The sequence below is a fragment of the Medicago truncatula genome, chromosome 7, assembly GCF_003473485.1.
Source record: "Medicago truncatula cultivar Jemalong A17 chromosome 7, MtrunA17r5.0-ANR, whole genome shotgun sequence".
Lineage (NCBI taxonomy): Eukaryota > Viridiplantae > Streptophyta > Magnoliopsida > Fabales > Fabaceae > Medicago > Medicago truncatula.
In genome coordinates this window covers 44,752,975-44,896,206 of record NC_053048.1, presented here as the reverse complement: position 1 = coordinate 44,896,206, position 143,232 = coordinate 44,752,975, and the positions used below count along the sequence as shown (strand labels likewise).

At 32.2% G+C, this 143,232-nt stretch overlaps 15 protein-coding genes and 1 long non-coding RNA gene across 22 annotated transcripts; 7 read left to right on the top strand and 9 right to left on the bottom strand.

The window, feature by feature from the left end:
* Positions 1–11,832: 11,832 nt before the first annotated feature.
* LOC25499133 (uncharacterized) lies at positions 11,833–12,678 on the bottom strand. The gene is made up of 2 exons (XR_003006843.2): positions 12,543–12,678; positions 11,833–12,343 (listed from the first exon to the last, which is right to left on the bottom strand). It is a non-coding gene; the product is annotated as an uncharacterized lncRNA (long non-coding RNA).
* Positions 12,679–21,079: 8,401 nt separating this feature from the next.
* LOC25499131 (uncharacterized) lies at positions 21,080–22,606 on the top strand. Its single transcript, XM_013594296.3, has one exon. The coding sequence runs from the start codon at positions 21,611–21,613 to the stop codon at positions 22,532–22,534; it is 924 nt and encodes a 307-aa protein (XP_013449750.1). The 5' UTR covers positions 21,080–21,610; the 3' UTR covers positions 22,535–22,606.
* Positions 22,607–23,758: 1,152 nt separating this feature from the next.
* Positions 23,759–26,438, bottom strand: LOC25499130 (uncharacterized). Its single transcript, XM_013594295.3, has 3 exons — positions 26,105–26,438; positions 25,886–26,027; positions 23,759–24,125 (listed from the first exon to the last, which is right to left on the bottom strand). Exons 1-3 carry the CDS (start codon positions 26,392–26,394, stop codon positions 24,042–24,044), a joined length of 516 nt encoding a protein of 171 aa, XP_013449749.1. The 5' UTR covers positions 26,395–26,438; the 3' UTR covers positions 23,759–24,041.
* Positions 26,439–28,108: 1,670 nt separating this feature from the next.
* LOC25499129 (pre-mRNA-splicing factor ATP-dependent RNA helicase DEAH10) lies at positions 28,109–36,517 on the top strand. Of its 4 annotated transcripts, none has more exons than XR_005642969.1 (14): positions 28,109–28,443; positions 28,576–28,622; positions 28,710–28,790; positions 29,215–29,431; positions 29,749–30,169; positions 30,438–30,641; positions 31,139–31,299; positions 32,082–32,267; positions 33,426–33,657; positions 33,926–34,125; positions 34,217–34,351; positions 34,602–34,808; positions 35,896–36,193; positions 36,420–36,517. XR_005642969.1 is itself a non-coding variant. In XM_013594294.3 (13 exons), the coding sequence occupies exons 1-12, from the start codon at positions 28,334–28,336 to the stop codon at positions 34,783–34,785; spliced, it is 2,178 nt and encodes a 725-aa protein (XP_013449748.2). In that variant the 5' UTR covers positions 28,109–28,333; the 3' UTR covers positions 34,786–34,808; positions 35,896–36,345. The 4 variants fall into 4 exon arrangements, 1 of the variants encoding a protein (XP_013449748.2); XR_005642970.1 differs by lacking the exon at positions 36,420–36,517 and having other exon boundaries at positions 35,896–35,982; positions 36,096–36,345; XM_013594294.3 differs by lacking the exon at positions 36,420–36,517 and having other exon boundaries at positions 35,896–36,345.
* A 9,327-nt stretch (positions 36,518–45,844) lies between these two features.
* LOC25499128 (ubiquinone biosynthesis protein COQ4 homolog, mitochondrial) lies at positions 45,845–47,080 on the top strand. The gene is made up of 2 exons (XM_024771505.2): positions 45,845–46,163; positions 46,350–47,080. Exons 1-2 carry the CDS (start codon positions 45,981–45,983, stop codon positions 46,839–46,841), a joined length of 675 nt encoding a protein of 224 aa, XP_024627273.1. The 5' UTR covers positions 45,845–45,980; the 3' UTR covers positions 46,842–47,080.
* Positions 47,081–49,220: 2,140 nt separating this feature from the next.
* On the bottom strand, positions 49,221–55,609 carry LOC25499126 (F-box protein At4g02760). Of its 4 annotated transcripts, none has more exons than XR_005643012.1 (13): positions 55,210–55,602; positions 54,378–54,553; positions 53,226–53,423; positions 53,036–53,146; positions 52,427–52,512; positions 52,231–52,352; positions 51,011–51,075; positions 50,842–50,914; positions 50,699–50,761; positions 50,538–50,602; positions 50,363–50,437; positions 50,013–50,267; positions 49,221–49,633 (listed from the first exon to the last, which is right to left on the bottom strand). XR_005643012.1 is itself a non-coding variant. In XM_039827583.1 (13 exons), exons 1-12 carry the CDS (start codon positions 55,537–55,539, stop codon positions 50,066–50,068), a joined length of 1,566 nt encoding a protein of 521 aa, XP_039683517.1. In that variant the 5' UTR covers positions 55,540–55,609; the 3' UTR covers positions 49,221–49,641; positions 50,054–50,065. The 4 variants fall into 4 exon arrangements, 2 of the variants coding, with proteins under 2 accessions (XP_039683517.1, XP_039683518.1); XR_005643011.1 differs by having other exon boundaries at positions 49,221–49,641; positions 55,210–55,593; XM_039827583.1 differs by having other exon boundaries at positions 49,221–49,641; positions 50,054–50,267; positions 55,210–55,609.
* A 6,007-nt stretch (positions 55,610–61,616) lies between these two features.
* Positions 61,617–65,808, bottom strand: LOC25499124 (pre-mRNA-splicing factor 18). The gene is made up of 2 exons (XM_013594288.3): positions 64,849–65,808; positions 61,617–62,246 (listed from the first exon to the last, which is right to left on the bottom strand). The coding sequence occupies exons 1-2, from the start codon at positions 65,668–65,670 to the stop codon at positions 61,833–61,835; spliced, it is 1,236 nt and encodes a 411-aa protein (XP_013449742.1). The 5' UTR covers positions 65,671–65,808; the 3' UTR covers positions 61,617–61,832.
* A 4,077-nt stretch (positions 65,809–69,885) lies between these two features.
* Positions 69,886–70,840, bottom strand: LOC25499123 (uncharacterized). The gene is made up of 2 exons (XM_024771061.2): positions 70,532–70,840; positions 69,886–70,441 (listed from the first exon to the last, which is right to left on the bottom strand). Exons 1-2 carry the CDS (start codon positions 70,655–70,657, stop codon positions 69,899–69,901), a joined length of 669 nt encoding a protein of 222 aa, XP_024626829.1. The 5' UTR covers positions 70,658–70,840; the 3' UTR covers positions 69,886–69,898.
* A 97-nt stretch (positions 70,841–70,937) lies between these two features.
* LOC120577110 (uncharacterized) lies at positions 70,938–71,940 on the bottom strand. Its single transcript, XM_039828072.1, has 2 exons — positions 71,282–71,940; positions 70,938–71,189 (listed from the first exon to the last, which is right to left on the bottom strand). The coding sequence occupies exons 1-2, from the start codon at positions 71,801–71,803 to the stop codon at positions 71,112–71,114; spliced, it is 600 nt and encodes a 199-aa protein (XP_039684006.1). The 5' UTR covers positions 71,804–71,940; the 3' UTR covers positions 70,938–71,111.
* Positions 71,941–73,873: 1,933 nt separating this feature from the next.
* Positions 73,874–76,441, top strand: LOC25499122 (fatty-acid-binding protein 1). Its single transcript, XM_013594286.3, has 4 exons — positions 73,874–74,388; positions 74,518–74,767; positions 75,082–75,173; positions 76,114–76,441. The coding sequence occupies exons 1-4, from the start codon at positions 74,019–74,021 to the stop codon at positions 76,251–76,253; spliced, it is 852 nt and encodes a 283-aa protein (XP_013449740.1). The 5' UTR covers positions 73,874–74,018; the 3' UTR covers positions 76,254–76,441.
* A 1,175-nt stretch (positions 76,442–77,616) lies between these two features.
* LOC25499121 (ent-copalyl diphosphate synthase, chloroplastic) lies at positions 77,617–97,115 on the bottom strand. The gene is made up of 15 exons (XM_039828013.1): positions 96,710–97,115; positions 83,142–83,210; positions 82,931–83,010; positions 81,863–82,163; positions 81,540–81,723; positions 81,159–81,373; positions 80,893–81,013; positions 80,648–80,760; positions 80,103–80,329; positions 79,808–79,923; positions 79,547–79,645; positions 79,211–79,447; positions 78,903–79,026; positions 78,534–78,725; positions 77,617–78,030 (listed from the first exon to the last, which is right to left on the bottom strand). Exons 1-15 carry the CDS (start codon positions 97,113–97,115, stop codon positions 77,824–77,826), a joined length of 2,691 nt encoding a protein of 896 aa, XP_039683947.1. The 3' UTR covers positions 77,617–77,823.
* A 5,303-nt stretch (positions 97,116–102,418) lies between these two features.
* On the top strand, positions 102,419–104,149 carry LOC25499120 (probable inactive patatin-like protein 9). The gene is made up of 2 exons (XM_013594284.3): positions 102,419–103,477; positions 103,762–104,149. The coding sequence occupies exons 1-2, from the start codon at positions 102,542–102,544 to the stop codon at positions 103,966–103,968; spliced, it is 1,143 nt and encodes a 380-aa protein (XP_013449738.1). The 5' UTR covers positions 102,419–102,541; the 3' UTR covers positions 103,969–104,149.
* A 1,096-nt stretch (positions 104,150–105,245) lies between these two features.
* On the bottom strand, positions 105,246–107,125 carry LOC112416717 (uncharacterized). The gene is made up of 2 exons (XM_039828012.1): positions 106,834–107,125; positions 105,246–106,558 (listed from the first exon to the last, which is right to left on the bottom strand). The coding sequence occupies exons 1-2, from the start codon at positions 107,123–107,125 to the stop codon at positions 105,246–105,248; spliced, it is 1,605 nt and encodes a 534-aa protein (XP_039683946.1).
* Positions 107,126–127,124: 19,999 nt separating this feature from the next.
* Positions 127,125–132,366, top strand: LOC25499119 (ARM REPEAT PROTEIN INTERACTING WITH ABF2). Its single transcript, XM_013594282.3, has 19 exons — positions 127,125–127,399; positions 127,506–127,651; positions 128,264–128,439; positions 128,519–128,639; positions 128,714–128,788; positions 128,885–128,979; positions 129,143–129,218; positions 129,309–129,416; positions 129,504–129,632; positions 129,742–129,810; positions 129,984–130,043; positions 130,136–130,259; positions 130,348–130,487; positions 130,702–130,765; positions 130,871–130,950; positions 131,299–131,363; positions 131,450–131,567; positions 131,653–131,777; positions 131,867–132,366. Exons 1-19 carry the CDS (start codon positions 127,183–127,185, stop codon positions 131,970–131,972), a joined length of 2,094 nt encoding a protein of 697 aa, XP_013449736.1. The 5' UTR covers positions 127,125–127,182; the 3' UTR covers positions 131,973–132,366.
* A 799-nt stretch (positions 132,367–133,165) lies between these two features.
* LOC25499117 (DAR GTPase 3, chloroplastic) lies at positions 133,166–138,709 on the top strand. The gene is made up of 9 exons (XM_013594280.3): positions 133,166–133,493; positions 134,306–134,416; positions 134,503–134,619; positions 135,372–135,515; positions 135,607–135,693; positions 136,439–136,554; positions 137,727–137,908; positions 138,016–138,073; positions 138,236–138,709. The coding sequence occupies exons 1-9, from the start codon at positions 133,311–133,313 to the stop codon at positions 138,357–138,359; spliced, it is 1,122 nt and encodes a 373-aa protein (XP_013449734.1). The 5' UTR covers positions 133,166–133,310; the 3' UTR covers positions 138,360–138,709.
* A 79-nt stretch (positions 138,710–138,788) lies between these two features.
* On the bottom strand, positions 138,789–141,697 carry LOC25499116 (cyclin-P3-1). Its single transcript, XM_013594279.3, has 3 exons — positions 141,380–141,697; positions 139,665–140,069; positions 138,789–139,366 (listed from the first exon to the last, which is right to left on the bottom strand). Exons 2-3 carry the CDS (start codon positions 140,060–140,062, stop codon positions 139,108–139,110), a joined length of 657 nt encoding a protein of 218 aa, XP_013449733.1. The 5' UTR covers positions 140,063–140,069; positions 141,380–141,697; the 3' UTR covers positions 138,789–139,107.
* Positions 141,698–143,232: the final 1,535 nt, after the last annotated feature.

Here is a 143,232-nt window from a genome sequence, read left to right as displayed (position 1 = left end):
ACAGACAACAGCATGTTATAAAAGACATGATAATGGTTTTTTTTCAAAGCAAAAGAGATTAATATTAATTTTTTTTCATAGGAGATTAATACTATTAAAACTTTGTTTGAGCAATAATACTATTAAAACTTAACAAGTACAAGAAGTATAAGAGTTTACAACAATATAAACATGAACTACAACCAAATGCTAGCTAATTAAAACACAGACCAACAGAGAAAGTTTATCAAGAATCGGGTGTTGATTTTGATGAACTCCCTCTCTCACGAGCTCCTCGTAGTTCATAAGGAGAACTTCGTCTTCTGCAACGTAAAGTTCTTCCATTGACAAGACAAGATTCTCTCAGAGATTCCTCTTCCTTAATTTTTTTCTGATTCTTGAAGACTGCAACAAGTTTAATTGATTAGAAAACAAATTTTGATAAGAAAAAATTTAACTAGCGATCAAAGTTATTTAAAGGCGTAAAAATGAAATTTGATACTACTAAATGAAATAACGAAATTAAAATAAGATTTCATATTTTTTATATCTATTCTTTTTGTTATTAATTAAAATTTTTCTAATGGTGATTTTCCTGTTAGCCCATGGCTCCTAGTCCTAGAAAAAATGTACATGTATATATCCACGTAAAAAGAACCTATCTAATTTAGCTCGTTAGGTTTCTACCAAAATGTATACATACCTTGATTGAAATCCAGATTTCCTTCAGGAAGCTCAAGCTTTTGTATTTTCTTTTGAAGCATTTCCACTCCATAGAATTTCACCACATTTTTGGTCTTCAGTAATTCTTTTGTAGTCATGTCAATTTTCTCAAATCCAAAACATGAAGTCCAAGTCTGTAGTACTTGCATCGCTGATGGAATGACCAGCATCTCCACATTCATATAGCTCAGTGCCTGCATGCATGTACGTAGCAATATATTATGTATTAAATATAATTTTTAAGTAGAATAAAAGTCATACTAACTTATGCCCTAAATACACAAGATAAAGAGCTAAAATTGAATTGAACTCACCGACTCAATGGCATTGAGAAGTCTACGGCACATTCCTTGTTTCCTAAACCTAGCCCGTGTTCCAATAAATGGCATCTCTGCCATTTGATGTCCATGGATCCTATTTCACCAATTAATAAAATCCATAATTAATATGTTTTTCGCCAGTAATTACTCTATAAGTTGCATGAGCATTAATAAAAAATTAATTAATAATAAAAATAGATTTACCTGAGAGTAGCAACACAGATTGTATCATTCCCTTTCTCTAGAAGTACAGTAAAAAATCCGGCATAATCAACAGAACGGAATTGTGACCTGACAAGATAATAAGAACATAAATAGGCTAGACTAAGAATTAAATAAAAAAAAAACTATTAAGCACATTAAGTGAGTCTATTAAGCTTTTTATTTATATTATATATAATATATCTTCCATTATTGATATTGTTGAATTTTATTTTTCATAAATTCAAGCCTTCTTATGATTTGGTTATTTAGTAGCAGATATATTAGTGTGATTAGACATTCATAAGATTTTGTTATTTAGTAGCAGCTACATAGTGTAAAATATGCTTTAAAATAGGTTTTCATGCTTCATCAGGCCTTTGAAAAGGCTAGGTTAAGCCTTGAAAATGAGCCTATGACAAGTAATAGACCAGACTCGGACCTATAATTTACAAAGTTTGACCCAACCTAACCTATTTTCATCCCTATTAGGAGATGAGATGTTGGTTAGCCAAGTTTTTTTAGAGCATCATGTATTAGTAACCGATAATGTAGATGGATATTTCATACGAATAATTAGTTATGAAAAATTACTCAACAAAATATATAGTTATAAAAAAGTGTGGCCTTACCAATGGCTACTTAGAATTCTGGGGAACATGTCAATCTTCTGACCTCCAAGATCAAAAGCAATGGGTTTAAAACACTCATGCATTAGAGATAATGCAACATCCATCTTTGAAGTAGTTGGGTCCATTTTATGTAATTGACGCAAAAATGTGCAAGAAAATCCATCTCCAATGTCATGTCTATTCCATAGAAGCATTTCAAACCTCTCATATATCTGGAAACACAATTTTTAACTATAATCAAAAAGAGTTTGTTCGTGTCATTGAGAAAAAGGAGATATTGTACATCCTCTATACACAAACATAAGGTAATTAACATTTAAACATTTTCTCTAAAAGAGCATTTAAAAGAATATCTTTTTAAGAGCAAAAATATATTTGCATCACTCTAACAAAATTAAGAACAATGTTCAAGATTTTAAAATATGAAAAAAAAATATCATACCTGTTGACATCTTTTTCCACAAAAAGATTCACGATTGAACTCATCACTGTTGGCCTCAACACAGTTTATATGATCTACATGAGAGATATAAAGTTTAGTTTATTTATCTTTCAACTATAGAGCACACATGATGCTAAGTTTGATGTTAACACATTATTTATCAAAAAAGATTTGTTTCTTTTTGATGGGGAAAGAAAATACATTATTGAGAAAAGAATATTGAGTTAATTAATGAAGAGGAGATATATAATTAGTATAAGAAAAAGAAGAAGAGAAAATACATCTGGTTCTGCATGAAGGACATGCACGAAAGACACATCCAGTAGCGGGATTTTCACTTCCTTGTTGATAGGATCCACAAAATTTACAAGAGCAGTGAATGCAGTGCCAGTCACCTGCTGGAAGCTCCTGCAAGGAAAAAAAATGAAAAAGACGATGATTTATCATATCAATAAAAGAATGATCTCTAAAATGATGATAAGATCAAAGCCTTGTTTGTATTGATTTATTTATTTTTTATCCTATGCAAAACAACTTATGAAGATAAACAAGTTTCATGAGTGAGAAATTATGAATTAACGTAATCGCTTATTTATTTGCATAAACTATTTTTTATAAACTAAAAAATAAATCAATCCAAATGGCCCCAAATAATGAAAATAAGCTTAATAAAAAATAATGAAAGTAAACTAAAAAGTAGCCATGATCATAGATTAAGGCACAAACTTTAATGTTGAGACAACTTTGATGAAAAGCTGCTGGACAACTATCGCAGCAAATCAACTCTCCTCCGTCTTTACAAACACCACATGACTCTTCGTTAAGGTCTTTATACACTCTCTCAGGTTCCGGATTCATTTTGATAAAAAATCCTTAGCTCTCTACAAAACAACTAATAAATTTAATTAGCGTTAACGAAAACAAACAAATGCATAACAATAAATCAATTTAAATTTCAAGAAAAAAGCTTACATGAACCAAAAAGAGTGGTCTATGAATGGTGTTTTGATCTTGTAGATTGTATTGGTAGAAGTAGGCACCCTTCCTCTTGGGATCTTCTTTGCTGTTTCAAAATAAAACCAGAGAGATGATTTTTTGTTTGTTTTAAACACACAAGTTTTAAATTGAGAAAGAAATACAAGAGGTATTCCAACACAAAACCTAATTCGAATAAAAAAGAAAGCAAATAAGGAGGAGGGACGCGACTCTTGCAAAATTGGCCCTAATGAGAAAAAATCAATTCCATTAATTGTTGAAATTCTGACACTAATGTAGAAGATAAGCTTATTTTGATGTTCTAAACACCCAAAACAGTGAATGCCAAACTAAATCTAAATCTTGCTTACATCGAAGTCAAGCCCTAAATGAACATAAAAGTGAAAAATAACTTGAACAAATTGGAGACGTGACCAAACTCCCATCTCAATCATCAAAAAATATTATATTATTTGAGAAAAAAATCGTATCAAACAAATATACGTAGATCTAACTCTACAAGTAAGATCACCTAAACCTTTTTGAGAATTCTAAGTCGAAGATTGTTGGAAAAAAAGGTTAATAATCAATGAATGATGAAATTGGAGAAATATGGAGGAAGAGCTGAGATTTTTATTTGGTTTTTGTTTAGATCTATGCTTGATAGTTGAATGTGAAATTGTAATGAAGATTTAGGTTGTTACCTTTGATCGACACTACAAGGAGATAAGGAGATTGTAGAGAAAGGGATGACAATGCATGAACTTCACCTGTTCTTTTAAGCTGATATTCTTCCTTGCTTTTAGCACTTTTTTGTCATGTCTTAACCTTTATGTTAAGAGGTTTGTCTCAATGTTATAAAAGAAACGGAAGACTATTTTCAATGTAAAAGTACAAAAAAAAAAAAAAAAAAAATAGTAAATTAAATATTTTTCACCATTTAACTCTTTAATTTTTTTTGAATTTCTTTACATTTTTATCTCATCAAATGAGTCATATTTTCTTTGAAAAAATGGAGAGGATCTCAACTCCTTTTCATAGCTATACTAGTTAAAAAATTGTTTTTCGTACAAATTAAATAGTTTAAATTTTTGCACATATATGAAAAAGTATTTTAATTAATATAGTTATATCAATGTTTCTTTAATTCTTTTTTTTTTTAAGGATTCTTTATTTCCTTATATTTATCATTTTTTTGTGGTGTCCTGTATTTGAACTTTGTACCTTGCATGTATCATGCATTGTTCCTACCAACTGATTGTTATATAAAGTTTCTCATCTTTAAAACTAAAGAATAAAAGATAAAAAATATAATAATGTAAAAATAAAGGCAATTTCTATGGTACACTCGATAATTTTGAGTGTACCGATACACCCGTGTATTTAAATGAATAGTTTAATGATTTATTTTGTTTAGAAAAAAAATATTTTCTATCATTTATAATTATAATAATTATATTTTATTTTTCAAAAGTGTCGGCAAAGCAAAATTCAAATTTTTTTAATTTTTATTACTCATAATAGTGAATATTGATTATTTTTTTCAATAAAATGTTAAAAAATTTGGTATAATTCTTATAAAAAATGAAATGATGTTTTTTCTTATGGGATAATATTTTCTAAAATATAAAAGTCGATAAATATTTGTTTATCACATAAAAATTATTGTTAACTTATAGATTTATGAAATATGTGTACTGGTACACCTTAATTGAAGGGTGTACCATAGAAACTCCCATAAATAAATCGCCTTAAGTATATTTAGAGTATAATTAGAAAATAAAGGTGAATTCTACATTGGATTTTTCTTTCTTCGAGGTATTATATATCAAGTTTTTAAAATGTACTTCCCACCTTAATGAAATATAAGCAAGATTTAATCAAATTATGTATATGAAAAAAAAAGTAGTTGATTGTATTTAGTTTATCAATCTGAATTAAATAAAGTCTATTGCATAAATTAACCTTTATGAGACGTACTTTAGAGATGTTATCGTCAAAAGTAGTGCAGGGAATCAATAGATATATTTTCTTCTTTTAATTAAATTACACATTCAAATTGAAGACGTAAATAAAAAGAAGACATTTGACCAAAAAAAAAAACCCATAAAGAAGACATTAATGTCTCCAGTCAAAAAAAAAAAAAGACATTAATGTCTTTCCCATTACACATTGACCATCGTATTAGATTCATTTTACTGAATTTTTTTTTAAAAAAATGATCAATAAATTATACCCAAAAAAAAAAAAAACAAATCAAACATTTTTAATAAAATAATAAGCCGAACAAATGCACAAGACATGTTTTTGAGAGGCCATCGTTCTAAAATACTTTGATCATCTGCATGCAAAGCCCGCCAACCTTACGGCAAAAATCAACACTTTCACAAATTGTATCAGACAAGATACTTGAGTAACCTTTAATCTCTCAGCCCAAAACTCATCTTCATCCGATATATTTTTGTGTTAACCTCCGGTTTCCGACAAATTACAGTTTGATCGAGAGGTGAAAAATGTTTGGTTAAAAATTATTCATTTATTAAGTATCGAATTAAGATTCTTTCGAACGATTTATCTTTAATGAAAACTTTTTTTTTTTGGGTCATAGATGAAGTGGTACTCCACTGAAAATAAACTCACACACAACTGTGAGGTCCCGGATTTGAACCCGGATCACAATGTCCGACCTTACAATTTCGGCATTTGCCAGTTGAGTTAGAACTTCTAGACATCCTTAATGAAAATTTATTAACAACTTAAACTCAAAGACTCATCAAATATAGCTGCTTCAATTAACTTTTCGGACTAAGATTATTTTATGAAAAAAAATTTCCATGTAATTTGTTTTCGTTCATTTTATAATTATTATTCTCTTTTTTTTTGGGTACAATATATAAATCTGTTTTTTCAAAATGACGTTCTTATCTCATAAATTTATTTTTATTTTCTAAAAGGGATTATATCTGCCATCTGTACCACTCCATATTGGGTGTCAAGAATTATATTTAAGAGAATGTATTTTTTTTCTTAAAAAAAAATAAATATGAATGTTTTCCTGCCATATACTATAGTATTCAAACTTTTGTATATGTTCCCTAAAAAAAAAAAAAACCTTTTGTATATGTTAACTCATTAATGGTCTTAAGACTAGGCATATGGACTTAAAAATGTTTCTATAACAATATTTTACTGTATAAAAGATTGACTGGAATATTTTTATCATTAATAAATAAATAAATAAATACACCATGAAAATAATTATATATGGATTTTTGAATCATGCTCTATTTGGAATTTTTATAAATAAAAAAAAATGGTGAAGGGAAAAAATTATTAACCAAAGTGATACTAAAATTTAAATGTATTTGGTCCAAAATTTCGACCAAATGCTTTTGACTCTTGCGACACCTTTTTACTTTTATTCCATCTATCTAATTTTAATAGTCGTTTTAGAGTCGTGCGCGGTTATTAAGAAAATGGTTACTTAAGCTGATTTCAATGAGTCCCCGTGAACATAACTCAGTTGGCAGGGACATGCATTGTTATATACAGGGGCCGGGGTTCGAACCCCGGACACCTCACTTTGTTCACCTTGAAAAAAAATTTATTCTAGCCACTAGACTACTTGACAAATTTTTTTTTGATTTCAATGGTAAAATATTCTTATTAATTGTAGTTAGTGTATTAGTTAAGTGGAGTGCAATTAAATAAATAAGGGGTATATATTAATGAAAAAATAATAAATTTTGCAATGATATTTTAAAATGACAGTTATTTTGAGACATAGAAAAAAAATGCTAAAAACAATATTAAAATAAGACGGAGTAGGGATGTCAATGGGTACCCATGGGTACAGATAGTATGATATCCGTCCCCGCCCCGTTGGGTAAATATGATACTCGTGCCCGTCCCGTAACCTCGTGGATACCCACTATGCAGGTACCCGCGGGTATTGAGGTATCCATGGGTATTAATGGATACCCATGAATTTTTGAATTTTTTTTTTTTTTTGTACAAATAATAACTTTTTTAATTACCAAAAAACTTCAACTTTTAAACAATACATAGGTGAATTTTTTTTTTTTTTTGTATAAATCATACATAATCCATGGAAAATTCATTATTCTTACAAAATCTATGATATGTTTTATGATATGAATGAAGTGGAAACGATATGATATGAATGAAGTGGAAACGATGAACTTAATAAGATGAATTAAAAAAATAAAAATAAAAATAGGTTATTAATGAGGAATCATAGGTGGGAGGTAAAATTTCCTTCAATAAGGTAACAACTTTAAGTAATAAGATAAGATATATATATATATAAGGAAATTTTAGTAGTTTAGTTAATTTATTATCGGGTATGGGTACCCGTGGGTGTGGGTACAATCAAATCCGTGTCCATATCCATATAACAATATGTAGTCAAATACCTGTTTATTATACTCGTGGATACCCGTTAGCTATCCGCTCGTGCCCATGACGGATTTTATCTACGGTATCCATGGACATGAGTATTTTTGCCACCTCTAAGACGGAGGAGGTATTTCATTCTTGAGAAAGTATAAAAAAGGGAGAAATATCACTTCAACATTTAATGTAGTTTTCGGCAAATATTAGCAAAAAGGGCTCCTAAAAGCAAAGACTATTTGATCCAAAATTTAGTTCAAATTCATTTGACTTTTACAATACCTTTTAATTTATATTTCATTTTCGAAGAAGTAAAAGAAGGGATAAGTATCACTCCAATATTTAATGTAATAATCGATGGAGATTAAGCTAAGCAAAAGAAGGTTTTATTGTTCTTTTCGTCCCTTAAGTTTTTTTTAGTATAGTTTTGGTCCCATATGTAATGAAAAGTTTGTTTCCTTTAATTTCATTTCCGTTACAATTTTTGGTCCTTTTCGTTAAGGGGTTAACCTCAAATGTTTTATATGGACTAACATTATAGATGGTCCACCGTAAACATCGTTAATTTTTTAAACTTAATTGTTTAACCTATTTTTTAAAACATAATCCATTAGATTTTGGAGGTCTATTGTAGGTAATAGTACACTGTCACCACCTGATTTTTTTTTCCTTTCTTTTTCTTCTTCTCTCCTCACCTTCACCATTTTAATCAATGTTTATAAAAAAATTCAAAAAAATTCATCATCTCCATTTATCACCATCAACATCAAATCCAGAAAAACAAAACAAACCCAAAAATCTAGATTAAAATCGATATTTATTTTTCCCCAAATTCAAAACCCTAAAACCAATAATCCAATTTCAAATTAAATCTTCATCTCTTCTCCTCTCAAAATCAAACCAGAAGAAGAAATAATATGTTTCACCCTTCAAGAGCTCTTTCACTTTCCTTATCTACCATCCCAAAAACCACCACCCACCACTATCACCACCATCGTCCATGGCCTCCCTCCAAACGGACCACCGTTATCCGTCGTGACTCCACCACCACCACCAAATCAATTCGTCTCTCAAACCCCTCTCGAATTTGTCCTTTTTTGTTTCCATCGAAATCGGAATCTGCAAAGTGACAGTTCTTAGAAGGTGGTTTGTTAATGTTTGTGTGAAGATTTCTTATCTTGAATCTCTTTTAAATTTTTTTCTCTTTTTGTGTGTTTTTTGTTAGATAGATATACATATAGATGGAGAACACAGATTCAAGTTATTGTTTGTTAATGTTTGTGATTTAAGTTTGAAATTGTTTTGTGAATGATTTGTGATGATGATGATGATAAAGGGTTTAGATTGAATTTGAAAATGAATTTTTTTTTCTTCCAGAAAATAGTGATGGTAGAGATGTTGATTTTCTTGAAGAAAAAAATTATGGATTTGTATTTGTTGAAGAAGAGTTGATGATGAAGGTTCCGGAGTTTGTTTGTTGTTTTTTATGAACATCAAGAAGAAGACGAATGAAGAAGAAGGAAGAAGATGAATTAAAGTTAAAACCAATGCCCAAATGACATGTGTACTTACTTTAACATTTTTGAATTAAATCTAACAAAAGGGGCTAAAATGTGTAACATAGATGAAATTAAAGGATTGAAATAGACTTTTTATTACTTATGGGATCAAAGCGATACTAAAAAAACGTAAGGGACGAAAATAGAAATTAACCCGCAAAAGAACATGTCAAGATTTTCTTTTTCGCAAGAAAACATATGGTTAAAATAAGCATTTTTTTACTAAAAAACTATATTCATTCAAATTGGTAGAATACATCAGACAACATTAAAAAAAAACAAATTCAAAATCGTTGAAATTGAAAAGAATGGATCTACAAACAAACTCACAATATTCAAGATAATATCACACAATGATAAAATGTCTATAAATATGATAAAGCCTATAAATATGAAAATGTCTAGAGTACCAAATACTTCAAAATATGTATTGTTGAAAGCTAATTTGACAATCTACCGGAACGGACACCGCAACAAAGGGAAAACAAAACAATGATACAACAAGACAATGGACATAATAACATCTCACTAAGACGGCAAAACCACTAAAAAAACTAAATTATATATAAAAATCGCATATTTAAGTAAAAGGAAAAAAATTGATTTAGAGCATATATATTAGGGTAAAAACTGGACTTAAATCATCCTTTCAAATGAATGAAGTGGAAAAGGAAAGGAAACAAAAAATTGAGTGGCTTCTTACTAGGTTGAGAGAAAAAGGCTACTATAGGTATTACATAAAATTGGTTACAACTAGACCATCGACCCGTGCTAACACACGGATCATATTGAAGGTAATATTTGACGGTAATAGGTAACAAAATAGTTTAGATGAATGTTATGATTGTCATATAGTAATTTCATAATATTAAGAAGCATAGACGTTGGTACTGTACCATAACATAATATTTCCATGACATCGTCCTTGGTACGGTAACGAACATAATAGGTTAAGTATAGCGAGACAGGTTAACATTTATAAGTAAGAGATTATGTTAAGTAAAGTGAGACGGGTTAACACGGTTATTCCTTTCCAAAAACAATAGCATATAATTAGGAACATAATTTTAGTTTACTTTAGATAAACATTAAATTAAAAAGTGTGGAGAGAAAAATTAGGTTAAAATTAGATTAAGTATAGTCCAAAATTGTAATCACTGCGATTTAAAATCTAATGGCTAAAAGTAAATTATAAGAAGACAAGTTGATCATCCTTATCGATGACTTTGACCCTTAGTAATTATCGATGGCTTAAGACCCTTGATAATGGTCATGCCTCTTTCTAACCACCGACACCTAAGGTCCCTGGTAACAATAATATTTTTAATTGAAATTTGTCTTGAATGTCGGTGATAACAATATTTCTTTAAAATTGCATAAGATTATCCTCTAAGAGTCGAGTTCAACTCCCGCCCCGCAGAAGGAAAATACTTGCTAAATTGTCCAAGGGCATAGGAGGAGAGAAGTCTCTGAGTAATAACACAGGTTGTCAGGTGGGCGGGTCGTTACATAAAATGCGTTTTTCTTATGTAACATCACAGCCTAATCAACAACCGATAATGTTAATCATGATATTCTCGCATCCATCCCCCCGCAACAAAATAACGATGTTTTGCCTTTTATGGGCGTTGAATCCGGTATCTAGGAGATAAACTGCATTTTGAACTCCCACTACCTATTGAGACAACTCAATTTGGTAGTTAAGTAAACATAATATTTATTTCATAGGTATTGGATTCAACTCAAATGGAAGGCAAACCCTTACTAAATTTTCCTTGGGGTAAAAAAGCATGTGAACATTAGGGTTGATTTCTGTGTGAGGCCGGTTTGTTATATAAAAACAAACTTTGAATCAAGAACATAGAGAAGTAGAAAAATCATGTAAGAAAAATAGGTGGTCTGAGGTCTCATAACTACGACTACAAATACTTCAAAGCAAAATAACCACACAATAGATTTAGACAATCATTTTTCACACCAGAATTTAATTGTGCTATCATATCCAGTTTTCCAAGTTGAATTCTCATGAATGGTGTTAATGAACTTCTTTATGGCATGCCAAATTGAGGAACTGACATGCATGCATGGCAATCATTTAGTTTGTGCTTCTTGCATATAGTACAACCGTTAGAAATAAGGCCTGTTGTTCATTGGATGTCACAAAATTCCAAGCTAGACTAAAGTTACCAACATCATTATTCCCTATAATATTTCATAAATCCAACTCACCATGCGAGATTGGTGAACAAAGCTTATGCCTAGCAACAATTACCGTCAACATAAATTTTTTACATTTCCAAATTGATATAAAATTATGACACGCTATTGAATAATTGAATATAAGTATATACCAAATAAAAACTTTAGCGTATAGAGTGTTTTTTTTTTTTTTATAGACAGACGAAATTAGAAAGCTATTAAAAGCCTGACTTATCAATTTCAATATTTTTTATTAATTGAGTTAAAGACTCGTGTAGAGAGTGCTAGAGTGTTAACTTTCTTTTACATGTAATATATGCCTACTTTGATTTTCAAGGGAGAATAGTAGACGATCGAGCAATTCAAAGTTCTTGTAGCAAGCCAACCACTTCCTTAAAAATATTATATATAAATCATGCAGAGGCCACCAGAAATCAGCACATAAAAATGCTGAATATCTTTACAAGTATTATATTCTTTTTGGGTTGAATCAAGTATTATATTATTCGTAAAAAAAAAAAAAAAAAAAAAAACTTTACAATTATTTTTTTTGGGTAAACTTTACAAGTATTTGAAAGGGAAACTATGTCAATATATTTTCTCTCGCTATATATATTAGTCTTGATGTGGGGTAAAGATTGTCTATCAGAAACAAAATATACCTGCCTTTCTTTCTATCTATCTCATCTCTTTCTCCATATTTCTTCATTTTTTTTTTCAAATTTTCTCTTCCAAATTTGTCGAAACTCACCCAAAGGTAGATAATTGAAATCCCTTAGCGTGTATATTTTGATGGCAAAGTAGAGGCTGCACCCGACTCGACCAATATTGACCAAAGAACTTGCACATCTTCACATGGGCATGACTTAACATCCTTGTATAAGATGTATAATCCTCTACCTATTTTACATAAGAAACAAAAATTAATCGGTAATAATTACTATATCATCATTGAGTATATAAATATATGAACATGAAATTATATGAATTGAACAAGAATGGTCAAAGAAAAGGATCATAATGCAAATACTAGCAAAATGAATAAAAGAAATGCAATGGAATTAATGTGACTAGAATTTAAATTATAATGCTAACTTACGTCTTTTATTGGTTGAATGGATCCGAAGCCAAAGCTTCTTCAATGGGCAGAGTAGGGATTGAAGCCACCCCATTTTGGTGAAGTACTACTACTTTTGGCTCATAGTAGTTGGTGAAAAATTGGACAAGAATGAGAAATGTTTATAAAGAGAGATTGCTTGGAAGTTGGAACTTACACACTTGAATAGTGATGCTTCTCATGTATCTTACCAAATTTATTTTTAAATTCAATCATGCAAGAAAAACATGGCCACTCTCGGTGCTATGTCTTTGTCACACGTTTTCTATCTTATTTAAGCAGCTAAACACATGTGTGTATAAACAAAATACTCCTTGCAAAAGATATTTTGGAAATTCACACGCTTTGAAACCATCTTTACTTACATTATTAATAAAAGAAACTTATGTGTGAAGCACAAGGGTTGTTTACTATTTTATTTGTAAAGAGAAATTCTTGTTTACAGTTTTATACCTACTTGATTTTCATGTTTTTATTTATTTATTGAGAGGTTGATTTCTACGCATTTGGTGAGTGGATCTCTTCAAATGACACTCCCTCTAATTCTATTTATAAGAGATAATTAGTGATGGATCCATAAATTTTAACTTATGAGGGCGAGATTATATATAATAAATATTTATACAAAAAATTAACCATACATAAGTAATAGAATAATAACATCGATCATTATCATTGAGATAAATACCTATAACACTATACTAGGGATGTCAATGGGTAACCATGGGTACGGGTAGTATGATATCCGTCCCCGCCCCGTTGGATAAATATGGTACCCGTACCCGTCTCCAAACTCGTGCGGGTATCTCTATACGGATAATCCACGGGTATTTAGATTTTTTAATTAATTTTTTTGTACAAAGAAAAATATTTTTTTAATTACCTATAAACTTCAACTTTTAAACATTCATACATAACATGTTCCATTCTAATTTCATAATCCAAACAAATTCATCTTATATAATCTCATGCAAATTCACCATAAATATTCGCATGAGCATCATCAACATCCACAATTAATTGGATATAGGGGAGAAGCCTTAAGCTACGATTGGAGGTGTAAAAAGCGACGTTTATTGGGTCTCTATTAAGTCCTCAGCCCCGTTTTACGTTGTTTTATTGTTGGATAGGCCCACTTATTTGTTCCTATTTTCCAAATTTTAGAATAAAGGATTTTTAAAAAATTGATTTTTTTTTGGGAACTAAATAAAATTTCTTGTTTTTTTAGGAAATATTTTATCAGCATAAACAAATTTTCAGTTTATCCTTTTTTGAGAAAAAAAATAACCTGGAATTTCTTTGATTTTTTTTCCTCACATGTTTTTTTTTTAGACAGAATATTTGAACAAATAAAGCTTGTGGATCGGGGACAGTTTTAAATTTAGAAGGCTTTCTACTTTAGGGGTCTATATGAAAGAGGGTCGTCCATCCATGAAATTTTTAGGTTCTCTTAACATGTGATCGATGGTCAAATTTTTTAGCCACTAAATTTGTTTGTTCTCTTAATATATGATACAAGAGTAGTTTTTTTTTTTTTTGAAGAAGAAATGATACAAGAGTAGTTGAATAAATATTATCAATGTACCTAAATATATGACAAATTACTAATCATCTTAATTATGAACTTACCGATTCAATGGCATTAAGGAGTCGACGACACTTTTTTCTTTTTCTTTTGAGGGATACACATTTCTTCTTCTTTTTTTTGGGTCAGGTAGCCTAGTGGCTAGGATTCACCTTATAAGATGAATAAGTGGAATGTCCGAGGTTCGAACCCCAACTCCTGCATATAATAATGCATTGTCCTATCAAATGAGCTATGCTCACAGGACCATTTCTTCTTTTCTATTTCATCAATTAATAAACATCATAATTAGCACACATGAATCCTTTTTAATCAACATACACGAAATAGAGACAAGTAACAAGTTAATAATTTTAAAGGGAAATACTAAAAGTGTTCTTAAAACATTTGTTAAGAGTCCTCGTGAGCTTAACTCAGTTGGTATGGATAATGAATAAAAATATGTAAGGTCCGGGGTTCAAATTCCGGCCAAAAAAAAAAAACATTTGTTAAGAGAATAAAAATAAAAATATTGCACAAATTACCTTTCACGACTAATAATTAAATTGATTCATTAATAAAATTAAATTTAATGAGAAATATTTTAGAGATGCTATCATTAAATAGAAGTGAAGTAGTGTGATGACCAAACCAAAAGAGATTTATCATAGTCATCAATTATTTTTGGTAAATCATAGCCAGACTATGATGTTTTTTTTTTATCAAGAAGAAATGAAAAAAAAAAAATCAAACTTCAAGCGAGCAGCAACTTCAAGAGCATCATCCAGATGGGAATGATGCAGTTGAGGAGAGCAAACAATCCAAAACTTTGGAGCATCTGAAGAAGAAGCATCATGCTTAGCAAGTCAATCCGCACACTCGTTGCCTTGACGGAGGGTATGATGAAAATTAACAATCCAATCTCGATGTTGCAGTTGGACAATCTGACTAATCAGAGGAGCATGAGGATGATGAGATTGCACTTGTATATTTATATCGAACCAAAAAAGATTTGATGTCATCATTGTACATATGTACTAAATTTAATTTTTTACATTAAAATATTTAATGACCAAATCGTAAGAGAATTTAGAGTATCATCGATTAATATTTTAAATATGAATTTGATCATTAAAATTTGAAAAATGGATTTAAAGTAGAAATCACATTTAGGGTTTTGAGGTTTCAAGAAATAAATTTGAAGTGACGACCATATACACAACCTAATTTTATGAGTTAGCAAGCAACTAGTGTGAACAACAACATAGAAAGGAAAGTTACCAAAATTGGACGCAACTGCTATGCTACGTACAGTAAGATATTTATAACGAATGCATAAAAGTTTGCCCGCGGAGGATGTAGCGATGCACACACCATTCATTCTTTAACAACAGACTCATGCTTGTAGTAAAGGTATTATGTAGCCTTTTACTGCCGCGTCGCATAAGGCTTTATAGAGTGTGTCCAATGGAAGCCATTTTAGGTGTACTAGGTTGCTTGTATTATTATGCATTCAAGTTTCCCTATCATGTAATGTATACTCTAAACATATATATGTTCATATCAAAGCATCATATTGTCCACTGTTGCACATGTGCGACCTTGATGGGATACACAGTGACACTGCATATGGACGGAAGTATTGCAAAAGGGGGAAATTTGTATTTTTAATAGGGGTCAAAATCACAATTTTTGTAAAATTAGATGGAACCCTGGACCATTTTTTGGAGCATCATACAAATTGCAACTAACAGAGGAAATATATGCATCTACTCATATTAATTAATCAAAATATTTAATTAATTATCTAATTAAAATTTTAAATAGCCTTATTAATTTATAAATAACTAATATAATAATTATAAAGATATTTGTTCACATAATAATATTGAAATATAAATAAATAATAAAATATTTCAACATCCTCTAATATTTCTTTATTTTTTTGAATTGTGTTAGTATTGTTTTTTTTTAGGGAGTGTTAGAATTGTTGATGTTATAGTAAATCTCACCACAAAAAGATGTTATAGTAAATCTCTAGACATTTTTTTAGAAAAAATCTGTCGACATTCTTATCACTTCACTCTTTTAACACACTATTTCAACAAGAGAAATGATATTTGTACAACCACTTTGTGATAATTTTTAGACAACTTTCTCTCTCATACTCACATTCTATTTTTACTCTCTCTTTCTTTTTCTCTTTTCATTGTTTTTGACCAATAAAAATAGATAAAAGAAAGATTGTCAAATAAATTGTATCAAATAGCTGTTCAAATATCATAGCTCTTTCACCAAACACTAAGACAATCTCAAACTTCTCCTCTAACATGACATGATTATTTATTATATCCCTTCAATTTGTTTTGACAAGTGACTGAATGACTTGTAACTTTTCACCGCATGGGGGGACTGAAGCTAACACTTGATCAAATATCTCAACATCAATATCAATTCTCAAATTCATGGAATCAAACAGATCGCATAAAATCCATCATTGTTGTTGTTAAGAGTAATTGATTGTAAGTATGTAGATGCTCTTATATTACCATGAAGGTAGGGGCCAGATAGCAAAGCAAAATTCCAAACCTTTTTCACTATTAGCACAGCATGAGGAATATAATTAACCTCAATTTCAAAGCAATGTTTTGTCTTATAGTGTTTACCATTATTGCATCTCCTTTAATCATTCCACACCACTTCTATTTTTGTTGATTCGTTATTCAAATCTTTTACCTAAAGTGTAACTGTACATAACTGCTGTTTAACACATGGATGTCACATATTGCTGATTCATTTGGAAAGGTAACCTCTCTATAGGATCTCAAACTGGAACACACCCAATTTTGAATTTAGATGGGTCCTAAGCTATAGGGTCCTATTGAGTGATTCTTCTTATTCATTTAGAAGTATTAATTATTTTTAGAAAATTTTGATCGGTGTCTCCGAGGTTCTAGTTAAGGATACTAATAAAGAAAATTATATAGTAGTTATTGTATTGAAAATTGTATAATTAATCTATAAAAAGTTAAAGAAGTTTTATTTTTTTAGTAATAACTTCATTTATTTTGGTATTCTTAATCAGTTTGTTTCAAGAACACTGATTAGCATGACTATTTTTGTTTCGTGACCATTAATTATCATTCAAAGGTGGGTATTGATTGCTGTCTCACTCTCATGCCTTATCAATAATTCAATATGACTTGTAACTTACCTTTCACACTACAATGTGAGTGCAATATTGGCCTGGGAATCAGATTCATGTAGTTGTGTGGCACGTCTAGAGTGGGATCTATGCAAATTAATATTTATTTGCCCGTGGGACACTCTGTCTCTACTCTTTTGGCTAATTAATATTATGTATACTTATTTGCATCCTCTATTGACTTCTTAGTCCTAACTTAGCCCCTGGACTGGACTGATTCCAATTTCTTTTGTAGCTATCCTTATAAACGAGACATAAATACATACGCTATGCTCAATATCTACCATGCAAGAGTTTTGTCTATGTACAATTTACAACTTGATGATACAAATGAAAACAATTTATTCAACTTAACTATAGTAATTTGGTTGAGTCATCAGATATTAAAGAAAGTTAAATCACCAACACGTTGGGGAAAACCGAACTTGCCAAAGATTAACCCACGTGCACAAAGATCTTAGATAGAACACACGTGAGTATACCATTAAGAAAAAAGTTATAGTGAACATAAAGAATTATTTGGTTCAACACTTATTGTCTACATCCACGAATACAACTTAACATAATTTATTCATAGTCTCAAATAAGATTACAAAAATGTGTAGCTCAGCCCAATTTGTTTGTCATCCTTCCATACTTTCGATCAAGAGATTTTTTTTTTTGGTACTTAGAAATTGTATTGATAGGGTCCAACGCAGTATCAAAGTGGTAAAACTCTATCCACCTTTTATGAAGGATTGAGAAAACTCACTCTATCAATTGTTTGAAAATTGGACAAAATTAGAGAATGTAGAGAATAATAACACTCGCATATCACACATCAAATAATAACTCACATTGTCCTCTTTGTAGTACTTGGTTGGAGATCAATAAACTCTCTATATAAACATCTAAGATCAATGATTCATCAATTCTCCATATGATCACTAACATTTGAGGATTTTTCATTGATGAATAGCTCGCAAGTTTGTCTCCAGTTTTTAAGAGAGTGCATTTCAAACCCCAACCTTTAACTTAACTCAATCAAGTGAGCTATTCATCCTCGTTGTAAGAGAGTGCATGACTTCCTTTCATATATATATATATAGAGTTGCCAATTTATTTACGCTCGTAAAACTTGACCTCTATTCACATGTGTGGGGGTCAAAAAGACCTCAAGCTAAAGAAATCAGCCCTCAAAGTCTAGTAGGCTAAGCTAGCTCTATTTTTTATTTTTCAAAAAGATTTTTTCAAACAAATACTAAAAAAAATTAGAAGTTTGTTTTTCAGAAAAAAATTATATAAAAAAAAAATACTTATTTGAAAAACAACTCAACACTATGGCTAAAAACAATTGGGGCCACAAAGTTTCTTACTTGATAAATAAGAATATTACAAGGTGGACCGTGGGAAAAAAATAACTTTTAGAGGCCATAACTAAGGAGTTTTGTAGGTACATTTTAGGTTTGAGACCGTCGGGATAAATCTGACCCCTTCCCCAATTCCTTTCTATGTATATGGGATATTTTAAAAAGTGGACATCTCTCTTAATAGCGGAATCTGAAGAAAGAATGGAAAAGATATTTTCACTATATTTCTTCCTAGAAACGGGGCCTTATTTGACACTCTACATGTATATAACACAGGGGACATTGATTGTCTCACATCCCATTATAAGATACTTCTTGATTTTGTTAGAAAGTACTACTAACCCTTAAGTTTCCACCCATTTTCATTTATTTAAATATCACCTGAAAAAATAATTTTTGAAATTCCTTCCTTACTCTTTGCACAATGTGAATATCAAATTAGTCCTTATAATAGTTTCTTATTATGCAAATTGATACCTATATGAAGAATTTAATTACTTTATCCAAACCATAAAATTTACAAATGGAGGAAATTTAATTGAAATATTTTGATTGTCTAAAATCTTAACTTTAATTTTTTGAAATTTTCAATTACCTTTTTCAAACACATTCTCATTTATCTCCAACATAACAATGTTGGTTTATTTGGAAGAATGCAATTTAGACTTCACTACAATATCTATTCAAATCTGATCATTGATGTCGGAACCATATTGATTGGTTAGTATGTAAATACATCTTTGAGTTTTAAACCTATCATAATCTTATAAACATGTATTATCCAACTCATCTAAATGTTTTATTACACACAAAAATAATACAAAACATAAACTAAATTTGTTCTTCAAAATAAATATATAAAAACTATCAAATACAAGAGAGCACGTCTAAAATTATTGTCCATGACCTTCAACTTATTACTAGGAAGAAAATAATGGTAAGTCAATCAGTGCCTAAAGTCCCAAGCAGTTGGCCTGTCTATAAGCTAAATGTCCCTTGGTAGGGCACCTAATCCCTCGTTTAGTTAAAGCAAAGATGATCAATTATGTCATGAAATTAATTGTTGAACATGATTGTCAAGCAGCCTGCAATTTCTCAATTTGCCAAGTGTCAATACATATGATGTAACTCACTCTACCAATTTTTTCCTCAAAGGTGATATCAGTTTCTTGATCAAGCAACCATTGTTTACTTTTTCCTAACATAAAAAAAGTGGTTTGTTTAAATTCTAGGGGCAAAAGCTATTAGAATTGATTAAATAGATAGTTACTTATAACGGTGACCAAATTTAACTTTGATTGTATTAAACACAATTATTCCCACCCGGGAATTATTGAAAAAGCCACACTTGGGGGGTTGGCTAACATGCTGTGATTCAAGAACCGTCGTGAATCTGAAGATGGATATGTCTTGTTCTCAATTAATGTCTCGAATGAGAAGGACCCCACTAAGTTAAGACCTTAATTGTGACTTTCATCTTTGATTTGGCCAGACTTCTTTCCTCCTTTATTAGATATAAAATATAGAGTTTTGTTAACAAGTGTTCCTGATGCACAAACATTTTAAATTAAATATTTTTTTTTTGTGTCAAAGTTTTTAATTTTCAATACACTTTATAACACAAACTTTCAAAATATACATTTAATTTAAAATAAAACACACATTTATCTACGACTTCTTTTCAAAAGATAAACATCCACTTAATTTAAAATGTTATAGAATGCTCATATTACATGCTAATTTCATTAAATTAACTTTATGCTAAATCAACAGCAAGATAACCTTCGAATAAAATTATAATAAATTTCTCATATCATTTTAATTTATTTTCTTTTTTTTTTGAAGAAGAAATTTTAATTGTTTTTTTTTTTTGAAGAAGTTTTTTAATTGATCTTTTGTTGCTGATGAAATCAGCATGTTTCCTTTCACAAGAGGCAATCTGTTCAACCAAGGAATATATTTACACAGATGCTTTGATTAAGTCGATTTCACTAGCACTTGGAATTTGTTTTAACCCTATACATAAATATGTATATTGCACCGTCCTAGTGATTAAATTAACATTGCTAGCTAATACTGTTAAAATCATACAAATTTCATTTCAAATTTGTATAACTGTTATCATTTTAACTACTAACCTTGTTTTTTCATACTCCATTATACCAGTTTCATACTAACATCATGTGGTGTTCTGTTCATCAAACTTTTTTCTTAAAACCTACGTTTTTCATAAATTTAATGATCTTATTGCAATTATTTTCAACAGTTTTACCACTATGTCTGCTCTCAGCAGGTACATAATTATAATTTTTTCATAATTTGGCTTCCATCATTTTTATTTTATTTTTTTTAATAATTGAAAAAAAGAGACAAAGACAGCAAGGTAAACTCTGTATAAAACAAATACCATTTTATATCTTTATGCAACAAATACATATCCAATTGCCATGCTTCATGCTTAGCTTATACAAATTTCTTCTACTCTCTAGACTTTATCCATTCCTTAGCCTTTTCTTGCTACCCCATGTGCTAAAAGCAACTTTTCTTTCTAACAAATTTTCAAAATAGAATTTTTTTTTGTTTCTTTATTACTTTAGAAATCTTATTATAGAATTGACAGGTATAACAAATCTCACTTTTTTCTTTCTATATCTTTTTCTTCTTGCATCTCATTCCAAAGAAAATATAGACAACCATATGAATAAAAATGAAGTCTTTTGAAGCTGATATTCAAGAATTTCATCCATGGTTTCTTGTTGGATTCACCTTGAATCAGCTTAAGTAAAAAAAGTTTAGGTGACTTGGGTTCGGGACGTTCATCAGAGTCAGAACGACCTCAATGCTCAAATAACATTTACATAGGTACTTACAAATCATTCATCGAAGAGATCATCAAATCACAATTAGATTTTTTGCTGTTGGTAATTCAGTCATGAAGGAGTTTCCATCTTGTTTTGGAGAAAATGGTGTTCAGGTTGCAGATTCATCTTCATCCTCTTCAAGTAGTATAAGAGGGCCACAAAATGTGGTTACTTGTATCTATCAATGTAAATTAAGAGGTCGTTCATGTTTGATTACAGTTTCATGGACAAAGAATTTGATGGGCCAAGGCTTGAGTGTGGGAATTGATGAATTGGGTAATAGTTGCTTATGCAAGGTTGATATAAAGCCATGGTTGTTTTCAAAGAGAAAAGGGTGTAAGAATTTGGAAGTTGAATCTAGTAAAGTTGTTATACTTTGGGATTTGAGTTATGCTAAATTTGGTTCTGGGCCAGAACCATTGGAAGGGTACTATTTAGTTGTTATGTTCAACAAAAAGATGGTTTTACTTTTAGGAGATCTGAAAAAGGAAGCATGCAAGAAGATTGATAGTGACAACAATGTTAGTGGTAATAATAATTCTGATGCAATTTTTATTGCAAAGAGAGAACACATTTTTGGCAAGAAATTTTACTCTGCTAAAGCTCAATTTTGTGACAAGGGTAAGGTTCATGATGTGAGAATTGAGTGTGATACACTTGTTGGGACTAATGAACCTTGTCTTGTGATTAGAATTGATAGCAAGATAGTGATGCAGGTGAAGCAGTTGAAGTGGAAGTTTCGCGGTAATCAAACTGTTTTGGTGGATGGTTTTCCAGTAGAAGTGTTTTGGGATGTTCATAATTGGCTCTTTGGAAATGCTATGGGAAATGCTGTTTTTATGTTCCAAACTTGTATTTCAGCTGAGAAGTTGTGGTCAGGTCAATCTGTTTCAGATCCTTCTCTTTTGACATGGGCTTATTCTCATCAATTTAGAGATTCTCAGTTGCAAGGTCTTGGATTTTCTCTCATTTTGTATGCTTGGAAAAATGAGTAGTTAAATACAAGAGTTGAATCTTATTATTATTATTATTGACTATTGAGTAATGAAATTATATTTTGATTGCTAGACTCAGTTTTCAACATTTATGTGATCAATTATATGAAACTGCCAAATACTTTTCATTTTTAGTTCTTTTATAATTCTCTATTTTTTCTTCTCTTGGATTCAATTGCAAAGCCTTTTCTCTTAGCACATTAGTGATTCTGCTTTGAATTTATAAAATCTAAAATTTGCTTCTGCAGAAATTGGTTATTAGACATGCATTTGGATCATCTGCCATTGCAATTGCTGCATCTGATATCAATCCTTCTTTAAGCACAAGCTTTTAATGTTTGTTTTCTATTTTCATTTATCACACCAAAATTCGTAATATGATATTTGACTTTGAACAAGACTGAATTCTTGTTGATAGTTTCACTTTCACAATCAAAAAGAACATTTTCAAGTTTCAATCAACTTTGTTCTCAAGATTGACCGAACTAAATCTGTTTCAAGTCTTGAGAACAAAGTTGATTGAATAACGAAGTTCAATCAATGTGTCTGTGTCAACAACCGTTTGGGTCTGATCCAAGGGTAGGTTTCTCTCGCTTTGCTCGGTTGACCATGTCCTCTTAACTATGGGTCATACATACTCAACAAATTTCATGTTACTTTTTCTTTGACGTAAACACCAACTATAAGATTGATTTACCATGAATGAGATAACATGAAATTCTTATCATAATTGCTAAAAAAAATCCTGTATTTCTTTGGAGGGTGCTGAGTTGTCAAAAGTTTTCATCAATTTTCCCTCAATACAATGGAAGAATGAAAATGCTAAGGAATGATTTTGCCCTGCACTCTATTGAAGGCGTGAGACTGAACAATCATGATGGTGGACTCTGCAATAAATTGTTTTGACTGTTTCTAACCCTTTTTGCACGTTACTATACTTTGAAATTTAACTTCCCACTATTTTTGCTTTTAATAGTAACTTTTATTCGGTGAGTATATGCTAGGGGCCAAAGCTTGTGTGTCAGATAACTTGGACAAGTGCTACATACTCATAGCAGAAAAATATTCATTTTCACAAATCTAAATTCAAGGAAAAATTCTCAAAGTTCTAACCAAATCACAGGTTCATGTACATGCTCACACACGTATGATAGGACAAGGTCAAATAATTAAAATCTAAATTCTCGTTGGTTGTTGCCAACACATCTCAGTTGTTAGATAAAATTGAACAACTTATATTTTGACTTTCTCAGATGGATTTGTTGACCGCAGTGTTTTTTGATTGCTTGAAATTCTAGTCCAACATTTTTACATAAAGTGTGAGAGAAGTGTTATTTGTCAAGACTAGCATTTCACCATATGATCTCCAAGCTAATTTACAGAAATAATGTGAATAGAGGCCTTAACAGCTACTGTTCTGTTGACTAAATTATAAAATACAAGTAGAGACAATTTGTGACATACAGAAAGAAAGATGAGCACAAGTGAAGAGTGGGTAAAATTGAAATTACTGCTTCTTCCTACGACCAAAAGTGTCTTCAACGCCGTCTGTAACCTTTTCTCTGCGCTCAGCAATCATCGCTGAATATGCCTGACAGTTAAAAAAATATTGGAGTATAATTTTACTTGATGAAGATCAATATCTCAGCTTATTGTTTTGCTATGTTTCAACGGAAAGTAAATGCAGCATAACCTACACTCGTATTACTAGTGTTAGACTCGACTCTAAATTAAATAGATAAATATATGAACGCACAAGAACATAACAATTAATCACGAAATTTGACCAATTGTGTCTACGGTTCTGATAGCAGGGTGGCTGTGGTAGTTTTTTATCATGTTACTAATGTTCAAGGTTCAAGATTCATGGTACAAGCTATGCTTTTTTTTGGTAACAAAAGGGCTGAAACCTAAACAAAGGAAAACTACAAGGGAATTAAACAAAGAGTGGAAACTAGAATAGTATCACCAAGAATTAACTAACTAACTAATCTGTGCATCACAATTCTTGTGCAGAGTCCAAGAAAGACCACCATCACACCCCATGTTAGCAAATGCATCAACTCAATGAGAAGCCTCGCAATAAGAATCACATATGTTGATCTCCCAAACCATCGCAAGTAGATTCTGAATCTTATGGATCAATCTCCAACCTCACAACGTCACCACGACTCAAACTTCTCACAACCACTTCTGAATCTACACAAATCACTATGACCATAAAACTTCTATTTTGCACTACTCGCAAACCTTTAAAGATGGCCACAAATGCATTACAATAACTAAGATAGTTAGAGAAATGAACCACATATCCAATTACCATTTAGACCACAAATCAATCCCCCCATGACCAGAAACCAACCCACCTCTCCTCTACTCGCACCATCTGTGTTCATCTTCACCGAACTCAAAGGTGGCGAATTCCAACAAATAGAGACTTGCACTCTATGAGCCACATGCAAGACTGATAGGATCCTTTCTTTGTGTACAAAAGAATTTCCAAAAAATTGGACAAAACTGAATGATCAAAAGAAGGAGTCTAACTAGACTAAAGATTGCAAACAAATGAAGATTTATTATTGGTGTAGAGAGATTGAAAGAGAAGATACAAAAAAGTATACAATAAAGATGATAACCTTGCACACAAGGCTACCTCAAAAGAGCACTCTCCTGTCATGCTAGATAATTATCTAGTCACAAAATTTAATTATTCAAAGCTATCTTTTCCATCTGCCAATTGAGGACTACTTAAAGACTTTCTAAGAATAACCAAAATAACAACTTTTAACAACCACCTAACAAACTTATCAACTTTGTAATTAACTAACTTCTATTAAGTAACTCTTAATTACACTAATTATCCTCTATTCTATACCCCAATTCCTAACAAAGACCCTAGTTCTACTGTCCAGATAACACCTACTACACTCGAGCGTCTACTCACTATCAGCAATATGGATCACACTCAATGGGAAACAGCTTATAACTTCCTAAAAATGCAGTTGTTTTGGGTGTGAACCGGATATCTCTGCGTACAACTGAAAAAACTAATCCTTCGAGGCAGGTATGACCGCAATGGGTGGCAAAGCTGCTCTTCCTCAAGAGTTTTGACACCACTGCAGTCCCAGGGCTGGATTTGAACCAAGGACATCAGGTTAAGCCAGAAAAGATCTCTAACCATCTTATCCAAGAGCTCTTGGGTCTAAAAAAAAAAACAGTTATTAAAAATAATCAAGCTTATGCAGCCAAATGAAGCGCATAAAGCCCTGATAATGATAATGCCGTAATTATTACTCTAAAAATAAAAATCTAGTTAGTAAAATGAATTAAAATAGAGAGTAGCAAACGAACCTTAGGATAAGAATATAGAAAGATATACCACCATGCGAATATGAGTAAGGATATAGCTGAAGTTACAAAGATAGAGTTGAAAATTAACCAGCTAATGGAAATTATTGAAACCCCAGTTAGCGTAATTGTCCATGGCTGACACCTAAAACAAAACATGACAAATACATCAAATTTAGTTCTAAAAATTGAAAATGATTAAGTAATGAAGATGAACCATACCAAGATGGTTTGGTGTCCCAAACAGATTCGTATTCGAGGGAAAGGTTGTTGAGGTAACCGTCCATGTCATCGACCACTGCATTGTTTTCATCCAAGAAAAGAGGATTGTCTGGTCTTGAGTCACTGGGATTGATACCAAAGACTATAGTTTTTTTGTTGGTTGAGGAATTTGAGAAAATGGGGTTAGAGAAATTGTGGGTGTGAGAGTGAGTTGTTAGAGTTGGAGGAGAAGAAGAAGGTCGACGGTGGAGGAGGGAAATTGGTGGCGCCAATAGAGAGACCGTCGTCATGTTAATGTTAACTGGTCACTGCAATTATTATCTTTTCTTTTGTTTACCAAATTATTTAAACATTATATATTCCTCTTTTTTGACAACTTATTTATTCTTTCAAAAAACAAATTACAACTTATAAATCAACTAAAAAATATAAAGAAATATAGTAGATATTTGTATGGAAATTAAAGAAACATAGTTATTGTGCGTTTTATTTTTTTATTTGATGGGAATATTATCTATTAGTAAAAAGAGAGATGTTAGTCCAAAAAATAATTACTTTAAATGTTAATTTTCAGTTGCATATTTTTTTTTAAACTGGAAATCATATATGTGTAACTCTAAAAGGATTACAAAGAATAAGCATTTAAGTTGGGTAAAAACTATTATAGATGTCAAAATTATTTCTCAAAATATTTAGGTTTTCCCTAAAAAAAAAAAAAAAAGAGGGATTACACGATCAAATCAGCTTATAGATTATGTGTGTCTTTGCAACCTAAAGTTTTCTCATCTTATGTCACAACTCCTTGTAATTGAAATGTTGTATGGAAACAACAAATCCCTCATAGAATTAGGTTTATGTTATGGCATCTCGCTTATAGGTGTCTTCCCACACATTTTCGTTTGGTATAGAAGGGTCTCTCAATTGATGACACGTGTGTGCACTTTGAACAACTGGCTAAATCACACATCCATTCTTTTTTTTTTCTGCTTAAAAGCTTTGAAGTGTTAGGAATTAACTCATCTAAATAACATTGTTTATGATTTATTGTGTACTACTAATGACTTTATTAGCATTTTCTTTGATTTTATTAACAAAATATCAATTCATCAAAAGGAGATGGCGTCCATGATACTTTGGAAATTGTGGAAAAGGCGAAATCCAAAGTTATGGGAAGGCACAAACACGCCACCTTTATCTACTGTGTTGTGGCAAAAAAAACTCTCAAAGAATGGAGCTATATGCAAAAAGCAAGGCAACCGAACCAGGATACGTGCCAAGATGCTTTATGGGTAGAACCTTCTCCTCTCATGGTGAAATGTAATGTGAATTGTGCACTCTTTAATAACAACATTATTACGGACCTTGACATTTGTTTTAGAGACTTTTGAGGGGCGTTATTGCTTAGTTTCTCGAAGTATTGTTATTTCAATTATACCCCTCCATAAGCTTAAGCATTATGTTTACTCAAGGCCATAAACATTGCGATTAATCGTGGCATGACATTCGTTATCTTTGAGTATGAGATTGTAAGTTAGTTGTTGATACTTTAAGTCCAACTTAACTCAACATAATGAGTTCAGAAATATCACTACTAGATATAAGGATCTATCCTGATATCACAATAATTTTATCGCAAAATAAGCTAGCCCAATATGTTTCATGATGTACCATGCTATGTTGTACTTTTAATATGACAGAAAATTACACATTGAAAAAAAAAATGATGGTTGTTTTGTCCTTGATTAAAACAACTAAAAATATCAAGTTAAATACATAAATGTTATGAATATTAGAAGTGGATGTCCATATAACAATTGGGTTATTAGGTCATACTCTTAGTTTATTGGGCTTTATTATACTGGATCCCCAAGTCATTGTATTACTCTATCTATAGAGCTCATATGTAACCTAATTGAATATAGAGAATAATATAATCCTCTTTCTTCTCACTCTATTCTCTCTTCTTCTCTTTAATCTTATTTTAATAGTTTTATAACAATAAATTTGAATTAACTAATTTGTAACCTATTCCTTCACCTGGTGAGTCCACAGCACAGCTCCGAGCGGCGAGCATACATCTCTCTGTCTTTCATACTTCTCAGCACCACCGCTGCCCGGAACACTCCCCACCTCCTCCGTCGTTGCCGGCTCGCACGACGCTTCTGTTGAAGAAACTAATTTGATACTCCCTCACTTGCTTCTTCCTTTGTTAACTCTGGCAAACAACTCATGGTGTTTGGTCAGAGAGATCGTAACAAGCCTTTTGTGGCTCGTCGAAATTACCAACCCAATGCCAATGCCAACGCCAATCGGAATAACCAAACCCATTCCTCTCCCCGGTATTACTTTTCCTAATTCATTTCAATTTTCACTCTTTTTCAACTCATGCTCAAAAGGGTAGCAGAAAAACACAATTTTGAATTGGGTTTTAGTTTTTTTATTTTATTCTAATTTGTTAATTTTTATTACAGGAGACAGAAGATTATAGAGCAGAGAAAGTCACTTCCTATTGCTTCGGGTATTTAATTTGTTTGATTTTTTGTGTTTTGAATGTTCTTACTTTCATATTTATCATGTGTGACCGTTGGCATTGTTTTTATTGTAGTTGAGAAGAGATTAATTGAAGAGGTTCAGAAGAATGATATTTTGATTATTGTTGGTGAAACTGGAAGTGGAAAAACTACACGTAGGTTACATCTTATCCTATTAATCAACGTGTTTATGATCATATCGTTTATAGTTTAGGGTATGTTTGGATTTACTTATCTGAGCTTATTTACTCGCATAAGCACTTGTGAGTTGTGAGAATGTTTGAGAGTTTTTATGAAAACAACAAATAACATGTTCATAAGCTGTTTTTAGCTTATTTCCATAAGTTCTCTAGGATAGATTATGAAAACAGCTTATAGCTTATATGAAAACAATTTGGCTTTGTTTTATCTTTTGTTTTAAAAATAATTTATGTTGTATGATAAGTGCTTATGTGATACACACTTAATTTAGCTGTTTATTCAAACATGCCTTAGGTTTTTAAGAGAAGAAACGAAAAAAGGAATTTTAGAGATAGCAGGTTCTTACTGTGTTTATGTTTATTGCATTGTACTGTGTAGAGATTCCACAATTTTTATTTCATGCTGGATTTTGCCACGACGGGAAAGTTGTTGGGATAACTCAGCCGAGACGTGTTGCTGCTATCACTGTGGCCAAGCGTGTTGCTGAAGAATGTGGTTATGAGTTGGGCCAAAAGGTTGGGTACTCTGTTAGATTTGATGATTCTACTTCCAACTCAACAAGGATCAAATATATGACAGATGGGTTGCTTCTGAGGTACAACATTTTTGTAGCTTTGATTTCTGGGAGTGTTTCCTATATCAAGACACGATACTGTGATTTTTTTTTTTTCTTCTTTTCATTCTTGATGTCAAACTATAAAAAATGCCATATCACCTTTTTTAAATCAATTGTATTCAATGAAGGGTGAGTAACATCCCCTTCCCCATCGTTGATGCAGGTTTGAGATAGTTACATGATTTGAAGTAGTTAAGGAGGTTTCGGATTAAATATTTTGTTTTTCATGGTTTGTATTTGTAAGTACTGTTTTCCTTATGGTAAAGTTTGTAAGCATTTTTTACTTGTGTTTACAGGGAAGCGTTGTTGGATCCTTATCTTTCTAAGTATTCTGTTATAATTGTCGATGAAGCACACGAGAGAACTGTCCACACTGATGTCTTGATGGGCTTGCTAAAAAACGTGCAACATGCTCGCTCAAATTCTATCAAAGATGGTCGGAACCTTGATAATGGGAACAAGAATACGAATGGTTTCATGTTGTTGGATAAAGATAATGGCCAAAATGGCAGTTTTCTTAGAAAAGGCCACCGCGAAAAGAGTTCTCCGTTGAAGTTAATCATCATGTCTGCAAGTCTTGATGCTCGCACCTTCTCTGAGTACTTTGGTGGTGCCAAAGCTGTTCACATCCAAGGGAGACAGTTTCCTGTGGATATATTTTATACCCGTCGTCCCGAAACAGATTATGTAGATGCTGCCTTGATAACGATTTTCCAGGTCATTGGTTTAATCAGTGCATTAATAATTTAATAACGTGGTTTAACTTATTTTATTGTAAGAGACATTAGATCCTAATGCACCTCAGTCTCAGGACAGTAATTCTGTCTGCATTTTTGGTACATGTTTGTGCATTGCATCAGTCGTTCAGCCATAATGCTGTTAATACACACACCGGCACACAGATTAGCTTATAATGTTGCGGCGATGGCTGAGAAGTTAAGTTCATATCATTGTCACTTAAAGTCTTGTGTCTTTGATGTTATAGGTTCATCAAGATGAGGCTCCTGGTGATATACTAGTATTTCTGACTGGGCAAGAAGAGATTGATGCTGTTGAAAGGCTTATCAAAGAGCGACTTTCAAAGTTACCTCAAGAAAATCAGAAGCTTCAAGTTTTGCCAATATATGCAGCTCTTCCATCTGAGCAGCAAATGCGAGCCTTTGAACCGGCTCCATCTGGGTTTCGCAAGGTATCCTGTAGCTATGCATATTATCCTTTGTTGAATTATCGTATTACTTCTGCTTAGAATTTAATAGAAAAATCAGGAAAATAAGTTTAATTTACCAATCATTATTTTTTTATTTAATTTAAACAGTTGACATTTTCATCTAGGTTTTTATTTATTCTCTTGAAGCACTCTGTTTCCTATGATTTTCCTTTACTTATAACCTTCATCGTGAAATATGTTACCATAACCTATACTCCTTTCGGAACTAGGCCATCTGAACTGGCAACAATCCCTATAAATAGTACATGGATATACAAAAGTGTCTGCTAGGAGTAGGACCATATTTTTTTTCCCATAGTAGAGTGTCACCTTTTTAGTTTGAGCCTGTGAATAACAATAACACCAATCAAGCCTTTAATGTGAGCTAATTTATATTCAACGTAACCTCTGATATTTATCATAGCAGGTAATCCCATGTCTTAAATTTTATTCAACTTGGCACTTTGTTGTTCTGTTAGGTGATATTGGCAACTAATATTGCTGAGACATCAATTACGATTCCTGGAATCAAGCATGTAATTGATCCTGGACTTGTAAAAGCGCGTTCCTATGATCCTGGAAAAGGCATGGAATCTTTGATTGTAGTACCTACATCCAAGTCCCAGGCATTGCAAAGAAGGTATGGTGCTGGATTATGTTTCAATCTGTTTAATATTTGATTCTGTTTCATGTTTAATCGCTGCTGCAGTTGTTGGTTGAATTAATTTAGTTAATGTAATGGAAATGAAGCAAGTTTGGTTCAGTTTAACTGAGGATGACTTCCTTTCTCATTTCAAGTTCAGTTTGTTAATGACCTTTGATTTTCCTCAAAAAATGTGTATTTTCTTAACAAAGGTTTTTGAAATGTGAATCTAGCATCATTATTTCTAGCACTTGTTTTTTTGTTAAACATGGCTAGGCATAACAACAACAATTAACCAAAATTATCCCACTAGTTGTGGGCGGCTATGAGTGAAATGATGCCATAATTCAAATGACGCCATAATCAAAACCATTGATTTCCCTCAAAAACATGTATTTTCTTAACGAAGACTTTTGAAATGTGAATCTAGCATCATTATTTCTAGATTTTTTTTATTACACATACCGAGGCATTACAACAACAATAATAAAACCTTATCCAACTGGTTGGGGTCAGCTATATGAGTCGAATGACGTCATAGCTCCCTATCATGTGATTCCCTACTTCTAAATCTCTCTTGATGGTTTGACCTATAGTTTTTCATGGTCTCGCTCTACCTTTAACCATTGGGCTATCCTTTATCTAGCAAACTTTCCTTCATAGTGTCGTGTGTGTCCACTAGTCCATCTTAACCTTCTCATTATGCGACTTAAGTAATATATTTAGTTTGATTTTGCTAGAAGAGTAGTGCAAATTGATTATCTACATTTTGTTAACAGTGGGCGTGCAGGGCGTGAAGGACCTGGAAAATGCTTTCGGTTATATCCAGAAAATGAATTTGAGAAACTTGAAGATTCTACAATGCCGGAAATTAAGCGTTGCAACCTTTCTAATGTCATTTTGCAGCTTAAGGCTTTGGGTGTTGACGACATATTAGGGTTCGATTTCATTGAGAAACCTTCGAGGTGAGAACCTTATCAAAATTTTGGTTTGACAACTTCCCTACCTATGCATATTTGTGCATCAGTTCTGATTGCTTATATTTTTAAAGCTAAGTTACTATGTAGTGTCTGATTCTAAAGATTTTTGTATGAGGGCCAACTACCAAGCACTATTAAGACTATGCAAGCTTTTGCTTAATTATGAGGACCAGTTTGAAAGCTTAGATAAGCTGAAGAGTTTGAGAGATATCACAGTTAAAAAGGCCCCGATACACTTCATCTTAATTTTCAAATAGGTCCTTATAAGTTGTAATTTTGCAAAAGTTAACAGCCATTAGGGAGTAGGGATCTTATGAATTTGTCTAAACTATAAGAACCTATTTGAAAATTTATGAAACTATAGGGTTCTGCAGACTAATGAAGCCTATTTAAAATATGCATGTCCTGAAAGTTTTTTTTTTGCCTAAGTTCTGCTTATCTTTTAAAAGGTTTTTTAAGTCACTTGAAAAGATGCTATTATCTCTCTACCAAGATTTTTCCTTCAACCTATATAGGTCCTTTTGATTAACCTTTGATTTCTTTTTGTTGTAATGTGATCTAAACTGGAGATAAAAATCCATTTGAATATTAGGTGCTTCAATTCAGTTTTTCTTTGTCCTGAAAAATAAAATTATTGAGGATTGACTATATTGTATTCATATACAGAACAAATAAGAATGACATGACATTTGTATCGACAAATAACCAAAAATCTATAAAAGTGTCGTATATATTATTAATGCAAAAATACTTTTAGGAATATTTGTATACTGATGATGAAACTAAGAAGAGTACATAGACAACACCTAATAAAACCTGGCTTGGACCATGATCTTGCAACTTGAAATGAATCTATAAAGAAAAATTTCTATGCAGCTGAAAACTACAAAATATTGGAAGTGGGCTTTAGTGAAATTTTTTGGACTGAATGGAGAAAATACATAAAGGATGTAGATTATCTATTCCTTTGCATCAGTTATTAGTAGTGAGTTCAAATATTTGAAACGTCTATTGATTCAGTTTCTTTGATGTCAGTTGTCTCATCCATTGTACTCCAGAACTAAATTAACATTTTTATAGAGTTCTTCGTTTCTTTCTTTATTTTTGAAACTGAAAGCTTGTACCTGTCACATGTTTTAACAGGACAGCTATTATAAAATCATTGGAGCAGCTATTTTTGTTGGGTGCTTTGACAGATGACTGTCAACTATCTGATCCAATTGGACGTCAAATGGCCCGACTTCCCTTGGACCCAGTTTATGCCAAAGCTCTTATTTTAGCAAGTCAGTTTAACTGCTTGGAAGAGATGTTGATAGCTGTTGCAATGCTTTCTGCGGAATCCATATTTTATTTTCCGCGCGAGAAGTATGAAGAGGTTTGAAGAGTGAATTCGGATTGTAAACCATTCCTGTCATATTCTATTATTCTATTTTGGTGAAACATAAATACGAGCATAAATCATTCATTATGTGCTATGTCACTCTATTGGTATATTCACCATTTAGCAAAATATTTGAAAAATATCATACGGATGGTTTAACTATATGCGATTGGTAATGACCGTAGGAAGATTCTAGTCTTTATTTGACGTCAACTTAGTCTTCTCTACACTAACTTATTGTGCTTCTCTGATTTATGGCCAGGCAAGAACTGCAGCTAAGAGCTTCGCAAGTCCAGAGGGAGACCACATCACTCTGATTAATGTGTATAGAGCAGCTACTGATTTTTTGGAGAAGAGAACTATTGAAACTAATAAAACAAAAAATGAAAAGGATTTTAGAAAATGGTGCAAAGAAAATTTTATAAATAGCCGTTCTCTTAGACATGCTCGTGACATTCACAGGTTGTTTTATTGTGCTTAAACTTTATTTCAAGGCATCTATAATATCCTCAAGACATTTTATACAGTCTAATTTCTGAAACGCCTTTTTCAGGCAGATTCAAGGACATGTTCAACAAATGGGTCTGAAACTTGCTTCTTGTGGAGAAGATATGCTTCAATTTCGCAGATGCCTTGTTGCTTCCTTTTTCCTCAATGCAGCTGTGAAGCAGCCAGATGGAACCTACAGGTATCCATTTTAACTTCAAAATTCTTGGGCCGGCCCGTTAGGGTGGCTTGCCATCTAATTGGAATCATTACTTGAAAATATCGTTTAGTTTTGAAATTTTTCATTGGTAATTATGATTCGCTAATTGGAATCCTGACCTTACATGCATATACACTCTTATAATATTTTGCTTTTTTGTTTTTACTTATACTTTTATGCTTAAAAAGACTTTTATGCTTAAAAAGACTCTTACTGCTTCTTCACACAACAGGGCTTTGGCAAGCGGTCAGGTGGTGCAGATACATCCTTCGTCTGTATTGTTCCGGAAGAAACCAGAGTGCATAATATTTAACGAACTGATTCAAACTAATAACAAGTATGTCCGTGATTTAACCAGAGTTGACAACCTATGGTTAACTGAACTGGCTCCTCAGTTTTATGCTATGCAGAATTAAGTTCTTGATGGGGCTTTACACAGGTAATTAAGATTATTGTTATTTTGATATATTTTTATTTTTGGTCTTGACCCTGTTGGGTGGTTTTTGTATATGTATTATGCGCAAATTTTATTTTGCGACCGTGACTTCATGTGATCCTCTATCACCGTCTTCATTATTGATCTGAATGTAAGTGAAAATTCATCTTTAATATTTTTTTTTATGGTGGAAGGGGCAAAGTTGTAATTTTCTTTAATTAAGGAAGCATATATGTTTAGAAAGAACAGAAATAATTTACATTTAGGAGGAGGGTAAACAATCCTCATATTTGTGTGTGTGTGTGAGATAGAGATAGAGGGTGGGGGGAGATTCAATCAAAGTTAGCATAAAATTCAGCAAAGCTGACTTACCTCTTTGTTCTCTTAAAGCAATCATGAACCAAGCACCCCAAGAAGCCACATTCTATCCCCCAACATATTTAATGGCAAATACACCCTTGAAAATAATGCCATTATAGGTGCTATAGATACTCACTCTTCGTTTTTCATGCAATATCTAGTAATACAATTGATCTACCTTGTATTAAAGGAGAAGGAAATTAAGAGAATCACTCATATTTTCATAGATTTTAATTGTGTATTACAATTTTCTGATCTGTTAATAACAGATTCTGGGAATTTATATGATTGTTATCCTGCACCCAGCATTGGCTTAACCTGAACTCAGATCTAACTAATTCTGAGGCGGTTAAGCTGATGTGGTACTCTATTTTTCACATGCCTGATTATAGCTGTTACACAGCTAGAACACCAGAAAACTATCTAGAGATGTTTATCTCACACCTTGCAATAATACAATGGTTCTGCTTTCTGCCTAGAAACAGTTTCAGTTCAATAAAACAGTAATCTCATGCAAATCAAATTGCTTTGTGTCAAATCAATTCTTGTTATGAAATATAATATAGTTGCATGAGCTAGCTAGCATCCCTGTACCCCCAAAAAGAAATCCTGCTGGACAAAAATATTCAGTTCTGGCTGTAATAATTGCAAAATTTGCTCTATTCTTTCTTCATAAATTTAGGGTTGAAATATATTATTTTAATTGAAGGGCATTTATATGTTGGAACAGATATAGGTGCAAGCTTCAGATTATGTCCGACCACTGTTTGCAGAGCTAGAATTTGTGGCTTTCAGTGACGAAAACTTTCTTTAAGAGGCATGTCTTTTGTATTTTGTAACCATTGGTGTCTAAAAATGGAGATGCCACCGAGTACTCCAATGACAGGCCCCCTTTGCTGAATTGTTGCCACCTTATTTTCTCTTGAGCAGCTTAGGTTACCGAGGTTCAAGAACGCAACGAAGTTTGTGGAAGGGGATGCATCTCATCTTACAGTTGAGAACCTCGTTGTAGCGGTGGTTTGAACAATGTAATTGAATACACAGACTATGACATTGAATATTTAATCTTACCTTAAAAATTTTGAGGGAAAAGAAATAGATGATGAGTTGGCAATTTTCAAGTAGATGTCAATGAATTAATATGAATTGTGTTATTAATCGGAAAAATCATTTTTTGAAATCTGCATATTTGTATACCCTCCATTGCAGTTTCAAAGTGATAATATTGTTTTTTTTTCTTTTCTCCTACATTAGTCGATATTTGAAGGATTTGGTGATGCAGAAAGCGCATAGTTTCATGCTGTTATACATCAAAAGCCTTTGATATCAGATCGGACAGTCTAGATTATACATCAATTGAATGATCTCAGCCATTGATCTAAATCAGACTGTCCTTATTTGTAGCTCTCAATCAAAGCAAACCAATGTGGCACGCAGCCCGTGATATGGAAAAATAAAATTAAAAAGTCAACAAAAAATATACCAAACCTTATAAATGAACTATTGATATAATTGAATCGGATAATAAACTAATATTTAATGCAATAGAGGTTGTACTCTTCGATGTAAAATAGTTATTTTGGCTGCCGTAATAAACATTATCAATGCAATTTTTGGTTCAGTAGAAATCAATTGACGTTCAATAGCAGAATCATCGATTAGTTGGGTGGGCGTGGTTCGGTTATTGAAGAAAATCGAACCAAACTTTATTGAATTATTGAAATGGTTTGGGAAAACCAAACCGAACTGTTTTGGGTTTGAAAGAACCAAACTTATGATTCGATTAACCATTTTGTTAACTGTGAATCGAGCCGAATTGAACCGAAATGTACTTTTTTGGTACTTTTGTGAATTTAATTGTGTTTTTCTGTCTTTTTTTTAATGTAATTTCAAATCTATATTGGTATAGACTCTTGATTCTATATGGCTTAATACATGCTTTGGTCTCTTAACTTATTTTCAGATTTCATTTTGGTCCCTTAACTATAAAGTGTCTCAATTTGGTCCCTTATCTTTTTGGTCGTTTCCTCTTTTGGTCCTATCCATTACATTTTAACTGTTTGATCTATTTTTCAAATAGAAACCGTTGGATCATGTAGGTTTATTGTAGCCTACGGTGAATGATTAACACCTGATTTTGTTGAAGCAAAAAATATTCCAGATTTTTTATAAAATCATTTTCAAAATTAAAAAAATTGAAAATATTTATTTTTTTACGAAATTTTTAAAAAAGGTCAGATTTTTTTTTTCGAAAAAAAAAGGTTTTTTTTAATTTTTTTTCCTACAAAAATCTGGAATATATAAAAAATTCAGATTTTAAAATTAGAAAAAAAAATATATTCCAGAATTTTTATAAAATCTTTTTCAAGATATAAAAATTTGAAAAAAAATTAATTTTTTTTCGAAATTTCAAAAAAATGTTTTTTTAATTTTTTTCTTCAAAATTCTGGAAATATTTTAATTTAAAAAATCCAGAAATCTGAATTTAAAAATGTTATAAAAAAGCTATATTCTTTTCGAAAAAAAAAGGTTTTTTTTTTATTTTTTCTACAAAAAAATCTGAATTTTTTTCAAATTTTTGTAAAAAATCTGGAATATATTTTTTTTAAAATTTTTAAATCTTGGAAAAGATTTTATAAAAATTCTGGATTTTTTCTAATTTTAAAATCTGAATTTTTTATATATTTTTCCTGAATTTTATAGGAAAAATTTAAAAAAACCTTTTTTTTCAAAAAAAAATCTGACCTTTTTTATAAATTTTGTAAAAAAATAACATTTTTCAATTTTTTTATATTTGAAAATGATTTTATAATAAATATGAATTTTTTTATATATTTTTTGCTTAAAAAAAAATCAGGTGTTAATCATTCACCGTAGGCTACAATAAACCGACATGATCCAACGTTTCTATTTGAAAAATAGATCAAACAGTTAAAATGTAACAGATATGACCAAAAGAGATAACGACAAAAGACATAAGGGACCAAATTGAAACACTTTATAGTTAGAGGACCAAAATGAAATTCGAAAATAAGTTAAGGGACCAAAGCATGTATTAACCAAAATCACATTAACTTTATTTTAGTTATGGAATATCGAACCAAAATCATTATTTTGAATCGAAATGTGTTTTTAGGCTTGAAGTGTGAGAAATTTCTTTTTAGCATTTACCATGAAAATGCACAATCAAACAACAATGAACATGCAAAGGATTTGGACTATTACTTTTCCCACCCTGTGCCTTTCCTCGTGCTCCCTATTTTTTTTCCCAATTTTACCCCTAGTTCGGATTTCGTTTTCCGGATTGCATTGTTAGAATTTTGCAGATGTTTTCGGATTTAAAAATTCGGAATAATGTTTTACCAGAACTTTTGCAATTTTACTCTTCAAAATTCGTAAAATAAAATGCAAATAGAATAAAAAACAGAAATAAAAAGACACAAAACTGATTTTATTAATATATGAACAATACATTACAATAATTTAAGCTTTTTAAGCTTATTACATAAGATCCTAAATCTATTTCTACTCTTACCTTATTACATAAGCAATACCGATGGCTCCAGCCACCGGTGGAGAGGAAAGAGAGGGGGAGGAAAGAAGATGGCGGGGAAGAAGGAACCAATGCTGCCTGATAGGACATACCAGTAGCTTTGAAGTTGGTGGGGAGACAGAGGGGGCACATGGGCCTCTAGGGAACAAGAGACCATGAAGGTCAACATGACACCCAGACAAACCAACCTCACACCCAGACTGACCCCCTTCCCTATTAACCGATCATATGACCCCTGATGGATTTCCAAAGAGGCCTCTTTCTATGAAAGGCCAACGATGGAAACACATCGTTGTAGAGGAGAAGAGGAGAAAGAAGAAGTTGTGCAAATGTTTGAGGAAATGAACCATATTTATAGTGGAGGGGATTAAAAAAATGCGGGGAAGCCATCAATGCCGGTCAAAAAAAGTGTAGAAACACATTTTTCAACTTGACCACCGTCCAAAACGTTTGAAAAACGTTTTCTTTGTGGTGCAGACCACCGGCCAAAAGTTTCCGGTGTAATCCGGAATATATAATCCAGAATACACATATGTTCCGGATTTCATATCCCGGAAACATACGATACTGGGGTGAACAAAGGGAAACTTGGGACTTTGAGTGTGGTGAGGGTTGGTTTGGATTTTAGAATCTGGATTTATTCAGCATTGGATTCTTTTGTGTGTCCCACATTGCACCGGCAATTTTTGTGGTCCATAACGTCCACATACCTCTATAAATAGGGGTACCTGTTTTCATTACTAGTAAACTACATCAGACAAAAAAATATGGAATTCCCTGGCTTTGATCTGAACACCAAGCTAGCGGCAATCTACTACAACGGTGGAACACCACCCCATTTGTTTAGGATTCGAGACGATGTCACCCTCTCCGGGCTGAAGGATGAGCTGGATCAAATCAACCGTCAACTCGAACACAAAGACACGAGCAGGGTGGTTGGAGTTGAATATCGATGTTCATTGTCCGACTCAGCCATATCTCTTCGCTTCAGCCGGATGAAACTCAAGAATGACGACGACGTGCGAACCATGTTCTATGTCTTTGGTCAGCACAGTACAAGAGGACCGATCGAGTTGTACGCTTCGTTGGTTAGATCTGCAGAACAAATTCTGAAAAGTTTGCACCGGACCAGGAACTACAAGGAGTTCCAGGCTCTGCTGGAGGGACCAGAGGAGGAGGAAGTTAGTTTAGATGATCCGTGCTAATGTGCTATGTTTTAATTAATCGTGTGTTTTATGTTGCTTTAATTGTGTGTTAGTTATGTGTTGTTGAATTAAGTTGTTGCACTATGTTTTGAATATTATATATTATTTAAACTTTCATTATGTTTTAATTTACGTCAAATATGTTCATTTAACAGATAAAATAACCAAAGATATCCTTTCGGATTACGAAATCCGGAATACCTCAGCATATGATTCTTTTGTATGGACCACATTGCACCAGGAGTTTATGTGGTCCACAACATTCCAAGACCTCCATAAATACATCATTTTCGGTTTTCAGCTTCAACACCATCAAAACACACAAACACACCAAAGAAAATCATGCAAATTTTTGTCATTAAGCCGAGGATCTTCCTCACGTTGTCGCAAATAGATGAGTTAGTTCTCTATTTGACGGCGTGATGAAGATCTTATGCATGCTGTCAACAATACAAACAAGAACACGAAAGAGACCATACAAATTATTGTCAATGTGTTGAGGATCTTTCTCATGTTGTTTTAAATATATAGATCTCTATATAACGGCATGATAAAGATCCTCAGCATGTTGTCAAAAATATATAGATACTCTTTGATGCCTCCTTCATACATAGTTAACTCAAAAATATCAAGAGGATTTCTATGAGTTCGATCCTTCTGCCTGCCAGATGAATATGTCATTTGGCAAGGCAGCAGGATCGAACTCAAATAAATCCTCTTGAAAACACCTTCCCAAAAGATTCAACATTTCTGTTATTATGGTTTTTTTTCAACTGTTTATTTGTCTTATGTTGATTCTATTTATGTTATGTACCTTTGTTCTATTTTTTTTAAGGCATTCGCAACGAAAACGATTCAAAAAAAAGGGTCTGATGCGGTTCCATCTTTATAATCTGGACCACCTTCATGCATTCCGGATTATAAAATCCAGAAACCCTTAGTAACATTTTGGCCGGTGACGTTTCACCAAAGGTTAGGCCGGTTAGTGGAGTTTTAATACGTTTTTTGGCCGATTTTGAATGAAAAACACGTTTTCCTTGACTTCCAAATCACCTATGACTTGTTTTAGACTATAAAAAGGCTTGGATCTTCAACATTTTCCTTCATTCTTCTTCACCCTCCTTTCTTACATTTTCTTCAAAAAAAATTAGTTTTGTAGGTAGATTTTAGGAGTGTTAGTTGTGTCATGGTCATTGTTGACCGCTCATACGACCCCTGCAATTGTATTGCAGTTTATGCAGGGGTCGTATAACGGTCAACAGAGACCTTTGACATCAAAGAAAGACACAAAATATTCATATCGTATTTGTCCGGATTATATATTCCGGAAACACTAACAATCTAGTCCGGATTATGTAATCCAGACCAGGGGTATTTTTAGAATTTTTGCAGGGCACGTGAGAAGGCAGGCAACATGATGGGAAAAGTAATAGTCAAGCATTTATCTTGCGATGTTGAGTTGATGCTACTTCTGTAGTTACTTATTTTCCTTTGGATAACCACACTACAGGCATTGCCTCACATTGATCACAAGGTCCAGCTAATATAATATTCACGTTCTGTGTTCCCTAGCAGTAACTACTATGAATTCATTACTAGCAAAGCAAGGCTCCGTTTCCAGTAGGAGACCTGAATAAGTCACCTATCGTAGGAGACATGACTATTTTTTTTTTTTTTTTGGCAAAATAAATATGAACCATTGGATAAAAGTAAATTAACTTTGGATCAAAATGCTTACTATATACCTCCCACACCGAATTACTTTCTTTTATTCTAATTTACTCTTCTCTTTACTTATAAATTACTCTTCTCTTTTATTCTAAAAAAAAAAAAAACAGTCAAGTCTCCATCATTATCATCGTCGTCCATAACATCATCATGGTTAGACTTAGAGACATAATCTCGGCGCCGTTTATGGTAGGAGACTTGAATAGGTCTCCCACGGGAGGAGACATTAAAAAAGATTGATTTTTTTTTTTTTTTTTTTATAACAAAAATGACATGTGTTGCGGTTAGATTGACGAAGAACACTGATCTTACCATAATCCTTCTACACTATTTTTTTTTTTTTTTTCATTTGGTAGATCTAAGAGAGAGACGTGTACTGTAGCAACTCCATTGTTGTTGCTGCACTTTCTGTTGATTGTTATACCTCCAACACAAATCGTCGTTTTTTTTTTTCAACACCAACACATCTTTTTTTGTTCTTTTTATTCTATTTTCATTCGTAATTTTCCATTGACCAGTTTGTGTTCACATTTGAACTTAAACACCATCCCTCTCCATATCTGAGTTCTGATATTTTCCATTCCGATTTTGATTGTTTTGTTGTGTAACATTTAGTCTGGCGACGGATTTAATCACTTTCATCTGAGTTTAGTGATGAATATGTGAACTTTGGGTTGAATGAATTGAATAATTGAGAAATCAATATTTTCTGCAATTTTGTTTTCACGTGAATTAGATTAAATGAAATTTGAGTTTAATGAATGTTGTTTTCTGCAACTTTGGGTTGAATGGATTGGATTAAGATTTCCAAAAATTCGTCGTTGTTGTTGTGATTTTCCGGCGCATTGTCGTTGTGATTTTCCGGCGGCGGTGCATCGCGTTGTTGTTGTTGTTGGGCGAGTAAGAGATATGGAGAGGGAAAGAGAAAGATGATGGAACATAGTGTGAAAATAATCTAATGTTTAAAGAGTATGATAATACTATGGTCTTCAAAAGTTTTCAAGCACATCCAATGGTTGACATCAATTTTATAAAAAAAAAAAAAAGACAAGTCACCTACGATAGGAGACCCATTGAGGTCATGTACCGTAGCCTGAGCCGCAAAGCATATTTCAAACTCTTTTGAAGAGTTTAACAATTATGTCCACCTACATTTTGAAAGATTTCACCAGAAATAGGATTTCACCAGAAGAGTTTAACAATTATAGCCCTTCACGAATTTTGGTTTAGAACCGAAATGATATATGATATGAGGGAGAGAATGAGAACGTTACAGTAGGATTTCCTCTGCATCCCACCTCTAGTTAAAAACAATTGCATGCACCGTGTCTTCCTGTCACCATATTTATTTATTACTCTTTTTTTAAAATGCAATAAAAAAACGGACATACAAGCACGATGGTCAGTCCTAAAAAACTTTTGGTGTCCCGGGCGAAGCATTAAAATTGTGTATTTTTAATATTTTCCTCCTTGCATTTTTTGTTACAAAAGATTCATTTATAATCAAAATAATCTAAAAATATATCGAATATAGTATTAACTACTAAGTAAAAATAATAATTTTGGTGCCCATAAAAAATAAAAAATAGTGTCTTGGGCTGCCTCCTCTCCTGCCGGTCCTTAATTAAGGCTACCCCTACAAGCACGGGAGTGTCCGTCTGAACGCTGGTAAGTATACAATTAATACAAAAAAAAAAAATATATTATTTAATTTATTTAGCTCACATGATATTTATGATTATAAAATTGGTTTAATTGCATTTTTGGATCCCCTATCTTTCCAAAAGTTGCGGTTATGGACCCCTAACTAATTTAAATGCAAAACAGCCTCCTATGTTTTGATTCTTTGGTAGTTTTTGACCCTCAGTCCATTGTTGACTCGGTCAACGCTGACGTGGCACCCTAAGTGAAGTGCCACGTGTCTTTTTTTTTTTTTGCCTTGGGGGTCCAAAACTGCCAAAGAATCAAAACATAGTGGGTTGTTTTGTATTTAAATTAGTTAGGGGTCCATAACCGCAACGTTTGAAAAGATAGGGGTCCAAAAGTGCAATTAAGCCTATAAAATTCATAAAACTGTTTCACATGAATCAACCATATTTTCTTTCAAAAAAAATATGAATCAACCATATTTTTTTTATAAAAACAATTAAATGTTTATAATCAAACGGTAATTTTATTTTTTGTGTTAATACATTATTTTTATGAATTGTGTATATAATCATACAATTTCAATTCAATATGATTCATACAATATTAATGTATCTAACGATTATATAACCATTCATTCCCGTTATATCAATTGACGCACGGTATAATTTATCTATAAAAAGAGATAAAAAGGGAGTTGTCATGAATGGTGTTCAATCATTACTCTTAAATTAAATATTAACCGAATACTTGTAAATATTTATAATCAATTTCACACTTATTCCTGTGAACATAGCTCAGTTGGCAGAGACATGCATGTTATATGCAGGGGCCGGGGTTCAAACCCCAGACACCTCACTTGTTCACCTTAAAAAATGCAAATTTTAATCATTAGACTAGACTACTTGACCAAAAAATTTCACACTTAAAATTTAAAACACTTATTGTAACTTTCCCTCTCAATATTACTTTGTCAAAGATAAAAAAAAAAAAAATGAGTTTAACAAACCACCCAAGTTAAGTCAAAAAGATAAAATTATCAAAATTTTAAATTTAAATATATATAATTTGTTTCATTAGATTGACATTCTCATTAGATTTACCTGACTTTTTAACCTCAAAGGGCTTAAAATTTGATAGTTTATAATCTATTTAACATCTTACAAAATAGACGCATGAAATAAAATGTGTATTCAAATATAAAAATATTTGAAAAATAAAAAAGTCAATTAAATAAACAAAAGGAAATATACAGACATTGACTTAAAAATCAGATAAAAAAAAATTGATAGTGTATTCAAATATGAACAAAGTCAATTATGATTCAAAAGAAAACAAAACTGATTTGTTATTTGGTGGTGAAAAAAATTCGATGGACCAGACTTTTGACAAAAAACACAAAAAATTAATAAATAAAATAATCTCTTCATCTTGCAGAGGAAAAGAAGAAGCTCTGAAATTTAAAAAAAAAATTACAAAAACTTACGTAACATGTGTGCTTTGTCGAAAAGAAAAGTATATATATATATATATATATATAGCTTCAAAGAGTTAGATCTATACTTTTTATTTTTGATAAAGCACATATCTTAATGATTTTTAACATGGCGTAGCTTAGGCGGAGGGAGCTGTATCGGAGCCAACGGTGTGAGGTAATAGAGCGATGGATGGAGTAGAGAAATGAGAGTGAAAGTAGAATGTGATGGAGAGAAATGTGAAATTGAGATGTAATGGAATGAATGAGATTATGAGAAGAGAAACAACATATTATATTAACCTATCCGAAAAGCGACAACATATTTGGTCGATTATGTATCAAATTTATAGACGGTATCCAAGCCGCTCATTATTAATGTTTAACTGTGTGTTGTTGTTTCAAGTCGTGCATTTTAATTTTGACTAACAATATCAATAATAATACACACATGTCCCTTTTCTCTCAAGCAATCAATACTTTTTATTTTAGAAGAAAACAATAAATAATTTCAATTTTTCCTTAAAAAAAATAATACTTTCAATTTAGAGTTAATATATGTTTACTCTTATGAGAGATTTTTGGTTTTACCTCATTAAAAAAAATTGGATTTCAATCGAGTAGTATGAAAAAAATTGTTTTGGACTCTGATCTCATTTGATTGAACAAAAACTACTGACTTTTAATTTAAAGGGTTAATTGTGTTTTACCCCAGCAATATAGGACACTTTTGATTTTGCTCTTGTAAAAAAAAGATTCGGTCCTAATTGCCCCTGAACAATTTGAGCCGGCATGTGGTACTGACGTGACTTTTTCTTTTTATTTTTTTATTTTTTTTAGATGTCACACGTAAACAAACATATTAAACATCATTTATAATTAAATAAAAAATTAAAAAAATAATAATAATTGTTTTTTATTAATGATTTAAAAAGACAAAATTATTTTAAAAGAAAAACAAAAATTCTTAAATTCAATCCATCTCTTCTCTTATATTCTTCGTTTTCCTGTTCTTTTACAATTTTCACGTGTATAAAACAAAATCCTTTTTCAATTCACTCTCACTTTAAATCTCGTTGCTATTACTTGCCTTCAATCTCCTCGCATTCAATCGATCTCTTATTCTTCAATTTAAATTCACAAAACCCTAAATTCGATGTTAACAATTGTCTGTGATTGAATGAATCAGATTTTACAAACTATTTGGAATGGTGGGAGGCGGTTTAATCAAGCTGAAGACATGGCAGCAGACAGCTGTGGCATTAGGTTCTGCAGTTGGAGCACTTTTGGATCCACGAAGAGCTGATTTGATAGCAGCTCTTGGTGAAACAACTGGAAAGCCTGCCTTTCAAAGGGTTCTTCAAAGGATGAAATCTTCCCCTGAAGGAAGGGTTAGTAATCCTTTTCTTTTATTCTTTCAATAACCCATTATTGTTGGAAACTAACATTGTTTTGTAATTGTGAATGTGAAAAGACGAATTCTTCAGATTAAAGGGGTTATATTATAGATAGTTATCACTAAACATGATTCTCATTGCAAATAAAAATGCATTTGCTTTTACAACCTTGTTTGACATGCAGTACTGTTGGAGCGCCCTCGTGTTGTATCTGCGAATGTAGGACATGCTTGGGACCTGCCAGCTAATACATTTGGTGCTGCCTATGCTAGATTTATGGGATCAAGGAATTTTTCACCAGATGATCGACCTCCTGTGCGCTTCATGGATACAGGTGAGTTGGCCTATGTTGCCATGCGAGCTCGTGAAGTCCATGACTTCTGGCATACCTTTTTTGACCTTCCTACTAACTTGATTGGGGAGTCAGCGCTAAAGGTAATTGAGTTTGAGCAGATGTATCTTCCTATGTGTGTCATGTCTGTTATAGGAGGCACAGCAAGATTCAGTGAAAAACAAAGAAAATTGTTTTATCAGCACTACTTCCCCTGGGCTGTTCGGGCTGGCAAACACTGCAATGATCTCATGTGTGTATATTATGAGCAGCATTTTCATCAAGATTTGGAAGATGTTCGTAGAAAATTGGGAATTATTCCTGTTCCTGCTATTCCTTGACTGAATGCTTTCGGAGCTCATGAGTTGTAGTTAGTTATTTTTCTGGTTAATAGCTGGTGGTAGAATTATATATTTTTTTTTTTAATAATATCCCGTGCAAAAGCTATCTCCAATATTTAGTTGGTGAATTTTGTATAGGTTGGATTTTATCAATGATCATGATCAATTTAACTAGACTTACAAACACAGGCTGTGTTCAGTTTTATAATCCATATTTCCTATAGTGATTCTTTAACCAATATAATTGTAGCCAACGATGATTACTTTTATCTGGATATCCGTCGGACGAAATCTTGTTTATTAACTATACCTTAGTTGTGAAAAGTGCTGCATTTGCCGTAGAGCATGGCATAGCAATGGCTTGCTGCCACAAAAGTCACTGGTGTGTCACACTTATTATGGATGTGACTGGAGCCGAGGGGATGCGGCTCAGTTTCATAATTCAGTTTGAGTATGGACGGACGCACCAGAGATGCAAATGTGAAGGTAGCTTCAAAATCTAAAAGCACGATTAAAGTCGTTTTAGAGGATAGCAGGGGCATGTTGTGTTTTAAAATTTCAATCAAATGCTCCTTATGTCAATTGCTTTTTTAACAATTCCCTTGATGTCAATTGTTACCTGAACTATAAAACAACAAATAATCGTAATCCTTAAGTCATCACTCATATTCATTCCTTTTTTATATCTTTCAAAAGTTTGTTATCCCATATGGATCATTGTTCTTCTAGTCCTCCTATTTACTATTTACTTTTTATTCTAAAAAACAACCTTCAGAGTATCTTCCAAAACCTTTAAAAACACGAAAAATATCATTTAAGAGTTATCTCTCACACGATTTACATATGTGCGGGTGCCAAAAGAACAACCATATTACATCTGAGACTTCCAAAACTAGTACTGATTTTTGTGATGGGTATCGGTGACGGACGGCTCCACCTTATACAAAAATCAGGGCATCTGTCCCACTAAATTATTTATTTTGCTACTAATTGTTGAATGATATTAGTTTTTTTGGCTTGATCGCACTTTTGGTCCCTATCTTTTCAAAAGTTGCGATTTTTGCCACCTAACTAATTAAAATACAGAACAGTCCTATATATTAGATCTTTGGCAGTTTTGGTTCCAAGGCCAATTTTGACTCGGTCAACGCACACGTGGACGCCACATGTATTATTTTTTATATTATTTAAATTTTTTTTTGTAATTAATTTTTTTTAATTATTTAAAAAGTATATTTTTAAATTAAAAAAAGATATTTTTTTATTTTTTAAATTAAAAAAAAAATTATTTTTAAAAAAATATTTATTTATTTTAAATTGCCACGCAAAGACCAAGTCAAAATTGGTCTTGAGGGCCAAAATTGCCAAAGATCCAATACATAGGAGGCTGTTTTGTATTTTAATTAATTAGGGGGTCAAAATCGCAACTTTTAAAAAGATAGGGGGCCAAAAGTACAACTAAGCCTAATTTTTTTCCTTCAGGGAAATTATTTTAGCTTTTATTCACTAAAAATTAACTGCTGTGCCTATTAAAAATTATTCAATAATCTTAATTGTGAAGAATCAAATGTACAATGGTGTTTTGATAAAAAAAAAAAAAAAATCACAATGGTGTGAGATAAATTGTAAAATGGGTGTTTATCACATGCATAAAAAAAAAATATATTTTTGATTGCATTTTTTACAAGTAGTGATGAAATGAAGAAACAAATTAATATGTGAAGACACGTGAGAATTGTAATATGTAGATATTGATTTGCCTTCAACGTTTTGAAATATATAATGATAGTATTTAAAAAAAAAATCTTAACAAATAATGATGTCATCATTTTACTGCTTATACATTGATGTATTTTATGAAAAATGGTTTTGACATTAAAATTTTGATGTCGAACTCAGTGGTTGTTCTATGATTTCTACGTGTTGTTTTTAAACGCTTGAAAGTTATACAAGATAAAGAGTAAATTTGAGATAAACACATACAATGTCTGAATATTAACATCATGTGTTCATTAGTTATGAACGTGGAAATAAACACACATTAGTAAAGTATTAAATCTTTGTCATACTCATGACAGCCACACTAGGGAAAGATTTCACCTGCTATTACTGGAAACCAAGTTCTGTGGATTTGATAATGTATAAAAAAGATTATTCGCATGACTAGCTTTCTATTCCAACGTGTAGAAGGTGAACCGAGGATATAATTAGCTCGTTTGTTGATTGCCAGGGAAAAAAGTGTGTTCACATTTAATGACATGGAATACGTTTCATTTAACTGATGTTGATAGATCGTGCTAGACAATTGAGATTAAACTGTCTAAAGAGAAATGAATAGTTCATGTGATCGCAAGATCAAAACTTCGTTACCACCAATAATACCTGAAAAAATCAGTTAGCATTTATTTTGTTCGGAATGAATGCTATGCTGATAATGTAACAAATAATTTTTATTATATTTTATTATGCAAAATAGACAGCTAGTGTCAAAGGGAGACATCATTCATATGATTGAATCTATCCTGCACATTAGAGCCAATAAGAGAGACCAAAACTCCCACGTTATATGGAAAATCCACCTCTCTTTTAGGGGGTGGAATGGGATGGAGCGGTCACATACATTCTGCAAATATGGAAACCAAGAGCAATAACAAAATTGCTACAAACTCCACAATGATGAACTCAAGAGAGTCGGTGAAGTGCAAAATTAAAGTTGAGAAGATCCAAGGTCCGCAGTTGACATTGATCCTGGTGACCGGCATATCCTTCTTCCGCATATCCTTCTTCCCCTACTGCTCCCCTAGTGGATAAATTTTAAAGCAAATAACAAATATTAGGAAACGCAAGAGTTGAAAAAAGCTGATGAAATGGCTACTAAGAAACATTGAATCACAAGGACCTAACTTTTAAATTCATCCTTGTCTCTAATTTCCAACAGATTTACTATATGCCTATTTGCTTCTTAAAAGAAAATAAAAAAATATGCCTATTTGTCACATGTCAACAACCATGACATTCACCAAAAGATCAGAACACCATGCATCTATTCCTTCACAATCATCTACAAAAGCTTTCAACCCTAGGTCAACCCAAGGGCACCATATATCTATTTCTGTAAATTCGTCATTTTCCACACAAACATATGTAAATAGAAAAAGAGAGAGTACCAACCAACTTCACTAGATTATTGTCCTTTTCAATTAATGGCGTACATTGAAAATTGGTTACAGGTTCAGATTGTTCTCCTCATCTGAACTTTCCCCGTAAATCACCGCATCTTGTCCTTCCTCGTTGCCACTAACATGATCGCTGTAGTAGCTGCTTTCAGATGTACTCATAAAAATTGATCCATCTGACGTGTGGTTGCTAAATTGTGATAACAGACTTATATCACTATTCATGTCAGTATCACATGTCTCGACGTAGCTGCAACACAATCCAGCAAGATAAAAATTAGCAACTTTCAGAATGAAGATTTTTGAAACAAAAAACCCTCAACCCTATTCGAAAGAATATCTAACCTTCCTTCTGATGGATATTCCGCCACCACACGCATACCAGGCCTTGCCTCCAAAACCTGCTTTATAGGCATAATACTGCAACATATAACCACAAATAAGTAATTAAATACACAAAGAAACGAAAACAGTCATTCAGAAAGTTAAAGAATCACATCAATAAATGATAGTCATTTACCTAGAGTTGTAGCACCTGTGATACCAGTCAGCTTCACATGCTAAGCCTTCCCTATTGGATATGTCCTGTTTAATGGCACGTGTGAGAAATTAAATCAAAATTGAGAATCGAGAAGAAACTCTACTCTCATTTTAGCAATGTAAACATTTCCATGTACCCACAAGATGTTTAAGCAATTTGAATTCTCCTTCAAGAACCGCTATCAACAACCTAGCAACTTCGATCTGCCCATGAATTATCAGCATTTCAGAGACAGTTTTGGAAATAAAACACGGAACCCACCAGAAATCTATTACAACCCCACCTCTTTGAGATGCATGCAATCCCTTAAAATTAAGACCTCGAGGAAATTCCCACCATTGCAGCCTCCAAGGTTCCTGAAAAATCAAAGTTTTATATTTTTCAAACCAACTATCTCAAGAGACGGATAGAATCTGAAGGGTTCTTTCAAAGTATTGTAAGAAATAACTAACCTCAAGAAACTTCCTGTGATTGAATATGATGATGAAAAATCAACATATTGCAGTTTCCGAAATCCCTGCAAATGCAATTTGAAATTACTGCAAAATATGGGGATTTACATTTACTCGGATAAAAATAAGAATTATTAGAATACAAAGTAATTTTCTAGTATTAATGGCACAAACTTTAAAATAGAAACTCTAGCTTTAAATACCACATAAGTAGATATCAAGAAGATATATTTGCCACTGCTTTCCTCTGATACTCTTTGGTTCAAATGAGGAAAGGGAAAATAAAGTAATTTACTATCTCCTTCCTAATTTGGCTTGAGGCAATTTCTGGACACATGCGTGTGCCATTGCAAAATTATTATTCAGACAAATTGAATTTGCATACCAGCTATTAAAAGGTGAAAAGAAATCAGTAGATTATAAAACTCACGTCATAAAAGTGCAAAAATGACAACAAAAAAAACAAATTGAGTACATACATAGCTTGCTTCACTTGAATATTTACTCAATTTACAACTCTCCGGCCTTTCCCTCACAGACGCCTCAACAAACTTAAGTATAATGTAGACATCAACGTTATATATTGGTGCGAAAATATACACCCTCCAGCTTCGAATACAAGTAACAAAAATAATTTACCCCTATTAGTAAGGTATTCTCTTTTAACTTTATTGGTGTAATCTAAATATAAATGTATTCTGCAAAATGTCCTCCATCAAGAGTTGTTTAATAGAAATAAAAGAGGTTATTGAAAAATAGAATCTAAATTAATTGAAGGATATCTGAACAATGATATCATTAAATCATTAAATAGAGCACATTTCATTGAATTTTGCTTATATTTTGGACCACCAAACTTGTGATTTTTGTTGTTTATATTTGAAACCAGAGGGTCTATTTCAACAAATATATTTAAAAGGTAGAAACTCCCAATATTAACATGTTAGAATTTTATTGCATGGGCCAGTTGGTGGAGTTTTATGGACTAGGCTTCAATGGTCAAAGCTTGGGAACCATGGTCCAAAAATTTGAACCAGCGAATGGATACTAGATCTCCTTTTCCTTGTAAACATTTTAGCCTTCTCTAATCTGCCCAATGTGGGACTTTTTTCTAACATACCAAGACACTGCCACAGTTCATCAAAACCTCCAACGGGTACACAATGCAAAAACTGTTGGAAATGAGAACTTAAAACAAACACTAGAAACTAAAAACATACCTTAACAAGTATACGAACTTTACAATCATGTAGCTTAAACCCTCGAAGAGATAAAGAAGTTAGATGAGGACAATTGTTTACTAGCTCGGAACAGGTTTGTGTTTTCAAGCTGTCATCTCTACCTGATGATTAAATTGAGATAAGCAGGGATACAAAGTGTCCTCAAAGGAAAAGTACGGTTGAGAAAATGACATACCTGTTCTGGAAGACTCGAAAAACAAACGCTCAATTAAGTGGCAGTTAGCACTTACTGACATTAATGTTTGCCTCAGCTCAACATGACTAGAAGTTAGCAAAACAAAATTACCATCAATAAATACATTAGAAACAACATTCTCTTTCTAAAGAAATGAACTACCGGAAAACATGAGGAGACAGACAGGGATACATATACACATCAAATGCTAAAGACTTACGAGCAACAATAATTACATGTTACAAATGAAATAAAAACTATAAAATAGTAAAATACACCTTTCATTATTAAAAATAAATATGCATATACATCATATCCATATCAGAGCTTAAAAGAGAGAGGAATCAAATATGGTAATAACTAATAAAACCAACCAGCCAAAATTGAAGTCATGGAGGCTTGCAGCAGAAATAATTGCCAGCCTATGGCATATGGAAATTAATAGTCCATATTCCAGATAATAAAAAATTAAACTCAACATAAAGAGTTCCATTTCCTTCATGTTTGAACAGTAACATCCTCATATCCATAAGCAACTAGCAGTGGGAAACGCATATAAGTAATGACGAAAAGAAAGGAAAGAACGAGAGTTGAAGTAAATTAACTTACATTCCAACAATTTCCAGATCAAGGAGAGAAGGGCACGCTGACAATGCACAACAAAGAGATGTGTTGTCCATTCTCTCAATATTGTACAGGTGTAACTTTCTCAAAAGAGCCCTACAAAAATAGAATTTAAGAGGAAATTCTAACCAAATCACTGAAAAGTACTGAACATTGAAGTTCATGAGAAACATACCCTGGTGCACCACCATCCCCACTTAAAGGGCTTAAACAGCATCTTGTAAGAATGGATGATTCTCTCCCTTGACGAGACCTCTTATCATTCCATGAATAGTTGGGTGCCTCTACAATAGCTTTTCTGACTGTAGAAACTGATGGTTGACAAAATCCAAGAGGACAAGCAGTAACAGGGACAACACCAAGTTTAATAGACCTTATTAAAAAAATAAAACAGATTTATGTTAGGATACATACAATAAGGCAAAAAATACGCCAAAAGTTAATACAAATTCAGGGCCCGTTGCTACGGATTAAAATAAGTGATTTTGACATTGAATAATTTAGAGATTATTTTTTAGAGATTTTATAAAAAATCAGAATCTATTTTGCGTTTGCTTACCGTAATAAAAATCTTTTTTTTTTTTTTTTTTTTTTTATAAATAATTTAGCTTGTTCGGATACAACTATATAAAAGGGATTTTTTGATAAAAATTTAGTTCAATCTTTGGCCCTTATTTTCTCTCTCCTCTAAAAATAATCTATTTTTGAGGAACTACTCCTAACAGCTTCTCATTTGAAGCTGTTTTTAGCTTCTGATTTTTTTTTAAACTTGTAATAAACGCATGCAATACTCTTAAAAGTGATTAATTTTTTCTTAAAAAAGCTAGAACAAACGGGCTCTCAAATGGAAGTTTTTTTTGGAGAAAATTTCAAAATGGAAGTTAGTTTTTCCTTTTCTGATAGAAAGAGCTAATTGCTTTTCAGATTGAAAGCGCCAACAAAGTTTACAGGGTAAAAGACAATTAAAACCATTGAACTAATTATGCGCAAAATTTTAACTCGAACCAAAATTTAGTGCTAGGAGTATGTCCTATGTCATATAACATGAATCACTTATGAAGGGAGGAAATCAGTGCAGATGAGGCAGAACATTTAAACAAATTATCACAATGCAACTAAATTTCTTGTTTTTTTTTTTTTTTTTTCATTTAGTTTTACAGGGGAAGGTTAAGCATAATAAGGAAATGATCTGGCTGGTAGGTGATGATTTATTTTAACATTGTCACCAGTTATGCCCTCAAAATGATCAGTTATGCAGTTACTTTTCCTTGGCAACATTAAATATAACATTGAAGTAAAAGGATCAATATGACCCCAACTTTCATACCTTAGTGCCTTTCCAGCTCTCTGAATCATGGTGGCAACTACTGCATTGTTAACCTTGGGAACAAGTGTTCTCAAATCAAGATTCTCATAGCACAAAGGATCTTTAGCACATTTGCTAAAAAATGAGCAAGCAGCAGATACAAAGCACAGGCTCTGAGTATCAAGCATCGAGAAGATCTGCACATCACAACACTTAATCAGTACCCAGAGATTGTAGAAACATGTTCAAAACCTAAATTCATAATTTCCCCCAGCACTATTCACTATTGTCAAACGCAGATTGTAGAAATAGCAGTTTGCTCAAATTCTACTACGACTAGTGAGCACCGCAGAACAATAATAATTTGTTAAAATTCCGTTACACTATAGCGCTACAATTTCACAACAACAGTAGCACTAGCATGCAACTGAAAAATTTGTTTTCACTCAGCACCGGCAAACAAGTAAAATCATCAATTGACTACAATAAAAGTACGAAAACGTAAACTCGTGAGCGAACACATTTTCTTCCATAAACACGTTTATTTTCTACTCTAAATCTTTTTGGATTGAATTAAACACTCAAAAAACAGTATCAAATTAAATTAATAAAAAAACAAATCATTCACCACAGTTCATGAACTACACTAAATGGATGAGAATCTAAAGAAAAAGCTTAACAGTGAAAAAGTAAATCGAAAGCGTTGAATCTCGAAACTAATAACATAGCATCAACTAAGCATAATCATGATTAAATCGATGAATTACAAAATTATAAATAAAATTAAACAAAAAAAAAAAGGATAAAAAGTAAAGGTAGCGTAGGATTGAAAAGTGCGAGAATCTGAGAGAACCTTGAAGGTGAGGTCAGGAGGAAGAGGCCAAACAATTGAATTATGATTATAAGCGCGTTTGCGAGAGGAGTGTTTGGCAGCATCAAGAAGTAGAGATCCCATTTTGAGAGCGCGATCGATGAGATCAGTATCAGCAGGCATTGATTGAAGAAGATTCTCTAAGGAGAGATCGATGGAAAGAGAAGGACAATCGGAGAGGGAGAGAAATTCTTCGAGAACGTGTTCGACTTCCATTCTAGGGTTTTGTGCTGGACAAGGTCTCTTCGCCATTGATGAAGAAGAAGAAGAAGAAGATGGAATTGGAATCTCAGGTTCTGAAACCGTATCCATACCCCGAATCAATACATTATTATTATTATTATTATTATTATTATTACACTATGCTATGCTGTGAGAATATAATATCATCATCATCGTCGTAATATTACTGTCTCGTGATGTATGATATGATTTGATTTGATTGATTTCACATTCTACACTCACTTGCTACTAACTTCAATCACACACTAATTCATTTCTCTAAAATAATCACACACTGTTAAATGTCTTAAAAAAATGTTTCATTAATCTAGTCGGTTATATTAGTTATATTGTGGACATTTTTACTATAATAGATTCTAATAAAATCGTATATTTAAAAAATTGGAATGAGATGTTAATATTAGAATATTCTCCTTACATTTGATTTGAAGGTTAAATTATGAATATGAAAATTAATTTTAAATTATTTATTTGATTAGATAAAAGAATAAAGTTGTAAATTAAATAAGTTAAAACAAATGGTAAAATTAAGAAGAAGAAAAGTTGAGAGGGAGAAAATGAAGGGATCGAAAATAAATAGGAGCCATACCACACCACACCATCATCTCTTTCCGTACGTGTATAAGGAGTAACTTTCAGTGCCGGTGCTTGTTTTCTAGCGCCACAAGTTCAATCCCAAGGTTTATGTCACTCCACGTTTTCTACTTTCATTAGTAGTTCACAAAAGCTACAAAAAGTTATTCTTTTTCCTTTTTTATTATTATTATTACAACAAAAAATATTCTTCCTCCATAAAAAAATCTTTTTTTAATTTCTTAATTTGATATTTCACTACTTATCACTTTTAAAGAATAATTTTATTTCACTTTTTTTGTCAAGAATTTTTATTTCATTTTATTTGTCACTTTTAAATATCAATGTAACATTAATTATTAGTTTGTCAATAATATCCGATAAATAATATAATGAAATAATAAATGGTTAAAGGTATTATAAAAAACATAAAATTTCATCAAAAATAACAAAATTTATTTGATTTCTTGATATGTGTAATTTCCTCAAAATGGACAAATATGGTTTTTAAAAAAGAAATTCTAAGTTGGTAATGGGTGCCTTCGCCATAATGCCATGACGTTCATAATATGGTGGTGAGTGACTTATGGTAAAATCAATTATTTGTTTCAACATCATGTTGCATTAGACATTCTATCTGTTCCTTTATTGGATGATAATGTTGTAAGATACTCTAGTTTGGAACACGGGCAAATCAAGTTATCGATTTGTGATGAGAAGAAGAGGGAAAGTGAAGAAGTTTCATTTGAAGGGAGATTGAAATATTTTGTGAATGTTAGTCCCTCCTAAAGTTTGTATCTCTAGTTTCGAGTATATGGAGTTGTTTGTCTGACTCGTCGTAGATTACATGATAAATATATTTTATGTCCTCTCAATTGTGAACTTTGTCCAGAACCGATGAAGAGTGATCAACATTTTTTTCCCAATGTGATAAGAGTGCCCAATGCTGGCATATAGTAGGGCCTTGACACTTGATTATCAGCAAATTGCAGGACCGCTGAACAAAACCTCTATCATTCTGTTTGGTTGGGTTTTTGTGAGCACAAAACCGAGTCCATGTTCATTCGTTTTATGAAGTTGTTATAGGCATTGTGGCAGAATCACAACAATAGTTTATGGAATCAACAAGTGAGTCCTAAACAAATATGTATAAATTAGATCGTCTGCCCGTGCTGTCGCACGGGTCATATATAATTAACAACATAAGTCGATGGGATATATATTAATCTCATGTTTGTATGATAAAGTACTATGATTGAGTTATTTGAATTTATGATATTTGTTTTAATTTATCCTCAACACGCTGAATATGCGCTTAGTAATATCAAATTTACGTAGTTACTAATTGAGCATATAATAATGCATTAACCATGTCATAAAACATACTATCAAATTACCAAGCGGCGGATGCGTTGTGAAACGATTGAAAATGTGCTTAGCAACATTAAACATACACAGTCAGTATTGGAGCATAAAACAAAGAACTAACAATGTCATAAAAAATACTATCAGAATATCTATTGACTGATGGGTCCTATAACTATAATGGCACAAGGACATGCTGACATATCTTCCAATTAACCTGCCAGCAATTAGAAAGAAACACAATCAGTTTCAGAGGTATGGTTGTTTAAACTAACAGATATAGCTAAACATTCCATGTTTCAATCTGCAATCTGCCTGTTAAAACTGAACATATCAGTAAATATTATTATGCCGTTGCAATCGACAGACAGGTTGAGAAGCATGTATTTTTCATCAGTGTTTTGAAAGGAAGCATATACTATACTGAATAACAACACACACTGATATAACCTTGGTATAAGAGGAAAAAAAAATATTCACCTTGTAGTTAGAGAGGAGAAAATTGCAAAATTGAAAAAAGAAAAACTTGCATAAAAATTTTGAGAAATATTATAAAGAAATAAATGAAGAGTTTGGATATGAACACTCAATATCAGTAAACATATATATCCACCTCATTTGGATGATCTGCTAACACTAAAGAATTGAGAATAAAAATTTAGAGAGAGAGAGAGAGAGAAGAGATCCAAAAAGAAAAAGAAATTAATAAGTCTCATTCGAAGCTAGGACTCCCATTGTCCGACTTCGTACTGATCCACATACAGCTTTCAAAAGATGTCCAGCAACACTCAACAAATCTCTGATATTTGAAAAACCATGGAGACACAAAGAAACAATGAAAGGAAAAAAATTTGTATATGGAGATCCGAAACGATGTGCCTCTTATCTTTCCCGTGAAAAATGGATCAAGTTAATTGAAACAACTCATTAATGCGATTTTCGAAGAGCCAAAGTATCACATACTGAATATGAGAGATGCATGCGATTTGATTGGAATTGGAAGCCACAATCTAAGCCTAACAGCCTTTATGTTCTGCATGTTCTAAAATGCCACTTTGCCTTCATAAAACAGTTCAAAATTGTTGAGATATTGAAAAGTTGTGACTATTTAGTTTTAACTTCACTATTTATTGTATTGGTTGTATTGATTAATCTTCCTTATTAATTAGGGATTAACTAGGAAACTCCTACCCATATAAATGTACATTCTCCCCACATAATTTGATATGATAAACATATTTTCAGTCTTAAGATGGTATCCAGAGCATGGTTCTGAAATCATAGTTTTGTCTTTGGGTTCAGTCGCTGTCAAGGCCATCCCTATATTATTTTTTTTCTCAATTCAGTCGTTTGGTGTCCAAAAGGAACCATCCTGATTTTTGTTTCGTGTTGTTTAATGGCGATCCAACCAGTTTCCTCTTCAGCCACATTGGCTCATTTCAACAATTCTACAGTGTGCCTATCTCACTCTACTGGATCATGGGTTTTAGATTCTGGTGTTTCTGATCATGTTGTTGGTGATCCCTCTCTTATCTCTAATTTGTCACCTCCTAAGATACCTCACAACATTACTGTTGCTAATGGTTCTAAGGCACAATTTACTGGTATTGGTCAAGCTTCTCCTCTGCCATCTCTATCATTGAATTATGTGTTATTCATACCTAGAAGTCCTTTTAATTTGATATCAATTAGTAAACTTACTCAATCTCTCAATTGTTCTATAACATTTTCTTCCGACTCTTTCCTTATACAAGACCGAAGTACGGGAAAGACAATTGGAACAGGATTTAAATCACAGGGTCTCTATTATCTCCACTCTTATCCATCCACCATTTGTGGTGTTTCTGCATCTCCAGATATCATTCATCGTCATTTGGGTCATCCAAGTTTGGATAAGTTAAAGGTATTAGTTCCTCACCTTTCACATTTAAAGTCATTGGATTGTGAATCATGTCAGCTTGGCAAACATGTCAGAGTAGCTTTTCCAAGTCGTGCCAATAAAAGATCAATGTCTCCCTTTGATATCATTCATTCTAATGTTTGGGGTCCTAGTCGTGTGTCGCCTACATTGGTATGCAAATTGAGAAAGTCCTTGTATGGATTGAAACAATCGCCTCGAGCATGGTTTGGTCAATTCAGCAAAGTTCTACAACAGTCTGGGATGACCCATTGCAAATCAGATCATTCTGTTTTTCTTAAATGCTCAACATCAAATAAATATATCTACCTAGTGGTTTATGTTGATGACATTGTAATTATCGGTGATGATTATGAAGGTATCAAGGCCCAAACACCACTTTTCAAAACCTCATTATTTGACACACATCAAAAACCAAATCAACAATAAATCATGTCTCTGGGAATCAAGACCCCTTGAATACTCAATTCTAAGGGGGGTAAGATCAAAGTAAAATAAATAAACAACATGAAAGGAAAAGAAAATAGAGCAATTAGGAAAGAAGAAAAAAAAAAGAGAGAGAGAGAGAACAAATGCATTTCCAAGGGAGAAAATGAATGTACAGTCTCATCACCACATGTAAATCCTTCCCTTCCAATCACTCTAAATACATGTTTCAATACATCTACACCACCTCCCGGTGCTTCATTTTACCTCAACAGAAATTGCAAGAATTAAGATTTAACTAAATATTCAAATGGACAAAACAATTTATAAGCCATAATTGTAAAAGAGAGAGAAAGCCACACGACTGAGAAAGTGTGAAGCTTTACTCAATCAAATTACATTATATAGAACTCAATCAAATCTTAAGATAAAATCCTACAACAGCAAATCATTCTCTAATTTAAAATAAAGCAAATTAAATGGCAATAAACCTTACAACAATTTCTTAAAATAATTCAACCAAATAGAGAACTGTCCAAAAATCAAGAGCATGTTGGCATTAAGCTCATATCCAATTCATTGTATACACATGAATCATTACCATTAACAAAACCATACGCATATATATAAAACTCTCACCTACATTTCAGATATCAAATTCTATATGATGTGGGCACAGCTTCACAATTTTTTTTACATAGACTCTCCGTGGTCATCTTCAATATTAGTTGGCACTGTACATGTGAAAAGAGAAAATCAAAATCACAACAAATAACAATTAACGAAGAGAATCAATGCTAATCTTGTAAGAAGCGGTTCTTCAGTCATAAATGTGATCACCAAACATAAAACATAAAGATTAAACAATTTCGAAATCCCAAATCAAAGTAACTATTCAGTAACCTAGTTAGAGAAAGTAATGTAATAGAAATTTTGGACTTGTTTGGTTGAAAGGGAGGCCTTGAGCCCAAAATTCTCCTTAGCGAGCATTCTCATGGTGGTCGCAGCTTCTCGCCGCTTCAACGAAACATCTTCCTCATGCAAATCCTTCACATGCCGCTTCAGTTCCTTCAATGTTTCTTCCTTCTTCTCCGCCTCCGCATCTGTCTCCACCTCCGCCATGTTCAGAAGATCGGAAAGCTTCTCCGATTTTACATTCAGTTTTGAGGTTTGATTCGGTTTCATATTCACATTTGGGTATCTTGTGGATTCTATTTATTCTAGCTTTATAGGTGCCGCTAAATTTAGTTTAATTACTGCAAAATGTTAAGTTTGAAGTATAACCGAGGTTAAGTTTATTTGTTGACAAGGGACTAAGGTTGCCCATAGTCTAGCCAAGCCGACCATTTCAAATGCTAGTTGACTTGTGTTCTTCCTTGTATCCATCCTTATTTGATTAATGAAAGGCGATGAGTTGGTTTAAGAAAACTGTAAAATTGAGTTTCGTTTTTAAAAAACTCGATAACTATTTTCCAAAATATATACTTTTTCGATAAACTATAATTTGAGTTTTCTGAAATTTCAGATACGTTCCAAAAAAAAAAAAACTCATTTTTACTTGAATTATCAAAAAGCTTCTAAATGGTCTGAAAAAACTCAACTCAGACGATAAATTATATAAGAAAGAGTAATTTGGAAATTCTACGTAAGATGTGGGGCATAAAAACCAACAAATGGGGTTGAGATATAACATCTCGTTGATTTTTCATACAAAAGCAAATAGAACTGTAAAGAAGATTCAGGACACAAGACCAAAAAACAAAGGTCACTGCTGAGCTGACCGAAACAGCACCTGAACTGACTATACTATAAACAAACAAATACCAGGAGAAACTTCAAACCAAAGGGGAGCACAAGGGCGGCATAGAAAATATCAGAATTTTACATGTTTTCTCCATTTTGACAGATGCATGCATTCCTTTAATACAACCGCTTAGAAAAAAATAGAAGCAGAGACTGAATTTAGCAACGACATATATTTTATGTCGGCGAATTTCTCCTCGTACATTGCATGGATTCTCAATAATAGTACATAACATATCATATGATAATGTCAATTCAGGGAAAATAACATGTACGACTAACTTTCTCTTGGAGCAGGCATTATCCTAAGCCTCTCCTCAGATGACTGATTGCCCCCACTAAATCTCTCTTCTGCTAAAAGTGACTGCAGATCACTCCCATTTGCCAAACTGTTAAACTCAACTGCTTTTGATGGCAATGTCGGGTAACGCCGTTGGCAAAATGTCATTAACCTCTTCACTGATTGTAAGTACTTACGAGTTGTTTCATCATTCATGATGTGAGCAACACTATTTGTGTAGATCTTTTCACGGGCAGATCTTTCGTGAATACCAACCATAGTAACACCAATAGGCCAGGGAGCATTCCCGATAGCCAGCCTGATATAATGGTCCATTGCAGCCAGATAATCTCGCCTCATACAGCAGTCAACCATCAACATTAGTGCCTGCCGAATGTCATCCTGAAGAACCTGAAAATACATGCACCACATCCATTTTATTAGTTCCAATACAAATGCTTCAGAAGACAAGCAGCACTGACACATTTCATATCAACAATATGATTAAATGAAAACCATTACTTGAAGCAGAATAGCACGCACTAAGACACAGAATATAGAATTTGAAAATTGAAAGCTATGCTAAAAATTCAATGTCTGACACCCTTAACATAGGATCTCAAATAACCAGCTAAGGGAGGTTGGAATGCATTTTTTTTTTACTATCAAGCAAACATAACGCAATACCAAGACAAATGGAAGAACCTATTACACCAGACCAGTCATAGACTGAATCATCCAAAACAAGTACAACTACTCACTAAATATCAATTTTCCGGGGTTACCTATATCAAAGTAAAAGATATTCAAATAGAAATGGAAAACATAAATTTCGTCCAGTGAAATCCTTCAAGAGCTCCCATATTATACAGTAAAATCCACCAACTTAAGATTTATTCCTAAATTTCCCAAGTCAAAACAAAGGAACAATAGTCTTTAAACACTCCAAGAGTGCCACTCTAACAAGGTTAAAAGCTGTATTTTCCAAAATATACGTGAAATGTAGAACTGACAATGACAACTGTGTAGTCTACTCTTCCCAAAACTGTTTACTAACAATACGTGCATATAGACACTGCCAAAAAAATCAATATTAACAAGGTAAGAAAATTAAGAAAAAGTTGCTGTAAACTTAAGTAAAAGACTGCCATATCACTGAATTGCTTGATCAAAAAATTGAATGTATCTCCTGCCCCAGATGCTCACCGGCTCTACATCTCACTTTAGATTTGGGATCTACTAATTTATTTACAAGCATAAAATTTTACACACCAGTTTACAAGGCTGAGAATAAGTTCATGATTCCAACTATGGAGTTTATAGCAAGTAAACCTTTATAACTTCAATCATATTTATAATTAAATATACAACAACAACCAAACCTTATCTTGCTAAGCGGGGTTGGCTACATGGATCTAATTTAGCCATAATGTTCTATCATAAACCATATTTGGATCCAACTCATTAATCTCTAAATCTTTCATATTAGTTTCACTTATAGTTTTTCTAGGTCTTCTCTTGAAGTTTCTCTTATATTTATAATCAAATATAATATTTTATTTTAAAATCAATAATTCGGATATGAATCAATTAAACTAAATCACATCAAATTCACTAAAGTAATTCATCCAATCTTTCAAACAAATAAAGTACCAGAATCCGAAATAAAATATAAAATTAACATCAAATTAACAAGGTGATATTCAAAATATCACATATAGCCCCACTGCTACAAAGCTATGCATTCGTTCTAAACAAAGTGTTGATATTGCTGCACTTGGATCTCAATCAAGGTAGACTGTTCAATTATTCTAAACAAAGTGTTGATATTGAGAACCATGAATCAGAGCACAGTACAACATTGGCTCTTAAAATATCCAATCCATAGTGTAGGAAAACGTCTCCAGTTTTTGCTGTGCACGCTACCTTATTGGTGCTAGCAGTTTCAGCACCATTTACAAGGATAAGGTGGATGAGGTTTTAATGCGAGAGTTTCTTTTAATTTAGGTGATTCTCTTTTATTGTTTCACGAGGTATTCCTACTTTTACACAGCAGAACTTCTTGGTAAAAACTCCTCTAAAACATATAATGGAAAGAACAACTAACAAGGCTCAAATCCTCAACTAGAGAAGAACGATTATGAAACTTGAGAGAATCACACCATCAAAGCAGAGGGGATCCAAAGGCCATAAAAGTCCCACATCCAAATCATATGCTTCAAATGTGATACTCAAGTCCAATGCCTCCTAAGTCCAAACCGTATAATAAGCCATTTGTAAGCATTTCCAGTCTGCAGTTCTCTCCAGCCTTGAAGCAACAATTGGAGTTGGTTTTGTGCGACTAGAAGGTCACGAGTTTGAGTTGTGGAATCAACCTCTCACAAATGCAAGGTAAAACTACATATAATATATTGTAAATAGGTCTGATCCTTTCCTTCACTTTCCATGTGAGAATACTATTACATTGAATTGCCAATCTGCAATTCTGCGCCCTTCAAAACATGTTCAAACAGTCTCACTCAAAATATAGTATCCTGTATTTCCAACCAAAACACAACATCTAGATGCATGCAAATGCAACGAAGCTAGAAAGTTCTCTGAAACTCGCCTTAAAATATCCTACCATAATTCACCATCTTTCCAAAACTCACCTTAAAATTTAAAATACATAATACTAAAACATCATATTTTTGTCCATCTAGGTTTCATACAGAAAGTTCTCCAAATACACAGTGATGACAATGTATAGACACCTCTCCTAACTCAATCTGCTTTAAACTTCACTATGTTCCTATTTGGTCCAACAGTTAACATTCCAGCAAACCCTAAGATTAACTATCCAATTAGTTTCCAATCACATTCTAATGGGTGAATTCCACTAGCATGTAAATTTTCCTATTAAACAAACACCAAATACCAGAAAAGTGGTTTGCTAAATGTATAAACAAGCAATATACACATAGTCAAAGGAAATTAGAAGCAAATCATGCAGACAAAACAGAATAAAACTCACCTTCTTCCTACAAAACTTAAACAGCGGGTTCAAGTATCGCGCACACTGCTTGAATGTAGCAACCATAGACTTCCCTTTAGCAGTCCGCTTCTCCGTCTCCGCCATCTCACGCAACTCCTGTTTCCACTCATTCAACAGCTTCTTGAAAAACACCAAAATCTTATCCTCATCACACAACTCCTCGAAATTCGCCTTCATCCTTTTCAAATCCTTATCATTATCACCACCACTAGATCCACCACAATCACTCAAATCATCATCACCAGCACCACCATCACCATCCTCAGCAGCACCGTCCTCAGCCTTCTGCCGCTTCCTATCACTCAAAATCCCCGTCTTCTGCCTCTTCCTCAACTCCGCGATATCACGCAAGAAATCATTCGTCTGTCCCTCCGTCATATCACTATCCACTTCAAACAATCCAGCTTTGAGAACGTATTTAAGCCGATCGAGTCTCACATCGTCGTCTTCGCCGAATAGCGTCACCGGTTGTTTGAGAAAACGAAGACGGCGGATGACTTCTTGTTTAGGAAGGACGAGGCTGTCGATGTTTTGTTCATCGGGGAGGGAAGCGCTGGATGAAGCAGCAGCGGATGTGACGGAGGAGGAAGCGTTGGTTGATGAGGTTGTTACGGTGGAGACCGTATCGGAAGTCGTTGAGTTGCGTTTTTTAGATTTGGCTTCGAGTTCGCGTTTTTCTTCTTCGCGGAGTTTTTGGATTTGTTTCTGTTGGATCTCGGAGCGTTTGAAGAATTTCTTGCCGCCGGTTTCTTCGGCTAGGGATTGGCGTTTTTTGAGAAGCTCTTGCTTTAGAAGGTCCATCCTAGGGTTTTGGACGACGGTGCTGTGGTGGTTTGTTCAGTCTTCTGATAGGAAAAGGTTTTTGAGGATTTGGTGTTTGTCAATTGACTCGAATGAAACGACTCTGTTTTTGAGGATTTGGCAAATCAAATAGTCAGGGATTTTTTTTTCCATTTGATTTGGAAGAAGAAAAAAAAAAACTAAAACTATTTTGCTTAAATATGTATTTTTGGTCATTTATCTTTAAACAAAGATGTGTTTTTGTCATTTATCTTATTTTTAACATATTTTGATACTTTATCTTCTTTAAAAAATTCATGAGACCAAAACCTGTGCTTTTTTTATGAAGATTGGACCGTCATAATATTCCTAAGAGCTTAAAAGCCCTCCAGAAGGGTTTAGGCGCCCTATAGAAGGGACTTTGGAGGCCTAGGCGCGTCCTCCTCAGGGCGCCGTCTACCTCGGCTTCTAGAAACCTCTAGAAGTCGCCCTAAACCGCCTAAATGAGCTAAAAAGACTAAAAACCCTGCTTTCTTAGAGCTTAAGTCACGCAGGAAAAAGCCCATTAGCAGGCTATAAATAACCCTCTTGGGGTCATTCTAAAAGGATCCATTTATTCAGTCTAAAAACCCTAGATTAGAACCCTAATCTGCGATTCTTAACCCTAGAATCTTTACCGTACTTTTTCTGCAAGTACAAAGATCAAAAATAAAATTGACTATATTTATCGGAATCAAAAACTTATTTAACTCTTATTTTATTTGATCAAAATGACCTACTTAACTTGTGTTTCAAAAGAATGTTTTGCTTAATTTAATTTTTCTGTTGTTACATTTTTATTTAATTTACTTAGTATATAGTATTTTAAAATAGAGATAAAAAAATTGCCTGAATTTTATATTCATATATTAGAATCTTTATTGATTCTTTTTTTACTTAGATAAACTTTTAGATTGAAGAGACGATGTCTTATTTTAAGGGATGTATTGGATTAGGATTCTATGAGATTTTAAAATACTTTTTAATTATGAAAGAGTCTTGTGGTATTCAATCAAGACTTTTTACAACTTAAAAAAAAATCTCGTGGTATTCAAATTTCGAAGGATTATTTAATAAATTGGATTTTGATGGATTTTGCGGGATTTTATAGTGTAATTTTAACAAGAAAAAGTCTTTCATGAAAAGATGAGACTTCTTGAGATTGTTTTTCTTTTAAAAGTTATTATCTCTTTCTTCTCCTTTCTCTCCCCCTCCCCATTCTCTCCTTTCTCTCTTCGTTTCTCTATCTCTCCACTCTCTCTCTCTCTCTCATCTCTCATCCCCCCTCTCTACCTCTCTCTATCTCATAAAAAAAAATTTGTATTGAGAGTATTATGATAGAGAGTATGTTGTAATCAATGTTCCGCAAATCGAGTGTTAACTTTCTGAGATTACCGAGTTTACGTTTTTAGGTACCAAAATCGTGTTAACTCTGAGATAAACTCAGTTTCTGGTAAAATCGGAAGGTTTAACGAATTTGACTGAGTTAGCACTTGGTAAACTCGTGTAAACTCGACCGATTTGTAAGGGCTGACACAATTTTTTTTTTGAAAGATTTGTAAGTGCTGGCATAATTTTAAGGCTTAATTGCACTTTTCCCCCCTATAGTTTGCCAATTGTGCGATTTTGCACCCCATAGTTTTAAACGAGCGATTTTGCCCCCTATAGTTTTCCCCCTTTCAGATTTTATGGTCCCCATGACATTTAGTGCTGATATGTCTGTTTTTTATCAATTAATGTGTGCCGCGTGCGTAATTCCATTTTTTAAAAAATAAAAAAAATGGTATTTTTCAGATTTTGAGAGAAGGAGACACGTGATATTTCTTCTTAAAATCTAAAAAATCACGTGCTCCTTCTCTCAAAATCTGAAAAATACCATTTTTTTAATTTTTTAAAAAATGGAATTACACACGTGACACACATTAATTGATAAAAAACCAGCGCTAAATGTCATGGGGACCATAAAATCAGAAAGGGGAAAAACTATAGGGGGCAAAATCGCTCGTTTAAAACTATGGGGTGCAAAATCGCACAATTGGCAAACTACAGGGGAGAAAAGTGCAATTAAGCCTAATTTTAAATATATACAATTGAATTTTGTGGGAATAACATTTTTAACAAATAAAAAATGTGTATTGAGAATAATGTGTTAGAGTGTTTTTTAGTCCCTTAAAATCTTATAAAATCAATAAAATTCTTAAAATTTTAAAATCAATAGTAAAAGAATTTTTTATTGGTTTTATTTTTCTTTATTCAAACACTAGAATTTATTTGTTCATTATTTTTATCATTCACGCTTGTAAGTTTGTTCTTTTTTCCCAAAAATTTATTGAATCCTTTGAATTTTAAAATCCCATAAAATCATTTGAAATCCTTAAAAGTCAGTGTGATAAATCATTTAAATTCTTGAGTGTATAAAGTCTTTTAAAATCTCACAGAATCAATACAATCTCACACGGTCTTTTAAAATCTTAAAGACTTTTTTTATTAAAATAGTCTTTTAAAATCCTAATCCAATACACTTCCCTAAGTTTGGGAGAACCTTTTCTTTTTTTACCACTATAGAGTTGATTTCCAACAAATCTTTATGTTATTTATTTTAGACTATTACTTTTCTCACCCTATGTCTTTCCTCGCGCGCCCTTTTTTTTTCCAATTTTACCCATGGTCCGGATTTCGTTTTCTTGATTGCATTGTTAGAATTTTGCAGATGTTTTCGGATTTGAAAATCCTGAATAATGTTTTACCATAACTTTTGCAATTTTAATCTTCAAAATTCGTAAAATAAAATGCAAATAAAATAAAAAAACAGAAATAGAAAGACACAAACATAAAAACAACTGATTTTATTAATATATGAACAATACATTACAAAAAATTTCAAGCTTAACTTATTACATAAGCAATACTGGAGGAGCCACCGGTGGAGAGGAAAGAGGGGGGAGGAAAGAAGATGGTGGGGAAGAAGAAACTAATGCTGCCTGATAAGACATACCAGTTGTTTTGGTGTTGGTGGGGATCAAGCTAATTTCATAACATTAGCATTGTTGACGTTTTAAGTTTTCTTTAACTTTGTTTAATTGAAGCGAATAATGGAAAAAAAGCATGCATATTGAAGAGTCTTTGAAGTATATTCTCTTCTTCTTCTCTTTAGTTTGGCAGAGGATGGGTAAAGATTAACAGCGATGATGATGTAGTTACCGATAACGGTGGTATTGACGTTTGCAAGGGCATTATTCGTAACATGATGATGGATTTATAGTTGTGGTCATCGTAGTTGTTCTTCGGTGATAGCTGAGGTGTGGGTTATGATCGAAGGTCTCGAGTTAGCGATTGCTATAAAAATCTCAAGTATTTTTTTATTTGAAGAAGCTAAGCTAGCTATCAAAATTTACATCGAGAAAATAGAACATAAGAAAGTCTGTTTGGTGTGCAGGATAAGATAAGATAGAGACAAGATAGAATAAGAAGCTGGTTAAGGATAAGATATGATAGTGACAGGATAAACATTTATCCTATCATGCATTTGGTGCACACTTGATAAAAAAGATGATAGCATTATTTTATCCTATCATGCGTTTGGTGCACACTTGCTATCGACATGATAAAAATTATATTCTATTTAAATTACAAAGTTATTCTTGTGAAACAAATTCATAATTTTTATGAAGAAAAAATAATAATTTTCATATTTTTATTTGACAATAAAAAAAGACAAGTAATTAAATAATATCATATAATTGCAATAAAAAAAAAATAGTGCTGCTAAAAATTAAAATACTCAAACACAAAAGTACCACTTAAATAAGTAAAAAACAATAAAGAAATATATCGAAAAAATGAAATTTGTATCGACTTTAAATTGTCATACAGATAAGTAGCAATAAAACAACTAAGCAACAGAAAATTAAATTGAGTAGTGATATTTTAACAACCATTTTGGTACAACATTTGAGACAACTTTGTTGTTCTCTCTTCTCATTGGTCAAAAACAATAGAGAGAGAAAAAAAGGTAGAGAGAGAATAAAAACATAATGTGAGTATGAGAGAGAAAGTTGTACAAAAGTTGTATCAAAATAGTTGTACAAATATCATTTCTCAATTAAATTGTCATACGGATAACGGATAAGTAGCAATAAAACAACGAAGCAACAGTACAATGATAAAACAACAAAATATTGTCAAACATTTTCAGCGAACAATACAAAAATTACTGCGCCAATGACTTCACAAAGGCAAGACGAGCACCAACATTAGCACAACCCCAAAATATATGAAGACGGTGTGGCACTGATAAAATTTTCTCAGCAGCAGCAAAACGCTCTTGTTCTGTTAACTCCATTTTCTCCAATTCCGCCATAACATTTCTGGAATCATCAATCACATCTTCGACGAAACCTAGACAATTTGCAGCTTCACACAATCGTTCTGAGCTTTTTTCAAGTATACTCCCAAAAGTCTGTCCTAGCTCTGAAATACTCTGAGCAATTATATTTGCTCCTTTGTTTCTTTTTCTAGATTGGATGTCCATTTGGCCAGTCTTTCTTTTAGATTGATTAATAGAAGGCAACTGTGATATTTCTTCTTCCTTCTCCTCGTCATTAAGTTCTTCTTCTTCTCTATCGATCTCCTCCACATTGTCAGCAGAAGGAGCAACACCTTTTCCAGTAGCACGATCTTTTCCAAAAGCATGACCAAGTTTGTCAAAAAGCGGGATTGGAGCATAGCTATAATCTTTTGCATTTGGGTGACTCTACACAAGAATAAAACATATATGTTTATAAGTAATCAAAAGGAGCAACAAAAACATTAAAAATATATATATTAATTAATAAATGCTAACCTTTACATATTCCTTCCAAACTTCATCACTATCCACCTTAATCGTTTTTCTCTCTTCATTCCAACCAAATCCACTTTGCATTAACATATCATAAATTATTCCATAAAGTGTCCTTAGCCTCTTCATAGTCGATTCAATATGCGGTTTTACCTTAATTCCACATCCAGGAAACTTCTCCTCCAAAAGTCCTTTCTATCACATTTCTTGTCATAGAGTGTTTCATGTTAAATAGCTCTTGCTTATTTGAAGGTGTGTATCCATGTCTCCATTCACTCCGATGATAACGACACCCTCTATATGGAGAAAGAAATCATTCCAAATTTGTGTACCCAACATCCACAAGATAATAATAACCTATAATAAAACACACTTGTCAAATAAAAATATTTTTTCATTATTGAAATTTTAAATATGCATGATTTCTCTAACCTGTTGGAACATATTTAACCCATTCTTCCTACCAATAGCATTCCTCAATACCCTCGAGTCTGAAGCTGATCCTTCCCATCCAGGAAGCACATAAATAAATTGCATATCCCTAGAACATACACCCAGGACATTGGTAGATATATCCCCTTTTCTATTTCGATATCAGAGGCTTGTCAACTGTTGGTACATTAACTTGGATATGTGTTCCATCTAGTGCCCCAAGACAATTCTATAAACAAATATCAAATTACGAATTGAATGTTTTGTAGTATAGAAAAAAACACATACAAAATTGAAAATAGTTCCTAAAATGAAACGTACCTTAAACAATTTCCATCTTTCATCCTTACAATTTTCTGGGACAGGTTCAGGAGCTTTAAGAAGTATTTCATGTAATCTTAAGATCCCATTCAACACTAGATTAAAATACCTACTAACGGTTTCTCCTGATCGTTTAAATAGAAAATTAATTACACGATTCTTAGAATGTTGTGCCAATATGTGTAAGAACATAGCCACTTGTTCTTCAGCACATACCAGTCCATCTTCTTTCAATTTACCTTCATTACGAAGGAGACAACACAATGAACGGAATGATCTAATATCCATCCGAAGTTGATTAACACATATCACATCGTCTCTCTTGATTATAGACTCTAGGAATTCCCCCCTTAATCCTTCCCTATCCATTGGTTGTTGCTTAATGCAATGATTTTCATAAAGCCATATTGAGGAATGACTCACTATCATTAAAATTTGAAAACAAAGTTCAACCATATCTAAAAACAATTGTTGCAAAATTAGATATAGCATCATATTCAATTGTTCCTGTAAATCATCCATTTTTACCTATAAAAAGGAACAAGTATTCTGAGAGTACTCACATAACCATTCAGACAATATTAAAACAAACAAACACACAAACTTTTCTTTGTAGAAATCAAACAAATATTCAAAATGATAATATGCTATTGTTAACAGTCCCGAATGGGAAGAAAAAAAAAAAGCACCAAAACTGAAGGAAAAAAAATGAAACATGTAAACAGACACTGCTGTAGATGCAGCAGAAGGAACAGTAGTACGTTTCCCGTTGCATGGAAAAACACAAAATTTTCCAATCAGAAGAAGAATAGAAACAATTTTTTTTTATCAATTAACAAATTTTCCAATCACAACATTAACAACTCTATAACAACAATTAACAAATTCAATTTTTTTTTTATCAATAATTACAAATTTTCACAAGAATAGAAACAATCAGAAGAAGAATAAAGTGATAAGTGATTCATGGGAAAACCCTACCTGAAGGTTTTGTGTGTGTGTGTGTGTGAGAGAGAGAGAGAGAGAGAAAGAGAGAGAGGAAGGGAGGACTGACCTCAGAGTGAGAGAGATGAGAACAAATTTTTATGATCATATCATGTCTCCTTATCCTGCGCACCAAAGGAGCTATTAAAGAAACACACTCCAAGATTCAAAACTAACACCACCAAATCAACCAAGTGAGTTAGAAATATAAACAATATTAACATCGAATTTGATTCGTTGAAGATAGTTAGATTGATACATATGAGTGCATGTTTGATTTGCTAAAAAATGAAGGACATGACAAAACAACTTTAGTTCTCCGGTGTTTGATTTGTAAAACTGTTTCAGGTACATGACAAATTGGATGCAAGGGACAAGACAAAAACCCATATTTTTGTCTTTCACTAGACCACATCACAACTTTTTGTTCCACGTACAAGTTATCTAAAAATCCAAAATAGCATTTCGTCCCAAAAAAATCGTATAAAACAAAAAATTATTTAATACCATAAAAATTTGTTATGTACTATTCTGCTTTGTGTTGTGCTGTTATGTCTTATATTATTATGTCTAGTACTTACTATTTTGCAAACCAAACAAACCCGAAATCATCATTGTTTTGATTTGGTTAATCAAGTTCGTGGTCTTCCTTCAAAACTGTAGTGGTACAAAATGCAACATTTTTAAACTTATGCCTAGTATCAATTCTTTATCATGTTCCTAATTTTGCTCATTCTGCGTAGCAGTTTACGGCGTAATATTTTGCATGTATGATTTGTGACTCAGAGGCGGTTTCACCGCCCGGCGACCTCAGGCGGTCGTCCGAGCTCGATCGATAATGAGTGGTGGATCTTCCTTGAAACCTATGGTACTGCAATGTTTATATATATATATATTATATCAGACATATTATTTACATATTTTCCAATTAGCGCAGTGGAAAAGCAGTTGCTTTTTCTCTCAGACGTCGCGAGTTTGATTCTTTCTTCTTCTCCCTTTTTTATATTTTTGTATATATTTATTTTTTTGTCAAAAAAGTTCCATGGTAGCAATTAACATTTTTGATAAATCTTTCAAACAACTTAATATATAGTTCATAGTATTTTGGTACCCCGATAAAATAACTCAAGATCCACCACTGTCGATAAATTCTTCAAACAACTTAATATGACGATCCTTTTTTATTTTTATTAATGACTATTTATCTATATATATATATTTTTTTTGATGGAAGGAATTTATATATATTATGTCACATGTGAATTTGCGATAAATTTTTCGTCTAGACTCAATGTAATTCCTGGCTCCGCCATGTCACATTTATCTCTCCATTGCATTAATCAATTAACATAACGCATGGCATTTGTTTACACGAAAAAGTCCTACAAGTTTTTTTTAGTTTAAAACAACCTACAACCAAATTAAGGATTGACCGATGCTTAGATAGCCAAATGAATAATGAATCAATGAATTTATTTTACTCGCATTTTTGGTATGTTTGTCTGTTATCAATCTTTACTTATACTTTTCATAGTTTACTAGTTTTAATAACTAACTAGTATACAAGAACATACAAAACTAGTATAGTAAGTTGAGAAATTAAAAAGAAACCTAGATCACCGACCATAGAATTATGTTCCAAGAGCAACGTGTGGCCACGGGAAAATGTTATTGAAGTTGATTTTGATGCTTTCAGTAATTTTCCACTCTCTATGTTCCATCCCCGAAACACTTCGTAACTTCCGTAACAAAAATGGTATCACTACGCTTCCCTTTCACATTTTCTAACCCAAAACCACCTCAATCCCGACGCCCTTTCTCTAAATTCAAATTCGCCGCTGCTGCAGCCGCCACCGCCGGAGCAACTGCCGCATTCATCGCCAATGATCGCCACCGTCTCTTTCTACAAAATGCCTTGAACTCTTTCTTCACTTCCACTTTCAGCAACAACTCCTCGCCTCTATGGGGTTCCCTCAGTTTGGCTGATAGTGGTGTTCCTATTGTTGACTCGAGGACTGGATCCTCTTTCCCTTCTGTTCTTGAAGCTTCTCAGAAACTCTGTGGAATTGGGTTAAGAACGAAAAGAATTTTGGGTTTGAAGAACATTGATGTATATGCTTTTGGTATGTTACTTCACTTTTATTCTGCATGGCAAAAACTAGTGATAGCTAACTGATTCAATTTGTTTGATAACTTTTCTAATTGCTTTGATAGTGCTATGTTGACTGTGAAAAATTCAATTTTTTTGGAAGGTGTTTATGCTGACGATGATGACGTAAAGAGATGTCTGTCTGAGAAATATGGCAAATTTTCTCCGTCTGAATTGAAGGGAAACAAGGAGTTTAATGAGGATCTACTGGAAAATGATATACATTTAACAGTAAGGCTTCAAATTGTTTATAGTAGATTGAGCATTCGTTCTGTGAGGAGTGCATTTGAAGATTCTGTTGGAAGCAGATTGCAAAAATATGGGGGATCAGATAATAAACAATTACTTCAGAGGTGAAATGGTTTCTTCAGCTTCAGTTATCTTGAGAATTACTTGTGTAGAACTTGTTAGAACAATAAGCACATATGTTTATATCACTATAACACTCTAGAATTCTCTTTAAGTTGTCCTTTGTTTGTATCTTTTTCTGCTTTAAAAAATTAAAAGCATTTTATAATTGTTACTAGTATCTTAGATCTCATAAACCTTTGAAAACTGTATTCCATGTGTTTATTCATTTCACGAGACAATTTGTTGAACCATATGTAAATCCAATTGGGTGAACTCCGTCTTGTAGTTATTAGTTAACTAGCATGCTTTGATGTAGGTTTACTTCACAGTTTAGAGATGAAATCAAAATACCTCGTGGGTCTGTAATTCATCTCACAAGAGAGAAGGGCCATGTTCTTCGTACAACAAGTAAGATATCCTTCCCTGCGTTTCCATTTTCTCAACTTTCAGAATTATACTGCAATACATGCATAATCTTTTTTTGTGCTTCATGAGCTAGTCATATAACTGATAAGTATAATTCAAGTCCTCTAAACATTGGATTTCAGAAAATTTAGTAGAGAAATCGTCTGTTTCATGCATTTTCTTCCTTCTTCAGTTAGTATTGACTACTGAGTCTAATCGAAGGGGTGTCCCCTGATATACCACATTCCAAACTGGCTATGAATCTTACAAATTGAACAGAGACAAACCCACAATAATATTTCATTTATATCTTTCCCATTATTTTAAAGAAATGGGTGGAACTACTACCAGTATTGCCAAATATCGGCTATGGCGGTGCCACGGCGGATTTTTTTACAGCAGCCATGGCCAATTTGTGAAGGATTGTGGCGCCGCGGTATTATATGGTAGCCATGATCTGCCGCTACTTTTTTTATATTGTAAACCTGCCAATTTGATTATCGGATAGAGTTGTCTCAAATGAATTCCGGTAATGTTGAAATATGGATGTTGTATCTTCTCCTTTTCTAATTTAAACCGAACCTAATAACACTTGAACCTTAAGAGTCACCTTTACCCCTGTTTTTTTTTTTTTAAGAACCTTTACCCCTGCTTACAAGAGAGTATAAAATAAAATAATAGAATAAATAAGTATCAAGTACCATACGCAGTTATACCTTCGCGAGGTTCTCTTGTGTAATTGCTTATACTCGGTTAAACTTTCAACTCAGTTGGTGATTTCAAATTCGAACTGGTACAATTCTATTAGTGTATTGTATTCATGTTCTTTAACCCATGCAAATTTTTAGAGCCCCTAGTAGTAGGTGTTTTGGTTGATACTATTCTTGGTGACAGTAAATCACAACAAAAATCTTTGACGTTAATTTTGTCTTGGTTGTTGCAGTTGACGGACAGGAAGTGGGAAGCATCCAGAGTAAACTCCTATGTAGGTCAATCCTAGATTTATATATTGGAGAGGAACCATTTGATAAACAGGCCAAAGAAGAAATAGAGCTCAACATGGCTTCTTACATCCAAAGTTAGACTGCTAAAAAAAAATCCTTTGTAGGACATGGGTTCAATCCTTGCTAATTCCATGCCTCTAGTAACTTTGTTCAATATCATGTAAGTAATTTAACCCTGTCGATGTATCCCTTGTGCTTCAAGAATGTTATACCCTGAATTTATTCATATCTCATTACTATCTCTTACACTTGCAATTTTTTGAGCTACTCATTTCTTTTTTTCCCCACTTGTAAACGTAACATCTTGTGACCAAAGTCAAGAAGATTTACTTTGTTGAGAAGACTAATTTGCTCTATTTAATTATTTGCTTGTGTTATATCAAAAGCACGACATCTGAGTTTCAGGAAACTTCTAATCCCACTTTTAAAATAGGAAAATTCTTAATTTTTACCAATAACGTATGGACTATGTAGGGTATGTTATTTTGAGAACCCAGATTCCGCTTGAGTTTAAGTCGTATTATTTATCTAAGCATAAATAATTGATAAAGAAAAAGATATACTTTTGGACATCTTTTGCCTTTTCTAAGTGTGTTCGCGTCGAAAGGTCAAGATTTGTTTAGTCTGCAAAAATATAAATTTGATCCTCGTCAGGAGTTTAACTTTGATACTTTATACTACGAACTAGTTTATACTACTAGTATATATTGCCTCTAATCAAAACTAATATTCAGCTTTCAGTTCTGAAATAGTTTATACTATGAAGTAGTTTGAACTAGACAATATTTGATTCAGATTGAACAACAAGCGACATATTAGATTTCAGTGGTCCTATATTTTCGCCATCAGGAGTAAAACTTAGGTGTTACATATTAAGGTTTGAAGTTCCAGTACTTTCTGTTCGTAATTTTCTTTATCTACTAACACGTGTACTTGGTTTCTTTCCACTCTTTATTAGGGTGCATGTCAGGTTGATAATAGATTACTGGCTATCAGGTTGAGAAAACTAGTAGATAAAAGTTAACTAAAGTTAAGAACTTGCAATGCTTACAGTGAGCGCTGTACATTTTCATCATCATCCCTTCCAATTGAATGGGAATTTCCAGTTGAAATCCCCTTTTATGTACAGTTCATTAAATGTGAGATGATAAAAGAGGATTTCATTCAGAAATTCACACTCAATTAAAAGAGATAATGAAAAAAATTCCTAGAGTGTTAATTTTCCTAGAGATGATGAAGGAACAAACAAAGAACAATCATTAAATTAAAATTAAACAAAATTAAAATGCTGATTTATTGTTGATAGAGAGACGATTGAAGTTGGAGAAACGGGATCGAGTACACCAACTTCGAAAACATGTCTCTACCATACAACAAACTCAAAACCTTTTGAAGCAATACATACAACAAACTCAAAAAACCCAATCAGAAATTTCAGCACCTAATTTAAGAATACATTTTGTTTCCCTCTGGTTTTATTGCATTCTCTAATACAGAAACAACATGATTGTTCATTTGACATCAAACATTGGATATCCAATCTTGGTTATTTAAAGTTTAAATCCAAACAAGACTAGAAAAAAAATAACATGGTAAAATAATGAACCATGACACCTGTTTTGAAACATTACTAGTTGCTACTAGTTGTTTCAGATTACTTTTTGAAAGAGAACTTTATCGATATGAGAGTAAATGGTCTCTGGGTCACAATATGCTTCATAGTAAAAACTCTTGGCCACCGCAAGGAATGAATTCTTGATATTGGAATGCAAGCCATCTGGAGAATTTTGAAGCACCAATTGCACAAGCTCTTGCATTTGTGACTCTATCTCGGATGTATTGATACTAGCTTGTGCCTGACAATAACATAAAAGAGTTGTGTTATATGTACAACCAAAATTGGACAATTTATGCAACAACCTTTGACATTGTGAGGAGCACGCAAATCAAAATCAGTAAAAAAGTATTAAAAAATTACAAAGAAATTGTTGGTTGTACAAAAATTATGTTCATATATCGTTCCTCTAACATAAATGTACAAAAATTCAGGATCTAGGAGTATTGAATGAACCAAATCATGATAGCCATGCACTTAATTTTTTTAATTTGAATTTGAATTTATCAACTTATTTATGAAACTTGTATAATTTGGATAGTTGCTAAATTTACTTTATTTATAAATAGAATAGCTTCCTTTTAAGTATCTTAGTGAATGTTTGTGAATTACAGTGAGTTTGACAAAATCATGGTTCCAAAGTGTAATTTTTACCAAAACTACGACAGCAAACTGTGACTCTAAGAACCTAACCGTTAGTCCAAACATGCACTTCTAAGCATAAAACTGGTATTCATTACTAACCTTGTTGCTTTGGTAATTACGGAGGCCAGTGCAGATTCCGTTTGTGACTTCAAGTAGTTTCTGGTACTCAGGATTGAGCTGTACTTCTTTTGACCAATATCCAGCGGTTAAATTTATGATTTGCACAAGTAATTTAGCTTCTCTTTTGGATTTGTTTCCTTCATTGACCCAGCTTGAAAACCACCTTTGCCACTGATCAAAAAACAAAATGAAAAGCTTTAGGAAAAAAATTCTAAAGTTCTTTCTATTTGCCATTCTTTTACATGTTTCATTTAACTGAAACTTGGCTCTAGCAGTGTTCAAACGAAGTTACATTTAGAAATGAATATATATAAAGTTACAAGTCTCAACAAAAGGATTTCCACTCACCATTTGTTTCAAATAATGAGAATTTTCCTGGTTCTGATTCCTAAACATTTGGAGGTCAAGGTCATCAAGGGTTGTCAGCAAAATCCCCATGAGTTTCTCCTCTCTCTTGTTCTTGTCTATCACCCTGCAACAAATTTGATGCATCAGTGGTGAAATTTAAAACACATTTTGTTGCATCAGTGGTTAAATTTGAAATAACATTACTAGATATGCTTGATATATGGTAACTACTAATTTCATGAATTAGACTTTTTAAGACACACATTAATAAGTATACACAATAATAGTTAGAAAGATATTTTGTTTACTTCTTTGAGTAGTTTTCTTCATTAATGCATTTATTGAACTGGTCTACAAAAGCAGTCCTAGTTTCTTCATCTTCGAAATTCGACTCCAGTATCTGCAACAAAGCTGTTGTTTTAGCCCATGCAAGTCTCTCTAGAGACCTCTCAGGCTCAAATATGTTGGCCGCTGCTACATAATAAGCAATCAGGAGACTCTTTTTGCTTAATCCAAACCCTTCTTGTTCTGATTCCATGTACCACCTAATATATAGATTTTTAATTGCAAATATTGGAATGTTCATTAGTTGTTGCTTTGATTGAGTGAAGCATGTTAGAGTGTTCTCTGGTTATTACTCTTACCTGTGTATTTCTTTCCATTCATCATAATGCATTGCTTGACAATTGTTGTAATCCAACCTTGCAAGCTCAAGATAAACATCATTGTTCACATACGGCATCCTATCAAAATAAATAGAAAAATAGAAGCATATAGTATTAAACTCTACATCTTTTTGACAGTAAAGACTCTAGTACTTAGTTCTAAGATATTAGGTAAAGGTGAAATTGTTCTGCAGACAATGATCTGAGCCATCAGATTCAATGTAAAATTAAGATTCTTACCTATAAAGGGTCTTGCCAATCCAAACATCATTTTCACCACCATAATGTTCAAGGTAAAACCTTGTCTCTAATCGGGGTAAGCTAGCATACCATGGCACATCCAAAGCATAACCCACCTGCATAATGTTTGTTACAATGTTAATGGGCTAAAATTCTCAACATAAATTTATCAATTATCAATTTATTTCTTGTTTTTTACTGCATTCACTGGTATGAAATGTCCGCAATAAACTCTGATACACTTTTTTATCTTCAAAACATCGTTGAAATCAGTAGGAATGAAATTAGAACTCACCTCGCCAGGTAAATCTTTGGTTATGATCCATTTATCTAAGAGCTCATTAGCGGCACGTTTCTTCATTAAATATTTGGCTGAAAAATTCTTGGCATCCTCGAGAATCTTCTCTTCTTGAAATAGCACTTGAGAAGCTCTATATAGATTGAACATACCAGTAACAGCTTGATTTAGCTGTCCGGCAAAGCAGAAGAATTCACCACTTTTCTCAAATTGCTTGAACACATCTGCCAATTAGCAATCAAACATAAACATATATTTATCCATTTGTGAAGATCATATATAACTCTAGCAAGCAATATCGGTAGCAAGGAATTAAAAAAAAACCATCCACTTTTGTGTTATGTAGTATGAAAAACTTACTCCAATTTGAACAATTCACTTTATAGTCATAGTGAAGTACTAATTAATATCAATTATTGACGAAAATATTAATAATTGGTATTATGTGGGCATACATAATAAATTATGATCAAATTTAAAAATATCAATTACCTTAATTTCTCATTTTACTCTTTATAAGGTGGTGAAATCTTTGAACTTACCAGGTGAAACTTGGTGGCCATGCAACCTTAGGATTCTAAATCCCATTGCTGTGTCGTCTATATCTTGAACCTCTGAATTTCTCGCCCAGCAAATACCTTTCTTAGTCCAATATCTATAAATTTTAAATTACATTTATCAAGTGAGTAATCATATAGAAGACAATGCATTTGGTATATATGTTCTCACATTCATACTTTTTTTTTCAACTATTTGCAAATTGTAAATCAACTTATCATTTATGTACCTTGACACATAATCCACACACTCCTTGATCTCTTGTTGAAAATATCTCGAAATTCCAAGGCGTTCTAGCCGATCCACAACCCACATGTGTTCAAATAAGTCCACAGGAAAGACATTTGGAACTGACAAAATGAACAAATAAATAAATACTCCATGTAGACTTAATTATAAAAAAAAAAAAAAAAAATAACTAATTAAACACATATTAAGAAAAATGGTCAAATATGATTTTATTAGAGAAAAAAGCATTTGGCAAGAAAATTTTACCTCCTCCATTGAACTTGTTGACAACATTGTCCAAGTAGTAGAGAGCATATTCATCCTTGGTTTGCATATGAGCAAAAGCTGTGGAAGACGGCGAGAACAAGAATGACCCATCTTGGGACTGCAACTTCAAAATTTGATACCAATTCAAATTCTGCATTCCCTCTAAACTGTGTAGCAATGTTGTGGGCACCATGTGCAGCACATCTCTTGGTATCCTGATACATGTTATATTTACTGGTTATAATAACTGCGATGCTAATAGTTATTTTACAAATGTCTCGTGAAATTTGAACTATATCCGTTGAGGCTACATAGTCAAACTCTTACTACTTACTACTGACATGTATATTGTACTGTGTTATAAGAATAATGTATACATACCTTTTGAGCTTTTCGTCTCTCATTTCAAATATTTCTTCCAAGATAGGAGAATCATCGGGAACTTCAATATTCAAACTTCGAGCTATATTGAGTAGTGAAGGAAACGCAACTTCAAATCCAATCGGCATGTGCTCAGCATTCTCATCCTGAAGCTTGTGAAGATTTTCCACAAAAAATTTCATACCTGTAATATGTATAAATTGGTTAAACCTGATTTTAATCTCTATAAAAACTTGGTTTTAATCTAATAAAAACATTGTTTTTACTTTTTAGTCCCAAAACTAAATACTTATAATTTTTTATCATATTATGTATAGAATTACCCTTTTGACACATCAGAGGGTGCATATTCCATGATCTCAATGCTATAACACAAGCCAAAGTGTTGATAATCCTGTCATGAGCTACAAATAATTCATCTCCCCATGAACCATCAGGAAGCTGATTATTGACAATCCATTCAAGAGAAGATGGAAACTGTGGTGTATTCTCATCATCAACATTTTTTATGAGAGCAACCCAAGCTGTGTCATAAGCTGATATGGTTATCTCTCCATCTTCCATCGAGCCCAACATCAATTTCACTGCATTAATTTGCTTCTTTATCTCCTTTGTCACCAAAACCTTCAAAGTAAATTGATATTCATAGTTAAATACATTTAGCTTTCTTGATTTTATGTCAAAAGTAAAATACTAGTTTGCCTCTAATTACTATGATCATCCCCTCACAAAAGAATTGGTGTAAGAGGATTTTTGAAATAATAAAATTACATATGCATATAATAAGATAATGGAAGAAAACTGATATTACCACATGCCTAAAATAAAAGATGAGAAAAGAAGAACAAAATACACAATATTGATTTGGAAAACACTCAACGAATAAAGAGAAAAAACATGAGGCACCAATTGGTTTACCCATACCACTTTCATTTATAACACCATATGCATCTTTCAAAATTTATTTTCAACATAAGTGGTTTTATCATTCATAATCTCCTATTTAAAGCTATTTATGTCAGCTTTTAAAATATTTTCTATGTTGTTAACTTCTTATTGCTACCTTTTTAATATGCCATAAGGATCGACATCATATAAACTTATCACCATTAATTGACTTTGTCATCACACTTGCTAGACAATCTTTATTGTGAATCTATTGCATGTCCACACTTCCTTCCTCTACTACTTCGCAAACATAATGATATTGTACACATATTGTACCTTCCTCTACTTCGCAAGTCATGATGATTAGAAATTTTATTTACACGAGATATATTTCAGGTCTCCCTCCATAATGAGATTTTAAGTTAAAAAAAAAAAAACTTTTATAAACATGAAAAAATGTTCATATTGTTAATAAAAGAGATGGGTTAATGGTGATAACATACCTGATGAAAAGATTTTTCCTCTTTGTTATCCGTCTCCAGAGTCTCAATCCATTCGATAGAAGGCACGATATCTTGAGAATCTTCATTAACATATTTTGCTAAATAGAGTCATTACATTAATTTTAATATTGTATTTTAAAAATTAATTACTTCAATGATAATGTGCGAAAATATGAATCTATTCTCAAAATCTAAGTAAAAAGTATATCACCTTGAGAGCGTATTGAACGAAATCCGTCAAAATTCTGTTTTCCTACAATGATTCGGAGGGGATGTATACCTACACAAATACTTAGTAAATTAATCACTAAAAACTTAAAAGATATATTTTATTATTGGAAAAATTTAATGAGAAAAAAATAATATGAGAATGGTTTTATTGAAAATATATCACCTTTGTTCCTTGAGTTCCGAACACAACATATGTGTTAGATGAGAGAGAAGATGAACAATATAAAGTTAAAATATAATGATGGATTGAGATGCAAATATATGGAGATTGAGATGTATATATAGACATTCGTTCTTATAGGCGGTCATACATAAATATATATTTTTTATATCAAATTTGTACAATATTTGATTCATGTAAATACAAATAGTTTTTGAACTTATAATTGAGTTTGAATTAGTGTGATTTTGCCAACAAAAATGTTTAGGATAATATAGACCACAAATTATCTACAAACGGTAACTTCTTCAGACAAATTTCGTAGTTTGATTATTTCAACAAAAAAAATTTTGTTGGATTAGTTGAACCGTCAATGTATATGTTATTAACCATCAAATTAATCCAACAATCATTGTTTTGACATGGAGACGAAAGAGGTTGATAAGTATTAATCAATGCCAAGAGAATATGTTCTATACACCATATCAAACTAAAAAAAAAAAAGGATAGGATTATATCACCTCTAATATAAAAACTTTAATTTATTTTAAAATATTTAACGAGACAAATCGTTGAAAATATGAATTTAATATAAGATTAAAAAGAAAAATATATATACTAATATACCTCTCAAAGAATGATATGATGGTTGAGTGGATAACTTGAGAGGACATTGGGAATGGGTAATATGTGTCAAGCAAGATGATGGAGGCAAGGGACTAAGGAAGAAGGAAATTTGGGAAGTCATTATGCTCTGTTATCTTTTTTACCAATGATGCACTCGTTCTTGTGATTTACTATGATTTCAAAGTATATACGCGATTGTTATATATAACATGAAGGAAATGAAACTGAGTGATATTAAAATTGTTTTTGGATTCACCTCAAAATTATTGGTTCATGCATTTGTATTGTGTTATATACCTTAATTTGGTAAAGTTTCTTTTGGTACAATGTTTTTATGTTTTAGGAAAGGTTTGACTATTATAATTGTATACATTCATCGAATATGGCTTTAATATAATATCATAGAAAATAAATTATATTGTCAAATAATCACATATAATTTTAAGTATGGATTTTATATTATTATGATTAAATTCAAATATTTTTAACAATTTGATAATTGTAATTTATTGGAGATAAAAAAAAAAAAGGTTTACACTAATGACAAAAAAAATGCACATGACGAGTTTATTTCATAAGTGATGTTTAACCAACCATAATACTTGATTTTTGTGTGGGCTAAATTGTTAATATTGAGAATTGTTAACAAATTCCCTTTTAACTATTATGGTTAAGATTTTTTTTTTATTTTTCTCTAACTAATAAATTATTTTCTACTTAGTTGATATTGCAGATCTTTCATTTTTAATGCATGAAAGTATCAATTTTTATTTGGTACTTGTTTAATTTATTTTTAAAGAATTTGGTCTTTATTATAATAAGGAAACTAGTATTTAGAAATTATAAATTTCTAAATTATGTATATCAAAGTGATAAGTATATCAAAGTGATAAGCATGTATGTGTGATGGTTAATATTTTAACATAAATATATTGAAATAATCATATGAAAAATATGCATAAAATTTCCTCCATCGTAAATCCGTTCAACGATATATTAGTCAAAAAAATTGTGTAAGTGTGTAATTTCATTTCAACCTAAATGTGGGGTATGGTAAAAAAAAAAAAAAAACTTAGATGCGGGGATATTAGTCAATTTCGACCTGATCAATTTAGTGCTAAAATATGACACAATTGATTAATTTGTCATTGAAATATACACTCAATTGATTTAACCGACTAAATCATGTGTTGGTATTTTTACTCGCTAATTTATTGGTAACGGTGACATCAAAAATGATTAAGACAATTTAATTTGTTGTTAAGTTTTTGTAAAAAAAAAAAAAAAAAAAAAAATTATGTTGCTAAGTTAACTAGTCAACCAATTGTGTTTTACCTTTTTTAAAATTTATTTTTTGTTTCGATAAGTTTCCTCTACAAGAGGATTTTATTTATTTAAGAATTGTTTTTTTGTTTTTCATAAGTTTACGCCTTGAAAGTTAATCATATTCAAGTTTGTATAATCTTTATATGAAATAATACATTTGATATAACAAATTAAAATAATAGTTATTACTTTTTTTTCAAGTTACTATTTATTTATTGGAAATGACTATCAATCAAAAAGATATTTTATATTAGACCCATAATGTATAAATAAAAATTTGTGAATCCTCTCAAAAAAAATAAAAAATTTGTGAATGTCAATTGAAACATGAGCCCTTACCTCCCTTATAACAAAAAAAAAGAAGAAGAAAAAAAAAGCATGAGCATGGCCCCTAATCCTATACAACTTGGTATTTGTGGACAAATTAAAACATGACACCTATATGTCATGTTACTGACCCAATAACTTATTTGTTAGATTCTCATGTTTTATTTTACAGTTATTTGACTAATAGAGATGCTACGTACTTCTGGCCATAATCTTATTTTTCAGGAAAAATCTTCAACGTTATCTCCTATCTATTTTAGTGGTGCTTCAAATACATTATGTTTTTTACCTGTGAGATTCATATTATCTTCGTGGTATGATCCATAGACACAATACACTCATTAATGTGACAAATTCAAAGTTCTTAAATTTTCGGCTCGTCAATTGATAGTTTAGTTATCTTTTCACTCGACTGGATCTTAAGGAAAAAGGAATGGAATCAAGATCTAGAGGATGACACAAGTATATAAATAGAATCTAAGGAAGTCGTAATCATCATCATGCATCGCCGTCATCTCATTATTAATCTTCAATAAGATGTGGGTTCCCCTTCCTCTACCTCCATGCACATAAGGAACTCGTTGGAATTTAGGGTTTACATGGGAAAGTGGAAAGAGTGTTTTCTCATGAATTTTAGGAAGATAGAGTGTTTAGAAGGCTAATTATTGCTGCATAAATAAGGAAATTTGATTGAACTTATGTTTTAATTGTTTTAATGATGATTGTGTGAAGATGTTAATTATGTGCTTGATCATTCGTGTGGATGTGTGACTTGTATGATGTTAGTCCTAATTGATGCATAAAATTCCTACTTTTTTTTTTGTTATAGGGTATTAATACGAGTTTGGTTTTGGACTTTATGGAAGATGGTTGGGATCAATCTAGAACAAGTCTACTCTTCAAAAATGCAAAAAATAATGTGTTCTTATAGGAATCACTGAGCCTAAAAGGTCTTAAAAGTCACTTTGGTTAATGTGATTCAAATCAAACCTATAAGTAATTTGAATCACACGAGCCATAACTCTGTTTATGGACTTATGTAGTCCATTTTTCATAGTTTTTCATAATTCAAGATATTTTAAGAATCTAGCAAGTTTTCATTGTATCAAACCTCTTCTAAGTTATTTTAAGGATAAAATATGGTTTTAGTCCCTGTAAATATGTCTTGTTTTGGTTTTAGTCTCTATAAAAAATTTGTAGAAAAAGGTCCCCGCAAAATATTTTGTTTTTTAAAATAGTCCATGACCCCACTTTTGTGATTATTTGCATACGTAGCACATGATGATTGAATCCATTTTATAGAAAAAAGTCCCTGTAAAATATTTTGTTTTTTAAAAAAGTTACTGCAAAATATTTTGTTTTTTAAAATAGTATGGACTATTTTAAAAAACAAAATATTTTGATACTATTTTAAAAAACAAAATATTTTGCAGGGACCTTTTTCTACAATTTTTTTACAGGGACTAAAACCAAAATAAGACATATTTACAGGGACTAAAACCATATTTTAGTCTCATATTAATATCTTATTACATCATCCTATACTTATAAACTTAATCCTAAATCATGTGCATGTGAATACCAACAAACAGATTATTTATGATTGGTTATATGTGATTACTAAGACCATGTACAATGGCCTATTGAATCTGAGTTTCAATAGGTTGAAACCATTGCAATGCCTTGTTGAATATGAGGGAAGAGGAGAGAGGTGATTAATGGATTCAACATGTTTAATATCTGACCGAGGGGCCACGCGGGGCGTTTTCATTTGGCCACGCACAGCGCGTGCAATACACGCGCCGACAGGGCGCGTCGCTGAAGGAAGATGCGGAGAGAGAAATGATTTTGGGATAAAGTGGGACACGTGGTCCAATCTGATTGGCTGGCTGGATTTTTATCTTCTTAATAATTTGGACTCAATTATTTCATTGCAAATATTATTATTTTTTTAATTTTTTCATCAAAATTCGTGATTTTTTTTTCTCTATAAATAGAGACTTGAATCATTTGATTTGGACACAGAAAAAAAATCATAATTTTCACTCTCTTAATCTTATTATTAGCATTTCTTTTGAAGTTTTAGTCTTTATTTAGTGAAATGGATCCCACTAACAATCAATTCAACACCCAAAATTCTTCTGTATTGCATTTTATGTTAAGAAAATAAAAATAAATTATTTAAATAAATTTTGTTTTTACAAAAAAAAAAAAATTTGTTAAGTGTTTCTTCATTTTAATTTAATTATAATCGATAATTGTAATTTTATGTAATTATAAAAATAAAAATATAAAATTAAATAAGAATAAGAAATAAAAGGTGGTGGGATAAGGTGTTGAATGAAAAAACCATTGGAGAGGTAAAAATTGAATGGGTGTTGAATTAAGAGAGAGGGAAAATGATATGGAGTGTTGGGAATTGAAAAAGTAGGTGTTGAAGGTTGTTGAATGTATTTTACCATTGTAAATGGTCCAATGAGATTCATTGTCACATCATTGCATCATGTGTGATTGGACTGTTAAAGGAACAAAATAGGAGGAATTTCAAATTAGAGGCGTAGAATCTATTTTGTTTACGTATGTTATTTCCATACTTCACATGTATTACTGGGTTATTTCCACCATTAACCATAGAAATAGTAGTTGATGAATTGAATGTATAATATGTGCATAGATTGTGATGATATGTGATATATTAAATTCAATGTATGATGGGTACAAAGAGATCACATAGTTATTGACTAATGATCGCATAAATTGTGATGAGAAGAATATGTTAGATATTTGTATAACAGTAGGATATATTGTATTGAAGTGTGAAACTGAATTTTAAATGACGAAGTATCGCATTATGTTATGTATATGAGTTTTTTTTAATGAACATATTATGATAAGTTGATCATACTTAGTATGAAGAAGCTACTGCTCTCAATGCATAGATGTTTGAGAAGAAATGGATATAGATAAGTAGATTATACTCCCTCCGTCCATAAATAAATGACCTAGTTGACTCTGACGCACATACCAATGCATATGTTTTATCTTTGATATCTTCAATTCTCTACTAAAAAAAATTATAAAAATTTAATATTTTAAAAATACTCATCGAGACGAATCCAACAACATCTTACATGATATTATTTATCTTTGTGAATTAGTAAAAAAGTATGATCAAAATATATCAAGTCAATAATGCATATTGTCAACTAGGTCATTTATTAAGGGACGGAGGGAGTATCTAATGTTAGATTGAGACTTTAATTACAGCATTATGAATTATTGTAAATAGATAAAGAAATGTATATAATGGATGTTTTATGTATATAAATAATACATATATTATACACGTGTGTTATAAAGTAAGTGAGAATGCGGAGTTCTTTAAAGGTAGTTGAACTCTTTGTTTTGTCTGTTTGGCGATCAAAGATATACGAAAGTGTAAGAGGGGGACATCCACTTTTATTTTTTTTTAAATTTGTGGGGACATCCACTTAAAAGTTAATATATTTCCACATTTTATCAATGAGATTTCAATAAAATTGCAACATGATCAACTTAGTGTAGGTCCTCATTATAAGGCTAAGAAAAGGAATATAAACTTAATATTATTCTAGAAATAAAGAATATATATATATATATATATATATATATATATGAGTTAGGATCCGTTGACACCAGGTGTCAACGGATTCGTTGACACCAAATCTCATCCATCAATTTTATTTGATCAAAGGCTCGTATTTTTCTATATGGTGTGTATCTTTCCCCAATGACATACTATTATTTTATTAAATCGTTGAAAAACTGCAATCGAAAACATTAATATTGGTGATACTCTTCTCTTGTCTTCATCTCTATTTCCTCTTACTTAATTCAACATATGGACGAAGGTAATGAATACGATCGCAATTGGAGAAGGGATTCAACCTAGGAAAATTGCAAATTACGAATGTTCATAAAATAGAAATCTCAATGTATATGGATTATAAACCCTAGATTTCAATTTGGGGATTTTTGGTTTATTTTTCAATTCGTATATGAACCCTAATATTAGAATCGCTATCATGATTCCAGGAACCGGTGCGAGTATGTTTTACGATAATTGCTGCTGAAATCCATTATGATTCATTTTGGTATATAAGCTGCGATTTCTTAATTGTTCATGAAATTGTAGTTGTGTATAAATTGGATGTTGCTTTTTTGGCTCTTAGCTTTTGGCATATAAACCGGAAAAGCAGAAACTGGTGGTATTACCTTTCAACCTCAAAGAGTCAAATAATTGGAAGCACTAGAATGATAAAAAATTATTATATATGTGAATTGTTGCCAATTCTAAGCGTCCAGAAAAATCAAGAGGTGATGAGTATGAATAGTGATATGATTGAGATATGTGAAGAGAATCAATAAAGCCTATTACGAGAATTGGGGTTTTCAATTAATTAAAACATAATGGTATACGGGAGAGGAAGGATGGGTTAATTTAGAAACTATTATAAGCCTTTGATTAAATAAAATCAACGGTTGAGATTTGGTGTCAACGAATCCGTTGACACCTGGTGTCAACGGATCCTGTCTCTATATATATATATATATATAAGAATATGAATGATATAATGATACAAAAGATTTGGCCTGGTGGTTTTACTTGTTACTTAAAGTGTGCTCTTCTCGAAGTCTCAGATTCAATTCTCCATAATGTCAGTTTCGGTGGGCTGTTTCTTATAAAAATACAAAAGATTTGTTTTGAAACAAGAAGTATTTATATTTTACCAAAGAATTGGGCTAATACTAGTGTTGTCGCACGAGTTCGTTATAAATATCATTGTTGTGTTAAGTGTTACCAATAAATGGACTTGATAATATATTTGATTAATTAAAAAATATAATATAAGATTTAACGGAAACAATTGAACTAACCAATATAAACAGTAGAAGACATTACATGTTTTTCATTGCACAATTAGAAAATTTCAACGTAACTAAATTGAATATGTGCGCCAAATTCTTAGGATTAACATTTGCCAATTTGGAACTAATCTGACTTTGGTTCACTTATTTGTCTCGTATTATTTGTGCATTAGACCCAAATATTTGTCCAGTTTTTTCAATCAAAGGTAAATATTTTATCCATATTTTATTTAATATTTAAGTCTTTTAGTAAAAATAGTTGCCACATATTTTTTTATGTATCAATGACAAAAAAGTGTTTTCATTTTTTTATAATTATCAATGACAAATATTTATCTCGTACTTTTTTTTACCATTGATAAATATTTATTTCATTTTTTATATTGATTATTGACAAATAAGTGCCTATCTTTTATAGAAGATCTAAAAAAATATTAAATTTAACTAATTGATTGGTGATAAACAAATATGTATACCGTGTATGAATTATGATGAATTATGTCAGCCAACGACTTCTCAGTGACTCTTTAAAAAAAAAAAACATTAAGTGTGAAAAAATTGAGTTAGTCTATTATAATTATTCTTATTTTTAATCATCGTATATTCTAATTGTTTTCATTGTGATGTCGATGATATTAAAAAAAAAAACTAATTTAAAATAAGTTTTTAGTCACAAACATTCATCATGTGTATGATTTTTAAAATATATTATAATTATTCTCATTTTTATTTAGATATAAAAAAAATCAACTAAATGTTTAGTGACCGACAATTGTTTCCTCTCTATGATTCATATGTTTCAACTACACTCGTTAATGAATCATTTGAAGAATAACAACTTGAAAGTAATGAAGTGTGCGAAAATAATTATATTTATTGTATTATAATTTTTCTCTTTTTTATGTCGAAATTATTTATAAAAAAAAAACATTTTTTTAATAACTTTTAAGCCACAACAATTTGTCTCTCGTATGATTTTTAGAATAAAATTATAATTAATATATTATAATTTACTGAACTATCGGTTTCCTTAGATCCCTTGTCTTTTTCTTTTCCGCTTTTTTGGTCTTTGAGGATTTTGGTTTGTCCCCTCTTATATTTTTTTTTCTTTTCTTTATATATATATATATATATATATATATATATATATATATATATATATATATGTCTTAGTTTCTTGAAGTTGAAGGGTGGCAACCTAGTTAATATGTCTTAGTTTCCCTTTATGCTTTCCCTCACTCCTAGTTTATCGGAAAAATATATAATTATGCTCATTTATAATATATATATATATTTAAATAATTGGTTAGTGAGAAATAATTGTCTACATGTATGTATGAGTTGCACCCTCTCCAATGTTATTTTTTAGTGATTCATTTACAAAAAAAAAAAAGTAAAAATAGCAAAGTGCTATAAAATTTTGGATAAATACATTGAATTATGTTTATACGTTTTTGGTTGTTATAAATACATCGAATTATATTTTTAGTCTTAAAAAAAGTGACATGTTTTGGTCTTTATAAAAAAGATTAGCATTCAATTTTAGTCCTTATTAAATTAAAATTTATTTTGTTGTGCATAAACTTATTATTTTTTTTAAATGATATTTCACGGGAATGTTAAAAACATTAAAAGAATCTCTTTTATAAAATGAAATAAATTATGTAAAAAAAAAATGAAATATAAATTTTTCTAAACACCCCAATTTTAAAATTAAAGTAATAAAAAATTTATGTACCAAAAAAACAAAGTAATAAAAATTTGGATCTAAAAATCAAACTTTGAACTAATCTTTTGCGAAGGAACTTTGTATTACACATACGATATGGTGGGACATTATGCACGAGTTTGTTCGGGGAGATTTCTTTAGGGACTGGTCAGGGTTTCCTAATTTTTGTTTTCCGTAATTTTCACTTTCTATCAAGGGTTTGGTTCGGCCCCCCCTCTTGTACATATATTTCCCTTTTTTCTATTTATATAATATATGGGTGAGCAGCAGAGGATTAGTGTTCTTTGGAGGTGCCGACCTAGTCGGAATGTTCAACGGCTCCTTGATGTCTTCCTCACTCTTGATTCACTAAAAAAAAATTAAATAAGTATGTAAAATATCATTCAAAAAATTAAAAGTTTAAGTCTGATTAAACAAATTTTAATTTAAAATAAATTAAAATTAAATGCTGAAAAAAATTATATGAACCAAAACATGTCAGTTTTTTATGAGAATCAAGAACGAAATTTGTAACACCCTTTTTCCCGACGATAAATATTAAATAATAAGAATATATTTAATAATACAGTTGTTACAAAACTCGACATTGAATCACAAAATAACAATAAAATGTTTTCTTTTAAAATAAATCCATTGTAGAAGAAGAAAATCGTTCACCGATCACATTAATAAATTAATACTTGTCTTTCAGCAATCATAGATATAAAATAACAAAGTTTCCAATATTCAGCTCAAAATGAAATTAAAATTAAATCGTCAATCCCAGCCATAGTGTTACAATATCAGAGCTCATAGCGACTACATGCTTATTCAACCACCAAGTAACAGAACTAAACGGAGGGCATCCCCTCATCTCCATCTTCAAAAATGTCTTGTAGCTACTCCTCATCAACCTGAGTATCTGTACTCAAAGTACATCCACCTTACGGAAAACAACACGACAAAATAAGGGGTGATAAATCATGTCATAACATAATAATAGGAAAAAGTATGCACCTTAAATAAATATCAAAAGAATATAATCTCCACCGTCTCATCACTCTCCACAGTTATTATGTATAATCTCTTCATTTCACATATCACAGCAACACTTCATTTTTACACATAAACATTTATCATAAACATCAACATATACATGCATATGGACTCTCCTAACGACATGTATGAATGTGGTAACACACCTACTCTTCCATTTTGCCAGAGTTATGTTATTGGACTTTTCTCTACATAGTTTGTCAGAGGTATGTTATTGGACTTTCTCTCCCAAATCAATGCAAGGCATCATGCTCTAGACTCTATATGAACGCGAATAATTAAATTCGACAAGTACTGCACGTATACACTTAATCACATAAATCCACATATTAATGCAAGACTCCTCCCTAAAATTCACAACTCGAATGCAAGCACACAAAACATCATCACATCATCACTCTCATCATCATATTAGTATAATTATCGTCATTCTCATCATCACTAAAATATAAACATTATCATTTTATCATCATATTAGTTTAGTTGTTGTCATTCTCTTCGTCACTAAAATAAACATTATCATTCTCATCTTTATCATAATTTAACCATCTTCACTCTCATCACTATTGTAATATAAACATCGTCATTTCTTATCGTATTTATTTATTTACATATATAATATCAACCATCATCACACTTTGTTACAGTTATATGATTCCTCATCATTACTATCTATCAACCCTTTATACCACCACTAAATCTCTTCATTAATCAAACCCTTATGCGTGACTCATTTCTACGTCAACATTCCTCTATTTTAATTTATTATTCATCTTACGGACATACTCTGTTCTCGCATCTATTCTAGGCTCTCTATCTACTTTATTTCAAATATCATACCCTATTTCTCATTCTTAGTCTCACGATGTTCTCTTATTCGTTTTCATACGTATAACGTCTCCTCCCTATACAACTAGGTTCTTCCTCACCATCATCATTAACTCTTTCATACTCATTCTGCTCACCAAAGCGACTATATATCTTATTACCTCGTTCTCACATTCATCGTCATCTATACGCCAATCATTCTCCTAATCTTAACTTGATTCTAAATTAAAGTTATTATCTCACCTTTTCATTACTTTCAACTTCAGCAACTTTCCTCACTAAGACTTCATTATAATTCAAGATTTTATTCTTTCTCTCTTCTAATCAATTCCCGTCTTATTAATCGTTATCATCATTCCTATTATCTTACATTAGTTAGTTCACAACTCTCTATCTATCCTTACATTTCGTCTACGATCATATAATTCGAATACACTATATTCTTTATTCGTTTTTACACGTTCCTATATAATATTCACCTTAAGTTCTTTAATTTCCTTGACTCTCTCACTCTTAAATTAGCAACACTCATAAGCTCATTATTTGTATACGGAGATTATGTTTAACTTCGTCAGTTACTCGAAAAATAACTACTTCATTATTTCCCTTATCATCATCCTTTTTCACTTCTTTATGCCTTTCATATTTTATACCCTCTTAATTGACTTACCACATTAGACCTTTTAAATATCCCAAGGGCTTACTCTCGTCGTTACCACTCCGTCGTGAACTACCTATCTATATATCTTCTACTTCTCCTTATACTACTTAAACTACTTCACCGTTTTAGGCTCATCCCTAATTTGAGGAACTTGTTTTGTATAATATTCATCTATCTTAAACAACTCCTCTATGTCTTCTCTTATCATCATTTTTCAATTCTTATTGCCAAGTCATCTTTTAACATCATTAAATTCACTTAGATCATTATCATCGGTTTATGTTTTAGACTCACTATTATCTTGAGATAATCACTTATATTTATGCCTAAGCACACTTCCTCGTTTGGATATGTAGTTTGAGGCCCCTTACTTTTAATCAAAATGCCTACTGCTTTCCTAGAATCACTATTGCTTTTAATGATGTTGAAGAGCCCACTAGAAGAATTGTGCTGAAATTTCATTAACATTGCAACATGACCCATGTGTGGTATTTTGATCATAACTCACGTTGTGGATGTCTGATTGAGGTCAAGCTAAATCCAATTGAAATATAACATCCATACCTGCGACTTTCATGTTTACACCAAGACCTAGTTCGGAACGGAAATGGGTGAAAAACACCCATAAGTGGGCGCTGGGAGCCAGGAACAAGCGCCAGCCCTCGGGTTGTGAGTGCTAGGCTCCCTTACTGTAGCGCAACACTGCGACGTTTTCAGGTCCTGCGTTTTTGAACTACAAAAATGCTTATAAGTTTCCCAAAAATCCAATTTTCAGAGCCCTCATGATTTCAAACTGATATGTAACATTACATATGATTACACTATCATCCAAACACTACTTTCTCACACAATTTATCTAATTGCATCACTCTTCACATGATTAAAGGCTCTAATTCAATTACCCTAACTTTGTTCTTTTTCAATTTTAATTCTTCAACCACAACAATAAATCCTCATCATCACTTCAATAACTCTCCTCCTCTATCCTTTCTACAGCCCCAACAAGAAAAATAAACCCTAGAGATGAATAGATTCTCCCTCTTACCTTGAATCCGTCGAAATCTCCGTTGTGCGCTATGTTATTGCAACTAGGGTTTTCCTCTTCCTATGTAACTTTCTTCTTTCTTTTCCACGTTCAGCAATATTGACCCCCTAACCTCTATATTTTTCTATTTATATTCGGATTGGTCGCTCATTGTGATCCTTTCGCTCCTCAACCCACTATTCTTTTACTCCATCCCTCCCCTACTTATTTAAAACTTATATTCTACCCGACTATATTATTCTTATGTTGATTCATCTCTTCATTTTATTTAATTCCTCATACTACTTCTCAGTCATCATCAATATTCTATTTTCTCAGCAACAAAATAACACTAAAGCAAAAGTAACATCAATAATAATATTAACCAAAACTTCACTTATCCAACTTTATGAAATTAATTAAAAATGGAAAATTGGGGTGTTACAAATTGAACTATATTTTTTTTAAGACGCAAAAATGAAATATATCACCCAACAAAGTGCCTCAATAGCACAAGATGTGCCAAAGAAGACGACAAAAGTTTACGAACAAATCCTGCTAAAAGAGAAAATATAAGGCAAGATTAACCAATGCCCAAACAACACAATCGACACGACCACTATCTCTGATGGCCAAAAACAAAAGTGACATTAGATGCCTTTAACCATCAAAAGGAATGAAATTTTACGCTATCTAACAACTTTTTTAGAGATTTTTCTTTTTGGTTGAAAAGTCTATTATTTCTTTCACTCCACATTACCCAAACATTAGCAAGCCAAATAAGTTGCATAAGCGAGCGTCTCGCCAATAAGCCACCAACTGAAAAATTGAACTGAACAAAATGGTCATCAATAGAATTCGGCTCCGCCGTAGAAACCCAATCCAAGCTCGGACTAGAGACCAAAGAGCCCTAAAACCCTTACAAGAGAGGAACAAAAGACTAACTAATTCAACATCAACACAACCATTAGCACATAAATGCATGTCGTGGGGAATAACTTCACGCGCCGCCAGATTGTCCTTGGTCGATAACCTGTTACGCATAAGTCTCCAAGCGAAAATCGATACTTTTGTAGGAACCTGTTTGTGCCAAATCAAGTCTGACGCTGCCCCTACATTAGGATTCTCATTGGAAGTAAGTAACTGATAAGCGCCACGAACAGAGTAGCCACCCATAGGATCCAACTGCCACTGATCTAAACTGTGATCTTGCAAAATCACATTAGCAAGCAATCTCCTACACTCCCCTACCGTTTCCTCCTCACAATCCCACAACCTCCTTTGCCACTTCCACGCCTCACCACCTTCCTCCCACCCATACACAAACATATCATACACCGTACATGACTTATTAACTGATAAATCATATAACTGCCTAAACCTCACCGACAAAGGAATCCCTCCCACCCAAGGTTCAGTCCATAAAAAGTTTTCATACCATTCCCAACCTTTTTTGCTACACAATCACAGAACCACCGTCCACCAAGACCACCAACACCCTCACGAATTTTTGCTACATCCTTCCACTAATAGGAATCACACCCCCCTCCTCTCTCAAAAGGCTACCCACCTCACCATAACGAGCTACCAACACCTTATATCATAACCCCCTATCGACTAAAATCCTCCAACACCATTTACCTAAAATAGTCAAATTAAGCTCTTGCATTTTCCTAACCCCCAACCCTCCTTCCTCCTTTCTCAAACAAATAGTTTTTCAATTTATCCAAGATATTTTCCTAAGATCCTCACTTCCTCCCGAAATAAATTTAATTAAAAGAGATTCAATATAAGAGATAATACCCGACGGGGCTTTGAAGAAGGAAATGACATAGACAGGTAAAGAAGATAGGGAAAACTTTAGGAGAACCAAGTGACCACTAAAGGACAAAAATCTACTCTTCCAACCCGACAATCTAGTTTTAATACGGGAAATCACCAGTTCCCAAAATGATAACCTCATTGCATCCCCACCAATGGGAAAACCCAAATACACGAAAGGCACCCGACCCACTCTACAACACACCACCGATGCCGCCTACGTCAACCATGAATCGTTAATATTAACATCAGTCAACATACTTTTTTGAAAATTCACATTCAAACCCAACAATCACTCAAATAACAACAAAACAACATGCAATGCTCGCACATTAGCCCAACTCTTCTCCCCAACCAACAGAGTGTCATCATCAAACTAAAGGTGAGAAATTACAATAGACTCTTGAGTACCGATATTATAACCAGCAAAGAGATTAGAATCAATCAAAACCTTCATCAACATATTCAAGCCTTCCGCCACCAACAAAAAAGAAAAGGAGAGAGAGGTTTTGTAACAGCCCGATTTTTAGCTAGATTTATTTTAATTATTTTTATTATGTGTTTTATATGTTTATGTGTGATTAATCATCATTGGGTGCATTTTCATGGGTTTTCGTATTAGAAGGGTATTTTGGTAATTTTGTGAGGATGGGTAAAATTATAATTTTTAGTGGGAATTGCTTTTAGTAATTAGTGAGAATGGTTATTTCATTAAGTTACTAGAGAAAGTCGAGATTTTACCGTTAGTGACATTTTACCGTTATTAATTAAAATATCATTTGGAGTGTAGTAATATTTTTGGTTTGAATAGAAATGGGTTAAGCCCACTAGAAACTAAGTTAAGCCCATTAGTGGAGATAACACTAGGGTTGTGTTAGAAGAACCAATTCATTCATTTCACAAACATTTCTAGAGAGAGGTAGAGAGAGAAAGAGGTGAAGAGAAGAGCAAAAGGGTTTTGGAGAGAAGAACTTGAAGAATCCAATTGGGTAAGCTTAGGAGCTAAATTGAAGCAAGAGTTTGGGTTAATCTTCTTCTAAGGTAAGGGGGTTAGTTATTATCATAATCAATTTCAAATTTTACATCTTTTCATGTTGTATGAAAATGGGTTGATGAACAATTCATGTCAAATTCGTGCTCTTGTTATGTTGCTGTTTCTTATACTTGAATTGATGATTATGGTATGTTTGTGGATGAAATTACATGGTTCAATGTATGTATAAATGTCAAGTTGTGAAATTTTGCCTAATTAATGATTTGTGATAAGTTGTGTTGGATTGAGGTGAGAAACAAGTTTCAATGGATGTTGTTGTTGACAAAACATGTTGTTGTGAGTGAATTATAACTTGGGTATACTTAATTGTGGAATGATGATGAAAAAATGAAATGTTGTTGTTGTTTTGAGAAAATGGGTCAAATGGTGATTTTGTTTAAAATAATGTTTGATTCAAGTTTGTATATGGATTTGAGTATCTTTTCATGTCTAAAAACATTTGGATAAACCTTTGGGATCAATTTGGGTATTGGGAAGTAAAAAATTGGGATTTTGAGGTGAAAATGGATTTTTCACGAAAACAGAATTTTCTGAAACCTGTCATGACTCGCGAGGCGAGTGGGAGGCGAGCCGGTGTCAGCTTCCCCTGTTTCGCACTCTTGCTCCCTTCTTGCATATTTCTGTTTTGAATTGAACTCTAGTGTAAACATGAAAGTTTTAGATAAATATGTTATTATTCTAATGGCTTTGGTTTGATATTCAAATGATTTTTAGAACTTGGGTTAGGATCAAATTAATACACATGAGTTATGTGGATTCTTTGTGAAAACTTATCATAAATATTTTCTTTATAAACCGTGAGACTTTTCCAAACTTAGTAATGGGTTAATGAGGTACTTAGAGTGAATAATTGAATATGCATGTATATGTTTGAAGTATGATGACTATCGTGAGAACCGTATGCTAATTGCTCGAAATGTGAGAATTCTTGAATTGGTAAAATCATACGTGATAAGTGATGTTGTTGATTAATGAAAATCATGTGATTGATGTTGAATGACATTGTTGATTATTTATAAATATGTTGATGTGTGATGATGAATACTATGATTTATTTGTGTGGGCATGTTTTCTTGATAATGCAATGTTGTCGAGATAATCAATATAATTGGGTGTTGTCCTATATATTGAGTTGAGATTGTGAATTGTTGTCGCATTATCGAGTCCTTATACATGTCCATGCATCATAGTCGTTGTTGCTGTAAAAGGGATGACTCTTTTACTTCGAGATTATTGTAAGGCAGGTGTGAGCCCTTACATTCGATGTGCAAGTGGCATCGAAAGGTGACGACCTTGTTGAGATTTGGTACCGCATGCATTTATGTGTCCATAAGTGCATATCATAGCATGAGTCCTATGTGAAATATGTGATTGGTGATGAATTGAGATGAATGAATGTTGATAATGATTGTTTATGATTGATGTTGTGAATGAATATTTATGATTGGATAATTATTCATGTGATTGATATATGTGGATACGAACTATCAAGTGGTGGTATAAGTATTTATGCATGACTACTATTATTCAAGTACATGATATTATTTGATTTGATTATTATCTGGATTATGATAATGTAATGCTTACCCCCAGTGGTTTTAACCGCCTACTTGCCTGTATGGGTGAGTAGACGTTGTGCAGGAGTAGTCTCGGTGAGTCTTTGCGTGGGATATCGGAAGCTACCTCCGATATCGATGTTGTGTCGGCTCTGATCTAGGCTTGTCGTGTCGGTCTAGATTAGGTTGTTATATTTTCCTTTGAATTACTATTTTGTTGATGACTACCCGTATGTTTGGATTTTGAGATTTATCTTTGGGATATGATTTATTTGCTCATGGCATGTATATATTTGATCACTCTGATTTGTATTCCGTTGTAACTGTTGAGGTTTACATACATGTCTATCGGTTTTTGAATTTTGAATAAGGCGTAATCTCTATTTCTTGAATAAATGTATTATTCGCATGTCTAATTGCTTTGATAGAAATAGGAGCGTTACAGGTTTACCTTGTCTCAAACCACTCTTCATAGAGAATTCCTCGGTTGGACTTCCATTAACTAACACAAATGCCGAGGTGGTACCTATATATTTCTTAATCCATTTCCTCCAAAGAGTCAAAAACGACATTCTCCCCATCACAAAATCTAAATAACCTAGTCAACAAAATCATAAGCTTTTTCAAAATCCACTTTAAATAACAACAACTCCTTTTTAGATTTTCGGACATCGTCAGCCACTTCATTAGCAATTAAAATTCCATATAGGATCTTCCTATCCTTCACAAAAGCAATTAAAACTAAACATATTTATACTACCAAAAACTTATTTTACCCTTGTTATTTTATCAAATACTCTTTTTGATCTTATAGTAGATCATCCGATCTCAATTATAAATAATTCTTCACTTGTTACTCGATCAATCCAACCGGGAACCAGACCCATAACCGGTTTGAGCCAGCTAATGGATCGCCTGCACAATTGACTCAGTGCCACATCATCAAAACGGTATAGAAAACTAGGTCGGCCAAATTTACATTTTTTTTCGTGTTAGAAACTAAAAATGTAAAAATTGAAGAATTGGCTTGCACAAGATTCAGACCTGGTACCTTTGGCAACATAAAATATAAGATACTAATCAACCGCTAGGCCATTGAAAGCTTTTTTTAATGAATGCATATTTAATGTAACAATTGTTAAACAATGAAGGCATACTTAATTTAATGTTGAGTTTTTTGTTTTCTTTAGTAAAATAAAGACAAACTTTTTTTTTTTTTGAGCAATATAAAGACAAACTTACTCCAATATAATATTGATGAACTAAAATTGATGAATTTTTTTGTTGTTGTAAGAATCAAATTAATTAAAGATTAAAATATTTAAATCACTTTATACTATATTTTGGTGGATACGAAGTGTATCCACCAAAATATGGTACAAATTGAGTCTTCGGTCCCATAATCCGTAGTTCAACTGGTAAAAATGTTGAAATTGTTAGGTCAGACGTCATGATCGGTGTTCAAACATCAATACCTCCACTTTATGTGTGTGAGAGTTTATGATGACTTTGTCATCTCGTTTATCTAAAAAAAAAACAAATTGAGTCTTCAGTTCAATTCCGTTTAATATTTTAAATAAACTTGTTATAGAGACCGAGCCGAGCCATTCAGTTTAATCTAATTTAATAATGCGGTTCAAGTTATGTTCCAATGATTCGATCATTGACCTAATAACCTTGCCAAGTCGATGGCTGGTTTGGTATATACATTAATGGTAATCCAGAAGCTATGCCTTGAAATCCTTGGCTTCCCTTCGTGGAAACATGACTGTAGATTCCCAGTAATCTTCCTCACCTAGATAACCGAGCAATAGTAAGTAGCAGTAGTAATCAGCACATAATAAGCTGACCAAAAATTGAATTCATAGAAAGACACTCGGAAGCATCCCAAACATATAAAAAAAACACAATAGTTCTAACACTAAAAACAAACAGAGTGGCAGTGACAGCATCACTATAGCAGTAGTAGTAGTGAACAGTGACACTGAGTAAGCGATAGCCGAGCCGGCTGACTAGCCGAATTTCACGCTTCTCACAAAACTACACGCGCACTTGCACGTGCAATCCCCACTCTTAACACGTAAACACAGTTTTACACTCACTCTCCTAATGAGACTGGGAAGTGGAAACTATATTTATTAGTGGTTTAATTAATTAATAAATAAATAAATGAAGGACAAGGACAAAAGGATCGTCCATATAACTACCCATTCTCAAACCAAAAGTAACTGCAACAACCCTCACTTCCTCTGCTTCATCACTCACTAACACAGAATCAAAGAGAGGGGTGTAGGAAGTAAAAAGAAAAAGAAACAAAACCACTAATGGAGCTTAGCAAAGTAACACTAGAGATATTCACAAAACTAGAACAACAATGGCTATCAGTTTCACAATGTGGAACAACATCCAAAACTCGCATTCTCAGCATTGACGGCGGAGGAACCACCGCCATTGTCTCCGGCGCTGCCTTGATCCACCTTGAGGATCAGATCCGCTTACAAACCAACGATCCTCACGCTCAAATCATTGATTACTTTGACATCATCACCGGCACTGGCATTGGTGCAATACTCGCTGCAATGATCACAGCTGATGATGGATTTGGTAGACCTCTCTATACTGCTAGAGATGCTGTGAATTTCATTGCTGACAGGAATCATGAATTCTATAAAATGAAATCCGTCGGTGTTTTCCGCCGGCGCCGTAGATTCTCAACGAAGAGCATTGAAAATTTGTTGAAGCGAGTTTTTCAAGGAAAAGAAAGCGAAGGTAAATCTTTGACGTTGAAAGATACGATTAAGCCTTTGCTTATTCCTTGCTATGATCTCAACACTTCAGCACCGTTCGTTTTCTCACGAGCCGATGCGTCGGAGTCACCGAGTTTCAACTTTGAGCTTTGGAAAGTGTGTCGCGCAACGTCATCAACTCCAAGTCTCTTCAAACCGTTTCAATTCGCTTCCGTTGATGGAAAAACCTCTTGCTCAGCCGTGGACGGTGGTTTGGTGATGAACAATCCGGCGGCAGCGGCTGTTACGCATGTTCTTCATAACAAGCGTGATTTCCCGTCGGTGAATAGTGTCGAGGACCTGATGGTTTTGTCCATCGGAAATGGAGCACCCGCGAACAGAGTGCATCGTGATGTTCGTGAATGTTCAACGTCGACAGTGGTTGACATTGCTCTTGACGGTGTTTCAGAAACCGTTGATCAGATGTTGGGAAATGCCTTCAGTTGGAACCGTACTGACTATGCGAGGATTCAGGTACTAAGCCAAATTTGTGAATTTTCTCGATAATTTATGATAGAAGACGTGTCTGGTCCAACATTGTAAAGCACCGACACATATGATTATACTCGATTGTCATTCTTAATTATTAGCTTCAATTATCTAATGTCCGTGTTTGTATCTTTTGCTTCTTACTATTTCTGTCTTATGCACTGTTTGGTTTGACAGAAAGTAGTAAAAAACAGAGGAAGTAGAAAATGGAAATTAACTAAACGTGATTAATTTTAACGGAGTGAATTAGCGGTTTAATTTTTGTGCAGGCATTTGGTTTGGGAGGAAAGGGAAGTTGGGAAGAAACAGAGGTGTTGAACGAGAGAGTGTTACAGTCGTTACCGTTTGGTGGGAAACGGTTACTACAAGAAACTAACGGCAACAGAATTGAGAGGTTTGTGCAACGACTTGTTGCTACTGGAAAGTCTAGTTTGCCACCTAGTCCATGCAAGATTACGCCGTTAGTCTCGTGCTAATGTTTTTTTTTTAACTGTGTAATTTTTTTTCTTAAGAATTTAAATGTGTAAGTTGTATGTAACTTGTATTAAGGTCAGGATATATATATTTTATTTTTTTTTTAACTCGGGAGGTTTTATTTTAGGAAAATGCTCGTTGTCCCGATAATTTGAATCACGAAGTTGTCCCGACCGTTTAAAACACAAATGTATTTATTGCTGTTGACATCATGTTTGGTAAGTGGGAGCAGTTCTTTTTTTTTTTTTTGGAATCAAAGCAATATCCAATCGAAAAGCTTTTGGGATATACTCCCTCCGTCCCTTATTATAAGTCGTCTTTTTTTGAAAAAATTTGTCCCAAAATATAAGTCGTTTTATAATATCTATACCTCATTAATTAAATTTTTCCCAATTTACCCTTAACAGAAATTTTGAGCATTAACAATGAATAGTCGTTTTATATTCATGCACTTTTGACTATGGAGTAAAAACAATGAATAGTTGTTTTGAGCATTAACAGAAATTGGCTACTTTTCAAAATTAGTTTTATTTTCCAAAGCACATACTCCTCTTAAATAATTTTCAATTCTCTGTGCCACCGTCCCATTCATTAATAACAATGGTGCTTCTTCAAAAGTCTAAACAGTGGTATAAATAAATTGGAAAAGTGCTCCTTTGTTGTTCATTAGACTTCTCAAGAAAAGACTTTGCTCATGAAAAAAATAGAGTGATAAAAATTCCAATACTTCCTTAATCAACTCAAGTGCGCTGCAGAATGAAGAGGAGAAAAAAGTTGCTCTTCTAGTTGAGAAAAATACTCCACGTGACTTTGAATCCAAATTGAATCAAGTTGTGAGGCAGATGTTAGAAATCATTCTCCCAACCTGGTACTGAGGATGTCAAGTGGAGAAAAGCTGAGATTATATGAGAAGTTCAAGTGCAGTAGCTGCTGGGGAATTTATTTTTACATATCATGCATTTCATTTTGTTTTTCTTTGACTAAACATTGTTATGTTTCAGTTCATTAGAGTGGTATTGATCTCATCTATGAATTTGAGAAAATGAATTGTTTTTTATTTCTAATATCAAGCTTGCCCATCAACGTTAGTATTAGCATATGAATTGTCATTGTTTAATCCAGTTATTAGCAAATGTTTGACAATGAAACAAAAAAGATGACTATATACGATATGCTGAATTTTTTCATCAAAATGAAGCAAAAGTAACATTAGAAATTGAAATGAAGCAAAAAACACATAATTAAAGATAATGTGATCACAACCCGATCATTATAGGCATCAATTAGAATCATTTCTCAAAGATTGTAAAACATCTTCCACAATAGATGGGTCACATTTCATTTGTGTAGGGAGTTGACCTTCTCTTTGTAATATTGCTTTCTTAATATGTGGAATTTTGTAATTGTTTGAACCTCTTGTCTTCATTATTTCAATCATGCATGATTGCAAGGTTAAAAATACGCGATTAGATTGAACAGCAGAAAAAGCTTCAAATGAACGCTCCACAGCACTCACAAGTTCATCAATAGTTTTTGGAGCTTCCTTGTATTGTAATGACTGAATCGCACTAAAAAACCCAAGGTTTAAGACATTTAGATCAGGAGAATTTGGAGGTTGACACATTAAGCGAATATCAAACCCACCTAACTTAGCCGCTTCACAAAATTCTGCATCTTTGTGATCAATGTGAGTTCTGGCATTATCTTGTTGAATAAAAATCGGATCCCGTACACAATCTTTTGGCCACTTTTCTCTGATGGCAGGTAGAACCTTTTCAATTAAAAAAGTTCTACTAACTTCTTTGGTTACCGAAGTTATTGGTTTTGTTTCTAGTGTCCCTGCAGCTCTATTAACACTGTTTCTTTTAGCTGGCTCTTGAGTGAAAAAAGGAAAAACACCGATTTTTCCTGAAAATACTTCATTCCCTTCTGCATCAAATCTCGGGCGGGCTACAGCAACCAAAAACATTACTTTTGCAATGAAATTTTTGCTCTTGCAAGTGCGCAATGGTTCCTCCTCATCTGGTAGCAAATAATAATGCATGGACTTCTTGGTAATGTAGAACCATTTCTCATCGATATGAACAATGTTATGCATAGTTGTGAAAGTTGGATTATGCGGTATGCTACCACGTTCAAGCATTGACAAACAAAAGTTCAATCGAGAGATCTTGTTTTCTTCTTTCAAAAATGGTTTTATGGCATTAGAGTGACGCCGTATAGTTCCATGGTTAAGAAGTCTTGCCAATGAGGACTTGCTTATATTCAATGCACAAGATAAAGATCTTAAAGTAGTCCTTTTTGATAAAGGAACATTGCGGAATTGAGTGTGGTCGATTTGAACTCTCTTACGTCCACAATTTTTTGTCTTTTTATGAGACACATCACCAACGTCCTTTAGTTGCTTCCAAATACGTTGGATAACTCTTATGGAAACCGGATACAGTGAAGAAATCATTTTTGTTGTACCTTTCTTTAATTTTCTATTCACACTAGATTGCAACAAGAGACGAGATACTGATTTTCTTTCTTCAGTGGTTAAAAATTTACGTGGCTTGCTGCTATCATCAATTTGTGCTTCATTTATATCTCCTAATAAAAAAAATTAGAGTAACATTAAATTAAATCAATAATAGAAGCAACTTCAGAGGCTAGCTATTTGCAATGGTATAGAAGTAGTGAATTAATTCATAAATATGGAATGGAACGTATTAAAAGAAATAATAAGCATAAAAAAAGCGCCCTCTTGTGTGGATGAAAGAACGAGTGAAGGAATGGCAGGGATTGGAAACAAGCATCACTTAATTAAAGTGGTGTAATTTGAACTACATTCTAATTGTAAAACAATAAGAGAAGAAGTATGGTACCGGTAGAATTCAAAATGGAATTTGGGATTGCTTCATCATTCACTTCTGTATTTGTGTCATCGTCATCTTCAAGAGGATTATTCTCTGTAAAGTATGGTTCTTCGTTCAAATCAAATTCTCTCTGACTTCCTCTTATTTCAGAACTCATATTGAGGTCAAGGCCAACAGTAAAATCATCTTCCACTGCCTGGTTAAGGTTTGGTACAATGTTTTGTGATTCCCCTAAAGCAATTTGCTCAATACCTTCATCTTCATCTGCAGCTAATAAATTCAAATCAATATCTATTGTCATTTTGTGAAGCAATGATTTGGAACACACATCATACTTGAATATTTAAGCTGGAATATTGTTAGTTCCCAAAATAAACATTGGTGGGAAAATATGGAGGGAACATTGAAATATCCAATTTTTATTCATCGGTTCTATTGTGAAACTGAAAAAAAAAAAAAAAAAAAAAAAGGTTAGCATCAAAATTGAAGAAAATATAGCAACTTTTCATATGTCTATTGGTTACCGTTCCAATAACTGCATATGGAGTAATTGAGAGAGTAATTTTAGAGATAGTGGATTATAAATGTGGAGTAAAGTAAAGAGAAGAATTTTGAAATGATAAAATTTTAAATAGGGGTAATTTAGAAAATTTATTTAAAAGAACCTACAACTTTATTGTTACTAACCACCTTTTCTTAATCTTGATGATATAGTTATTTGCGATTTATAATAAGTGACGGAGGGAGTAGAAAGTGAGAGGAAAGTTTGATGATTTTTTTTATTGTTTGGTAGAAGTGAAAAGTGAATGGAATGTGAGAGGAAAGAAAGTGATATATTTCGTAAATAACATAAATATCTTTACATTAGAATAAAATATTATCAATGGAAAAATTAATGTTAATATTTATATTAATATATGTATATATTTTTATAATAATGTATTTTAAAATAAAATATTATTATAGAATTTATTTATTAATTAAATTATTGATGCATCATTCTTATTAAATATTTGTTGCAAATCGAGATGCATTTGGTACGCATAACCACTATTGCAAGCAAAATTGGAAAATAACTCAAGCACGTCAATCAAAGCAAGGGTAAGAATGTTCATTTGGAAAAATTGAACAATCTTCCGATTTTCTTTACAATTTTGGAGGGAAAGCTTTTATGTTGTAGGTCCCACCAAAATTGATCTTTCCTCACCCTTTCTTTGGAGATACAAACTATGGAAACCCAATTCCCCGTAAACTTTCAATCTTTCATAACATCTTTCCTTCCTCTATCGGTAGTTCCAAACACAGCCTAAACGCAAACAAACTCCCCTCAAAAAAATAAACGCACCTCAATAATAATAATAAATCACATTTTAAGTTTAATGAATAAATGATGATTTCGATCTATATTATTTTGTCACATAAACTCAAATTCTGACCTCAATAAAGAAATTTTTTCTACGTTATCTCTTGATGAATTGGGGTATCTATAAAAAAAATCGTAAAATATTACCCAAAGCATTTCACAATTCACACTGCATGCAGTTTTACAAATTTCAACAAATAATTTAGCTTATGATGATCAACATCGTGCGTGGATTCGCCATTAATTTCAAGTACGTGCACAACACATGACTAAAGTTTGGTTAGTCAATAGAGTCATATCTCACATGCGGATTATGATATACACTTTTGAGAAAATAATGGCAGTTCAACCATTTTTAAGTCTTTTTGTTAAAATATAGTTTGGGATCATGATTCATCAAATAAGACTTAGTTTGGTATGAACATGCATGTGAGAATTTTTTTTCAAACACGTGCATGCGAGTATACAACAAACAAAATCCTGCTGTCTGATGATACGCAAAATTATCAGGATATTTTGTATATATTTAGATTGACAGAAATTGAATAAATAGTGTAGAGTTTTTCATCCCTCATAAAATAAGGATGATATAGTAAACATTATAATAGATGAGAGATACAATTAAAGAAGGCTAAAATAATCTAGTATACATCACAATATAAATATCTTTTACACTGATAATCAATTATAATGGTTGAATGATTAGAAATGTTTAACTTTTATATATCATAATTGTTTTTTTAAAGACACGTATGAATTGGTGTGATATATAAAGTGTACATCATCCGGTCACTATTATAAACAAAAATTAATATTTTAGATTCATTTGATAAATAATGTATGTGGACTTTAATATATAAATTATATACATCATTTATGGAATAAACTTAAAATGTGAATTTTTATTTATAATAATGAACCGAATGTTCAAATTGGTTTTTTTTTTTTTTTAAATTATCTACCTACTTTCTTCTTCCTCCAAATCCTTACTCCAATATTGGAGGATGTTATTGGTGCCTTGGTGGTGACTTCGCTCTAGGCGTGAGGTAAGTTTGAGTAAGAGTGACTTCGAGCATACTCTATCAAGTCATGGCTCTATGATGCATTTGTGGGGAAACCACATTGTATGGATGGTTTTGCGCACAAGGCTTCATGTGGACCATTTTTATGAGTATTTAGAAAGGTAAAAAAGTACCATTTAATTTCACATTAGTACCATTTAGTAGTCCGGTCATGGAGACATGGACCAACCAACCGACTGCAATAAGTGATAGTTTCTTGCATGAGAAAATTTTACTTTCAACCCTAACATGTACTTTTTTTTTTCTCCCCCACAAAATCTCTAAAACTCCAAATATGTCTCTATAGCTATCATATTTTTTAAATATAAAAGTCTCTCACTCCCACCCCACAGTATTCCAGAATTTGTGTTTGCTAAAATTCATATTAAAAAGTATCGAAAAAAATCAAGTCGTGTCTTTGGATTTAGTTTTTTTTTTCCTTTTGTGGTGGTCGGGGTTTGAATCCCGAATCCTGCATATATTATGCATTGTCCTTACCAACTGAGATAAGCTCACGAGGACAAAATTTAGGGTTTGAAAAAAGGAGGACTAACTTTTCTTTTTTAAATTACTAACAAAATAATGTGTTTTTTAAAATAAATTAAATGTAATTGAAGTATTATAAAATCATTTGTCATGTTTGTTATTTCGATATTTTAAAAATATTTTATAGTATCCATAATTTAAAAAAAGAAAAGTAAAGCATTTCCTCTTTTCATTAAGTTAGGTTTTTTCTTCTTCATAAAACATGTAATATATGTTGGATTATATGAATATTTATTCGGGAAAAAAGGAGGAAGTCAAAAACATTATCAATTAAAATGTTAGTAATAGTCATTTTACAACTCTGTTCAATGAAATCTAAATTTCATCTTTTAAAATTATAATGTCAAACTCTTATCTTTTACTATATAACATTTCATGGTCTAAAAAAATCCACGGGAGATTATTTGAGTATTGACTTTATTTATTTTTTTAATTAAAGTGTGATTATTTGAGTATTAGCTTCATATTTTTTTAATTAAAGTGACATTAATGTCAATTTTACAACGGTCTTTAAAGGGATTCAAACTTACCACCTTAAAATTACAAGGTTAAACTCGTTCCATTCAGCTAGCACCTCAAGTGTATTAACGTCAAGCCAGTCTTGCTAAAAGAAAGAAAAACTTAAGTAATTCACATAGTTATAAAATCATTTTAGAAAATATTGTTAAACAATTTTTTTTTGACAGAAATTAAACAAAATAATTATAAAATTGATTTCTTTTATCAAACACTAAAAAATATATTAGGATTTCAGTTAATCTTTTAAGACACGTGTTAAAGAACTCTATAAAAAATATATTTTAAAAGTCATGCATTCAACTTTTTAAAAATTAAAATATTATGATTTTTGATTCAAAATTGTTATTGTTGAATTTCTTAACATGTGTTTTTAAGATACAAATTAACAAGTCTCGTCTTTTATATATGATCACACAAGACACTTGTTTTTAAAACTCTTGTTAGTATTTTCATCTTAATTAGTATTTCAGAAACACCAGTTAGCATGACCCAAAAGTAAAAGAGTATAAATATACCACGTAATACATTGATGACACTATATACCGTAGTTAGTTTGGTCCACTCAATTCATTAGCTACATTATGATCATTTATTTTTAGTATGGACCAATCATTCTTGAAAAATTTAGCTATAAGGACATTCATAATCAATGTGATGAGGATAGGGTCGAGCATAAGTAGTTGGTCAACAATCTGTTTAATAATGATGACAAATTTTAGGACACAAGCTAGTAAGTGACCCAAATGCCAAATAAAAAGGCAAAAGAGCCGTGAGGGTTAAGAGATATCGGTACTACGAAGTGGGCCATCCTAGAATCCTATAGGACCCAAGTTAATAATGTAATGATATGTTGAAAATTCGCATGTCCTAATGTGTTAATCCTTGTGCTTGACAATTTGATTTGATTAATATGTTGTTTTCCAGAGTTATTGTTCCTTGAGAATTTTAAAGTACACTTAAAACCTCATACGTGATGGCAAAAGAGACTTGAATAACAACTAAATGGACATGCGTGTAGTGTAGACAATCACAAAATATATAGGCAGAAAAGGTCGTGCTAACAGGAGCTTTCGGAGCAATGGTTAAAGAATCTATAAATATAAATTTTATCTTGAAAATATAAAATGTTATTTTTGATAAAGTAATTATTACACAACTTTTTTATAAAAACTTACTTATTTTGGATGTTTAACCAATGTCCTTGAGACACTAGTTAGCATTTTCCATATATAAAAGATGGCATCAATTGAGGGTGGTAAAATCTTACAAACTGTGTCACACTATAGAGTTTTTCTTATGGAGAAAGAGACAAGATATGGACATTTTTCTTATAATTGAAAATATTTGGATTTTTTTGGTTCAATAGTCTAGTGACTAGAATTCACTTTTTAAAGTGAATAAGTAGGGTGTCTGGAGTTCGGACTCCAGCCTCCGCATATAACAATTCAGTATCAATGTCATTTGTGTTATGTTCACGGTGACAAATATTTGAGCATTTTTTTTTTGGTCAAGAAATATTTGAACATTTTATTTGGTGCAAGAGTTAATTTTTGCTTCTATATATATAACAAATAACAAGAAAAATAGGAGTTTTCTTAAATAAAAAAATATTGGAGTGGAAATTTAATTTCTTTGAAATTTTTACCATGCATTTTTTAATGGTAGCACTAGCAAGGGAGAAATACACCGTGGTGGTATATAGGGCATGGTTTAAGAGAAGTTTGAGGTATATATACATATGTTTACAACTGATACCATAATCTAATTAACGTTGATTCGACAAAATAAGAGGAAAAAAATCGAGTTTTGATGCAATATTTAGTTTTCTTTCTATTATTATTAAACTATCAACGGTTAAGTCATCTCTCTTTCATGTATCAACATTACATATAGATTTTACCCGTGAAGAGTGACGTTGATCGTTGTTAAAGTTTCAAACAATTTTTAAATATCGGTCAATCTTAGACTATATATGATATATTACTTCCTCTCACCCTAGAATTTGCCAACAACAATGCTAGGATCTTTTCAAATAGAGTTTTAATGAATAATTTTATCCGTCTAAAGAGCATCATGATTTTAGGGAATCTAGGTTTCAAATTCAATCCATGCATATAGTACAAAGCTACCTATGTCTTTAGTTCTATTTAAAGAAAACAAAGAAGATAAAAACTTTCGATTCTCATTACTCTTGGAATAATAAGTCGTTGAGGGCATTGATGGATATCTCAATTTAAGATATGGACATCAGCTTACTGTACTATAAGGTACTGTCCTAACAATAACATGTCTGGTTACTAGTTTCATGTAAATGTCAGGTTATGCCTCAGGGCCGGCCTTGTACGAAGGACTCCATCCATTCAATTAATCTTCTGATTTCTGAGTTGGTAATCATTCCATTAAAATGTCATATTCTTATTTCTCTTCTTTTTCATAATTATCACTTGAAGAAGGTTAACAAGTTAACAACGCAACTTTAGTCATTGCAAATAAACCTAAATTAACTTCCTTTCTTACACTTTTCTTTCTTTGCAATTGATGGTCACGCATGCATGACATGCAAATTCACGATGCTTTTTTTTTTTTCTTTTGTAAGTAATGTAGTGGCCATAGAGCTCATACAATTTAATTGTGGAGAAATGAGGTGTTCGGGGTTCGAACTCCTGCATTACATATAAAATATAATATCTCTACCAACTGAGCTAAGTTCACGGGGATACGATGTTTTAATCTAACAAAACTTGATAGTCTGTCCAAGCTCAATTATAGACAACAGTTTACACTTGGTCTATAGACAAAATACATTAGTTATACGATGAATCAATAAAAAATAACATTTTGTTTATAATCGAGACACCAGATTGAATATTTAATTGACAGAGTGTAATATTAACCTTAATTTATGTCTCACTAACATATTAAATAGTTGTAGACCAACATAAAATTTAATCAATGTAATGTGATAGTAACTTTTATTCTTAATCGGTGTTGGCTGTTCAGCTAATTATTTTTAAATTTCTAATTCATTTACTTCCTTCCTTCCAAAATGTAAGCAGAAATTGGTCAACAAAAATTAATGTGTCTGGTACAAAATATTGAACCAGATACATCAACTTATGTTAATAAATTTTTCCTTACATTTTCGAACGGAGGGACCAAGTGTCTTTCAAGTTTGACAGATAAAAAAAATGTTTTGTCTTTTTTTGGTTTTTCTTAGCTTGTATAATTCTCTTCCTCTTTGTCCTAAAAAAAATCATTCCCTTCCTTTTCATGCACAAATGCAACTCATAATTGTTGTATGCTACAATTAATTTCAGTTCTATACTATTAATTGTCCTGTAGTGTTAGCTAGAGTTCCTCCCACTAAAACTCTGGTTTGAATGCCTATAAATTATTTGTCATTCTTTAAGGTGTGTTAGGATTGAAGATTTAGGAAGGGAAGGGAGGGGAGGACTCATTTTTCTTTTCTAAATTACGGACATTATAAAATGATGTTTAGAAAATTGAATTAACAACATGATTGATGATGATATAATACTTCAAAAACACTTAATCTATTTAAAAAAAACATTTTACATTGTTCGTAATTTAAAAAATAAAAGTGAACCCTCCCCTCCCTTCCCCTCCTAAACCCTCAATCCAAACACACCCTTAGAGTTTCACGTGTTGATGATTTCCTTACTAGATAGTTAAAGAAAATTTCTTTAGAATGATCAGTGTGACTTAAAAATATTATTTTAAAGGAAAATCTGGATTTTAAATAAGTTTTGAACACTATTTTAAGTTGGTTATGTAACTTGATTAAGACATTATGTTTAAGGAGAAAGTCTTACATAGGCACAAATACAAATGAAAAATGGTTAGGCACACATATATAAATTGATAAAGTTAAAAGAGAAAATAATTGAATGATGTGACTTGATGTTTTCTCATTTATTTTTCTCCATTTATGTGAGTGTGCCCAAACATTATTAATTTGTATTTGTGCCTAGGTAAGACTTTCTCTGTGAGTGTATGCGAAACTTTTTAAAACGATTTATCAGTCGATTTAAAAGAACATGTTTTAATTTTTAACCTTGATAATTAACAACCGTTTAACATCTTTGATTTTAAATGTGTTTTTGTTGTCATAGTTAAAGTTAGTTGCGTGCAAACAACCGACTTGAAAATGACATTGTTTTACGGCGGCTTAATAATGTATTAAAAAATAAAGAAATTTTCTTGTAAATAGATAAAATAGAATATCACAACTACATACTACCAAATAAAATAATCTTCTATCTCGTATTAGTTTTTTTTTCTACCAACAATGTAGATAAAAAACACAAGCCTCGACAAATATATATATATATATATATATATATATATATATATATATATATATATATATATATATATATATATATATATAATTTTTAGTTCTGAACTTAAAAAAATGAAGATCTAAATAGAATTTCATAATTTCTTAATTGTGAAATTTCAGAAATAAACAAGAATCTATATGTATCTTCTTCATCTCTAAAAGTTCAAACTAAAAAATGATGTTGAGATAATGTCATTTGATTCTCATCTTTGTTATCGTTGTTGTTGGTAGAAAAAAGAAAAAAATAAGAGATATATGTTTCACTTGCCAAAAAAAAGAGAGAAATATATCGTTGAGGTAGTATATGTTTCATTTGCCAAAAAAAAAAAACAGAGATATTTTTTTTTTTTGACTAGGCAGAAATATGTTTCATATTTAATTAACTATCAATGATTCATGATCGTCAGTTGATTTACATCAATTAGTCTTCGTTTATCCACTTACTTATGTATCATCGTTCAAATGATATGTAACCTGAAGTGACATAAACAATATATATTAGAATAAACACCAAAATAAATAATTATAAACTCCATAAAAAAAATTATATATAAAAAATAATATGCAAGTCAGAAAATAAAGCGAGGAAACACGTACCTCAAATCCATGGCCTTCAAATATAGTATTTGCCAAAAACTGTAGTTCCTTTCCTCACATACACTTCTCTTTATAGACCTTGATGAATCTCTTTTTGACAAAACTTGATGAATCTCTTGTAAGGTTAGTATAGACAATCATTATTAATATAGATAAAAATGCAATATTAACACACACAAAAAAAATAACAATGCAATGTGTGTGTGTGTGTGTGAAATTAATAAATAAATAGAGTATCTTTTTCCTCCTAAAAAAATAGAGTATCTTTTTTATGATATTTCCGTCAAAAAAATATAAAATAAATAGAGATCTTATAATGAAGCATTGTGTTACAGAGATTCTCAATGGCCCAAATATAGCAATGGATACATCATATGCCATGGTGACTAGTGACTACAATCTATACCCTTATTATGCGGGGAATCTCTGACTCTGAAACAAAATAAAATCCATGAAAACATTAGCCAGATAAGAAATAGTCGAGGTTTTGTTCTTTCCTTTCAACGTTATATGTATACATGCAACTAGGCTAGTTGGTATTTGTCGTCTCATTAGCTAGGCAGGGTCACGAGAGATTCCCAACACATCATGTGTAGGTAACAAATCCATAAAAACAAACTTTGAATGCTACGGTGGTATCTAGAGCTTTTCTTCATAGAGCACCATATTGTTTATTTGTGCACAATTATAAAGACTAATCTTTTGAGTTGATAGGAAAATAATTAAAAGTAAAATTCTCTCAAGAAATTTAATATTGTTGAATTCTCATATCTACATTTAAACTTAGGATCTTTAATTGAGTTGAAAGGTATCTGTCTATCATCATCTCATCTTTGTTTGTTTGATGTGTATCAACATCCGATCCCGTGATATAATTAGATCATTTTCTTAACTATGTTTACTCCAAAAAAATTGTGAGTAATTTATCAAACAATCAATGAGTTGGCCACATAAGTAAATTTGTAAGTGGTATACACAAACTAATTTTTACTCCACATAGAAATTTGTTTGTGACTAATTTTGATGGTTGATACCAATTAGGAATTTTAAGATGGTATCAGAGTCTTTTCAATATTTATTGGGTCACCTACTATCAGATTTTTGCTATCGGGTTACCCATCATTTATGTCTACGAACTAAGTTCAATAGTATTGGTCGTGAGAGGGGGTGCTTAAAGTCCCATACTGGATAGAATATGGTCTGACAATGTGTTTATAAATAGGGACAATCATCATCTCACAAACTGGTTTTGTGAAACTGTGTTAGATCTAACCACGATTTCTAAGATACTGGATAAATTACGCACAATTTTTAAGTGTAATCTAAAAAAAATGTTTTCTATATTTACCTATTTAACAGTGAATTTAAATTTTAAACTAATTTTATCTAATGCATGTGCGTATAAACAAAATTCATGGGAAGAATTTTCAAAACACATCCATCACTTACAAGGTTTTTCCATCACTTATGTGGTTATATTTTTAATTTTATATGTGGGAGTTATTACTTTTTTAAGAAAAGGAAGTTATTTCTAACGGAAGACTTATAATGTATTTTTTTTATATAAATCAACGAGGTGCAAAAAACCCAAAAGAAAGCATCTTAATTAGGTTGACATCATATCCCTTAACCATCTAAAGCAACACATCAAAGAAAAATATATTAAAAATCACACAATATAGAACAAACGTCTTGGGTGATTAGACCATTCTTTAATAGTGATTAATCACTATTTTGAATTGTATGTCTAATATAGTTCACCATTCTTTAATAGTAATTAATCTTTATTAGAAAACATGTTAGATATACAACTCAAAATTTATTCTTCTAATAGAATTTTCTCCATACTCAAGAGTCGAACATCAATCATATGACAATTTGCTAAAGACGTTGAGTATCTTAAAACTCAGTCAAACTCATTGTTGGTTTTATAATTTATTTATTTGTAAGATATATGTATATTTTTTACAATATATTGATCTTTCATTAATCAAAGAGTGGCAATATATCAAGAGCTGCTAATGACATCAATACAAGACGACATGAGAAAACTCAACTAAATAAAAGCAAAGATGCATTTGACATATGGTTAGCATTCTCCATTAATTTAATTGTAATGTCTATTGAGTACTTGAATTGAATATAGCAAGCACAGCATAGCATATACCATCACGTGGCAACTTGATTCCTTGCTATGGATCATCACCAAATAGGAGATCTTAACAAGCTCACAAGGTTTTGGACATAAGCTTTTTTTTTCCTTCAAGTGTTTCGGACATAAATAAACTTAAGCGCGCACACCGAAGAAAAAGAATAGAAAAAGAAAAAAAATCAAATATATATATACATACTTTTTTGGTAATAAAATAATATACATTTTTAAATAACTAAATAGTACTTCATATGACTTTATGTGTAAGCGTTCAAATAATTTTTCTCAAGGTTGTGACCAACCAAATAATTCTCATCACCAAATATATCTTGACCTCCCATCGACATAGTCATATCTAATGAGTAGATCGGAGCCCTCTTCCTTAGTCATAAGCAATGCGTTAATTGGACTGAATTATAATTTATAGCTATTAATAAAAATAAATTTGGCACCAAAAAATATATTAATGTAGTCTATTGTAAAGACAAACGTCTTTCCATGAGTTCAACTTAATTGTCATTGTCATAACATTATATAATATGTAAGGGTTGAACTTTAAATCTTAATTATTATTTTTTTCTGGTGTTTGAGATTCGAACCTCAGATATTATATATATTATGTGTTATTTCTACCAACTGAGTTAAACTAATGATACCAACTTAAATCTTAACTAGATATCCCACTCATGTGAATTCTCAACAATTAGATATTTGACAAAAAAAAAAAAAAAAAACTAATTTTTGTGATTAGATAATGCTGATATTTACTTGCTTGTTAAAAATTAAAATAGTCTCAAGTTCCGTCCTGTGTGGGTTTGTACGTGAGCGGAAGAAAAAGACAAACGAAAATTGTATGGAGCAGTGGGAAATGGCAGCAAATGATCAACCGTTGACGTTAACTTATCAACCACGAGGAAGCTTCTTCACCCTCGTCCGTAAATGTACAGCCTTGGTACACTACTATGGTGTGTGTTAATATTAGTTAACTTATTGTTTATTATTATTATAAAGAGATACACTCATCATCTTACAAACAAGTTTTATAAGAACGAATTAGACTCAATTTCAATATGATATCATACTTCAAGATCTATTGAACCATTTGTTATTAGGTTTCCGATATTAAACTACTCATAATTTATATCCATATAAAGGAATGTGTTAAAGAGTTTCACATCAAATAAAATATGATCTCAACATAACATGACAAATTTCATTATAATCAACCACCATTTACGAGATCAACCACATGCAAATTCAGATTGAGAAAGACAGATGTTATTTTTATAATTTAGTGATTAGACAACTAGAATAACGGGGGATTCCATCCCATGCCGCTCAAATTGGGGGAAACAAAATAAGAGTAAATGATAAAAGGAAGGGGATACATACCATTGAATTTCATCTCACCCTTTATTAACTATCCAAACAACGAAACCTTAACTTATTTCATTCCATTACACCATTTTTCATCATTCTAAACATATCCTAAAACAATTTACCGACATACAAATAAGAAGAATAAATTGACCTAATTAAATTGTATTTTGAAACAACATTCTTTAGGAATTTTCCCTAAAAAAACACTCTTCGGTAATTTATTTGTAGAAAATAACGTAAAAATAATTAAGTGACATGTCAAAAGAAAAAAGAAGTTGACGAATGACATTTTTTCACTTTTTATAATGCATAAAAATGTTCAATAGTTTGTACAAAAAAAATGTTCAATAGTTTGGTAAAAAGTAGGTTAAGGGTTTTTCTATACGTAAAAATAGATTTTTTTTTTTTATTCCGATAGAAAACAGATGATTTGTTTTAATAAAATAGATTATTTTTGTTAATTTTTTGTTTTCAAATCTACATTGGAGTTGGACTGGATATATTCTTGTGCATGCATGGATTGTGTTGTAAAAAAACAATCAAAAAATAAATAAAAAAATTACCTGCATGTAGGGATGGCAACGCGGGCTGCCTTGCCCGTTTTAGATACGTCCGCTTAAGTCCATATAAAGCCAGATTGAGATAGGCCGAGTCAATTTAAGTGGTGGAATTTAAATTTCATCCCGTTTCGTTTAGTGATGACAGACTAGTTGGCGGATCAATCTGTCAAATAAATAAAATATTTTTTAAATGCATTTTTTTACCTTTTGTTGTTATAAAAAATTACGTTGATGTTATTTAAAGAAAAACAGCAGCAGGTTAAATTTTGGTAAAAAAAAAAAACTTATGATACAAATCTAACACTGTCAATGTAATCAAAAGAGACAACATCATTTTATTTTTGGTAGATAGACGAAATAATAAAGCCATTATAAACTCACACACATAAGTGGAGGTACCGGGGTTCGAATCCAGGTCATGGCATCTGACCTAACAATTTCGATATTTTGCCAGTTGAGCTAGGACTTCTAGATGAGACAACATCATAATTAACGGCAACAATGTCGTCAATTTAGGCGCCTTTTTGACTTGAATGTTAAAAAATCAATTTCAGTTAGAAATATGTTCTTGTTGGGGGTGGATGTGGGTGGGGGGGTGTTGCGGTGGCGTAGGCGGTTGTGGGCTTGGGAGGAGAAGTTGGTAGAGGAGTGTAGAGTTTTATTACTAACAGTTTCTTTGCAGGAATCAGTGACAAACATATGGCTTTGATTACCTAAACAGGAGGGTGGGTATTCTGTGCGTGGAGTATATGACATGCTGACATCACAGGAGCAGCCCCAATTACATCATCATATGAAGTTAATTTGGTATAAACAGGTTCCTCTCAAAGTATCTATCCTTGCTTGGCGACTCCTGAGAGATTGGTTACCTACAAAAAATAATTTGGCAAACCGTTGCATTTTACCTTTGGAGGCGCGGTTGTGTGTTTCTAGTTGTGGGAACGTTGAAGATGTTAATCATTTATTTTTGTCTTGTGTAACTTTTAGTGCATTATGGCCAATGGTGCGGGCATGGCTAGGAGTGGTAGGGGTCGAATCTCAATCAACTTCAGATCATTTTTTGCAATTTATTAATTACGCAGGTTGTTTGAGAAGATGACGGTCTTTCTTCCACTTGATTTGATTGCTTCGTGTTTCGGTGTTGTGGAATGAAATGGATGATAGGATTTTTAGAAATAGACAAAGTACTCTGCCACAAATGTTAGATAAAGTGAAATCAACTTCTTTGTGGTGGTTAAAGGCTAGCAATGTTGTATTTAGTTTTGGTACTCATCAGTGGTGGTCGAACCCGCTTTTATGTCCGTGTATTGACTGATTTGGTTGTAATTTTGTTTGGACCTTGACATTTTCGTGATTATTTGGCACACCTTGTGCGATAACAATTACGGTGTCCGTGTTAATATATCTTATTTTTGTTTGTTCAAAAAAAATGTCATCAATATAAATTCAACGACATTAAACAAATCTCGAACTAAAAGCTTTCTGCCAACATAAAGTAAATTCGAAAATAGCACAACGGCAGCAATGCACTCTTCTCTCTCTCCATAATAAAGTTTCCTTCTCAATGTCCCTCTAGATATGTCATTGTTACTTGTACCAAAAAAAAAAAATGTCATTGTTATAAAAATTATAATTTTTTTTTGTCAAGTAGTTTAGTGGTTAGAGAAATTCACCTAAAAGATGAATAAGTGAGGTGTCCGGGGATTCGAACCCCGACGCCTACACATTTGTGCATTATCCCTTATCAAATGAGTTAAGTTCATAGGGACTAAATTTATTTAAATAACAGGTAATATTTGTTTTTTTTCTTATTGCAATGTGTTATGATGGACTGTTGGACTTGGACCACTCCACTTTAACTTGGCTTAAACGCACTTTTTATCTTTTAAATTTGCAAAAGTTGCAATTTTAGCCCCCTATTAAAAAAATAGCAAAAATGACCCATGTTTATCACCTTTTGCAAAACCTCAATTTTGATTTGGTCAATCCTACATGTCATGCCAACTGTGTATTTTTTAAATTAAAAAAAAAAACAAAAAGCCACACATGCATTTACGGAATTAAAAAAAAAAAAGGAAAGAAAGGAGAGGCACGTGAGTTCCTTCTTCTTCATCCATTTCTTAAAGAAAATCCATAATATCATTATATCATTCAAACATAAACCCAGGATTAACAAACCAAAAATCCAGCAACAATAAACTAACAAGAAAAATTCAAGCTAGAATTAACAAAATCCAACGGCAAAATAAATCCAGAATTAACAAACCAAAAATCAAGCTAATTCAAGCTAAACACTACTTCAAAAACAATAATTAACAAACGAGAAATCCAACAACAACATGATATTACAAATGTTTAGAACAATAGATTTCCATGGATAAGAAAACACTGCAAGCTAACTAAATTGAACCTTCCAACAAATATACCATCTTTCCTTTTCATGTTTACAGTAACAAACAAACCTTGTAATTTTGTACAGATAAGAACACAACCGCCGGACCTTTTGTTGTGGTAATATAATTCATTTTAGCCTCTTCAAACAAAAAATAGGCCATTCCTTATCAACCTAAATAATAAATTTAGCAATGTATATGGACGAAGAATTTGCGAGTTTTGAGAAAAAATAACTACCCGTGTATGAATTGTAAGTTAAAACAAAACTCTTTAGTGACTCATTTAGAGAAAAAAAACTCTAGTAAATCGTTTATAGAAAAACAACGTTCAAACAATGAATTTACATAAATATAAGTGGTGTATATAATTCTTCTCTTTTTTATGTTGAATATAATAAAAAAACACTAACTTTTTGTAATTAGTACATTTGTCTCATATATGATTTTTAATAAGTTTTAATTAATAATTTATTTGTTCTCATTGTTAATTATATGATATAAGATTGTAGTTTGAAACGACATTTTTTTTTTTTTTGTCAAGTTGTCTAGTGACTATAATTCATTTTTTTCAAAGTGAATAAGTGGGGTGTTTAGGGTTTGAACCCCAACCCCTGCATATAATTATGCATGTTCCTACCAACTGAGCTATGCTCACGGGGACGAAACGACACTCTTTAATAAGTGACAAATAAGTCATATATTTATATCAGTTTATAAATTAAATTGTATTTTGTAACGCCACTCTTTGATAATTTATTTGAAGAAAAAAATAAAAAATTAACTAACATAAAAGAAAACGACGGAGTTGGTGAACACATTTTATCACTTTTTATATACATGAAAACATGATTATTTTAATCCTATAGATAATAGATGTTTTTTTAACAAGGAATAAAATGACACGTGTCAATAATTTACAGGGATTATTTTTGCTAAATCTTTGTTTTCTCCGTTAATATTGCACGCTTCAATAAAGAACCATGTTTTTAGGCACTATGCACGCATTTTGGTGGATATGAATATATCAAGACGTCTCTTTTATGAGATTATGATGGAAAGGGATGTTTACACATTTGATGTGGAGGTTCAATATGAGAAACTATTGATATTCTGTCACCATTGCAATCTCATCGATCATACAGTGTTGAATCGCAAGTGGTTGCATCCAAAGAAACCAATGAAAAATTTTGATTAAGGAATGAAGCCAACAAATAATCAGCTTGCTGACACAAAAAAAGTAACACAACAATATATACCTCATGAGAAGGAGGTTGAAGTAGGCACATAAAAGCAAATTGAATCAGTAGCAACTCATGTTGACAACACACATGATTTAGTGGCGCAGATTCAAGCCACAGTGAATGATCAGGTTATGGTGACATATATGAACATGCACATGTGGAACAAGAGAATAAACAAGTTCCTGTTGAAGAGGAACCTCTTTTGATACCAGTTATATCCCAGCCGAATTTTGAGCATAATGTATTCCAAAACAATATTATACAAGAGGAACTAGCTCATACTGATACTTCCCATACTGAGAACCCCCTTCCCCAGCACGGCAGCACCGCTACCCGGTGCTTCAGAATGTCTTGGAATTGCTTCGTCAAATAAGGGCTACGAAAAATGACGCTTCAAACGAACATTTTACTCCTCATTTGTTGAAGAAGCAGAAGAAACAACTCACCAAAGTCACTACACACAACACCCGTTCCAAGGGCGACTGAGGAGCATATTTTCCTTTAGGGCCACTTCTTTTTTCTCTGTTTTTTTCCCCCTGTTTGTTTTTCTATCTTTGATGGTTTTGGTGTTGTATATGATAGTGTTTTTGGAGGTGCCAATCTTGTTAGATGTCTGAGTCTCCTCTTAATGTATTTCCTTTCTTCTCACTTATAAAAAAAATCTATAGTGAGCTAGGTTACTCTCGTGCGATGTAGAGTTGTGTTGTAGGAAAAATGATCAGAAAATTATACTACCTCTGTCCCTAAATATAGGAGTTTTTTGTCAAAATTGCGGAGATCAATGTTCCACAAATCGCGTGTCAACTCGGCGAGTTTACGTGTTTAGGTGCTAAAAGCGTTTTAACTCAGAGGTAAACTCGATTTATGGTAAAATCGAACAGTTTGACCGAGTTAACACTCAGTAAACTCGTGTGAAATTGGGCGAGTTTACCGTTTTTGTGAGTTTACTCCTGTATTTTTTTTTTCTTCAAAAATGGCCCATTGTTTTTGGCCCATTTTTTTTTCTTCAAGAATTTGATGCAGATGGAGATGAATAAATTACCTAATTTGTTTTTTGGATAGTTTTATTCTCAAGTTTAGAAACTTGTGAAACTTTCTTTTTGGGATGGGCCAGACTTTAAAGACTTATGAAATCTATGCTTTTGTGTGTTAATTTTTCTATTTTGATACTAAGTTAAGCATACCATTTTTTTATGGTAGTTTGGTATACTTTGCATTTATAATTAAGTCTATATTTTTAACTATTGATCTTTTACAGTATTATATTAGCTTACATATGTCATGCATATAATAAATTGTATAAAATTTCAATTTTAGGTAAATTCGTACGAGTTTACGATTCAAGTTTACGAGTCGAGTTTACCTAGGTAAAACGAGTTGAGGTAAACTCTCGAGTTGCAAAACCTTGGCGGAGATTAAGAAAGTTGGTTGTAGTATTAAATTTATATATAATTACTATTGTTTTTACAATTTTATCCTTAAGAGAAAGAGTAAATTTATGTTTTCAATATAATATTTATTGTTGATTGAAGAAAAAATGCAAAATAAATAAGGGTATGTTGGTAAAGAAATAATTAATGTACTTGAAAACATCAAATGAGTCTTATAAAAGGGGACAAATTATTTTATTAAAAGGGTCTTATAATTAGGACAGAGGTAGTATAAAAAATCACATAGATGATTATTGTTATTATAATTAATAATAATATTATTATTACATATTTATCACCGTCATCATTGTTTATATTCCAAACTATATTTTTTAATAAAATATTCCAAACTAATTGAAATAGATATTTATTCTGTGTAAATACCAGATTCAAATGTTTTTTTTATCAAATTTAATTGTTTGTAATGCTTATGATTACACAATTTATATATCCATTACTACAGTAGCGGAGCCAGGAATTATGAATAGTGGGGCATCGTTACACGGAATTTTCGGGAGGGAGAGTTGGTGTGGTTGATTTTTCGGTTCCATGAAACAAGTGAGAAAGAGATGATTTAGGTGGGTTTAGAAATAAAATTTCACAAAAACGGCATGTGAGATGAATATTGCCCCGACTTATAAGCACTTATATATGTCATCTCTCAACCGATGCGAGACTCTCTGATAGATAATGAGATGGGGTGTGATAAAAATTGCTTATTTTAATTTTAAAAAATTAAATATATGAGAGTATAACATGTTATGTTTGTGTGGTGGGAAAAATCAAAATAAAATGGAATAAATTGTGTGCAAATTTCATATTCATAAAATGGACAAGTATATGGGGATGTCAAAGATATATTTGTGCAGGCATGAGCCCACACAACCTGTGTGTGGCTCCGCCACTGCATTACTACAAGGATTATCTAAAGGGTTAAATATGTTTTTGATTCCTATAAATATACCAATTTTTTTATTTTAGTCTCTCTTAAAAATTTCCTTTGATTTTTAGTCTCCAAAAATTTTTCATGTTCACTTTTAATCTCTCCTTTTAAGTAAACTCATGTAGAATACATATTTTTGAATAAAATTTTACAAAAAAATCTATAATATTATAATAATCTTTCCCATATTTTTTTTTTATAATTTTTTAACAAACATGATTTTTATATTTTTGGTGGTTAAAAATTGATATTTAATTCGTGTTTTGTTAAAAAAAATCTATTTTTTGGGAGATATTTTTATTATATTCTACAAATTGATGCACAATTTTATTAAAAAATACAAAGGCTAACATGAGTTGACTTAAAAAATAAGAAACAAAAGTGATGATTGAAAATTTTAAGGTTAATAGGGATTTACCTCTCTGTAATATACACCATTTTCAGTTTATCCTACTGTATTTTTTTTTTTTATTTAGATTTCATCCTTGTAGTTTGAAGATATTTGGTTTTGGATCTTCATGAATTTTGACTTTACAAAATCGATGATATGGCAAAGGATAATTCGAAAATCTGTTCAAATTACAGGGGGGTAACCCGGAAATGACTTATACTATAGGAGGTAAAACACTATTAACCCAAAATTTTATAAGGATTAAAAGTCAAAGGAAAATCTTGAAGGGAGTAAAACAAAAAATTATATATTTACAAAGATAAAAAACATATTTACCCCTTATATGAAAATACAAAAACTCCGTGGTATATAAATGTTTATTGCATAAAAGAAATGTTTGTTGTTGCCTCTACCAATAAAAAAAGAGTAGTGTTTACAATACTCTCTTTTGAATATTTTTTCTAACACAAATTCTCTTATTGGTTTACATTATTGCCAATTAATATTTTGGAAATAAAACTCACATAAAATGGTCGACATACCTTGATACCGCAGTGTAATGTCAAAATTGTGGAAGAACATACACCATTATTTTTAAGAGAAATAATATTTAGAGTTGAGATTAACATATGACATATGCATTGTTTACGGTGAACAATATTTTTTTAATACTACCCCGTCCTTAATTATAAGGCTCTTTTGAAAAAATAACGGTAATTAAGATAGTGAATATTTGTATTAAATATGTTTGTAATTACTATTATTTTTACAATTTTATCCTTTAAGAAAGAGGGTTGACTTATGTTTTCAACATTCTATTTATTGCTGATTGAAGAAAAAAATGTATAATAAATAGGGACATGTATGTAAAGAAATAATTAATGTAGTTGGAAATAGAAAATGGGTCTTATAAAAAGGGACAAAAAATTCTCAAAATGATCTTATAATTAGGGACGGAAGTAGTATTTTTTTAGAGAATGTTTTTTTCATTATTGAAGAGGACTTTGGTGACATATAAACAAAGTTGTACCATTAATCAATTTCATTACTTCATTAGCAATATAAATGTATGTCATTGTTATTTCTATGGTGTTAATCACTTTTGAATTTACGCATTTCTATCATTTGTTGAAGATACATAAAATAAATCACAAATGGGTAACATCTTGTATTTTTATGGTTAATGAAAAAAGTAATTAATAAAGGTGTAAATTGTGGCTAATGAAATGGGAAAAGGAAAATAAAAAATGGAGCGGGAAAGAGAAAGGAAAAGGAAAACGCGGGGGGAAATGAAATGTTTTCAAATTTGGCGCTTTTTTGAAATTGAAACTGCCCTTTATACAAAGAACAGTATTTGGCATTCGAATCTCCAACTTCACCCCCACCATTGCCACCACCACCAGACTCTTATCCAACCTGATGGATCTTCGTAACAACACCCAAAGTTTGAAGAGAAAACTCGATTGGACTGAAGAAGATGAAGTAGAAGAAGTAACAACCAAACCTCGTCGTTTAGATCTTCCCACTGATATTTCCAATCGTATTCATCTTCTCAAATCCTCTTTTTCATCTTCTTGTTCAGATCGTTCTTCTGCTAATTGTGCTCTCTTTGTCCTTTCCGAATTCGCCAAAGACGGTACTGTTTTCCGTTTTCTTCATTCCGTGTTGTTCAATTTTATTTTTTAATTTTAATTTGTTTTGATCTATCTATCTTTTTTTTTTTTTTTTTTTTTTTTTTGTAGAGGATATTGTTGATGTTATAGTCAATTGCGGTGCTGTTCCTGTTCTGGTGGAGATTCTGGAGACGGCCGGAGATTGTGATGCTGATTCTTATAAGTATGATATGGAGAAGGATTGTGCGTTCATCCTTGGTCTCCTCGCTGTCAAAGTAATTACGTTATTCTTTTTGAATAATATCAATTATGTCATGAATTTTTTATTGATTAGGTCAAGTTTTGTCTTAATTTTGATTCATTGAGTTAATCAACTTTTGTTCCTACTAGTCTCATTTCTGAAAAAGTGTATGTGGAGTGAGTAGGTGATGTTTAAAGATTAGGACTGAGAAATGATTTACATATTTAGCGATGATAATTTTCTGTAATGACTCATTGAATCTTCAGTTATATTTTTTTTTTTGTAATAATTTTAATTGTTTGATGAATGATCCATTTCAAATGTTTAAACTAGGATTAGCGACAATAATTTTCTGGAATGACCCACTGATTAATCCCAACTTAGTTTTCAATTGTTACAAAAATTAAGCGATTAATAATTATGTTACTATGGAGCAGTTATCGTTATATGTATATATGCAATTACACAATTGATTCACCATGGATTGTGCATTCCGTTTCAATATAAGACCTTTTGAATGTTTTGAAGAAGATGATTATGTTTTTGAGTATCCATTTTTCTCTTTTTTTAATGATTAATTCAAATTTGTACATCATGAAGTATATTAACTTGGGTTTTATTTATGCTGATCTTTATGTTCAAACAGCCAGAGTATCAACGACTCATCGTTGATGCTGGAGCCTTGTCCTATCTCGTAGAGTTGTTAAAGAGACCCAAAAGCCCTGTAATTTCTCAAGCACTTTTTTCTGGTCTTCTTAGGAGAGCAGCCGATGCAATAACCAGCCTTGCCCATGAAAATACCAACATTAAGACCCTTGTCAGGTTTTTCCAAATTCCAACACCTTAGATATGTATGCTATGTATAATATATTCCCTATTCTAAAATAGATGCTATGTTCAGGTTGGACGGTGGTATCCCTCCTCTTGTTGAATTGCTTGAATTCAATGATACAAAGGTACAGAGAGCAGCTGCAGGTGCCTTGCGGACTCTCGCATTTCAAAATGCTGAGAACAAAAATCAGGTACTTGATTTTTCACAGGAACTTACTACGGTGGATTCTTTTGGTATAGTTGCTTACAAGAATGAAAATTGCAGATTATTGAATGCAATGCGTTGCCAACTCTTGTACTAATGCTTGGATCAGCAGATGCCTCAATACATTATGAAGCGGTTAGACACAACTGAATTCATATAACCCCTTATATTAAATTTTGCTTTATAGAGAGTTCCAAGCTACAAGAAGCTGAATGAGCCTTTTTTTTGTAGGTTGGCGTGATTGGAAATCTGGTCCATTCTTCGCCAGAAATTAAGAGAGAAGTTCTTCTGGCTGGGGCATTACAGCCAGTTATTTGCTTACTAAGGTGACATACATATTTTTCTTTCTTTCTTTTAAAGCAATCCATAGGACTAGGAAATGTGATTTATTTAGCAAACATTATAGCTGCTTTGTGCTAGTAAGCTATTACTAATATATTAATCATTTAATATGCTTGTATCTCAACAAATCTTTGATATCAATGATAGCTCCTGCTGTTTGGAGAGCCGAAGAGAAGCAGCTCTTTTAATTGGTCAATTTGCTACAACGGATTCAGATTGCAAGGTTGGTTAGATTGTGTTTTGCAAATTTACAATGCGATTTGCTTGTCATGTGTGGAATTCTCTTATTGATCCTCATACATGGTTCATGCAGATTCACATTGCCCAAAGAGGGGCTATAAACCCCTTAATTGAGATGCTTAAGTCTTCAGATTTACAGCTTAGGGAAATGTCAACTTTTGCACTTGGGAGGTTGGCACAGGTGATTATCATTTGCAACCAGTATTTATCTGTATATGGGAATTAATTTATCGAAATCAATCCTAAATGTTTATATAATTCATGTTAGGACTCACACAATCAAGCTGGTATTGCTTATAATGGAGGTATAGAGCCTCTGCTTGATCTTCTTGACACAAAGAATGGTTCCGTTCAACACAACGCAGCTTTTGCTCTCTATGGTCTGGCTGATAATGAGGTGAAGTTAGTTTCCTTGTTTTTTACTCGTTCAGCATAGTATGTGGCCCTTTATTAATCATTGATGCCTGGTGATATGCTGCCTCTGACATAACTGCTTTGTATGACAGGACAATGTTGCGGTTATAATTAAGGCTGGTGGTTTTCAAAAACTGCATGATGGACATTTCAACGCTCAAGTACGTTCATTTGCTCTTTGCAGCACAGTACTACAATATGTTCACATTTAATTTTCTGTCATTTCTTCTTTGGAATGATAATTTAGTTGTTTGTTTATCAAGGTAATAGAACCTCTTCTTCTCACTAATTTATAATCAATTTAGTTTCATTATCATTGTTGTTTGACTTGCAGCCTACTCAAGAGTGTGTAACAAAGACGTTAAAAAGATTGGAAGAGAAGATGCAAGGGCGAGTAAGTTTTCTCCCAAATTATCAGCCTACTCAATCCTTGTACTGTTGCTTACATTATTGGTTTTGATTATTCTATCAATTCCTCTTTTGCAGGTACTGAAACACATGTTATATCTTATGCGCACTGGGGAAAAGGATCTTCAAATACGTGTAGCTCTTGCTCTTGCACATTTATGTTCCCCTGATGATCGGAAAACTATATTTATTGACAATAATGGTAACAAACTTTAAAATTTATTTTTTTTGTCCCCCTCTCTGGCAGTGCATAGAAAGTATTTTTAATCACTATGCTGCTAAATTTTCAGGATTAGAACTGCTGTTGAATCTTCTCCAATCTACAAACCCAAAGCAGAAAGGTGATGCTTCAGCAGCGCTTCACACAATGGCTATGAAAGACATGTGTTCCTCTATTGTTGATCCTGCTCCTACATCACCAACTCCCCAGGTATTTTGCATTTTATTTATCAAATGGGCTCATCATATCTAGTTTGGTTTTTTGTTCTTCACTTGTTGAAGCATTTGTTCCAAGTTATCATAATTGCACAATTCAATTGAAGTTTGAACTTCTTGTCTTTGAAACTGAGTTGTTCATATTCTATTTTCTATATATTACGGGGATGAAAATGGAAAATGAGATCTTTGTTTTGTGTTGTATGCAGGTTTACTTGGGTGAGCAATACGTAAACAATCCTAAACTTTCTGATGTCACATTCATAGTTGAAGGTAAATAAGCTGCCACAGTTTTTGTTATCGTTTTCTGTCAATTTTTGGTTGTATGCATATTGATTCTTATTTATGTACTAATTCAGTTTGTTCTCCCTTCTTCAGGCAAAAGCTTTTATGCTCATAGAGTTTGTTTACTTTCTTCTTCTGATACATTTCGTGCAATGTTTGATGGGGGCTATAGGGTTAGTATTAACTAATCATTCAACTTGTTTCAAGTCTTCGTTTAATTTTACGTATCCTGGCACTGGTCTTACACCTAAAACGTTCCTGGCACTGGCTTTCAAATTTTATGCATCCATTAGCTGTAACTAGTAACTTTCTTTTGCAAATGTTCAAGTATACAGTTGATTGTGATGGCAGCTGTTTGATTGGCGTCTTTAATAGGCTAAGTGGTTACTAATTTTCTTGCCCCACATGCATTTTGGAAAATTTGAAAGCCTCTCAATCACTTTGCAATTGAAATAGGACTAATGGATCTTTTGGAATTAAGTGTAAATATCCTTAGTAATGTCTTGCAATGTATAATGCAGGAAAAGGAAGCCAAAAATATAGAGATTCCAAATATTAAATGGGATGTCTTTGAGTTGATGATGAGGTATTTTGGCAGTCTCCCTTTTATAACATTTTGACGTTTCTATAATAGGGCTCTATATTTGAACTGATTTTCTGTTGAAATTTTAGATATATATACACTGGAGCAGTAGATATTGATTTGGATCTTGCTCCGGACCTCCTTAAAGCTGCAGATCAATATCTTCTTGATGGTCTTAAGAGTCTTTGCGAATATGCTATTTCTGAGGTAGGCCACAACTTGAGTTTCAGTTGCTTTTATTTTTGTTGAATTTTTAATGGTTTAATTTAATACTGTTAAATTATTCTTGTAGGATATTTCTGTGGAAAATGTTTCACAGATGTATGTGATGTCAGACACTTTTAATGCTACATCATTAAGATATGCATGCATACTCTTTGTCCTGGAGCAATTTGATAATCTGAGTACCAAACCATGGTATGTTATGTTACTCTATTTACAACTTGAATAGTACTTCTACTGTAAACTGGATTGACCATATTTGTTTTCTCAATCTTAACATGCAGGTATCGTCGCTTTCTTCATTGCATTGTACCAGACATTCACAAATTCTTCTCAACTCTTCTTACCCACCCTCATTTGGCTAACTTGTGCCGTCGTGCGGATCCTTAGATTTCTAATCTCTCCTTGAGGAAGGATGAAAGTGTACAAAGCAGTAGGTGTTGAGTTAATTACAAGCACATTTGCATGTCATTCTTTGGTCCTTAGCATGTTTGTTTCTGCATTGTCATGTGCTGAATGCACGAGTGTAGCTTCTGTCCATTTGCACAGGAGCACCGTGATTTTGTAGATTTTCAAATATATAGTTGATTGGTAGGGAAAGTCATTATATTTTAGAACAATTACAAGGGTCCAGAACTGTACTTCATGTTATTTTGACAGTAAAAATGTCAATTCTATTGAAGTAATCATATTTATATATTTGGCTGAGTATCAAGATAGTTTGGTCTTTCTTTAGGCTTGTGAATGCTGAGTTTGGTCTTAAATTATCGGTGGTTATAATCGATGATAAAGTGCACTACATTTGTATATTCTCATTACGTGATATACCCAAGTGTTGTTACTCTTGGGGTTTCTTATTTACATAACAAGCTGCTAGCCTGCTACTGTGTTACTTGTATATTAAGAAACAGCTATCTACATTGACAAAACATCATGAATCAAGTGTAACAACTTGAGGCAAATTTGTTCTCTTTTTAAATCTTTACACAGTCAAAAGAGGCTGACTTAAAAAAACATGACAAAACAGCATGAATCAAGTGTAGCAACTTAGGCAAATATGTTCTCTTTTTAAAACTATGGTTCTGTTTCTTTGTGAGCTTTTGGTCTTCAAATCTATGATCCATTATCCATGTTTGCATATAAATATTAGATTTGAAGTTTGAAAGTCTATATACAAACAAAACAAAATTAAAATGAGATGACACGTCTCTTTTAGTTTAACCAAAGTCATGGGTTCAAATCAAACCTTAGACATGCAGCAATGTTAAAACTCTTGGGAAGAGTTTATCGTCAATTTGGGTCCCACAAAGCTCGATGGATTAATCTCCATAGTTACACATGCATATGATACCCGATTTACACCAGAAAAAGAATCTCACAAATATCATTACTCAATTTAGTTATTTAACAAATGCCTTTATAGATTTATTAACATTTATTGTATAACTTATTTATTTATAAATTTCAAGCATATACAAAAAAATAAAAAACGAATATTTATGTTAAACCCAAAGCTCACAAGATAAACGTTATCCCAAATACTAAACAATGCATATCATTTTTTACTTCTTCAATCTAAAATATTTTACGGAAAAAAAGAAAAAATCAGCTTGTATTGTATGTAATGAATATTTTTCTTCAAATAAAAAGATAATGTATATTTTGAGCATCTTCCCTTGAATTTATATCAAAAAACGAAACTCAAGAGTAGCACTAGCAGCAATAAACATGGTGATGAGTGTTCAATTTCAACTATCATCGTCACCATCATCATCACGCTTATGGCTTCCAAATTCTCCATCTCCACCAATTTCAATTTCTCCACAATTTATTCCCACCCGCTGTAGCAGGTTCTCCACTTCACCTCTCGCTGCTACACCAACCCTCCAATCTCAGTATCCCACCATTCAGGTAACCCAAAATTCATTCTTCACTTTTCTTATGTTTTGAATTTCACGTGTTCCTTCATTCTTGTGTAATTCATGTTTTCAGAATTCAAGTTATGAACTTGTAATTCTATATACCCAAACTCACAATTTAGACAAAATAGAAAATGCACTGTCAGTGTAAAATAGTTTTACACTTGCATCGATGAACGTCGTGGAGTCTTTTGGTTGGATGCATGTATAAAAGAGTTTTACACTGTCAGTATTTATAAATTAAATCCTAATTTGAGTTATGTTTATTGGAATTAATTAATAGAGGAGTGTTATTTGAACAACCATTTTGTAGGACAACTTGTGGGACAACCAAAATATAGTAAGAAATGTGAGTCTTGGCACAAAAACCAAAGCAATAGAGAGAGAAAATGAGAATATGATGTGAGTATGAGAGATAAAGTTGTCACAAAAGTTGTCACAAAATGGATGTTCAAATATCATTTCTCTAATTTTTTTTTAGTGAACTGACAATGTATATTAATTAGAGAAATGATATTTGAACATCCATTTTGTGACAATTTTTGTGACAACTTTCTCTCTCATACTTACATCATATTCTCATTTTCTCTCTCTATTGCTTTGGTTTTTGTGCCAAGATTCACATTTCTTACTATATTTTGGTTGTCCCACAAGTTGTCCTACAAAATGGTTGTTCAAATAACACTCCTCAAAAAATTAATATCCACTGTCACCGTAATATATATTTTTTCACTATCAATCAATCGCAACCTTTAGATTATTAACAATGTTACTACCTCTAATGTCACACACTCAATGTTGTAGATAATTGGCAACAACACATTTGATGGTTCCGAAGGAGGGACCGGGACCGATCTTTGGACTGGTCTTGACACTGATCTTTATCACTGGACAAAGGTTTTACGACCTGTGCAGGTATTTAGTATGTGGACTTTATGTGTGTGATGGTTGTTGCTTCATTGCGAAACTTTGAGTGCTGATTACCCCTTGGTATTGGACAGTGGTTTCCTGGGCATATTGCAAAAGCAGAAAAGGAACTGAAGGAACAGCTTAAGTTGATGGATGTTGTTATAGAGGTACGAGACGGGCGAATTCCGTTGTCCACAAGCCATCCACAGGTAAGTTAACACCAAAAAATTTCATTTTCCGTATATACCTTTATTCTATGTACCAATGCTGTCTATAGCGAATTATAGCGGATTGCTGATAATAGCGGTTTGTTCAAATTCAGCCCTACTATAGCTGCCCTACTATAGCTGCTATTTGACAATACTCTGTGCTAAATGGCGTATTGTGGAACAATAGCTGATTGCTAAAACTCTGCTATGCTATAGCGTTGTAGTGCCGCAAATGCTGCTATTTCACAACATTTCTCTGTACTCACTGTCTTAACTAATTTGTATTTGATTCAATTCTTTTGGTATTTAATTCTCTATCATTGCTCTTGGTTTCGTTACCTGATTGGTACATTTTATCATCCAGGGGATGTTTGGGTAATCAACTTAAGCACCTATTCAACAATTGTTTATCATATAATTGCTTGTATATAACTTGTTTCTACAACAAGCTATCTTAAGTCATCTTCATAAGCTATCTATAAGCCATTTTCGTAAGTTTTTTCGAACACTAGCAAAAGCTTAGTTATTAGATAAGATCTTTCAAACACTCCATCGGTGTTACGTCATTTTACACTATTTGTTTCATAAGTAATAACTGCTTGTCCAATTCAATGTTTAAAAAATTTATGAATGTCACACAATGCTTCTTAATTGGGCATAAAATATCGTGCATCCAAATACAGTAGTTAGGCCTTTTGTACTACGACGATACCTCTTAATTTTTCATTAAGTTGTTACCTTTGCTTTTGTAGATGGATCTATGGCTTGGTAATAAAAAGAGAATTTTGGTTTTAAATAGAGAAGACATGATATCAACTGCAGATCGAAATGCTTGGGCAGAGTATTTTACTAGGCATGGAACAAAGGTTGTCTTCTCCAATGGGCAGCTTGGAATGGTTGGTATCCAAACAAGATCTTTTCTCCTCCACCTCTCCGTGTTCTCAAGATCCCTTGTCCAACATATCTGATCCTATGCTTTATGTACAGGGCACATTGAAGCTATGCCGGTTAGCAAAGGAATTAGCAGCTGATGTAAATGTTAAACGGAGAGCCAAAGGTCTACTTCCTCGTCCGGTAGGTTGCTTCTAGCAATTGCATACGTGATTTTTTCTTTCTTTTTCTTTTCCGCTTTCCTGTGCTAATTTTATGTTAAGAGGATTACTTTTCTATATCTAAGAATAAGGAAACATATTGTTTATTGGAGAAAGAAATAACTTATTTCTGTAGGGATATACTAGTTTCTGCAACTCAATTTTGACTTAAAAGGACTACTTTTCCATCTCTAGGAATAAGGAAATGTATGATTTTGCAGCTAAATTTATTCCTACAACTTTCCCGCAGCTCCTTAACATTGTTTTATGAATGTTATATGAATCTTAAGATTTTCTCGTTTCTTTTAATAAATTTCACTTGCTGTTCTGTACATGATGCAACGAAAGTAATATTTTGCTGATTTCTCTTTACAATCTCTCTCTAGTGCCTGTCTTGCATTTCTTATTTACAAAATAAAGGCTTTATCAGCTTATCAATTAGTTGTACAAATTATAAGTTATGCATATAATCGAGTTATCCCGGCTACTATTAGATTTTGAATAAATTATTCATGTTACATCGTCTTTTGTTTCATAATTCTATTCAACTGTTATTTTGTTAATGTGCATTATTTTGTACTATGGAAGTAGATGTTGTCATGAACTTCAGAAACTTAAAAACTTTTGCTTTAATTATTTAAAAAGCATTGCATTTAATACACAAATGTTTCTCAAAATATTATTGTTATCATTATTATATAATGATATTTCATGATACTATTGAATAGGTTCGAGCTGGAATAGTTGGATACCCTAATGTGGGAAAATCATCTCTGATCAACCGTTTGTTAAAGAGAAGAATGTGCCCAGCAGCTCCAAGGCCAGGAGTTACAAGAGACTTGAGGTAATTTATTCATTTTATTTCCTTAAATATCTTCGGAAACATAACATTTCTAATTGTTAATGACTTTATTAGTAGTTTGTTTTACTTGTTTCCTGACACTAATGTTGGTACTGTTGAGTGTTGAGCTGCACTTAGCCTGTTTTTTGTTTTAAACATGCCCATAATGTTATCATGAACACCCCTCCCTCACACACAACTAAAACATCAAAAAATTTGAACGGACTTCAAGTCCTAATGGACGCAACCTGTCTCTTGATATTCAGCGGAAAAATAAAATCCCTAAGCCGAAAAATGCAACTTCTGGGGTTTTTCTTGATCTCAACAGAGGAAAGCCAATGCTGGTTTATTTTGTTTCCTTAAATATCTTCGGAAACATAACATTTCTAATTGTTAATGACTTTATTAGTAGTTTGTTTTACTTGTTTCCTGACACTAATGTTGGTACTTTTGAGTGTTGAGCTGCACTTAGCCTGTTTTTTGTTTTAAACATGCCCATAATGTTATCATGAACAGCCCTCCCTCACACACAACTAAAACATCAAAAAATTTGAACGGACTTCAAGTCCTAATGGACGCAACCTGTCTCTTGATATTCAGCGGAAAAATAAAATCCCTAAGCCGAAAAATGCAACTTCTGGGGTTTTTCTTGATCTCAACAGAGGAAAGCCAATGCTGGTTTATTTTGTTTTAAGTGGTAACAGTGTCAAAAAGATTTTGTTGCCAACGTAAGTCGCAATTAATCAATTTATTTGGCCAAGTTAACATTCCAGGAAATGTTGTTGTTTTCCATGTTTAGTATTTTATTTATTTTAGGTTACGCTCAGAGTGAAAAATGTATAATCGACTTAGGTTTATTTGTAAAAACCAATTATAAAAAATACTAGCTGTTCATTAGCTTTTCGGTTTCTTCCTATGCTTCCCTATCCAAATAAAACGGTGGCAAGTTCTTTTGAAAATATAGTTTTTAAGGTTTTATGTATTCTCAACAGAGGAAGAATTTAACGGTGATATATTCTGTTATGTGTAAGTAGTGTCGAAATCAGTTTCCTGCAAAAGTTTATCACAGTTAATTTATTTCTAGCTAGAATTCTGGGCTCAAGCAAGAAACAATGGTGGATCTCTAATAACATACCGAGTACATGATTTATTGTATTATTTCATTAATATGAAAGGTGGGTTCGATTTGGGAAAGATCTTGAGTTGCTGGATTCTCCTGGGATACTTCCAATGCGAATCAGTGACCAGTCAGCAGCTATAAAACTTGCCATATGTGATGACATTGGAGAGAGGTCTTATGATGTGGCTGATGTTGCTGCAATTCTTGTTCAGATGCTTACAAAGCTTCCAGCAGTAGGTATGCATTATCATGACATGCATCCCTTGGAATCATATTTTGGTTAATAAAAAATTACAGCTACCTGATCTCAATGTTCAAAAACTTAAAGCTTTTGTTCAATGCAGGTCGAGATGCCCTTTGTAAACGATACAAGTTTCGTGTAGACAGTGAATGTGGTAAAATGTATGCCGGTGATTTTTTTTTCTTCCTAATGTTATTTTATTCATGTACACACACACACACACACTTTTCTTGCATTTAGAGTTTATAGTTCAGAGTGCTAATGTCTCTTAATCTATCAGTAATTTCTTCTTAATTAGATATCATGTATTTACCTCATTGTAGATTCATAGAGAAACTTGCGCTTCATTTGTTCAATGGAGATGTTCATCAAGCAGCATACCGTGTCTTGTCAGATTTTAGAAAAGGTAGGTTTGGTTGGACTTCATTGGAGAGGCCTCCTAGGTGAAGTCAGATGTTTGCCAAGAAGCAAGACTCTGAAGCTTGAGCTGAAAATTACGCTAGAGAAATCCAGGTGCAGACTACAGAACTCAATCCTGCATGCTGATATACTACGACTGTGAATGGTGTCACGAACTTTTTATGAAGATTTGAGGCACACTAAACAAATTATTTGAAGCAATAGATGCTTCTTGTTATTACCATGTAATTATTTTTTGGTCTGATGTAACACGTTGTGTCTGTATACAAGTGTTGTACCATAGGATTTTGTATGCATCATACCAACATTATTATCATACTAACATTATTATAGTGTGATGATGAATTGAATGGAACCAGCATGATGCATCTCAACAACCTTGTGACTTTCCTCAAGAAGTTATAGAATTTATGCTTTGCGTGGAAGAGTAACAAATTGTTTATCAATTCATTTTCCTAATCAGAAAAATATCAAACGATATATTGCTTTCAAGGAAGACTATGTAACAACCACATGCACTATAGGAAACCAAAACAAACCGCAAGGGATGAAAGTTTCATCACAATCTCTACTCAATTACACGATTGCAATTACAAACAAGGGCAAAGCAGGAAGAAAGAAACAGAAAAAGTTACAGTGGAATGGAAGTAGAACAAATCACAAGTGTCCTTAAAAAAATATGGTTGAATTACTAATGACGTGTATGTAGCAATCTTTTTTCTTTGAATTCATTTAATTGTGGAACAGAAATGATACATTGTGTGGTGCTTACACACTACCATCTTGCAATTGTCGAAGCACATGAAGGGTCATCTTTGTTTGACCAACTTTCTTTAATTCTACAAGCCTGCATTGGTCTTTCAATTTGAAGTGTTTCTAGACCTTCCTCCTCCAATTGCCAACAATATTTATGAAATGTGTCTACACTAACCTGAAGTCTAAAATCTATACCAAACAAAAAGCTCATTTCCAATCTGTTCAATTCACATGTCTTTACTCCTCCAACTCTTGCATAGTAAGCATTGTTGAAGAATCTGAAAACCAAATAGAGAGCAATGTTAACAGTTAGAAAAAAATAATGAAAATGAAAGCTAATCAAAATGTCAAATTGATCATTTGGTTTAACATATTTTAATATTGCTAAGGTTGTCATCACCCGTGGGCTGTCATTTTCAACCAGATAGAGCAGTCATACTAATAGAATTTTGACCATATATGGCCCACAAATATATAAATATTAGGCAAAACACCAAGATATCCATCATTAGGAAAAACAAATAGTAGCATTGAGATATTGATGTGCATTTTATTCAATTCCAAACTTGCACTTACGCGTCATCCATAAACTTTGCTGCTAGCATAATGCTGGTTATCAGAAGCCGGTGCACATTAAGTGAGGTCAATTTGATCTCTGTGTTCTGAAGTAATCTATCCACATATATGTGTGCCACGACAAAACAGGACGGGCTGCAACCTGAGTACTTAAAGATACGATCAATGTACTTGCGAAGACTCAAAGTAGGTGCACTTAAACCATGAAACACTGTAACAACATCTTCTATATGCTCTGTCTCTACTAGCATTTCATTTTTCTGAACTGATCTCTCAAGAAGGGATGAGAGAAGTGACAAAACCCGCGGAACTCCAACACCTTTATCCAAATCTTTAAGCCCGAGTGAAAGGTATATATCCGAGCTTACATCATCGGTTTCAAGCTCCAAAGTCACCATATCCAAGCTGCAAAGAAATGTACAATCGATAAGTGAAATGCACATTTTCAACACTATTGGGGGATCAAGTCACTAATCAACATGATAAAGTTTAAACTAATAACATGTCATTAGAACAAACAAAATATCATTAAGTCCGTTGAAATAAAAGTTACTTCACATCGTGTCATGATTTAGAGAAGGGATAAGTGAAGCTTAGAGCCAATTTGGATAAACTCCGCAGGCACATATAGAGAAAGAAATACAAAAAATAAATAAAAAAATATACACAATAACTAAGAGTATTTTATGTAATAACTTCTAATATTAAGTTATTATTACTTTTGTGTCTCAATTTTTTCAGAAACTCTCTCATTAAACTTCTACAAGGCCAACGCCTATAAGTTTATAAGGAATTATTTACAAATTAAAAACCATAAACAAGCAAATTAAAATTAGTTCTCAAGTCTTTTCAAAACAGTCTATCAAGCATCGACTTAACCACGGAAGAAATTCTCCATTTCCAATCACCTCACTCACAACTCACTCCATCTCCTCCCCCCTAAAAAATTGTGACACATACACTATGCCATATGCATAGATGCCCTTATTATTTTATAAAATCCTTTGATCTTCGATCTCTGATTCTCGTGAATGGAGAAAACTCAATTGGGAGGGGAGAACCCACCTTGAGTGCCCAATAGGTTCCCCAACAAAGATTAGTCATTTGTTAAACAACAATCGATAGGTGGATACATCTTATCTATAACATGGATATAAAAAAAAAAAAAAAAAACCTTTACACACAAACATAGGATTTCTATGAAAGGTAACTTTATGTTTGGTTAGATCTAAGTAGCTCCTTAATTAGGCACCAAAAAGTGCCTAGATCTCAAGTCTCTAGTCCCAAACCATAAACTAACATCAACAACAAGTCCACTCTAGTTGAACCAAATTTCTAACAACAATTTTCTCTCCAACAAAAAGATTACATACCAAATTTGCTCATTGTTATTATCTCTGCAAATCAACCCAGATCTCAAAGAGATAAATTTCACTTCCACCCCACCACCCCAGAAGTTAAAAAGCAAATATTAACACAAGTTTCATAAAAAAGACAGAATTTTTAAGCTTTTTCAGCTGCAAAAACTTTGAAACTACCCTGAACCCTCTCACCCAGAAAATAAAAAAGAAGAAATTACCAGTAAAATAAACACAAAAAGGAGAACTAAAAATAAGAGAACAGCAACTAAATTCAACAATCAAATGAAAATAAATAAAGATATCTATACTAAAGGTCCAATGCAAGTGATTTTAGAAACAAAGAAAGAAACTCACAAATTATGAAGGAATAATGAATAATTCTAATGAAGTAGTGTTGATTGCAGATTTTGTTACATAAAATATGAATGAAGCGCAAAAAGCGTTTGTTGTTGTAAAGACAGAAAAATCATGAAGTATGTGTTTGCGCCATCTTTGTTTTCTTTTTTTGGATCATGTTGTTTGTTTCTGTTTCTACACAGTGGACATTCATGTTCATAAAGATAATAAAGCTTTGCTCTTTATTATTTTTTTACTTCTTTCTTTAATTAATTATATCTCAAATAATAACACCGCTACTATACCTTCCATGTTCATTGCTAACAAAAGTAGGTGCTAAGCCTTAATCAACGTGCTTTCTTTTTTTAATTACCTTACCATGGACCCCACAAATATCCACCAAGATAAATTAACTACTAAAGATATATAAATGAAATTAAAATATCATGATTCTTGTTTGAAATAATTATTCGTTAGGATACACTAAAGACGATAAAATGGAGTTTAACTCATTTTTTAGTTGGATGAATTGAGATTTTAAACCGATTATTAGTATTAATAATTAAGTATAACCTCTATACTCACTCGTCGAACATCGGACCATCAAATATTTTTTTTTTTCCGAGAAGAGTGGTCACTATCTGTCCAATTAAAGTTGGTAACTACATATATCCTCTAAATGTTTTATTGTGACTTTAATTTCTAACTAGTAAATGTGAAAAATGTATAAATATAAATAGCAGATAGATATTGGTTATCACAAATGGATTGATCTATATAATTAAGTGGGGGGTATAGGTTGATTTCTTTATTAAAAGAAAGATGAGGCAAATAAAGTAAATAAAACTCCTACACAAAAGAAAAAGTAGTGGTCATGCCTCCATGGGTTTTGTGGTTAGAGTGAAAGGTTTGAACAAGCGTTGAAGAATATGTGCAATGTTAATGCTGTCACATAAAATGACAAAACCAGCTTTATATGCGATGTATAATGTTTGCCATGCTTCAAAATTGTAGGTTCATGAATTTCGTTTTTTTGCTTTCGGATATTATTTATTTGATTGAGATGCGGATAATTATTGTCCCGTAATTTAATGGAATACGAAATCTACTCGACAATCAGGTGTTTGCTTAAAGTGGACAAGAATATTTTTCGCCGTGAAGGAATGAAGATTCTAATACAAATTTGTGAAAAAATAATATTACTTTTTTTAGTAATTTAGTGGATAGAAAAATCAATCTTTCAACGTTAAATCTCTCCGTTCGATTAACTTAATAATTCTCAAATTCCAATTAAAACCACATATAAAAAGTTTAAGATAAACTTAATTTCAACATCCCTCTCTCTTCCCTTTCTCTTCTCTGAACCGTCACAAAAACTTTAGTTTCTTCTCTTTTGTCCACCAAAAGAAATAATTTAGGGTCAATTTTTTTTTTTTTTTTTATCTAAATCAGCCCTCTAATTCGTCTTGATGTGGCGTTGTTTGTTTTTCTTGTTTCGTTCACGTATTTGTTCGTTTCAGATTGTCAGATCAGCTTTGATCCGCTGCAGATCCAGTCAATGACATTAGCGTCGTCCACGTTGCAAATTCGGATCATGTGTATTCCGAAGACTTGAATATGATCATATGTCTAGACTTTTGTACTTTTCCGTTTTATGTTGTCAACATGGATGATGTGAGTTTGTTCGCAAATTCATCTTATTTGTTTTTAACGAATTTGCATTGTATCGATGTACTATATCAATTTGAATGAATGAATATCATTGATTTTTGTAAAAAAAAAATAGTTTATGATAAAAGAGGTCAAAGAAACTGACTTGGGTATAAATTGTTTTCCTCCTTTTTACGATGGCTTCTAAAATGAAAACACAA

Bases quoted from the DNA above. Each gene is read 5' to 3' on its own strand.
- LOC25499131 (XM_013594296.3), top strand. From the start codon at position 21,611: ATGAAGGAGTTTCCATCTTGTTTTGGAGAAAATGGTGTTCAGGTTGCA.
- LOC25499130 (XM_013594295.3), bottom strand. From the start codon at position 26,394: ATGACGACGGTCTCTCTATTGGCGCCACCAATTTCCCTCCTCCACCGT. The intron at 26,028-26,104 runs GTATGGTTCATC...GTTTTGTTTTAG, and splicing joins TGGGACACCAAACCATCTTG to GTGTCAGCCATGGACAATTA. The intron at 24,126-25,885 runs GTTCGTTTGCTA...TTTAACTGTCAG, and splicing joins TTCTATATTCTTATCCTAAG to GCATATTCAGCGATGATTGC.
- LOC25499129 (XM_013594294.3), top strand. From the start codon at position 28,334: ATGGTGTTTGGTCAGAGAGATCGTAACAAGCCTTTTGTGGCTCGTCGA. The intron at 28,444-28,575 runs GTATTACTTTTC...TTTTTATTACAG, and splicing joins CAAACCCATTCCTCTCCCCG to GAGACAGAAGATTATAGAGC. The intron at 28,623-28,709 runs GTATTTAATTTG...TTTTTATTGTAG, and splicing joins GTCACTTCCTATTGCTTCGG to TTGAGAAGAGATTAATTGAA.
- LOC25499128 (XM_024771505.2), top strand. From the start codon at position 45,981: ATGGTGGGAGGCGGTTTAATCAAGCTGAAGACATGGCAGCAGACAGCT. The intron at 46,164-46,349 runs GTTAGTAATCCT...CTTGTTTGACAT, and splicing joins AATCTTCCCCTGAAGGAAGG to GCAGTACTGTTGGAGCGCCC.
- LOC25499126 (XM_039827583.1), bottom strand. From the start codon at position 55,539: ATGGATACGGTTTCAGAACCTGAGATTCCAATTCCATCTTCTTCTTCT. The intron at 53,147-53,225 runs GTATGTTTCTCA...CTATTTTTGTAG, and splicing joins GGGGATGGTGGTGCACCAGG to GGCTCTTTTGAGAAAGTTAC. The intron at 51,076-52,230 runs GTATGTTTTTAG...TTGCATTTGCAG, and splicing joins AAGTTCGTATACTTGTTAAG to GGATTTCGGAAACTGCAATA.
- LOC25499124 (XM_013594288.3), bottom strand. From the start codon at position 65,670: ATGGACCTTCTAAAGCAAGAGCTTCTCAAAAAACGCCAATCCCTAGCC. The intron at 62,247-64,848 runs GTGAGTTTTATT...ATGTATTTTCAG, and splicing joins TTAAGTTTTGTAGGAAGAAG to GTTCTTCAGGATGACATTCG.
- LOC25499123 (XM_024771061.2), bottom strand. From the start codon at position 70,657: ATGAAGAGGCTAAGGACACTTTATGGAATAATTTATGATATGTTAATG. The intron at 70,442-70,531 runs GTTAGCATTTAT...ATTCTTGTGTAG, and splicing joins TTTGGAAGGAATATGTAAAG to AGTCACCCAAATGCAAAAGA.
- LOC120577110 (XM_039828072.1), bottom strand. From the start codon at position 71,803: ATGGATGATTTACAGGAACAATTGAATATGATGCTATATCTAATTTTG. The intron at 71,190-71,281 runs GTACGTTTCATT...ATTTGTTTATAG, and splicing joins AAAGATGGAAATTGTTTAAG to AATTGTCTTGGGGCACTAGA.
- LOC25499122 (XM_013594286.3), top strand. From the start codon at position 74,019: ATGGTATCACTACGCTTCCCTTTCACATTTTCTAACCCAAAACCACCT. The intron at 74,768-75,081 runs GTGAAATGGTTT...GCTTTGATGTAG, and splicing joins AATAAACAATTACTTCAGAG to GTTTACTTCACAGTTTAGAG. The intron at 75,174-76,113 runs GTAAGATATCCT...TGGTTGTTGCAG, and splicing joins CCATGTTCTTCGTACAACAA to TTGACGGACAGGAAGTGGGA.
- LOC25499121 (XM_039828013.1), bottom strand. From the start codon at position 97,115: ATGTTTGTGTATGGGTGGGAGGAAGGTGGTGAGGCGTGGAAGTGGCAA. The intron at 80,761-80,892 runs GTACATAAATGA...TAAAATTTATAG, and splicing joins TGTGTGGATTATGTGTCAAG to ATATTGGACTAAGAAAGGTA. The intron at 79,924-80,102 runs GTGAGTTCTAAT...AACATTATGCAG, and splicing joins CCAAAGATTTACCTGGCGAG to GTGGGTTATGCTTTGGATGT.
- LOC25499120 (XM_013594284.3), top strand. From the start codon at position 102,542: ATGGAGCTTAGCAAAGTAACACTAGAGATATTCACAAAACTAGAACAA. The intron at 103,478-103,761 runs GTACTAAGCCAA...ATTTTTGTGCAG, and splicing joins CTGACTATGCGAGGATTCAG to GCATTTGGTTTGGGAGGAAA.
- LOC112416717 (XM_039828012.1), bottom strand. From the start codon at position 107,125: ATGACAATAGATATTGATTTGAATTTATTAGCTGCAGATGAAGATGAA. The intron at 106,559-106,833 runs GTACCATACTTC...TTTTTTTATTAG, and splicing joins TTCCATTTTGAATTCTACCG to GAGATATAAATGAAGCACAA.
- LOC25499119 (XM_013594282.3), top strand. From the start codon at position 127,183: ATGGATCTTCGTAACAACACCCAAAGTTTGAAGAGAAAACTCGATTGG. The intron at 128,640-128,713 runs GTACTTGATTTT...TGAAAATTGCAG, and splicing joins ATGCTGAGAACAAAAATCAG to ATTATTGAATGCAATGCGTT. The intron at 129,811-129,983 runs GTACGTTCATTT...TTTGACTTGCAG, and splicing joins ATGGACATTTCAACGCTCAA to CCTACTCAAGAGTGTGTAAC.
- LOC25499117 (XM_013594280.3), top strand. From the start codon at position 133,311: ATGGTGATGAGTGTTCAATTTCAACTATCATCGTCACCATCATCATCA. The intron at 134,417-134,502 runs GTATTTAGTATG...GGTATTGGACAG, and splicing joins AGGTTTTACGACCTGTGCAG to TGGTTTCCTGGGCATATTGC. The intron at 134,620-135,371 runs GTAAGTTAACAC...TTGCTTTTGTAG, and splicing joins TGTCCACAAGCCATCCACAG to ATGGATCTATGGCTTGGTAA.
- LOC25499116 (XM_013594279.3), bottom strand. From the start codon at position 140,062: ATGGTGACTTTGGAGCTTGAAACCGATGATGTAAGCTCGGATATATAC. The intron at 139,367-139,664 runs GTAAGTGCAAGT...TTTGGTTTTCAG, and splicing joins GCAAAGTTTATGGATGACGC to ATTCTTCAACAATGCTTACT.